General features: G+C 39.3%; 18 protein-coding genes, 1 long non-coding RNA gene and 3 pseudogenes across 23 annotated transcripts in view; 9 read left to right on the top strand and 13 right to left on the bottom strand.

The window, feature by feature from the left end:
- LOC110064193 (uncharacterized) overlaps positions 1-2,915 on the bottom strand; it is an 11,117-nt gene extending 8,202 nt beyond the window's left edge. For 3 of the 4 annotated variants that reach the window (XR_016209964.1, XR_016209953.1, XR_016209978.1), the window contains exons 1-2: positions 2,816-2,915; positions 305-381 (exon numbers count right to left, since the gene is read on the bottom strand). This is a non-coding gene — a long non-coding RNA (uncharacterized LOC110064193). Of the gene's footprint in view, positions 1-300; positions 382-2,815 lie in introns of all 4 variants that reach the window. The other variant, XR_016209987.1, reaches the window with a different exon arrangement.
- Positions 2,916-4,240: 1,325 nt separating this feature from the next.
- Positions 4,241-7,731, top strand: LOC149117828 (serine/threonine-protein kinase pim-3-like). Its single transcript, XM_089276390.1, has 9 exons — positions 4,241-4,390; positions 4,697-4,743; positions 4,824-4,914; positions 5,151-5,286; positions 5,390-5,493; positions 5,808-5,855; positions 6,134-6,506; positions 6,599-6,778; positions 7,068-7,731. The coding sequence occupies exons 1-9, from the start codon at positions 4,241-4,243 to the stop codon at positions 7,166-7,168; spliced, it is 1,230 nt and encodes a 409-aa protein (XP_089132516.1). The 3' UTR covers positions 7,169-7,731.
- Positions 7,732-10,225: 2,494 nt separating this feature from the next.
- LOC149117827 (uncharacterized) lies at positions 10,226-18,292 on the bottom strand. Its single transcript, XM_089296132.1, has 3 exons — positions 18,221-18,292; positions 11,905-14,951; positions 10,226-11,174 (listed from the first exon to the last, which is right to left on the bottom strand). The coding sequence occupies exons 2-3, from the start codon at positions 14,902-14,904 to the stop codon at positions 11,169-11,171; spliced, it is 3,006 nt and encodes a 1,001-aa protein (XP_089152258.1). The 5' UTR covers positions 14,905-14,951; positions 18,221-18,292; the 3' UTR covers positions 10,226-11,168.
- Positions 18,293-23,938: 5,646 nt separating this feature from the next.
- Positions 23,939-25,121, top strand: LOC110064731 (serine/threonine-protein kinase pim-3-like). The gene is made up of 3 exons (XM_089297534.1): positions 23,939-24,311; positions 24,404-24,582; positions 24,952-25,121. Exons 1-3 carry the CDS (start codon positions 24,050-24,052, stop codon positions 25,048-25,050), a joined length of 540 nt encoding a protein of 179 aa, XP_089153660.1. The 5' UTR covers positions 23,939-24,049; the 3' UTR covers positions 25,051-25,121.
- Positions 25,122-26,728: 1,607 nt separating this feature from the next.
- Positions 26,729-40,510, bottom strand: LOC110064226 (uncharacterized). The gene is made up of 6 exons (XM_089296410.1): positions 39,695-40,510; positions 37,235-37,371; positions 35,433-35,838; positions 34,348-34,663; positions 31,530-31,878; positions 26,729-28,308 (listed from the first exon to the last, which is right to left on the bottom strand). The coding sequence occupies exons 1-6, from the start codon at positions 40,064-40,066 to the stop codon at positions 27,621-27,623; spliced, it is 2,268 nt and encodes a 755-aa protein (XP_089152536.1). The 5' UTR covers positions 40,067-40,510; the 3' UTR covers positions 26,729-27,620.
- Positions 40,511-40,609: 99 nt separating this feature from the next.
- Positions 40,610-47,623, top strand: LOC110064722 (uncharacterized). Its single transcript, XM_089296964.1, has 6 exons — positions 40,610-40,845; positions 42,525-42,645; positions 42,977-43,074; positions 44,195-44,316; positions 45,382-45,499; positions 46,166-47,623. Exons 1-6 carry the CDS (start codon positions 40,746-40,748, stop codon positions 46,948-46,950), a joined length of 1,344 nt encoding a protein of 447 aa, XP_089153090.1. The 5' UTR covers positions 40,610-40,745; the 3' UTR covers positions 46,951-47,623.
- A 1,237-nt stretch (positions 47,624-48,860) lies between these two features.
- Positions 48,861-50,261, bottom strand: LOC110064713 (adenosine receptor A2b-like). Its single transcript, XM_089297743.1, has one exon. The coding sequence runs from the start codon at positions 50,259-50,261 to the stop codon at positions 49,200-49,202; it is 1,062 nt and encodes a 353-aa protein (XP_089153869.1). The 3' UTR covers positions 48,861-49,199.
- Positions 50,262-51,165: 904 nt separating this feature from the next.
- On the bottom strand, positions 51,166-53,049 carry LOC149117826 (uncharacterized; annotated as a pseudogene).
- Positions 53,050-54,904: 1,855 nt separating this feature from the next.
- Positions 54,905-55,305, top strand: LOC149117825 (uncharacterized). The gene has a single exon (XM_089298702.1). It carries the CDS (start codon positions 54,920-54,922, stop codon positions 55,289-55,291), a length of 372 nt encoding a protein of 123 aa, XP_089154828.1. The 5' UTR covers positions 54,905-54,919; the 3' UTR covers positions 55,292-55,305.
- Positions 55,306-56,297: 992 nt separating this feature from the next.
- LOC149117824 (adenosine receptor A2b-like) lies at positions 56,298-57,860 on the bottom strand. Its single transcript, XM_089297603.1, has one exon. The coding sequence runs from the start codon at positions 57,858-57,860 to the stop codon at positions 56,790-56,792; it is 1,071 nt and encodes a 356-aa protein (XP_089153729.1). The 3' UTR covers positions 56,298-56,789.
- A 2,646-nt stretch (positions 57,861-60,506) lies between these two features.
- LOC149117823 (adenosine receptor A2b-like) lies at positions 60,507-61,522 on the bottom strand (annotated as a pseudogene).
- A 2,073-nt stretch (positions 61,523-63,595) lies between these two features.
- Positions 63,596-64,825, top strand: LOC149117822 (uncharacterized). The gene has a single exon (XM_089298169.1). The coding sequence runs from the start codon at positions 64,313-64,315 to the stop codon at positions 64,781-64,783; it is 471 nt and encodes a 156-aa protein (XP_089154295.1). The 5' UTR covers positions 63,596-64,312; the 3' UTR covers positions 64,784-64,825.
- A 1,482-nt stretch (positions 64,826-66,307) lies between these two features.
- Positions 66,308-67,688, bottom strand: LOC149117821 (adenosine receptor A2b-like). Its single transcript, XM_089297685.1, has one exon. It carries the CDS (start codon positions 67,591-67,593, stop codon positions 66,652-66,654), a length of 942 nt encoding a protein of 313 aa, XP_089153811.1. The 5' UTR covers positions 67,594-67,688; the 3' UTR covers positions 66,308-66,651.
- A 4,025-nt stretch (positions 67,689-71,713) lies between these two features.
- Positions 71,714-73,130, bottom strand: LOC149117820 (adenosine receptor A2b-like). Its single transcript, XM_089297926.1, has one exon. It carries the CDS (start codon positions 73,025-73,027, stop codon positions 72,080-72,082), a length of 948 nt encoding a protein of 315 aa, XP_089154052.1. The 5' UTR covers positions 73,028-73,130; the 3' UTR covers positions 71,714-72,079.
- A 2,463-nt stretch (positions 73,131-75,593) lies between these two features.
- On the bottom strand, positions 75,594-103,097 carry LOC110064703 (uncharacterized). The gene is made up of 17 exons (XM_089295793.1): positions 102,973-103,097; positions 101,278-101,371; positions 98,444-98,478; positions 97,668-97,745; positions 95,572-95,653; positions 94,062-94,141; positions 93,350-93,489; positions 91,775-92,218; positions 91,276-91,300; positions 89,911-90,232; positions 88,015-89,245; positions 86,216-86,413; positions 84,125-84,493; positions 82,135-82,181; positions 81,011-81,499; positions 80,135-80,186; positions 75,594-79,320 (listed from the first exon to the last, which is right to left on the bottom strand). Exons 1-17 carry the CDS (start codon positions 103,093-103,095, stop codon positions 78,939-78,941), a joined length of 4,191 nt encoding a protein of 1,396 aa, XP_089151919.1. The 5' UTR covers positions 103,096-103,097; the 3' UTR covers positions 75,594-78,938.
- Positions 103,098-103,269: 172 nt separating this feature from the next.
- On the top strand, positions 103,270-108,151 carry LOC149117819 (uncharacterized). Its single transcript, XM_089298359.1, has 3 exons — positions 103,270-103,439; positions 105,562-105,634; positions 107,612-108,151. The coding sequence occupies exons 1-3, from the start codon at positions 103,327-103,329 to the stop codon at positions 107,783-107,785; spliced, it is 360 nt and encodes a 119-aa protein (XP_089154485.1). The 5' UTR covers positions 103,270-103,326; the 3' UTR covers positions 107,786-108,151.
- A 2,637-nt stretch (positions 108,152-110,788) lies between these two features.
- Positions 110,789-112,999, bottom strand: LOC110064091 (somatostatin receptor type 4-like). Its single transcript, XM_089297365.1, has one exon. It carries the CDS (start codon positions 112,744-112,746, stop codon positions 111,628-111,630), a length of 1,119 nt encoding a protein of 372 aa, XP_089153491.1. The 5' UTR covers positions 112,747-112,999; the 3' UTR covers positions 110,789-111,627.
- A 1,229-nt stretch (positions 113,000-114,228) lies between these two features.
- On the bottom strand, positions 114,229-123,131 carry LOC149117818 (chymotrypsin-like elastase family member 1; annotated as a pseudogene).
- Positions 123,132-125,209: 2,078 nt separating this feature from the next.
- LOC110065096 (uncharacterized) lies at positions 125,210-128,119 on the top strand. Its single transcript, XM_020772197.2, has 2 exons — positions 125,210-125,407; positions 126,659-128,119. The coding sequence occupies exons 1-2, from the start codon at positions 125,362-125,364 to the stop codon at positions 127,060-127,062; spliced, it is 450 nt and encodes a 149-aa protein (XP_020627856.2). The 5' UTR covers positions 125,210-125,361; the 3' UTR covers positions 127,063-128,119.
- Positions 128,120-128,585: 466 nt separating this feature from the next.
- Positions 128,586-130,198, bottom strand: LOC110064682 (neuropeptide Y receptor type 2-like). The gene has a single exon (XM_020771773.2). The coding sequence runs from the start codon at positions 129,989-129,991 to the stop codon at positions 129,008-129,010; it is 984 nt and encodes a 327-aa protein (XP_020627432.2). The 5' UTR covers positions 129,992-130,198; the 3' UTR covers positions 128,586-129,007.
- Positions 130,199-134,893: 4,695 nt separating this feature from the next.
- LOC149117815 (uncharacterized) overlaps positions 134,894-140,960 on the top strand; it is an 81,453-nt gene continuing 75,386 nt past the window's right edge. Inside the window, exon 1 of the mRNA XM_089298779.1 lies at positions 134,894-134,935. The gene's annotated coding sequence lies outside the window, so the exon portion shown is untranslated. The remainder of the gene's footprint in view (positions 134,936-140,960) is intronic.
- The window catches only part of LOC149117817 (uncharacterized), a 23,468-nt gene continuing 17,939 nt past the window's right edge, over positions 135,432-140,960 (top strand). Inside the window, exon 1 of one of the 2 annotated variants that reach the window (XM_089295702.1) lies at positions 135,432-136,050. The gene's annotated coding sequence lies outside the window, so the exon portion shown is untranslated. Of the gene's footprint in view, positions 136,051-138,048; positions 138,107-140,960 lie in introns of those variants that run through there. The other variant, XM_089295658.1, reaches the window with a different exon arrangement.

The following is a 140,960-nucleotide window of genomic DNA, read 5'->3' as shown; positions in this document are numbered from 1 at the left end:
ACCATATGCTAATGAGACAAAATTTTGACCCATTGGTCTAAAATTGGTTGGTCTAAGCTCTTGTAACCGACCACCTCCCACCTACATTGTAGGCTTGGAATTTTGCATGTTCGCTTATGAGAGGTTTGACCGTAGTAAGGCTGTTACATCAAAACAATGTAGGTTGACATATTTTTCAAACCAAATAGAAAAAAAAAAGATCAGACTATACTAGGAATCGGACAATCCTGTTTTTTTTTTTTAAAGATAAAACTCATTATAGTTCAAAAGGCTGCTTTAATAGCCGCTGTTATCACTTACCTACCAATCATAGTTTCTATGTTGATATTATCATGTCCTGTCTTGAAAATCTAGGTTCCTTCTAGTTTGATGTGTTTCATTCTGTATGAACAAACGATGTACATGTATGAGATCCATCTTAAACTACGGTACATTATGTACATTCATATTTCTACATTTTAATTATTTCAAGTCTAAGTGACTATACAAACTTTCACATCATACTGTACAATCACTCAGCTTTGTACTCTCCACCCTAAATGCGCATTGGCCATTGACTGATCAGAATTTTGTAAATTTTACAGTAATTAGACCCAATGGATTATTCAGGGAGTAATCAGGTGAATAATTTCAGAACTTCTTTTGATCAAAAAAGCCATTAGTGTCTCCCATAAGTTGTAAAAACTGTAGGGAACAAGCTCTTAGCCAGGATTAGAAAAGTGGCCATCCACCCATTGATATGGGGCCAAAAATCAACAGGATCTGCTATATATTAATTTACCCACAAAGTAACAAGTTTGTTACCGGTGTAAAGATCAAGGCTACAAGGTAAATTAACACTTAATGACAACCCTGGCCAATATTCAGCCATCTTGAGTGGACAAGCTAATAGTTAGTTAATATAGGAATTATTATATGAGATATAGAACAACTTTTTCTTGTAGGACACAGCATGTAACCCTGAGTGGCAAGATAGCATAAGCTTGCCCGTTGGGTTAGTCAATCACAGTACAGGATTTGGTTAATCTTGCCTGCTCAAGGAGCTGGCCATTCAATAAAGTGGATCCTTGATTTAAGTGCTAAGAGAATGGGGTAAAACCTCAATATAATGAATTTGCAGAAAAACAACCAATTGAAAATGTTTAGTATATCGAGGTATTGCTCTCTTTGTTTTTTTCCATGGTGTTATGTTGCACTACCCAGCATTTCTGGATCTGAACAATTAAGTACTGTAAATAACATTAGTTTTGTGCTTTAATATCTACATATGAAGTTACAGTACACTGTACAGATCTAGATATAGCTATAGCACCGGAAAACTAAACAGGTCATCAAAATTTTAACAATTGCAACTGACTTGTCACATGTCATAATGAACAGCTTAATGAATAACATAACAACTGAAAACTTAAACAACAGAAACTTCTTTACGTTACGACTATAGTAATATTGTTAATCAAGATGCTCAATCAAAAGATTCCTCCAAAGAAGACTGCCTCATATTTTGTCATTCATAAAAATGTGTCCTTCGTTGAAGAGGAGCACAGAAATTCCCTTTTTTGCGCACACCTTGTCAAATGTCATAATGAACAAGAACAGTGTAACACAACTTAATTAGCAACAGAAAACTACTGTACTGTACTACTAAAACTGCACAATTAAAAATTCTTCCAATGAGGATTGCTTCTGTCTTTCTGTCATGTGTTGACATGTCTTTGTTATATCGGGGTATATTACACATTTTGGCTTCTGTATTGTGTTCATTATAACAAAGATTTCATTTTATCAAGGTTCATCATATCAAGATCCTGTTCCATACATTTTACTGTAACTTTGGCTGAACTGAAGAACATTGTTTGTTATACCGAGGACTTTGTTATATAGAGGTTCACTAAATCAAAGTTCTACTGTAATGTCATCAATAGAATGTGGGGCTAGAACTGGACCTGCAATCAGGAATTTGTAATAATTAATTTTGATTAGAAGGATAACCAGCAATTCACAGGGAGTTTCAGGCAAATTCAATGGCTGTGAGAATGATTGTGCCTACCTGGTTTGACCATGCTGAAGGAAGTTTTTCTAATGAAGAAGTTCAGTTCAAAATGTTTTGTCCTTCAGTAGAAACCTGTTGCCCCTGGGGGGACTTCCTTATAAAAAATCTCGTCATACCTATTAGGGGTTAAAAATGTGGTTTTGGTGCCTCTTTGGGTGCTCAGCCTCAAAAGGTCCACAGCGGGAGCTTTTGCAGTACTTTTTGGGCTACTAAGTCCAAAAGCGTATGTCAGAAGATATTTGACAATCAACTGATGTTTAATTTTGTTTCATATATAATCATCTTCATGCCTGTTAAATATTATGAGTGTCAGTTAATACATTGTTTTAGAATTGGTACCTCTCAATCCGCAAAACAGGATATTGGTACCTTTAAGGAGTTATTAATTTTCAAACTTTCCGACAAGCAACCCCGACCTTTTCTCTCCCCCACCCCCCACCCCCACTTCCTCGGGACTGTTGCCCCCTGCTGAAAACGTTAATGAAAGCCCTACAATTCAGCTTCTAACTGAGTTCAAAAATATGCACAGCTATTTGCTCTTGGACACTATTTGTTCTGAAGACAAACCTAATAGCTTAGACTATATATTGACTGTGGTATTGAAGCCCTGATCAAGGGTTATGTTATTGGCATGTGCTCCTTCCACTAGCATTAACTACTGCAGGTAACTTTTCAATCTGAAGGAATAAATCTTACTTATGATAAAATACGAACAAGCCACAGAAGAGCAAATAAAAACAGAAAAACGCCAAAATGTCTTACCTCGCAACGAGTAACATCGGCCCGCCATATTTTCGAAGACATCTTGCTTCTAGGAATGCTTCTAGGCACTTGCTCTTAGATTGTGCTCTTACTGCATGATGGGATACTCAACCGGAAATGACATCACTTCATTGCTACAGCCGGACGTTTGACGTATTTTCTTGATTGGCAGCTTAGTTTATCTTCAATCAACGGAATGTTCGTGCCAAGAAAGATATAAAATCTATTTAGTACAGTGGTATTAAAAATATTATATTATATGCTTATAAAAACATTTATTGATATTATGGGTGTAATTTGAGCCATTAGTCCCCGATTATGGCTCCTGGTTTTAGATTTCTTTTCAGGGCCCGTTCCTCGAAGATCCCGAAAAGTTAAAGCCGTAGCAAAATCTCAAACCTTATGATTACAGATCTGTTTTATTCACATGTTCTTAATATAAAGTGGTTCTCTTCATACAAAAAGTTTCAGGCGTATACACCTCTCTGTTTTTAGATACAGACTACTTAAAAATGGCCTTCCGGGCCCGAAAAGTTTCCGGGGATTTCGAGAAACGGGCCCCTGGGCGGGATGTACGATTTTGCTACATTTGTAAGTCACGCTTGTTATTAGAAACATATAGTCAGCCAATCAAAATAATTATATATTATCATTATTATTATTATTATTTTGTATCAGAGACGAAACCCGCGTTCAGGCGCAATTTTTCCCGCGCTCAAATTTACTGTCAGGAGAATATAAGAGTGCGGAAACAATGCACTATACAACAAAATTCTGAGGCACTAAAATTGAAAAAAATAATGGGAATCAACCAGGAGCCGGAATTGATAGTTCAGCGCTGTCTTGTGACACTTATCAGCTTTCTGTGTCTAGATTTTCTCCTAGTTTGAGCATTTTTCGCGCCGTCAGGATTTTTAACTCTCCTCTCCGTGTTTATAAATATGGTAATAAAATCTCTCGTTTTGATATATCACGTCAAATTTTAACATGCCCAATGTTCGAGATCTCTAGGGTTTTTCCCGTGAGAGTGTTGAGGATTTTTTAAGTCAACAAAGAGAGTCCGCAAACTACACTTCTCTCAGCACTGAGTGGGTGACTGAGTTTAGAATCATAGTGATTCAAAATTTGTTTCTTCTAGTATTGGTTATCGAAGCTAAGGAAGTCTTACTAAAACTATGACAAAAATAGAGAAATCATTGTGCTTCCAACTGGTCCTCAATCTGGTAGCGCGCGCTTTTAACGTTCAGCCCGAGCAAGACATCACAAACACGTCACAAACGGTAAAATGGTTGTGGTTTGCAAGATTGCCATGGAAACGATCAGTTGTGGGCAGGTTAGCTTGTCGAGGACACTGCTTGAATTCTCTTGCGCTGTTCGCTCGCAGTAACAAGTTAGTTTGCTGTTGAACCACTAGACTAATTGACCATGTCTGAGATTAAGGAATACTTATCAAACAGCACGGAATCACGTGGTGAAAATTATCTTAATTTGTCGGAAAGCGTGCGCCTAAAAAGAAAGCGCAAAATGGAAACTGAAACAACTTCACCGAGGAAAAGAAGGCGCACGGAAAATGAGGTGAGTTAGAATTCCTTTCACTTAAATTAATGTAAACGCTCTAAAATGCTTTAGAAATATTAGTTGTAGTCGCGGAATCGGTTTGATTTACGTCTGCGGAACAGCACGAAAATATTTTCTTAATCATTTCTCTCTTTTTAAGTTCTCGTCATCATAGGAAAAAATTGTAAATAGCAAACGGAATGTAGTATTTTTAGCTTACAGTATTGTTTAAAAAAGAAATGTACTTTGTGTTGATTCTTGTCTGTTTAGCTTATTCATAGTGTAACTTATTTTAATTCTTGTCTTTTTTTTTTTTTTTTCAAGGATTGCTTTAGCGAGAGACGACTAAAAAGAACTTCTAAATTCCAAAGGTAATTAAAAAGCATACATTTGAACAATTTGCACGTAATAAAAGTTTCTACAGGAATTCGTCGTTTTTGTTTTTCTACAGAAACAAATTGAGATGTGTCTGGAGCGAGTCTGACAAAGATTATTTGAAGAAAATCAGTAGTTACGACAGCTTTTTGTCCCTCGATTATGAGGTAAGCTGATTTCTAATACTTCTCAAACTTAAAATCGTTGCTTTTATTCTACGCTATGTTACAGTCAGCTCTTCCAATAATTTCCCCAACAGTCTAAACAGTGCTTTGTGTATAAAATTAGAGCACTGTAGGCTTTCTAAATGATCCAGTCACAAGCACATAAACACCGATAACCATTTTGTTCTAGCCGTACTAATGATTCTGTGTTTTTTTGTGCGTCTTTCTTGTTTCTAAAGAAACCCGACCGGGTAAACGCCGAGATGAAATTTACACTTTCGGCTGACAGCTCGTCATCTTCGGATTCTATTTATGAAGACGATCAAGAGAAACTTTCTGATGTGCCAGAATATATCAAGAAACTAGCTTCTAAAGGTAATAATTTGTCCATAGCTTCGAGAACTAACCCTAGATTTTAATATGACATTTATAGAAGTGATTTGGTTTCAGACTTTTTGATATTGTATTTTTCTTTGTTTTTGCCTTGCAGCTGAGTTCGCTGATTATGACATAGGAAAAGTCCTTGGAGCTGGTTCATTCGGTCAAGTCGTCGCTGCAACACGCAAAGCGGACAATCTGCCGGTACGTTCAGCTCTACAATCTTCCTACATTGGCCTTTAATAATTAATAAGTCATTATTATTTCATATCGTAAGAAACTTTTCTTCGTGAGTGAAAATGTAAAAGAAAGTATTTTATTCTTAACTCCTACTGGTTGTTACCTCATGCCAAAAAAATTCTGCGCGCCTAGCTTCCAGGGTCTGGACTTGTCAAACCTGTGATCGAGCGGTCTCTTTTCCTCACGGCATCTATCAGTCTTAATATTCTACACATAACGCTGATGATTGAAATAAAGCTGGAGTAAAGCTAGAAAATCTTTCATATATTTCCTCTTAGGTGGCGCTAAAGTTTGTGCAGAAAAGATCAGTCAAGGAATTTAAAAAGGTTGGTAAAATGTTAGTAAGCGTGCATACACCTAGTATTTCATGTTATCCCCGTGAGAGAGAGAGAGAAAAAAAAGCAGTTCTCTACACACAGTCGGTAAAATGTAAACAGAGAATATTACGCGTGTCAAAGTTATATCAGCGTAACTTGTTACTGAATATCAGCTAAGGGGAAGTTAGGGGAAAAAGTTACTATTCTACGATGTCTCGCAAACCAGTAAAAAATTACAGTATATTTTAAAGTGTATCAATAATTCACCCTCTCCTTCCTTGTTATAGATAAACGGGAGAGAAATTCCATCCGAGGCTTATCTTCAGCGCCAAGTAAGGCACCGTCACGTGATCGACATATATGAAGTGGTCGACACTGATGAGCATTATGTTTACGTCATGGAAAGACCGGAAGTCTGTAAAGACCTGTTTGACGTCATACATGACCGAGACAGCCTGGGGCGATCACTGACAGAACGAGAAGCCCGACGATACTTTGCCCAGATCCTGCAGGCCAACATCAACTGCGAGGAGACTGGTGTCCTACACCGAGACATCAAACCAGAGAACATCCTAGTGGACATGCGCACTGATGAAGCCAAGTTGATTGACTTTGGACTGGCATCTGAAGTTCAACAAGAACCTTTCACGAAATTCAGAGGTGAGAATAATGCTGGAGTGTCTGGTGTGCGACATTTGCAAGTAAAATAAAACCTGGCAGCTTATGTGATAGTGTGATTTGTTTGCATTCAGGCACACCACAGTACATGCCTCCTGAATTCAGTAAATCCAAGCAATATGACGGCTGTCAGGGCACTGTGTGGCAAATGGGAATCCTTCTTGTGGATATGCTATCACCTGTAGTCCCAGCATTTAAACATCCACGTCACGCTCTGCGCATGGCAGCTATAGTACCACACCAGCTTTCACCAGGTATTTCCTTCTTAATCCCTACCTGCTTTGTCAAGTGTAAACACTTTCACAGTTTCTTTCTTTATAAACTTTCACCTTCCATATTGATTGTGTAACGGGTAATTTCAGCCCCATAGTCCAATAATTAGGTATGTTTCAGGTATATTATAATATATCAAACTCGAAGGACCGCGTTTGACCACATTTCCAAGCTGATCGTTCATGTTTATACACGACTGATATTCATTGACTCTTAGTCTTTATTTTTTGTATATATCTTGATATTTATCTTTTTATTTCTTTTCAACAGAGGCAAAGAACCTCATTTACTCGCTGCTGAACACGACTCCAAGCAATCGTCCAACCCTGAAACAAACTCTGCAGCATCCATGGTTCGCCATGACAGACTAAACTTCTATCATCACTCGTGAAACACATCTGTTATTTAGCCAATGAACTGAGGTGAAAGATAATTAATATTATATTAATTACGTAGCTGACTGATCGGCTTCTGAGCCATTAAAAGTTAACAGCGCAATTTAGATTTTAACACACTAAAGTCAGACCATATATAACAGCTGTGAATAGATATTAGTCTAATAAAATGGTCGTTGAGTCATAACAAACTATTTTACAATAGCTGCAAATTATGAAAGATATCTATTGTTGTTGTAATTGACCGTTTATTAGATCAATGACAGATGACTTTCATGAATTCGCCAAATTTGCTCGATTACGGACTAATTTATTAAATTTACTGAGCATCTTTGCCTTGTTAAAAAGATACAAGAATAGATCGTTATTTTTTATTCCGTTAGAGAATACATTATTTCGTAGTAGCTTTTCAGAAAGTCAGGCACAAAGACATGCAAATCTGTGCAGTGTATATAGAGTAATTATATCATAAAGTTATACATTAAATTTTAAATGAGAATAGTTTCTGAATAAATTACTTATGTTTGAAAGAATATGTCTTCGTTTGCACTTGATTCCTTTGCGCTGTTATGTTTATTTTATTATTTTTTTTTTTTTAAAAATTGACATCTTATCTTTTTTAACAGTACAATAAAATGCATTACTTACAATACTAAATAATTACACTAATAATAATACACTATATAAGTTACGGCTAATTACATAACTTACTTACAGTACTTACAATACTGGGCCGAGTTGTTCAAAGCCCGATTAAGCTAACCCAGGATTAGTGAGAATTTTAATTTCAATTTTGTAACTTTTCGGTGAGGTTTTCTGTTTATATTATTTGTCTTTCAGTTTTGAGTTTTAATAATCTTAAACTGCACAATACATAAGCAATGAAAAACATTTTGATACAAGAAAAATTGATACTTGGTTAACTTTTAATCTTGGGTTAGCGTTAACCGGCTTTCGAACAACCCGGCACTGGTTACTTACACCACTGTCAATTACAATGCTATTCTTACACTATTCGCATGCTTTTATTTTTATTAATTGTTATTAAATTACAATGACGTAATATATACATGTAGTTTTTACCCCTATGTGTACGAGCTTACAGTTAAATAATAAATATAAAATTAAATTTTAATTAACCATTAACATCAGCAGCATATAAAATTAAAGTAAAAAGGCCCATGTGCGATAAAATTTTGGAAGTGCTTTTTTTGCAGTCGCAATCTCTTTAAAAATTTCAAGTTTTCCGGGAATGAAGGATAGAAATTTTTGAAAATCTAAAACATCTCTGCGAAGGCTTGTGCAGAAAATGCAATATTTGGCTATCAGTAGACAATAATTTAGAACTTGCCAATGCTTTGTTCCTTCATGCCAGCCGTAGAGTATATGGCTTATGGATAACGTTATTATTTCATTTGTTTTTTGGTACCACCATTCTTGAAACAGAATCCAGAAATCGACTGTTAGTATGCAGTTTATTAGCAGGTGATGCAACGTTTGTTCTTCTGCGTTGCACAATTTGCATATCGGGCTTTCTGAAATGCCGGCTCGATAAAGTGTAGCACGGGTTGGAATTGCGAAGCACATTATGAAACTGAAACATTATTTTTACTTCATTTGTGACTGCAAATGGCATAACATAAACCTTCTGGATGGTATGTTTTGTAAATCCGTGGCGTAAAATTTTGGTTTCGGCAGTGGGAGGAACGAAGATGGTGTTTAAAAGAGAGGAATAAATAGAACTTGTTCTTAGGGTGTTGACTGTAGTATCGTGTGTGACGTTCGGAATAGGGTTTTTAAGACAAGCTTTCCAATTTTTTGGGATTGCGTTAACCAGGTCATAGTATGTAGTGAACGGAACCTTCAAATTGAATTTTATTGCAAGCTCATGCCACTTCAAAAAATCCTGATTTTGGTTTACTATGTCGCTTATCTTGGTAATGCCGGCGTCAAACCAATTTTGATAAAAAGCAGGTTTTTTTCCCACAAGGATTTTCCTGTTATTCCACACTATGATTTCGTTTTCAGGATTTGCTTTGGAATCGATGCCCGTTGAGATTTTGAACTCACACCAATAATCTAACATTTTTTTTATAAAATGTGGGAAGCGTATCATCAAGGTCAAGTATACCTGTTGCAAGGTTGTATTTTGTTAGGAAGGTAAGACCACCATGTTTGTGCAAGAGCTGGTTAGGAATTATTTTCCAGGAGGCTTGTGATTCGTCTTGAATTCTGTTGACCCAAGTTATTCTGAGCGCTTTTTCCATGATCTTAAACTCACACATTTTCAATCCACCGTTTTTCTTTTCTTCAATTATGGTGTTTCTTTTGATTTTATGGGGCTTTCCTGCCCAAAAAAAGTTGAAAATTAGCTTATTTACTTCTTGGATGTAGTGATCTGGAACAGGGAGCACGGAAGCTGAGTAAATTAATTCAGATATCCTAATTGTTTTAACTATGTTTATCTTTCCATTTGCGCTGTTATAATACGGATTAGTTACTGGGTACATTAAGGCAGCATCCACGCTACCCCACAGAATGTCGTAAACGCAGCTTTATTTCTAAGGTTAGGCCTACCGTCCACACTTATCCGTCGCGAAAACGGAGCTTTTCAAAAACGCCCTTCAAACTGGAGGAATTTGAAAACGCCGGCTTTTTGTTTTCGTGTGGACGAAAAAAAATTGAAAAATGTATTTTTCGAAACGATCGAGTCATGATAATCATGTTATTTCTCTGACTGAGTTTTCCTCAAACACAAATCTAAACTGAATGGTGATTGTTGCGTTTTTTAACTCCTCCGGCGTAGTGTGGACGGAACACATTTGATGCGTTTTCAGAATGAAAACGCCGTCTTTCAAATTCCTCCGGCAGTGTGTGGACGGGCCTAAATGTTTTATCAGAAGAGATAAAACACAGTACACGGTGTTTAATTGTTTCGTATACGACAAATCTTTCTATAAAGCGTTATTATAAAGTAGTCAGATTCCTGTATTAGATTGCCGGATAGCACTCTGGTTGTTTGAAAACTGAAAACACTTCAGAAATTTCAGAGCACGCTCAGTTGCAAGTGTTTCTTCATGAAATTCATCTTGTGTTCCCTAATTTTTACGACGTTCTAATAACTGGCTTTTTTGTCGACCGTAGTAAACGAACCACCATCCTTACTCACGACCAAGGAATGAGAGGTAAGGTTTAGCGGCTGTTAGTTTACTGTTATCATCTCAGGACCCTCAGAAAAAGCCTGTTCAATATACTAGAATTGGCCGAAAGTTGAGCTGCGAAAGACGAACCCTGAGCGTTAAAAATGTCAGCGACGCTCAAAACGTGAGCACGAAAAAATTGAGGTAGTGAATCTCGCCCTTTGCGGGTGGAGTACCTTCCGCTGGGAAGGACTTTGATGTTGTGCCTGTTTGTTTCTCCAGAAAGAATTCGTTGTTCGCGATAACCTTGCATACGGCTAATGCCAGTCACATTTCAATTACCAATCAGCATTCAGCAGAGGGGAAAGATCTTGTACTGTCAAGACTTCACCATAAAAGAAGACCCAGGGCAGTTAGTTGGGGTGGGAGTTTAGTTAGATTCTTATACGTACACGAAATATTGGCGATTTTTTTGGAGTGATTCTATTTACAACACTTCACTGCGATTTAGATATCGCTTTAGAATATTCTACTAGTTTAAGCACAAGTTTAAGCACGCTTCTAATTACGTCGCTTCCTCATGCAATAATTTTGTGATACATATAAAATGAAATATCGTATAACAAGGTTCTTGCAATGCACTTGACAGGCCTGTGGTTTAAGAGCGTTAGAAAATCATTAATTATTGTTCTTATTACTGTATCAAAGTCATTCAAAATAACAATTAAAAACGTTTCTTTGCTGCTTGAGGGAAATTAACACTGTCCTTGCAGAAGTTTCTTAACTCATTTGCTTGATGTTGGTCTGCATAGAGTCCTCCATCATTTGAACATGTCTTATTCCTGCAACATTAAAAAGGCAAACAAAGCAAAAATAAAAAAGTTGATGTAAATTGACCGAAACAACATATAACAGATGTCTCGTTAGCGCTTTCCTGTACTTAATATCATAAACTGAAGTTTAACTTCCATTTCGTCATCCTAATCAGCTTGTAGTGTTGTCGGCTCATTCACTTGCTAATATTTCCTTAAGATTCACCAGAAGAAATATTACTGAATAAAATGGCAAAAGTTCCAAAACATAACAGGAAAACCCTGCTTGGCTGGAAGGCTAGTTTTGTTTGTTAATACTGTTTTTCAATAGCATAAGCTCTTTAAAGATGATTTTTCAGTCCGTACTGCGCAGTCCCAGCAACCTAATGTTTATAAACATAATAAATCCTGCTTGACTGAAATGCTAGTTTTGTATGTTAACACTGCTTTTCAATTGCAAGAAGCTCCTAAAAGAAATGACTTTAAAATCTTGGTAGTAGGAACAACTCACAAAATTTGAAGATCACAAGAATAAGTGTCAAATCATAACACAACAAGGTATGTGTTTTGACCCCCAAAAATTGTCCAAACAACATGAATTCAAAATATTATTAGTGATATGAAGTTTCTGTTTATTGATATCACGGCACAGTAAGATTTATTTGCAATGAAATTTAAGATCGTACTATTTTTGATTTAGCTCACACAAGGAACCCACGTAGTTAGAAGAGTGAATTGCTTTTATTTTGCGATTACTTACTTTTTTTGGAAAAGCAAATGACACGTTATCCCCAATCAGCATAAACGGTGCCCACTCGTGGACCTTGCTAAAGCCGTTCTCTCTCATCCACTTCATGGCCTCATGAAGACACTCACTCACACTTACCCCACGAACAAGGTGCTCGTAAAAACATTTCATCAACTGCTCTGTTGCCCTGTCTTCTAGAGCCCACAGTGCCACCAGCACTGAGCGTGCACCGGATCCTAAGAACGCGCGAGCGATTCCAACAACTCCCTCGGCTCTAATTTGTCCGCGGCCACTGTGACAACAGCTTAGTACCACCAGTTTAGCTCGCACTTGCACTTGTGAAATGTCAGACATTTTCAAAAGATAGTCGTCTTCTTGTGAAGTCTCAGTAGTTAAGCCAGAAGGAGCAAGAGCAATTTCTCCTCTTTCAGCATTACCATGGGCACCAATATGTATCAGACTCACTGAATTTATCCTCTCAAGTACTGCTTGCTTAGTTGCGTGCTGTCCTAACAAAGGCTCAACGCCTAGCAGTTGTCCAATCATCTCTGCTTCCTTTCTTGCACCAGGCAGTGGTACGAATTTCCTGTTGACATTTCCCCTGTAAATCACCTCACCAACATCAGGATCACCCACTACCAGAGCACCAGTCTGACTGTGAAAGTCTGCAGGACTGTCCTGTATGAGCTTCAGAGTCGTCAAGGAAGGAGCAATGCGGATTCTGAAAGTCTCTGATAAATACTTTCCACTTTCATTAAGTAAAGCTGGAAATGGAACACGGTACAAGCCACGATCAGGAACAATGAGGACTTCAGGCTCGTCAAGTAGGTCGGACACGGGATTGATCAGCATTTCGTAGAACAACCGTAGACTCGGTTTGGGATCATCATTATTCTTTCCTCGCCGTAAACGTTCAAGACCCTCCTCCTGACAAGATTCGAGTTTCGGCTCAATGTCATTTAAAGATCGATCTTCGCAAACCTCGTCAGGTAAAATACCAAAGCTGCGGAAGCTTTCAGCCATGATAGCAAAAAATTCATCCAAATTTCTAGCAACCTTTGCTAATCTGGTGTGAAGAGTCTTTTCATCCACTGTAATATTTCGGAAATGAATGGCTCCGCTTTTCTCGAGAAGCCACAAAAACACATTTTGAGAAAGATAAGAAATGTATAGACAAGTACAAAAACTTTCTTTCTTTATGACATTTTCTATGCCATTCCGTGATTGGGGGTCAGCTGATATGTGTTTTTCAACAGAGTATTGAGTTGTCATCAGGTCTGCTAGGGCTCTAGCCCGTCCCAGCTCTGCAGCAGCAAGCGCAAACTTGGGATTTCCCTTGGCACAAAACAATTTAGTGAGCAGCAGATAGGCAGGAAAAACGTGTCTGTCTGCGATTGAAATCTTAATATGATCACTTCCTGCATTAACATCTCGCAGATTCTCGCATTTTTTTATACTTTGATACAGACAGTAAGACGCTTCCTGAACCTTGTTTTGTGAAAGCTTCGTCAATGTCAGACACAAATAGCACTGAAGTTCAATTTCAACGCATCTAAAATTTTTACTTCTTGAAAGTGCCTTCTCAAAATATTCTTCAGCCATGACATATTCACCGCGTGATTGGAACACACATCCCAGGTGATGGTAATTTGATGCTTCCCCTCTTTTGTCACCAATTTGAAGTGTGATCGCAAGAGATTTCTCAAAATGTTCTTTAGCCTTGACATTATCGCCGAGAGAGTGAAACAAAACTCCTAGATTTCCATAAACTGTTGCCTCTTCTGCTTTGCCTCCAGTTTTACTAAGGATTGCGAGTGCTTTATCATAGTATTCTTTACTATTACTATATTTTCTAAGAGATAACGACAAAACCCCTAAGTTTCCGTAAACTTCTGCTTCTCCTGGCCTGTCACCGATTTCCATTCTGATATTCAGTGCTTTTTCAAGATACTCTTTGGCTTGCACATACTCGCCAAGAGCATGAAACAAACTCCCCATGTTGCCGTAATTTCTTGCTTCCCCCTCTTTGTCACGAAGTTTCTTGGTGATTGCAAGTGCTTTATCGTAATAGTCTTTAGCTTTGATATATTGACCAAGAGATTTAAACACCATTCCTATTTTGCCGTAACTTCTTGCTTCTCCCGCTTTGTCACCAAGCTTCTTTGTGATTACAAGTGCTTTCTCGTAATATTCTTTAGCTTTGACAGACTGACCAAGAGATTGAAACACAGTTCCAAGGTTCAAATAACATGTTGCTTCTTCTGCTCTGTCACCAGTTTCCATTTTGATCGCAAGTGCTTTCTCGTGATATTCTTTAGCTTTGACATATCCACCGAGAGTTCTAAATACAGTTCCTAGGTTTGCGTAACATGTCGCTTCTCCTTTTCTATCACCAATTTCCATTGTAATTGCGAGTGATTTCTCGTGATATTCTTTAGCTTTGATATATTCACCGAGAGATTGCAAGACGGTTCCCAGGTTTCCATAACATGCTGCTTCTCCTTCTCTGTCACCCATTTCCATATTGACTGCAAGTGCTTTCTCGTAATATTCTTTAGCCTTGACATATTGACCAAGGAATTGAAACACAGTTCCAAGGCTTCCATAACTTGACGCTTCTCCTGCTCTGTTACCAATTTCTCTCATGATAATGTTTGCTCTCTCATAAAGTTCTTTTGCCTCAACATACATACTTTGAGTCAAATACACCTCTGCTAGTGCCATGCTAATCATCCCTTCTTGACCTGTATCACCACACTCACGACAAATGGCGAGAAGTTTCCTGCCCCATGTTATTGCATTTGTGTTATCGCTGATTCGACGGTACCCCTTGAACATTATTTTACGTATTGCTCCATAGAATTTTTGGCAAATTTGTTTTTTTATACTGGGTCCTATGTTAACGTTATTTTGCAAAACCAAGCTCTCCTTGCATAACTCGATGGCGTTTAAAACACGACCGGTATTTAGAAGGAAAGTAGCAACAACTAAAGCAATGAAGATGGCTTCCATGATTTCTTCTATGTTATTATGACGTCTTCTTTTTGTAGATCTTGAAACTGAAAAAAAAAATAGTTAACTTACTTTACGAATTATCTATTTGAAATGAAGATGGAAAATGTTACATTTTTAAAATCGTATAAACGACAAAATTTTCAATCGTGATTGGTTCTTTGTGAGTCTATTTGTCACGTAATCTTCGCGCGATGAAGTTGACCAGTTATTGGATGCCTGCGCCATGTGAACGTCAATTACGTGCACTTTAATGGCTTTCTTCTCAATGTGCATGTTCTTAGCAGTTTTCAAAACTTAAAGAAAGGACTACCGAGTTTCCCTCACTCTCGAAATTTGTTATTGAAACGATTAATTAGTAACCGGGGGTCGAGTCGTACAATTCAGAGAGTAATCGTATCTTAAGCGGAATTCTGGACTGTGATTGATTTTCTGCGTACCTTCAATACATAGCTAGCTGTATTTGTTATGAAATCGGCGCGCGATCTGGTACTTACTATATTAATTTACTTACTGCTTACTATAGATGGTGCAGTTTATTTGCTTTTTTGCATAATCGGTCACTCGAAAAACCACGCCTGATATAAATCCCTTACAAAATTTTGGTGGACGTTTTAACCCGGTGCGGGTTCTCCCATATATGGGCTATATAGGTATGTGCCGCGGGATAGGGTAGGGTTTTTGAGGTTCTCGGTCCTTAAATAGGGTATCATTTTTGCCCCTAGTGGAATTGTGTTCCCGATTTGATCCTTAGATAAGGTCCCCTACTTGTATCAGCTAAAATTACAGTGCGTAAATGACCAGCTAAACGAAAAAAAAAATGATCTGTTACAAGAAACTATTCGTATACTTCTAATGTTACAGAAACGAAATAAAGTTGAACCGTCCACGCTATTCTTAGTTTTTGTTTTTCCCTTGAATAGGGTGGTATTGTTATCCTGTTTTTCGGCTTTAGGCCTTAATTAGGGTGTCATTTTTCATGTCCTTCATCATTGAATATATAGAGTAAGGGTTTAAGACCCTTCGCGGCACACACCTAGATCGGAAATTTACGGAAGTACTGTACGGGTCCGCAAATGATCCCAGGACCGCAAATGATCCCGGACCGCAAATGATCCCCAAATTGAACCGCAAATGATCCCGGACCGGAAATGATCCCCATATTGGACCGCAAATGATCCCGACTAAAAAATAAGGAATGGCATGGATTTATATCAGAGGAAGGTGAGAACATGTACAAAAATTATGAACTAAAAAACATGTTTTATCATTTTACAAACAAATATTCCACAGTTGCTGTTTTTTTCCTCGAACGGTACAGATCGTTTTCACGGTCACGCAATAAACAAAATAATAAATCGAAAACCAACCAATGGAAAAAGCTAAGAAATTGTGATGTACGCTATAGAAGATAACTAAATAAGACACTTCTCCAAGTTTTAGGCCTGTGCGTTTCCCCAAACTTCAGAAATTCGTCGTAAATGTTTCCCAGAAATTTACAGAGCCCAGTAAGAAAACGCCATGTTGGTATACATCCGTGGTACACCAATATGGCGGCTGGAATATAGTGTAAACATCTGGAACTTACTTTGGCTTTCTAGGCGACTGATTATCAGTACTAAACAAACAAGCATTTAAATAAGCACTTTTCCTAATGCTCTAACTTCTAAAAAGGCTCAAAATCATGAGATAAGTATATATTTTTCAACAAACTCGATCGTAGCGTTGTGTCACGCAACCTCAATAACCCTGAAATTCAAAATGTTCTGGTTTCCAAACGAAGCACGCTAATTGTAAACAGATATAAATGTACCGCCTCTTATGCCTGATGAGGATAAAAATACGTCACGTGAAGACGATCTGTTGAATTAGAAGTCTTAGAAAAACACACACTTGTAAACATTCTCGAAGTCCCAGTAGCGATCCTGGCGATAGTATCAAACATCTATCGTACAGCAAACTTGTCAAAACGAAGCGTAAGCCTTGGCCTTGCTTAGTCATGAGGCTGAACTTCATAACTATAACTTGGAATTTTGGCTTCTTAGAATACTCAAGTAGTCATTTCCGAGGAATCAAAGCCAAAATACGACCGAGGAAAAATTACAAAATAAATTTGTTCAAATTTCCAGTGCTACACAATAGGTGTTTTACAGCGTGATGAAGCGTTGTAGGCTTGTGGGTCTACTCAGGTGACAGCCTGTTCGTTAATAGTTGCTTCATGGTTAGATTTTAGTTTAAAACTTTAGACGAGTGGCGTTAATGGCTGATAAAATGTGATTTAACTATAACACCGAACTATCAATGTTTAACAAAGGAGGATATGTAGCTTATGTTACACTGATCATGATTTTACTGAGCAAAGAAATGCAAGCCAAGCCGTGTTTTGATGATTGAGTGGTGATATTCATAACATCGTAGTTAGCAGCAAAATTTAGTCGAAAGTACGAAAAAAAAGCAAGTTGTAAGCCACTATAATTATAAGATGGCTTTAAAAAAAACATCGGTATTCACGTACGCCAATTCCCTATCCACACCATCCCACCATCCATGCCATTCCTGATTTTTTAGTCGGAATCATTTGCGGTCCCTATCGGGGATCATTTCCGGTCCGGGATCATATGCGGTCGAATTTGGGGATCATTTGCGGTCCGGGATCATTTGCGGTCCTGGGATCATTTGCGGACCCGTACTGTACTCCTCACCGGGCGTTTTTAAGGAAAATCATAGCCTAAGCGATAGTTGGGCCTTTACAAAGAAACAGCGGGAAATTATGACTTCGTAGAGCCTCATACTTCATTCTGCACGCTTCGACGATGTTCCACAGCAGCAGACCCATTTTGTGTGGGAAAAAAACAGATGTAAATACAACCTCGTTCCCAGGGTCTCTCATCTTACCGCCCCCTGGGGGCGGTAAGATGAGAGACCCTGGGAACGAGGTTGATGTAAATACTTCAAAACTGAAAAGCATGCTGGTCAGTTAACCTCATTTATGGGACGGCGCGTTGAGAAATTGTGTGCTAAACAATTATTCTGAAAAATTAAAGAAAACACTTTTTACTTACAATAAATTTGTTTGCATTAAGTTATAGAAGAAAGGCTTTTAGGGCACGCTCTTTGACAGGATGTTTTCCAAGTCACATGTTCGAATAAGCTATTGTCATCAGCTTATTCCTGGACTTCTCGGCTGCAGTTCACCTAGATTAAATATATAGCTGCTAATTTGTATATTTCTATCCCAGCGACACAATAAACTGGCCTGCTTAAATATTTAGTGACACTCAAAAAGACAAAACATTACAAGCCAAGTTGTACTCACCCCGGCAATTTTGAAGACTGAAGACCAGCTTGTAGTTCTTAAATAGAGTACACCTTACTGTGAAATTTGTTTTATACTGTTTGCTTTGGAAAGTAAAATATCAGGACACTCATTTTCAAGGTCATCCGTTTCTTCGGGAAATCGGAAATTGAAATTTGCTGGTGAGATCATCAGCCACCCAAACATAATATTTGCGCATAGATGACATTGATGACATTTGGAAACTGAAAGAGTTCGTTTTGAAATTTTGGACTAAGACGTTCTGCCGGTGGGGTAAATAATATGTCGAAATCATAAAATAAAGTTTCTGGACACTAGATACATAACCTGGTTGTCACACCGCCATTGCGAAGGTGTTAATAGAAGCTTCGCGGAGTGTCCTACCAAATGTGTGATTAAATAGAATGCTTGAGAATCAAGCCTTGCACACGGCGGTTGCGCCCGCAGAACGAGCGGCAGTAAAAACTGAGCTGTCCTACCGAAACGACACGATAATAGCCTTTTTCTTAGCAGCTAACAAAAATAAAGACAACGCCAAAGTTGCTTCTTATAGTTAACTTGAGAATTCCGGGTTTAATTTGACGAGGAACAACATATTTGGTTCAAAATAACACAACTATTATCCTTCCGGGCGACACTCGATGAGCTACGAGCGAGTTGCCATGCCGGACGCCGGCGACCCATTTTTGGCGCCAATTTAGAAGCTTGGAGACACAAAATGTTTCATATCTTTCCCTTTTTACAATCTGATTTGGTTTTTGGAATTGTAAATCCCTTTTCATGATTATTTATTGCCATCTCCAGTGAGAAAAGTTGCCTGATTTCAATGCCTTCCCTGTTAACTTACATTGACGACAGGACAGTAAAGTTTTTCCCGCCTGCTGAATCCTGATTGGTCAATTCAAATTTCCGGCGTGCCAGCCATCTGCAAGGAGGAAACTGAAACAAAATTTCGCTTCAACTTAACAATGACCTAAAGAAACTCATTTTTGCGGTCAGTCCAGGACTTAGCAAGCTCTTCTTAATCACAAAAGAGTACGAAAACAGAGTCTATCAAGGCAATCATCTATATAATACACAGGAAGAGCCAGGCAACAAGACTCTGTTACCTTTAATAGCTCATCCTGACCTGTCTTTCGAAACAAGGCCGAGTTTAATGGCGTGTGTGCGATCACGTGACCTCAAATCTACAGTTAGCTAAATTAGACGACCACTTTGGCGACTTTTCTCAGTGTGTTACCTCTTGAGAGGAGGCAGCAAAAATAGTTTTTCGATAATTAATATCGCGCGTTTTTCTTTACACTATAGTTTAAAATCGGGACGTTAGCTTAGTTGAAGAGTTCTGTTATCGTTTTTGTCAATTTTAATTGGAAAAAGCCGTAGAAGAATTGCTTTACTCCAGTTTGCCAACCTAACACTTGCAATAATATTTTGAATAGTTTGAGCTTGCATCAAGTCTGTTGAGAATCACTTGAGACAGGTTCTAAATAAACCTGAACCATTTTACTGAGCTTATGAGTTTGAATGTAGGAACAGCATATTTTAATCTCTGGTTACCTAAATTGTTTGGTTTCTGACCCAAGAACTTAATAGAATGTCTGTTGCCCAGTTTGTATGAAACCGAAAGCCAGAAGTCGCTAAAACGTCGTTATTTATAATCTAATTGATTCATTCATATAGATCTTAAACTTGTATTTTTATCTTTTTGACTTTTATCTTGTGCCGATAACTTTATCAGAATGTAGGAATTTTAAACTTTTAACTAATTTTATTGTAAATTTGTATAGATCTGAGGGCCTGAAGTTTATCAGCTTTGCTATTACCAGGTACCTTCTTTAAATAAAGATTTTACTTACTTACTATTTTCACTTACTAATTTAAGGTGGCTCCCTAGAGTATTTACGAACACCCTTCCGATAGAGCGCGAGTTAAAAAAGGAAAGTCAGTTAATCTCTCTTAAAGTTTTCCCTGTAGAGATTTACCAGTATGGGTACTGTTAAAATAAGGCTTAATTTCTGGCTGTCAATTTTTGCCGTTACCATGGCAACATTTCTGTGACAGGCAGATATGGCAACATCTAATGACAGGCAGATATATTCCTCATTTTGGCCTTAACTCCTTAATATTTCTTCTTTCCTTCGAGGATGCCTGCATAATCATACATACTCTTAGATGATTGAATTGGCCGTAATAGAAATACTTATGATTCTGATTGTTGCTTCAGAAACCCTTTATGATATTTTTGAAGCCGTTAATTTTCTTCTGAGAAACGTCTAAAAACGTCTACCGCATTCCCGGAAAAACAGCCGCGCTCTAGATCTTGTATATCCTTACCCAAGAAATTTGAGCATGTATGGAGTAACTGGATATGACTTTACAGATGATTTTGGTTATAGGTTTGGAAGTCTTAAGTGTCTTTAGAGAGATTTTGAATTACCATTAAAATCCAGACTTTTACTTCATGTCATACCATTACAAGGTATCGTATCAAATTCGAAATTATCGGCGATTCATTTAAAACGAAGGAACACATTCTTTGCGTAATTAGTTCACTAGCATGAGGTGTGGATCTATAAAGATGGCTGTTCGCATGTACGTTGTAGTTTTCGTGCATTTGGTGGTCTTTTCTACATAATTAGCATGAAGCAACGCCTGGGATTAGTAGCCATTTTGATAACGTCTTTCCTCCAACATGACCGCCAATACTTTCGTGACGTCATTGGTACACACAATTATCCCCGAGGAGAACTGTTTGGGAAAAGACGTGGATAAAATAAAAGCTAAGAAATTGCACAGTGCAGCGACACCTTCTGCTGTTGGCAAGACTTTTAAAACAGACCTGCAGCTTTCATTGAGTTCCTAAAGACAGTTGTAAACATTTGAGGCTTGGACCAAAAGCTCAGAGGCCAAAAGTGCAAAAGTATATATCGGGGTTTGAACGCTTTAGGATCAGCTCTTTTGCAACACCAGCCAAGTGACACAAGGCGGCACAATGCGAATGAATTTTTTGGAGGACAATAGTCAACTCAAAAGAGGCAAAGGACCACCAAGAAAAGGGTTAGACCCCAAAGCGAAGCAACCCCAAAATGCCCAGTTCAGGGAGAGAACCATGAAGAATTTTAGATAATCCCTTCACGTGAAGAAAAAATTAAATCAAGCACGCTATCCTGAGGACCTCAAATAATCTAAATATGTCCACTGAGGACCAAATCGGCTGAGGTCCAGTGAACGTCCATAAAGATCAGGGCGATTAACTGTACCGGCCTTCTACAGAGGAACACTTTGAAAACTTCCGACAAAAGAGCGGACGGGGCGGAGAATGTCGGCATCTTCCAACAGCATGAAAGTAGGCGAATCAACAACTGGTGGACTATGGCGAAAACTGAGTCAACTGTACACTTGAAACAACCGTCGGATTGCAAGAGAACCTACTTGGTGAGAAAACTTAGTACAGGAAATTAACTCAACACATCTTTTATTATGTTTTGGTAAATCAAACGGCTCGAGATCCCTGATTATGTTAACAGGTGTGGTGCGAATATTTACCACAAGATTGACGCGCGGATCCATAACTTTGGTGTGAAAATCTTCGCTATGAAACTTGTGACAAGTCAATTTCACGTGCATGTTAAGTAGGCCATGGCTTGGTTTATGACGATTTTAATAGAGTAAATTTTTTTCAGTTTTCCTCCTGAGTGAAAACGTGTAACGTCCTCTAGTGCGCGCGAACGATGAGCATGCGCAAGACATCACACACACGTCACAAACGGCAAAATGGTTCTAGTTTGCAAGTTTACCATAGAAACGATCAGTTGTGAACAGATTAGCTTGGCTTGAACACTGCGAAAATTCTTTCACTCTGTTCGCTTGCAGTATCAAGTTAGTTTGTTGTCTAATCTCTAGAGATTTACCATGTCTGAGATTAATAAATACTTATCAAACAGCACGGAATCACGTGGTGAAAAGTGTGGGATTAATCATCCGAATTTGCCGGAAAGCGTGCGCTTAAAAAGAAAGCCCAAAATGAAAACAGAAACAACTTTGCTGAGGAAAAGAAGGCGCACGGAAAATGAGGTGAGTTAGAATTCCTTTGACTTAAATAATGTGAAGACTTTTGAAAATACTGTGGAAAAATTTATTCATAGATTAAGAATCGTTTTGATTTTCGTTTGGGGATACAGCGGTAAAATGTGTTCTTGATTCGTTCCTTTCTGTTTTAGAGTTTTCCTTTGCATAAGAAAAGAGACTTAAAATAACATACCAAGAAAGAAATGCAATGTTTTACCTCACAAATATATTTTAAGAATAAATGTACTCTCTGTTCACTTTTGAATTATTGCTAGTTTAAAAAAGAAATAATAACTTTTCCTTCTTTTTCATCAAAGGATTGCTTTAGCCAGCGACGGAGAAAAAGCGCTTGTAAATTCCAGAGATATCAAAAAAAAAAAAAGTATTTCAACCACTTTCCAAACAAGTTTCTGAATGAACTCGTGTTTTATTGTTTTTCCACTAAAACAAATTGAGATGTATCTGGAGCGAGTGTGACAAAGATTCTCTGAAAAAAACTCAGTAGTTACGACAGCTTTTTGTCTCTCGATTATGAGGTAAGGGGATTTCTAATACGGCTCGAACTTCAAATCGTTCCATTTACGCCATGTTATATTACAGATAGTTTTGTCCATAATTTCCTACAAAAAATTAGAGCATATTGGACCATTATATTGACTTCAAATGACCCAGTGACAAACAAATAAACAATGATACCGTTATATTCGAACCGTGCCAATAATCCTGCGTTCTGTGCTCTTCGTCTTTCTTCAGAAACCCGAGCGGGTAAATGCCGAGATGAAATTTACAACGTCAGCCGACAGCTTGTCCTCTTGGGATTCCATTTAAGAAGACAATCAAGAGAAAATTTCTGAAGTGCCAGAAGATATCAAGAAACTAGCTTCTCAAGGTAAGTTGAAATATTTTTAATTGATAGTGTCCATATCTTCGGGAATGGCCGTGATTTGGTTGAAGGCTTGCTAAAGTTGGATGTTTCCCTTCTTTTGACTTGCAGCTGAGCTCGCTGATTATGACATAGGAAAAGTCCTTGGAGCTGGTTCATTCGGTCAAGTCGTCGCTGCAACACGCAAAGCGGACAATCTGCCGGTAAGTTGAACTCAATATTCTTCCGCATTTTTTTTTTTTTTTTATTGAAAGCTGTGTTCCTTTCATTGGGCACTCGCGCAAGACTGATAAATATAAGGTCTTGTTTTATTCTGGACTTCCACTAGTGTTTGCCTCATGCCAGCAAAACACTGCGAGCTTCCAGAACTGGTCTTGTTTACCAGTAAAAGCAGTTGAGAATGTCCAAATATAGCATTATTTTCCAATATATATGTAGCACAGAGCAGAACTAACTGAATTTATCTTTCCTCTCAGGTGGCGCTTACATTTGTGCAGAAAAGCTCAGTCAAGGAATTTGGAAAGGTTGGTAAAAGTACAGTTGGGTTATGAATGGAAACAGCTGCGGCTGATAGTTTCAGAGCAAGAGATCATCAAGGTACTTACTTTCATAATCTCTTGTTTCAGAGCGACTATAAAGTAAGGGTAAAGGAGCAGCTGTAATTTAAGTCGAAAACTGTTAACATGTGCTACTTGCGAAAACCAGTGGAAGATTACGAAAAATGGTGTTTAAACAAAACTAACCCTCACTCTCCTTCCTTGTTATAGATAAACGGGGGAGAAATTCCATCCGAGGCTTATCTTCAGCGCCAAGCAAGGCACCCTCACGTGATCGACATATATAGAGTGGTCGACACTGATGAGCGTTATGTTTACGTCATGGAAAGACCGGAAGTCTGTAAAAACCTGTTTGACGTCATTCACGACCGAGACAGCCTGGGACGACCACTGACAGAACGAGAAGCCCGACGATACTTCGCTCAGATCCTGCAGGCCAACATTAACTGCGAGGAGACTGGTGTCCTACACCGAGACATTAAACCAGAGAACATCCTGGTTGACATGCGCACTGATGAAGCCAAGTTGATTGACTTTGGACTGGCATCTGAAGTTCAACAAGAACCTTTCACAAAATTTAGAGGTGAGAATAATGCTGGAGTGTCTTGCGTGCGACATTTGCAAGTAAAATAAAACCTGGCAGCTTATTTGATTGTGTGATTTGGTTGCATTCAGGCACACCACAGTACATGCCTCCTGAATTCAGTAAATCCAAGCAATATGACGGCTGTCAGGGCACTGTGTGGCAAATGGGAATCCTTCTTGTGGATACGCTGTCACCTGTAGTCCCAGCATTTAAACATCCACGTCACGCTCTGCGCATGGCACCTAGAGTACCACACCAGCTTTCACCAGTTATTTCCTTCTTAATCTCTACTTGCTTTATCAAGTACAAACATTTCACTGTTTCTCTTATCATAAACTTTCACCTTCCATATTGATTCTGTAGCGGGTGATTTTAGCTCCAGGATCCAATATTTAGGAATGTGTCGGGTCATATATCAAACTCGAAAGACCGTGTTTGACCACATTTCCAAACACCGAGAAGAGAGTTGAGTCATGTTTCGGGCTTAGACAAACAATTAAGAAAAAAAAAACCGCTTTATTCTTACAGTTGCTTAAGTTTTGTACTGCGGTGTCTCATATCTTTACACGATATTCATTGACTCTCTTTATTTTTTTGTATACACCTTGATATTTATCTTTTTATTTCTTTTCAAGAGGCAAAGAACCTTATTTACTTGCTGCTGAACACGACTCCATGCAATCGTCCAACTCTGAAACGAACTCTGCAGCATCCATGGTTTGCTATGACAGACTAAACTTCTCTCCACTCGTGAAACACATATTATTCACTCAATAAACTGAGTTATAAAAAACTAATTTTACATTAGATTATTTGCCAGCTTCTGATTTAATGCAGTTAATTCATCAACATGAGTATATGGGTCTTACAGACCACACTCGGTTCATTTGTAGAGCCATTGGTGAAGAGTTTTGACGAAACCGTATGACAGGCTAGACTGTACACTGTACATATCGTACTGACTGACGTGCAAGTTATGAAAAATATCTATTAATGATGTTAGGGTATCGCTTGACCGCCAGAAAGATATACTACGAAACTCTTCTACGAACCCATCTTATTTATTTATCAATACGTAATATAATCTTAGCTACAAAGGAGTGATTTCTAGACAATACAATCTACTACTAAACTAAGTTAAGCCTACTGCTAAACTTTAGTCACTACTGACACGAACTCACAACAAATCTCCGTGTCTCCAAAGAGATCTCCTTACGGTCCACTTGATCTTAAACAAAGTTCCTCAATAGCTTTTACAATAGCAATAACACTCTTCTGCTTTTCCACTCGGTCTCTGCCGAGAACAACAACGGGACTGTAGCTTCTCAACTCGGTCTCTGCCGAGAACTACTAACGGGCTCTATATTACCTGGATGACTCTTTATATACATTTAACTAACTTTCTAGAACATTCTTGGAGCTTCTATTTATGTACTTTACTTTTACTTTGGCCCTTTACTCCTCCCGGAGCATAGGCCACCAATAAGAACTCTCCAGTCTCCTCTGTCCTGAGCTATCCTTTCAAGTTGTTTCCATGTGTGTCGAGTCCTTTTAATGTCCTTTTCAAGCTCCCGCCGCCAGGTGTTCCGTGGTCTCCCTCTCTTTCTTTGACCTTGGGGGTTCCAGTTCAGGGCTTAACGGCCAATGCTACTAGGTGGTTTGCGTAGCGTATGGCCAAGCCAGTTCCGTCTCCTTCGTCAGATGTCCTCTTCCACTGGAGTTTGCTGCGTCCTTGCCCATAGGTTCTCATTGCTGATAGTCTCTGGCCAATGGATTCTTAGGATTCTACGTAAGCACGGATTAATAAAGGACTGGATCTTCTTCATCGATGCCTTGGTTGTCCGCCATGTTTCTGCTCCATACAACAATACCGACTTAACGTTTGAGTTAAACAAACGTGCCTTGGTGGATGTACCGATTTCTCTGGAGCACCAGACCTTTTTTAGCATGTTAAACGCTGATCGTGCCTTGCCGATCCTAGTTTTCACATCTGCGTCTGTTCCCCATTTGTCAATTACACTGCCTAAATGGCTAAAAGAATCAACTTCCTCCAGTTTTCTATTTATGCAGATGTAATTATAATGTAATACTTTTATTTATGTAGCATTACATTATAATTACATCATTCGGTAGAATGTTCTAAACTGTTCCATAGCGTGACAGTAGAAGGTTCTGGCACAAACATTGCGTGACTTGACATTCTAGAAGTTTCCAGAAACTTAAATATTTACGTCTGCTCTTCATAACAATGATCTGATGAACCGTTCGCTAGATCTGTTCTTTCGAATGTGCCAAATTACAAGCCAAGTCAGTAGTGCTCTGTTCGGCCAACGGTCATATGCTATTTTACAGACTGCATGAGCAGTGAAGATCACAAGAAATATAAGTTAGCCAGGAGGTTAATATCATTGGTCGTCATTGAATATTGTGTTGTTTTATTAAAAAAAGACAATGTATGGTTCAAAATTCCATTGAATCGACTACTTCTTAAATTTATTTATCTGCATCAAAATAACGATAACTACATTGAACAAATGTCTCAATATATTTCAATTCCTGAGTCATGCAAGAAATCACATATGTATATAATATTTATTTAATAGGAAATTATGTTTTTTTTTTTACTTCAAACAGTTTCAGTGAAAATATATCTCAATAAAATATGTGATCCAATTTAACTCTGTGTGTTTTACTTTCGACTGGTAACTGACTTCTGAGACACTAACACGTAATGACGTTGTGCCTACACAAGCTGTGAATTTGATAACATTTTAAAAGACTTGGAGACTATGACACGTAGTAACTATAGCAAGTATGAGAGAATGACGTTTCATTGAATATTTCGATGCAAGAAAACGTTCAATTTCTGAACGATTTCATGGCTGGACTAATCTAGATGTACGACATCAAACAAAAGCAGGTTTCCAACCTTTTTCATTATAAATCGATCTTTACAAGTTACCTTATTTATGATTTGAATGTTCAAGCATTTTTCTTCTTGTTTAGACGAGTTAGCCTCCCTTAAATATCAAATTATCTTACAATAATCAATGTTACTATTTAAACGAAAGTAATTCGGAGACTCTTCGGCAATCCTTGGAAATTTTCGGAAAACGTCGGATGTACTCGTTAGCTGTGCTCGCCTCTGAGATTATCTCTTCATACTTATGTATTATTTCCTATAGTAGTATATTGACATCTGAAGTTGTTATGCTCTTTCTGTTTATAATTATTTTAAGAGTGATTCTGTGATCGCAAAAATTCATGATGACTTATAAAAGCTTTCGAATCTCTTTTCAGAAAACTCTACATATACTCCGTCAGTGTAATAATAGCCTTTGGAAGATTCCCCAGTCTTCCCTGAAGTGCGGTCCAAGTGTTTCGACAAAGTAACCCGTCGCTTGGCAACTGAGGGACAGTTGATTGACAGTTTGCATTATAATCGGTTTGGAACTTTTGAACTGCCATCTGAACCAAGTTAGAGTATAAATCAGGCGTATCACACAGCGGGCTTAAATACTTGAGTGTCCGTAAGACTGTAACAAGCTCGGACACGAGAGCCCGAATTCCACCAGCTGGAGATCTTGGAATGCTGAATGTAATCGATACTACATCATCCATCTTCTGCAAAGTGTCCAAAACAGATTGCATCTTGACAATCTCTGCTGGGGAATTCCTAGGAGGCGGGTTGTAGTCGCAGACAAGCTTGTCCAAGGTGGCAAAACTTGTCACAGCCTCTTCAAAAGAATCATACTGTCCGTCTGGTATAGGAATGAAGGTTAACTGGTCTTTGACATGATCCACGCTAACCGTCACGGCAATGCCGTAGTTTGTGTGAACGCACGATAAACCGTTTTCGTTATTTGGACACAAGAATACTTGCTCTAACATCTCTATTTGTGCTAGGGAAGTGTTCTCTGGCTTCACTCTGACAACAGAAACTTTGACTTTCTTGGTTTTGTCCGGTGTAGGTACAACAATGGTCCAATAAAACCTGTAACAGTGGAATAAGGTTTTGTAAACTCTACAGGAGCAAAGGAGAAGTGTTTAATAAGCCAGTGGAAAATGTAAATTGTCACACACCGCTGGGGCCTGGAGCTAACAAAGGTCATGTGATTTGTAAGGCGCGCAATTGTTCTTGTTACTGTCTACCATAGTAAGACCTCCCCATCCACTATGGTTAGCCAAATGTTGCAAAATTCAACAACTTGGACCTTCATATTCAACAACTTATATTTATGTTCAACAACATATATTTATATTCAACATTTTATATTTATATTCAACGATACGCATTTTCTTTCAACTTCAACCCAAATTATTTTCATTCAACAAAAATATTTGTTCAACTTCAACCAAAAATAATTTCATTCAACAAAAATATTTGTTCAACTTCAACCGAAAATAATTTCATTCAACAACAATATTTGTTCAACTTCAACCCAGATTATTTTCATTCAGCAAAAATATTTGTTCAACTTCAACCAAAAATCATTTCATTCAACAACAATATTTGTTCAACTTCAACCACAATTATTTTTATTCAACAATAAAGTTCCCGGACATTCAAAATAGTCATTCAACAAAATTCCCCGTCCCACCCCCTGAACTACCCCGAACGCTGTCACAAATCCCTAGTGTTTTGGGTACCCAAAACACTGAAAGCGTAAAACTGATGCAAGTGAAATCATCCACGATTCTGCTCAAAACCCATTTATCTTCTTACGAAGCTTTGTCTCAATAAATTAAAGCGTTCTTTAGCTTGATATAAACACAATACGTCTCTGAAAATAGTCGCAATTCATAACAGACTGTCTGATCCGATTCCGCAGTTATAACGACATATAAAACCGAATTCACGCGCCAAAGATCCTTGTATGAACATGCGCTTGGTGCCTATCGATAACCCTTGAAATGCACGTTATTTAAAACGAGAAAGGCGCTTTCTAAACCTCCGATAGTGCGGCGATTAAAATCAATATGCGAACGAACGGCCGTCACGCAATATGCAGGTCTCAAGCTGTGACCGACCTCTGTATGTGTTGCCTGTCGGAAATAAACTCTGGCTTAGACTTGTTTGTCGCTCTTTCCTTGACCATCCCTCCTAGTATATGTAGATTTTGCCGGAATATATAAGATGAAGATATAAAAGGTTTGCTTTGCCTTTTAATCCTCGGTCGATTTGGCTACCCTGAATTAAAGAAACGATAACAAACAAGCATATTGGAAAGGGATACCCACATATCACCAGGGATTTAAGTATCCCACTTTCCCAGTGTTCAAAGGACGTAGTCTTGTCTACTTTATTTGCATTTTTTATAGAATTGTCTCCGAAGAAAAAAACTGCTTTAATGGCAAAATCTAATAGGAGGGATGGTTAAGGAAAGAGCGAGAAATAAACAAGTCTAAGACTTTCCCTGTATCCAAGGATTAGCCCTGTATATACTTTATTTATATTTATTTTGGTTTTGTCTCCGAAGCAAAAAACTTATTTCATGGCATAGAGAACTGTTCCCCGGCAAAATCTACGTACACTAGGAGGGATGGTCAAGGAAAGAGCGACAAACAAGTCTAAGCCAGAGTTTATTTCCGACAGGCAACACATACAGAGGTCGGTCACAGCTTGAGACCTGCATATTGCGTGACGGCCGTTCGTTCGCATATTGATTTTAATCGCCGCACTATCGGAGGTTTAGAAAGCGCCTTTCTCGTTTTAAATAACGTGCATTTCAAGGGTTATCGATAGGCACCAAGCGCATGTTCATACAAGGATCTTTGGCGCGTGAATTCGGTTTTATATGTCGTTATAACTGCGGAATCGGATCAGACAGTCTGTTATGAATTGCGACTATTTTCAGAGACGTATTGTGTTTATATCAAGCTAAAGAACGCTTTAATTTATTGAGACAAAGCTTCGTAAGAAGATAAATGGGTTTTGAGCAGAATCGTGGATGATTTCACTTGCATCAGTTTTACGCTTTCAGTGTTTTGGGTACCCAAAACACTAGGGATTTGTGACAGCGTTCGGGGTAGTTCAGGGGGTGGGACGGGGAATTTTGTTGAATGACTATTTTGAATGTCCGGGAACTTTATTGTTGAATAAAAATAATTGTGGTTGAAGTTGAACAAATATTGTTGTTGAATGAAATGATTTTTGGTTGAAGTTGAACAAATATTTTTGTTGAATGAAAATAATCTGGGTTGAAGTTGAACAAATATTGTTGTTGAATGAAATTATTTTCGGTTGAAGTTGAACAAATATTTTTGTTGAATGAAATTATTTTTGGTTGAAGTTGAACAAATATTTTTGTTGAATGAAAATAATTTGGGTTGAAGTTGAAAGAAAATGCGTATCGTTGAATATAAATATAAAATGTTGAATATAAATATATGTTGTTGAACATAAATATAAGTTGTTGAATATGAAGGTCCAAGTTGTTGAATTTTGCAACATTTGGCTAACCATAATCCACCCACCCTTCGGAGTTTTTAGTCTTTTTCGGCACTTCTTTTGAGTTTGTGACTGTATCATTGTGCACCAGTTTTGTCCTTTTCGCTGAAGACTGTATGTTTTATATAGTTGTTTTGAAAATAACGGCCAGGTTTACTGCAGTCGGCTTTTTGACATGGTTCCCAGAGGCGTGTGAAGTCTGTTTTATACTACCTTGTACGCCTTTTAAGAACGTGATAATCTGACATTGACAGTTACATGATCTTCATCAACGAGGGAAATAAATATCTTGACCCTCCCCCTTCCCACTTTTAATTCATGTGTCACCAGTCACTTTATAAAAGCTTCTTTCTCTATTTTTTTGCTTTTAAACACCGAAACAAGATGCCTCAAAAAGAAAACGTTGATACCTAGAAATGCTCCATTGAATTTGTTGAGAGATTTAACTTTTAAACCCAGTATAAAAGGGCTATAGTAAGATAGCCTTCTGCAAGCACTGTGCTCTTTACACGAATAAACTTAGTACAGATAGGTCTGCAGTGTGTGCAAAATACTACAGCTGCATGCCCTTCTGCACGCACTGCATGCCTATAAAATTTGCTAATACATGTATTTCTAAGGTCTTTCAAAACTCCCAGTTTTAACCAAATTCACGGTTATGGGTTGAAATAAAGTGGGCAGAGAGTCTCGAACTTTTATATATTGTGAATGGCTTGTCTCCGTGATGGAATTCAAGTCTCTTTCACAAATCAAACAGTTCTCACCTTGTTGTATCCAAGTGCCACTCCTTCACTGCAAACAGTTCATACCCATGCAGCCATTTATTCTCTGACACTATTTCAAACACTGCTCCTTCTCTGGCAACAATCTTGTCAAATCTGGCTTGTTCACAAATGACTATTCTCTCTGTCAACAGTAATGACTTGTTTCTGTAGTCCTGTTCGTTAACCCGCAGTAGATACTGGCAAGCAAACTCTACACTTGCCAGATAATATCCCGCTTCAGAGAAAGACAAGTTTGGATTGGAGTACCTTCTCAGGTATGCAATGGTCGACACAAGGTTTGGTATTTTGGATTTAAGAACGACATAAACCCAAACATCCATGAACTCATCTGGAGGAAAAGAGGAAAAATATGTTGTTAATAATCTTTACATTGATGAAGAATTACATGGCAGGATCAGAGTCTTTGACAGTGCGTTTACTGAAACCGGGGCCACCCAGACAATGAAAACCAATCCGATGGCAGAACTGAAACAATTGATTCCAGCATTTTCAAATCCAGCCAATCAAATGTCTGGTACAAAACAATGAAATCTCACCTTGTTCGCTGTGATGCTTACGCAACTATGGTGTCTGTTAATAAATTGTCAAGCTCAAGCCGTTGGTACTTTCGCGTAAGAAAATGTTGTGTTACTTTACTTTAGATTTGACATTGGCAAGCGTGGTAAACTCATTACATTGCCCATTTTTCACTGTGAACGTACGGCCACACAAAATATCATCTATACGGTTAGTTGATTAAAATCGTACAATAATAGATTTTGACACTTCTTTTACAAAATAAATTCCGCCCCTATTGTCTGTGTGCGTTTCTATTTTTACACAGCTTTCGGTTGTCATTAATCCAGACGACCGTGAAATCCACCACGCAGTTCTCGGAAAAAAACACCATCGCGCTCACTGTCTCAGCAGCTGAACATTTCGGAATTTGAACTCCCTTTCTGAGTTATCAGTGTATTGAAATAACATCATCGAAAATTCAAACGAATTTTTTCCGCGCTGTACTATCAAAGGCTCAGCGTGTATACATAGGAACCTCCCCTGGATGGAAAAATTGAAGATATTTCGAACAAAGAATTCAGGTTACAAGTCAATTTTTGTATCAAGTTAACTTTTCAATTCTCCTGCGTGAAGATTGCTTTCTGTTCCTTTCAATTACATCGAAAGAATCCCTTTCCAATTCGTACATTTCAAACCTGCGCACATGCAAAACTACTCAGAGACCATTTGAAGGGTTTCTTTTAAACAGCCGCGACAATATTCAAACTCTACATCGCGCATTCTGGAGATACATATTTACGAGCGACAGTCTTGTACAGCTTTTCTTTTCATGCATTTTCTAAACTAACCAACGACCCCATAGAAAGTGCAGCATATAATTTAAACCCGCAAGCACGGGAACCTACTAACGGTTTGAGCTTGACAATTTACAATTTTATTAAGCGACACCTTAGTCGCGTAAACATCACAACGAACAAGTTGAGATTTCATTGTTTTGTATCGGATATTTGATTGGCTGGATTTGAAAAGAAGACATTTGATTGGCTGGATTTGAAAATGTTGGAATCTATAGTTTCAGTTCTGCTATCTGAATGGTTTTCATTGTCTGGGTGCCCCCGGTTTCAGTAAATGCACTATATGTCCAACTGCTTCAGTAACAGCTCTTTGTACCCGTTACGTGCCTATGAGTATAACCAATATTTTGGAACACATCCTGTAAGATGCATACTCTAAACGCCATAACTCTAGAACTCTATAAAGTCGTAGATCTAGGGCAAACTATTGAATGGATGTAAGGATTGTGCAAATCGAAAGACGTGTTTTATAATCAAAATAAACATACAGTAAATCCAGTATGTATTAAGTGATTTTCCTATCGTTTCCTCGCAGTGTTTTCCCAAAACCAGATAGAAATCATCTTCTCGTTATTTGTATTGAGGTTTAGAAACACTGGTGAACGTTTGGGAGAACTTGAGAAAAATGGCATTTGTCATTCCCACAAGGCGCAGTAGCCTCATGGTTAGTGCGCTCGTCTCCGGAACAAGCGGTCCGGGTTCGAGCCCTGGCCGGGGACATTGTGTTGTGTTCTTGGGCAAGACACTTTACTCTCACAGTACCTCTCTCCATCCAGGTGTATAAATGGGTACCAGCAACCCTGCGATGGACAAGCATCCCATCAAGGGGGGAGTAGAAATACTCCTTGTCACTTCATGCTAAGGAAACCGGGATAAGCTCCGGCCTGATGGGCCACCTAACTCATATGCAGACTTTACCTACCTACCCATTCCCACAAAACTTCCACTCTTGTTTTCCACTCCTCTTTCTATTCTTGAATTAAAACATTGCTATTACATTGTAATGCGGCCAGCATGAAGCGAGTCTAATTGTACAACAGGCGACCAGCTTGTAAAGTGCTACATGTACATGTATTTATTTGAAAGCTACTTCAAGTAACTTCTACCAGCCAAGTGGCCTATCTGCCCAGTACTTATCTCTGGTTTCAGAAGAATGAAGCGACTAGGAGTATTTCTACGTGTACATGTACCACCCCCACCCAAATGGGATGCTAGTTCATCGCAGGGTTACCCTCCAGCATTTAGCCAGTACCCATTTATACACCTGGGTGGAGAGAGGCATTGTGAGAGTAAAGTGTCTTGCCCAAAAACATAACTCAGTGTCCCTGGCCAGGGCTTGAACATGGACTGCCTGATCCGGAGTCAAGCACAATAACCATGAGCCACTGTGCCTCCACCTAAGCTACTTCAATTAAGTTGTAGTTAACTTATTACAATGTAAATACCTGCACCAGCTGGTCTGGAGTGTTCTAGCATAGACAACTCATTAAGTTTTTTGAACACGCACTGCGCAGCACTCACAATAGCATGGATCTTGCGTGAAGGTAAGATTGACAGCATGCTGCTCTTCATACATGTCACTGCTGCATAATATGGTGTTATACCATCGTCTTGATACTCTGGGTTGATACCAAACTGTGTCTGAGTGATGTGCGCCAGGCTTTTGTAGATCTGCGATATTCTTCTGTCTTCATCTGGCTTACTGATGTAATCTTGGACAAGGCTGTAAATGGGTGGCACCAGATACTGCTCTAGTTTGGTCTGAAAAAAATAATTACAGAGTTTTGTGCTATCAATATTGAATTTTTCAGGTTGAATGTTGGATATCTATTTTGTGTGGGATGAATTGTGTACCTGAAGATAAACGTCGCGTCAAGTGCCTAGCTAGCTTAAGTGCAGCACATGACAGGAAAAAAATGTTCTAAAATAAGTGCCACAACCCTGACCCATAAGACTGTGCTTATTCAAAAAACTGCTCAGTTCAAAGTGGTGCTCTTTTGAAGGGGTTCACAAAAGAGCCGATGATTCCATCATGGAAAAAAGGGTGACACTGATATGTCAAACTGAGTTTCGGTTGTTACATGATGTTAAGTCTGTTGAAAAAATGTTCTCAAAGGTCTTGTTTTTCAATACATGCCATTCAAAAAACAGTCAAAATATTACATGATTGTACAGTTGTCAGGCCAGGAGGATTGTCTTTAAATACAGTACTGTCTAATCATCATTCTTTTACATTCAAGTTCACTGCAAGCTTGCAATCAATTAGGTGGGTTTCAAAAGGATGCCTTGTTTGAAGTAAAGTTTTCTCTTCAAACTTGGCTCTAGAAATACATATAAAGTAGTTATTTATAAAATGGGATGAATTTCTAATTTGGATTATTACAATGAAAACAATGGCATTGGCAACGACAACTGTATTGAAATTCTTCCCCATGTGTTCAACAGCACAAGACCACAGGAAAAAACTAATCGCCAATACTACAGTGTAGTTTCTTTCTTCTTTTATTTCAAGCTTTCCTGTACCACTTACATAGACCATATCATAAGACAAGCTCTCCCGCTGATGAGTCAACTGCTTGTCCACAATATACTGAGCCATGCCGCCAACAAATTCCTGATATCTGTCTGGGTGAACTCCTGTGGGAAACTCGTCATCGATGGTTTGCACATCCCAGCATTCACGAATGTAAGTTTTCAGCTTGCAAGCCTCAAAACTGCTGTTTGTATAGCTTGTGTCTAATATTCTGTCCAAAATGCTGGCAATCTCAACAGAACCTTCAGAGACAATAACTTGTTCAAGCTTTAGTTCTCCCGATGCAACATCTGGTTCTTTTGATGCAAGCTTTAGCTCCAGATGTGAAGTGAAGGACTGTCTGGTCGTCACAGATGACTGGGATGACTCTTTGTCCTCTCGCACACAAAAGTCCTTGTGTAATCTGTATTCAAATGTAAACATTTCATAATTGAAAAGTTTTACTTAAACTACTGATCATCACACAAAATTAAGAATATTACTACTGGGAACATGGAAGATATGGATCAGATCAGATTAATAAGTCCAGATAGGAGCCTTAGCTGTGGTCATTGCATTGTGTTCTTGGGCAAGACACTTTACTCTCACAGTGCTTCTCTCCACCCAGGTGTATAAATGGGTACCACAAAGAGTTGCTGTAGATGCCCTTGTAGGCCTCTTCAACCTTGTCATGTTTCACAACAATTTGATGGAAACTACCATTCCTACAGTGGCCTCATGATTAGTGCTCTCAACTCTGGAGCAAGCAGTCTGGGTTCGAGCCCTGGCTGAGGACATTGAAAAATACATTCATAATTTCTTTTTTGTGTGTGTGTCCTCAATTAGCAGCAATGCTAAATACCCCAGACATGTTAATAAAGGTTTTTGTTTGTTTGTTGTTTGTTTGTGTTGTGTTCTTGGGCAAGACACTTTCTCTCACGGTGCCTCTCTTCACCCAGGTGTATAAATGGGTACTGGCAAATTTAATGCTGAGGGGTATCATTGTGATGGACTAGCATCCCTTCCAAGGGGGAATAGAAATACTCCTAGTCGCTTTATGCTACTGAAACCATGATAAGCTCCGGCCTGATGAACCACTTCGTTCATATGCAGAACTAACATACCTACAGCTGTACCTACCATTACTACTAACAATAATAAATTTTGATGAGCGCCCCCCTACCGCTCTTGAAAATGTGGACCTCAAATCTTTGACTTGCTGATAACAAGCCCCATTATTTCCTGGAGTTTTAGTTTTTAAGGAACAATAAAATTTTGCATAATAAAGCCTCCTACAGTTTAAATTTTGATGTGCACCCCCCTACCGCTCTTGAAAATGTGGACCTCAAATCTTTGACTTGCTGATAACAAGCCCCATTATTTCCTGGAGTTTTAGTTTTTAAGGAACAATAAAATTTCGCATAATAAAGCCTCCTACAGTTTATTACTGTTTGCGCTGTTTTGTACTTTATAGCAGAGCATATTTGAAGACTTTTGATGGTCATGTAGCATTTGCACAGGTAGAATTTACTTATTCCAGTCACATGTGCAGAGTGTGCATTTTAAATTGAGCAGAATACTAAGCTCTGAGTCTGCAGAAAGTGACCAGAAATTTGTGAATCATGGACTTTCAAGTTGGAACAGTCCAGAGGTTGCTAGTCTTGGAGCTGGCCCCACACAACATCTGGAGACAGTGATGTTTGCACATGGTCAAAAAATCAGAACCAGCCGGAGGTCATTATTCTTGTGCTGACCAAAAGGATTGTGGCCTCTGAGGAAGGAAATTAAGTGTGTATGATACTGTATAACATTGGATTTACCTGATTTTTGCTGCTTCCAGGTCAAGTATTTTAGATTGCAGTTCATAAATCTGTTGATTGGCTTGCACCCATTCTTGAAACTTGTGGAACTGTAGGGTGATTGGGGTTGGCATCTTACTACCTGATATGGCTAGATCCTATAAAACGAGAAATATTGAGCATCCCAATTGTTTAATATCAATGAGGTTAAGCCACTGTTGCACATGAAAGTAAATGTGACCTTTGTAGTTAAAAGGTCAGAGAATTATCATGGAATATTCTGGATTTTTAATTTAGTCTGTAGGTCAATTTTATTAAATATGAAATGTTCAAGATGCTGGTGTGGCCAGTTCTACTGTATTCATGCCAAGCCTGTGAAATAACGATGGAAGAAAAGAGGGCCTGCTAGATACTATAGCTTACAGTACATGTACAGGCATGTATAAGATCAGTGATGAAATACGAAGGAGAAGATAGAACTGCATGGTGGCAATGAAGTGGGAGCCTAAAGGATAAAGGAAAGTGGGACAAACAAAGACCACATGGAGATGGAGAGTGGAAAAGGATTCCACACAGGAGGGATGAGCTTAGCCCAAGCCAGGGGCACAACACAAGACAGGGCTGGTTGAAAAGCAAGAGTTGTCCAGCGTTATTATGCACCCCACAGCACAGGGAGAACTAAGTTAACTAACTGACATCACTGGTGTTGAGGCTTATGGGGGTAACACAAAAGAAATTTGAAATGCATTTATCTTTCAACCTGGATGAAATTTCTTTTTTCTGCTTCTCCCAAGCATGGAGTCAATTTACAACTTCGCGTACATGTACACTGAAATTGGCCTGTTGCAATGACCTCTTTATATATTAAGCACAGTAACTAGACTGGCCTGGGCAAAATTACCAGGGTGAATTTGGTCATATTTTTCAAACGGGAAATTTCATGCCTATCATTCATTTGTCAACTCATGCAAAGCTTGACCTCAGCAGATAAATGGGATGCATAACTTCCAAAATATATAAATTGTATGGGGTGGCCAATGGTCTCCTTCAAAAATGCAAGTATTTTTTGAATAGTCACAGGTCTCAAAGTCTCATTTTTAGAATGGTTATGTACATCTCACAGTCTTGGTTTTTTTACAAAGCTGTCTCTGGGTCTCATGTTTTGCGAGGCTAAGTCGAAATGTGTTTGTTTTTGTAAATGACTTCTTGGACTTGGTTTATACTAGAGGAGATTTTTGTCCAGATTCTAAATGTTTCGGGATTCATTAATTTTACAATATTCGGATTCATAGGTGTTTATACTGAAAGGACCATTGGATTCCTAACCGTTTACACATGACAACAACCCCGGGAACAGTCTTGATGGAATGGTTAACAAGGTGTTTGTTGCCTCGACAACGAGAGACAAAATGCTGCTAAAAAGAAGGCAGGGGTAGGTTGAGACAGTCTGAATTAAGTTTTCTTTCCACTTGCTAACCACGCCATTGTTGCCCATCATGTTGTCCCACCAGGCGTTCGTTCTGGTCTTATTCAGAACTTTCAAGGTTTTTCGATCATGTCCAGCATTGTCGTCATCTCCGATAAAGTGTGGAGGATGTTAACACTATTTTGTCAATAAATTTGGTTTCTGAAGAATACGGCATTACCCATTATATAAGTGATTGCCTAGACCTGTAACAGAATGAGGCAGCCAGCGACCACCCTCAATAGCCATCAGTGTGACTATTCATGATTGTGACTACATTATTAGATCCACCATTTTAGTTGCACCGCAACCTTACAAGATCACAGGCGGAAAAATATCCGGATTCGAGAAGGAATCATTTACACCTGTACATGACAAAACTCGCCAGATTCAAACGCTTTTGGATTCAAAGTTCCCACTTTAAAATTCTGGATTCAAAATCTCTGGAGATTTTGAGAATTTGGACATGACCAAACTGGGGAGTTTTCATTTTAGATTTGTCAACTTGTGTGTAAACCGCAAAATCACTCCTGAACTAAAATGTTCTGAATTCATCATGAATCCGGAACAATTTCTTCTGGTGCAAACCTAGTCTTGTGGTATGAAACTGAGTGTTGATAAGGCAGGAAAATTTCCAGCCTGTCACAAAGATCCCAGTAAGTGGGCTAGCATGCAGTTCCATCTGAACACATCAAACTTTAACAATATAAATACAGGGTTTGGCGAGTTCTTGGAAACCAAGCCAACCTCTTCAACTGGCTCATATGAAGAGTCCATTAGTGGGATATTCTGTCGACCAGTGCAACAAGCCTCAAAGTTTGCTCACGCCCCCCACTATAATTCATTCATCCATTCTCAAGACACTAGTCCAAATGCATACAGTATCTATCATATTGGAAACGATTTCTTGGACATATTCTATAATACTCGCCCGGAATATTCTCTCCAAAATGTTATACTAGCGAAAATGAAAGTACGGTTTAAAACTTTAGACTGATTTGAGCGAACCAACAAACCTGAAGTTGTCGAATACAAGAACTGACATGCACTTGTTTCAGACACAGCACTTGTATCTTCAGCATCACAATCTTCTTTGTCAGATCTCGCTTTCTACGCGCGTATTCCTCAGCGTCTTCAGTCTTTCCATCAACAGACTCCAGAGCTCCCCACGACCCCATGACCCAGACGGTCAAAGGCTCGGAACTGCTTTCTTCATCTAGCCTTTCTTGCTGGGCACTGAGCGAAAAACACTGGCTTTGTATTTCCGTCTTCAGGTGGCGATAGCTGATTAGCGACCGTGCAATAGTTTCATCCTGGTCTGTTTTAATGGAGTCTAATTCCCAGTCTAAAAGACGGGACGATTCGAACAAACCACCGATGTCCACCATATTGAATATTCCAACCTCGTTTCCCCGAACGATAAATTATGGGTAGAGGGTCGGGCAAAGCTGAGAGAGGCGGGGGAGGGGTAGCATGGGATTTGGGTTCAGACATTTCTAAGCCAAAAACAAATGGATTTTTAAAACTTTAGTTTTAAAAAAAGGCTATTTCAGGCATAAAGAAATAATGGGCAGTATTATCCAGATACCACAGTAACTTCCCGTCTGTGGTTATCCTGTGTTTGTGTTTTTTTTTTTCGTTTTTCCTGGACCTTCCTGAGGTGTGGTGTTAGAAGCAGCACGGCTACTGGCAATGGTTTATATAAGACCAACCATGAGTTAAAAAAAAAATTATAATAATAAAAACAGTCCAAACAATATCTTCAATACTTGCTCTAGAAAATCATGCGATTGGCATGGCTTTTGCGAGAGCTGGAAGTCCTTTCGATCCAGATGCCGCGATCTTTTTGGTCAGCTCTGAAAATGCTTCCCGGGATCTCCTGGGATTCTTACATGACGGAAATTTCCCAAATTTGGAAAAACAGCGCGCTCGTAATGAACCGGAAGCCAATCGAAGTCAACTTTCGAAACTTCCATAACAAACATCTTGTGTTCTAAAGTTCCTGTAATTTGTTTCAACACCTGTTGGCCGGGCTTCAGATGGTCTTGTTATGTTCCTGTGAGCAAAATGCGTACCTTTGTCGCATTAGTTTTATTTTTGACAATTTTGTTCGCAGCCGATGGCGACATTGACGAAGAAGAAGAAAAACTTCCAACGAAATGCCACGGTATGTGAGTAAAACTGGACTTCACTTGTTCATTTTTCGGTTTAAGTTGAATATTTTGCAGATGTTTACTCGGGAAATAAGGGGGCCTCAATCAATCTGCTTTTGTGAAAGATGTAGTTGTCAAAAAGAATCGGCATTTTAGAAGGTATCTCTTTTTATTTAAGCTTAAGTAATATTTTTAACGAGGTACAGTGTTCAGTTTGGTTCATTTTGGCTCTTTCAATCTTTGATCGACCGAATGGCTCTTGTCGGATTGATCGATCTAGTTGGATCTTCTTCCTTGAGCAAATCAAATATTCTTACGTTCGGATTGAACAGATCGTATAAAATGTCTTAATGTTTACCAGAGTGCACTGTACAAGCCTGAAAGACATGCAAACACAACGCAGCTTTGAACTCTTTTGCACGAGCTTTTTGCGGCTTTATCAGGTTTCTCTTGAGTGCGTCATGTTATGTATATTTCTGTAGCTGATTAAATCATTCATAAGCTAGAAAAAGTAGCAATTTATGTTCTCTTGAATACTTATAAATTCCACTCTTGCTTAAGAGCTGTTCATCAATTTAAGTCACAGTTGCTACGAGTTATTCAGGACTTTTTTCCCGCAATAGATCTATATATTTATGCAAAACACAACATTATTAATTCTTGGCCCCTTACCAAAGGACTTGTCAAAAGCTAATTGACGTTTTCTGTTTATGACATCCATACTGGACTATTGCAAAAAGAAATTATCAAAATAAATACTTTCTGACATGCTCAGAAGATAATGACTTTGGCAAGGAGAGTTTTAATTGCCTGAGTTTAAAGTGGAACAGCTGTTTGTTGGATAATAACTGCTGCAGTTAGTAAAGATGTCTGCATGATACTCCCATTATCCTTTCTACAGTATGTATGACTTCTGATAGCCAATGGTTTTATAGACTGCTATCACCTTTTCTATCACCTGATTCCTTTTGCCCTCACAAGGAGCGATCTAGTGTTGAATCCCAAACACTTGATTAGCCAATTACACTGGCAATGCATGCATTCTTAACAGGTTTTACTTGTTCAATTCCTTTTATAGTGATCTCTGGATTTGTGAATGTTAGAGGGGGCATAATATTATCTTTATTTAGTTGCATGATCTTTCTGAGAATTTGCATAATTATTAAGTCTGCGTGTGACAAATATATCACTCTATCTGCGACTGTGACATTAGACAGAACTTTTTTAATATTTGCAAAAGGAATCAACACTCTGAGACAGTGTCAGAAAAAATTTCTCAAGACACACATATACACCGTCCAATTGAAAGTTAACTAAAATTTAAAGAAATGTCTGTTTTTGAAGGAGCATTTACTCCAGACCTCCCCCTCCAACCCCTGCTAACAGAGCTATTAATAACATCCCATCACAGTTTGAGTCACTGACAATCAGGCTAGGCTAATGATTGAGTGCTTGAGTTACAACAAAAAAAGTTGTCAAAGAGGGGACTGTAAGAGATGATGGGTTGACATGTGTTCTATTGAATTCTCCAAAGTAACACGAAGTAAAGGTAAGATATGGGTATTTAAAGTAAAGAAAATTTATATTTCAAGCTACATGTACATGTAGGATCTGACAGAGCCCTGGGTGAAGCATTAAACATGTACATACATTAACCTTGGTAGCTAATCAAAGTTTGTATTGAACTGTGCAGTCTGCAAACACCTGGTACAAGAACTGGAAGATGAGCTTGAGAGGTCTGGTAAATCCAACGAAATATTCCGAACAGGGCAGATATTTCAGGAGCAGCGCAAAGAAATAAACTACAGAAAATCGTAAGTATTGTATTTCTGTACTAACTGTCAGTATCACCAGACTGTGACATACCTCTTCTTGTCATCCCTTGAATTAATATTCTAATGATGTGAGTTGATTCTTTGTGAAAAAAAAACTATTGTTGCAGTGATATGCCATGTATATGGTGGGCTCAAATTGATGTGCGATGCAGGGTATTACAGAATGTTAATAATTACATTTTTCTCAGCCTTAGTTAAACATTAAAGGAGAATAAGATTGGTAAAGAACTTCTCTGATTACCAGTATCTCAGTTATAACTGTACACAAAACATCTGCACAGCATTGTTGATTCTCTGTTAATTCTTGCAGTGAAGTACGGCTGAATGAAGCTCTTGAAAATGCCTGCACAAATGTTTTGGATTACAAGGTCCACAAAGACAAAATCAAGGCATTACGATATGAGAAAAGTAAGTATGAACAGCCTTGTATTTAATGCAAGTGATTTACAAAGGAGTGCAGCATGTATCTCAAGAACATGGCAGTTCTAAAGCTCTGGACCCACTTGGAGTAGGTGGGGCCCAGGGGTGTAGGGGGTACTCCTCAAAGTTCTTGATGAGTCTGAACCTTGGAATGTATGGTGTACCCTATTTCAGACCAAACTCTGTGATTTTCCATAACCTAAATTTAGATCTTTAAGCAAAAAATCTACACCCTATTTCAGACTTCTAAAATTAGCACCTGCTGTCTCTAACAATTATATGACCCCAGCTAGCCAGAAATGGCTCTCATTTGCATAAAAATTTGAGAAGGGCTACAAATTTGCCAATGTTGATGCAGAAAAATATTATAGTAAATTCCTTGTAAACAAAATATCCAATGCCAAGCCAGAGTGAAAAACATACCCAGCTTCAGACTAAAATGGTCAAAGTCTACACCCTTTTTCAGACCAAAACTGCTCAAAAACCATATAGGGCGGTATATAAGGAGTACCCCCTCCCCCCGCAAGGAGGGGGTGGATGGATGGGTGGTTACATTACATGTACTTCCCTTAAAACATAACACTTGGATAACACTCATCACTTATGGCTAGATTAATTGAAAAATTACATAAAATAAGGTTGTTTTTTCTGTTAATGAAAGTGGCAAAAGTTCATTTGAGGCCTTACACTACTGTCAAATGATATTAAAATTGTTTAAAAATCCAAGCTTTTGCCGATCGACGGCATCATCAGGGATAAGAGAAAATATTCAGCGTAAGGCTTATATACAGATGTAAGGTAAAAACGTGTGAAAAGCAAAAGAATGTGGGAGGTAAAATGCATGAGATAAATAATAAGGTACAAATATGAATAAAAACGAGTGATATGTATTGATCTAATGGGTAAGTGTCAAAGTACAAAGAGTCTCGAGATATGTTAAAATAATTATTAGAATAAAAGGTCCACGAATTTGTTGCATTCCTCTCAGGAGTTGAGGGCAGGTTTGTAGCTAGCTAGTTTCATATGTAAAACACTTCAAACAGTCGTAGATTTGTGAGGACGTTTTCTAGTACAATGGTCTGGATTTCTATGCCTTTTTAATTACCAGAGGAAAGTGTGACATTTAACACTCTGAAGGGTCTGAAGAATCGAGGAGTGAAAGTGGAGCTTGGATTTCCATATGAGATGTGGGACACGCCTGATGCTGAAGTCACACGGCTTAAGAGCAGGGTGAGAATCATTAATTTGTTGTTGCAGTAATGACAGTCTTTGAGTAGTGTTACATTATTATTAATAGCTTTGTAATATAGGTGGAGGTATGTTTATTATGCTTCTGGAGGGCTACAAATTTTCTCTCTGATCATATCTTTCTGTCACAAGTTTAGGCCCTCACTTATTTATAATAAATAATACTCTCTATCATCATAGACCTGCAATGCACGCAGCGAGCTAGATAATAAAGCTCTCTGCGTACATTGCAGGCCTATGATGATAGAGAATAAATTAGTACTAAACACTGAAATCTAGAAGAAGTAATGTATGAAGAAGAAGTAAAGTAATCTAGAAGAACTAATCTGGAAGAACTAATCTAGAAGAAGTAATGTTTCGCCTTCACTTCATCCTGCAAAGTGGTACATAAGGCCTTTCAACGTCCATCCTGTTGCTAACAATTTGTATCAGCCACTTCTGCCTGCACTTACATGTAACTCCTAACTGATTTCTCCATTCAGCTCTTTCACTCTCGTTTTCCACTGTCCTAATGTCCATGTCACCTTTGGCTTTCCTCACTTTCAGCACCTGTCTGGTGTCCATGACTCCATGCTACCTGCATGTAGTGCCATAATATGCAGTAATTTCCAGCTCTCCCCTCATAATGTCTCTTTCCACCTCCCCCCCTCTCCCTCCTCAACTCCCTTAACTTTCACCCAGGTGCATCATGCAGCCAACACTCTCCTCCATCGCTGGAAAATCATATTTCACAGCAACTTCAAAGCATGATGGGGTGTTTCCCTTGGTTGATTGAAGTTGTTGTGATTAGTTACAGTTGGTTTATTAACCCATATCCCAACCTCCAGACTGAAAGAATTAGGGGCTGTTCTTTATCGGGACTCTACCCCTCAACCAATCAAGCGAGGTTAGACCTGCCAAGGACCAAAGTCCCCTCCAGCACAGCTATCACATTCAGTTAGACATGCAAGCTCCACTACTATGACGAGGTGACAGCCCAAGGCGAGGACAAGCCTTTTTGTGATCTTTGATAATGTTAGTACTATTTTGTATCTAATCCATTTTTAGTGCGAACTGATGGTGGAGACTTACGAAGACGACTTAACAGAGTGGTACTGGCATCATCAGAAGGAAAACCTGACAAACTGGTTATGCATTGAGCGAGTGCTGGACCCTGGGGAGGAGGGTAAGGACTTTTTTCTGATTACAGGTGATTCAGGTCGGGTTGGAGGGGGGGGGGGGGGGGGGCAGGGGAGAGGACTGAATTGAAGTTTGGCATGAACCTACTCCATGTACAGTATCTGCTTTTGGGAAGGTGCTGGTCTTATGAGATTGTGACTCAGTCAGGAGGCCAAGCTGTGAAGTGTCAGTGTGGTCGTGAGATTTGAAAACAACTCTTAATTAAAAAGACATCAGAATTTTTTTCTTAGGTTCTTCTTTGGGGATGGCTGGAATTCAACCCCAACAGGTGTAAATTCAAAAACAAAATGTAACCTGAGTGATGTATTTTCAGAAAAGGTAGTTACGTTGAGACGTAAGAGACTTCAGCAAGGAGTGTTCTATAATATTTGATCAGATCTGCTAACCTTTCAAATGAAGAGAGGCAAAAGGGAGCTTGGAGAATTTCTTTGAGAATATTTGCAACCTGGGTCGCAAATACATGTATGTCGCCCCAATGAAGCTATATTAGGTGGTGAATTACGAGTAACGAATTTAACGGCTGAGAGATCTTTCCAACTAAAAAGAAAAAACTTTCTGGAAAAACTCGTTTTACATTATGGCGCAATGCAAAAAACTTTCATAATTCTAGCTGGGAACTAGTTTGTTGACCGAGATAAATTTTACATTGTAGAATGTTTCAACGAAACTGAGCCGGAAAAGAAAGATGAAGTCAAGGAGGGCGCTCACAATGTCGAGAGCAAAGAAAGAAAGGTTGAAGAAAACGAGAAAAAAGGAACTGGCAAAAAAGGAAAAAGCAAGGAGAAGAAAACACAGGGCAAGGGAAAGGACAAGAAGAAAGATGTGAAAAAATCCTCGAGCAAACAGGGCAAGCCTTCCCCGAGCAAAGAAGACGATTCAGAAAAAATTCAACGGCTAATCGGGGAGCAGGCTGAAGAACAAAAAGAAAACCGAAGGAACAGAAAAAGGGAATTTGTTGGCGGTAAAATTGATGAGCCGAAAAGACGAGAGCTCCAGATGAGACTCCGAGAGATTCACGATGTCGACCGACTTCGACGAGAGCTTCGGAAAATTAGGCAGCGAGAAATGACCGAAGACGATTACACACCGAAGGAACCTTGGGAACGCCACATGGACTCGAGCATTCCCGAAGAAGTCCGACGAGATATGAGACGCCATCGGCATGAGAGAATGCAGGAACCCGAAGACCTAAGGCGGGAGTTGCGAATGCGTGTAATGGATCTTGACGATGAAGATGATTTTATGGGAGAGAATTCCTTCGCTTTTCGCGAATTACGCCATCGCTACATGATGGAAGCGGAGGAAATTCGCGATCCTTCGGAGCTGAAGAAACGCATCGACGATCTCGATGCATTGTCGGCGATCTTTTCTGTCGGATACGATCGTGGGCGCCGAAGAGGACGACACGGCCGTCGTCACCATAGAGATGAACTGTGATAAGGAAGTGTCGCATGCAGGTGTTATCTTTTTCAGCCCCATTCTTGCGTACAAAGAGCGGCAACCCTTGCAGGCTTTGACATCTGGAAAGAGAAAAACCTCGTTTTCAGGGGCTCCTATCTGAGAAAAAGGTTCCAGGTCCTCTCGTTCAGTCAGCTTTACATAAGTAGGTAAAAGGATTCAATAAGATACTCTCGGTTAGTAGGTCGAGCCCTAGTTATCAAAAAATCAGTTCTGTTCAAGCACGGCACGCAAAGAAACAAGTGGCGTTTTTGATAAATTCTGTGAAAATACTCCAAGAATTTAGGATTGTTAGAAGCCCGTCAAATTCTCGAGCACATCAAACGTGACGTCAAGTCGCCGCTATGGCGACAGGTCATGTTTAGAAACCGCTCTCAAGAAAACCAGCGAGCTCATGGAGACGGAATGAGTTTGTACGGTTTTCTCCAATCCAAACGGTTGGGCCTATCCACAGACATGTATGGATGCTTATTATGGTTGTTTTGGGGTTGATGAAGATAACACTTGATCTGTATGAAGCCTAGAAACATGTGATAAACGGAAGCCTTTATCTATTTACACATCTTTGATACTGTATCAAAACAAATGATGCAAAATGAGTTGTATGTAGGTTATTTATTAGAAAATTGCTGAATAAAACTTTTTAAAACTATTTACTTCACTCTGCACATCTATTAAAAACGTTAAAAACCCATTTTGAGGGGATCAAGATTGAAGGAAGGAGTATTTTCTGTTTACCATTTCTTGCAGTTCCGTATAACTTTAAAGCCTGAAAGTATTGAATAAGGTACCGTAGTTGCTAATGTGGGAAAGTTATTGGCTAATACTCCTGATACTTCCTGCAAATTTCTGACGATAAAGACTTCCTTTCTCACCACCTCATCGCGCAAAAACCACGCAGATCGTTGAAGGGGAATTCTCGTGAAAAAATGAACTTTTTTTGGCGAGACAAGTGGGCTATTAGTCAGGGTTTGATTTTGACTACCTGTTTTGTCAAGAAGTTTTGAAACCCTTCCAACATCTCTCCCCTTCCGACTTCCTGTGTGTTTAAAAACATGCGATAAATGCATGCCATTTCACCAGCTTGTTAAAGATATTTTGCTTGTCTTAAGCTTTGTGTCTGTAAATAGACATTTGTAAGTGTACAACAGAACACTTGTTTGATAAAACTGCCAGTGTTCATCTTCCGATATGTTTAACATTAATATTGATGAAAATGATCTGAAACGCATTTAATCTTCCGGCCTTTCAACTTTAATAAACGTCCAATTTACATTACATTTTACCACGTCTTACTTTTTATCTATCCCTTAGCCAATTCAATGCAAAAAAAATAAAAATAAAAAACTTGCTAGTTTTCTCTTGAATAATTACGTTTTTGACGGACTGACGTAAACGAAAGTCAAAATATCTTTTCTTTGGTGCGTATTATCGACTTTTAGATCAAAAGATCAAGTTGTATAAAAATAGTAAATGAAGGCTTTACAACCCATTGGAGCGGGGTTAAAACGCTAAGGACATCTAGACTTCCCGTTGGCGATTGAGAAGGCGGGCGTTCTGTGACGTCGACAGTCTGTCCCGAGTGGCCTTGGTTCCTTTTGAAGCACTTTCATTTCCTTAACATGAAAATGTCGTTGACAAAGCTAGAGCTATTGAAGTGCTTCCAAGCTACTTTTTGATGTTGAGTGCTGTACGGGTTTTCTTTCCCATTCATAATACAATGTGTTTCGCCGGAATAGGTTCATTCAAATTAAAGTTCGTTGGACCTTTCACAGGTTTTTTTAAACTCGAACAGAGCAATCAATATCGGGGTGTTTCCATATACCTGCTGCAGTAAACAGTATAAAATTTCTTGGTTACAGTGGTTAAATGTTTATCACCAGTGAGCCTTTCATTCCTACCATTTTTATTTGCCATTTAATGATTATTGGAATACAGCGGTGTCTTAGGCCAGTTCGATACAGTGTTTTAAGTTTCAAATAGTCAGTTCTGTTTCGATTCTGTTTATAGTATAGTTTGGCAATCTTTGTTGTCATTCATAAAATTTTCAAAAAACTCCGCGGCAGCAATTCAATCAGAAATTAAAAGTTTCACAGTTAACCTACATGCAATAAACCATTCATTAGTTTTGAACTTAGCTTACAACTTAATGCTTTCAAAGCGTTTTTGAACTTTTGTTTTCTTTTCCATTTTATACAACTGGCAACTTTGGTTATGCCTTCAATCTACTATTTCGCCTTCGTTCTCCGCAAAATCATTGTATACAAAGTGTGTAACATTGCCTTACGAATCCCTCTCATTCGATAACAATAAATGAGCGGGTTGAGGGAAGAATTGATGTTAACAATTGTTAGCGTAAAATTGATTGCTATCCAGTTCCATGTTTTATAGCCTGTAATATTTCTCACAGCCAGGCAGATTGACCCAGGTAGATAACAGCATAAAAGCACGCAATATACTAGAAACATGTTCCAAGCTGATTTTGTTCGACGGCGCAGATTGTTGGGATCTGCTGCAACTTGGTGGCTTTTAATTTGCCTTTGATGCGAACGAGCGATGCGATAAATTTTCACATAGGCCACGGTGGAAATAACCAAATATAGTGCTATACCGATAGCGAAACGGAAGGATCCGTAAGCCGGGATAAACACAACCCAGACGATAGCGGAAATTGCACTCCAAAGCCATAACACAGCGAGAATTCGCCGGACCCTTTTCGTTGTGACAACATCTTCGTAGCGAAGGTGAAGACGAAGCGACAGATACCGTTCCAAGCTGATTGCGGTGACGGTTTGGAATGAAATAACAGACAGGAAGTTCCCTGAAATTCTCAAAGCAGCAGTAGATATGCAAGTAAAATTGGTTGTTCCTTGTGTAGCAAACAAGATTAAATTGGCAATGTAGAATGGTTGAACAAACAAGCCGACGCCCAGATCAGACATAGCTAATCCAATCAGCAACATGTTTGCTGGGGTACGGAGCGAACGTGAGCGCCATATTGAAATTATGACGAGAGCATTGGCCAGCGTCGCTATAATGGAGAAGGGAACGTTTACAGCAGCGTTTACAAAGAAAGCCGTCTTAAAGGGAGCATTCCCAACTGTTGTCATGTAGCGATAGCCATTGAAACGGTCGCAGAAGTTATTTTCTGAAAGGTCTGAAAAATTTGTCATATTGATCTTCGCAGCATGCAGAAGTGTGGAGTAAATCTCTAGCAACCTCTGGCTGGTAGTGAAACGCAATGTAGATGCAACTCGCTGAATTTTGCTTTTAAAAGGTGGGTTGTCCATCCAACCTTTTCAGCCAATCACAAGGCGAGCACGTGAAAAATATTAGCTTCACTTCAATGTTTTTCATCTCGGTGCGGATATATCGGCAACGAAAGTGGGCCGCGTTAATAGGCCTGTTAAACACATGACAGATATATTATATCTTGACCCCATGGCTTCTTTTTTTGCTAATTGCGTCAATAGCCAGATAAGCGAAGTACGTCTTGACGCAAAAGTTGTTCGGTATGGTTTGTTTTTAAACGAAAAATGAACACAATGTTTTAGCATTTTGTGCCGCGCGGTAAATAGTAAGCACCTTGGTTACAGTGTTTAATGTTTATCACCGCCGTGTGCCTTTTATTCCTAATGAAGACGGTTAAAATGCCGTAAAATAAAATCGTATTGTGTATCTGTTTTTATTCCGCCACCTAACAACAATTGGAATAAAGCAGTGATAGAAATAAGGGCGTTTACGATACAGTTTTAAGTTTGGAATAGTCAGTTCTGTTTCGATTCTGTTTGTGGTTTATTTTGGCAATCGTGGCTTCCATTCATATTCTTTTTTATAAAACCCGACTGTAGCATGCAACTCAATCAGAAGTTAGTTAGTGTAAAGTAAGGCCTGGGTCAGGAATGTAAAGTAGAATTATGGTTGGGCAGCTATATCTCTTGTTATATTTGTTTTACCAAGCTGAACTTTCCCCTGATTATAAAACTCGACGTCCTGGCTTGCCTCAACATATTATCTTGACCACGTGACATGTCACGTGATTATTTTGTTAAAATTTGGTAAATCGGCGAATTGGTGGCCAATTGTCACTCTATTGATCAATAAATGAGCGTTTGCGATACAAATTTAAATTATCTACCTTGCTACGTTTGGAATGATCTTCCTTGATTTCTTTTATAGAAGATATAAATGATCAAAAGTCGAATTTTGTTGAAAAAAGGACCTTTCAGCTTATAAAATTTTTCTGTGAAAAGAGGGACGGTCATTCCAAACGTGAGAGGATGGAAATAATTGACCTACATCTAAAACGCGTTTTTGCAGGATGTTGTTACTAATGTTGTTATGCGAATGGTCGATGCAGTAAATTTCCACCTAGGCCACGGTGGAAATGACCAAATATACAGTCGACTCCCGATAACTCGAACCTTCAAGTGAAATTCAAAAAGGTTCGAGTTTCGGGAGTTAATAACAAATAACCAGAAATAAGGCAAAAACAACAACAACAACAACAAAACAAAACAAAACAAAACAAACCAACGGTGTTTAATGTTTCCCTACTCATGCAGTATACATTTTAGTCAAATTTAATGCAATGTAAAAAATTTAGTGTAATATAAAAGAAAGAAAAAAGTTCACACGGCTGCTTCAAAATAAATTTAAATGTTCTGGACTACAGTAAACTGTTTGTTTAGACTTGTCACGTATTGGCCGACATGGTTCGAGTTATCGACGGTAAAATTATGTAGAAATTGACCCGAAAGGAAACGAAAGTTGCTTTAATGGGAGGTTCGAGTTATCGAGGGTTCGAGGGTTCGAGTCACCGAGGGTAAAAGTGCAGTAAATGTGTGACGGGAATCCAGGGGAAATCGATTTTGGTTCGAGTTAGCGAGAGTCGACTGTAGTACAATACCGATAGCAAAACAGTAGGACTTGTATGAGGGGACAAAAACCACCCAGACGATAGCGGAAATTCCACTCCAAAGCCATAACACAACGAGAATTCGCCGGACCCTCTTCATCGTAACAACATCTTCGTAGCGAAGGTGAAGACGAAGCGACAGATACCGTTTCTAGCTGATTGCAGTCACTGTTTCGAATGAAACAACAGACTGTAACGCGGCTGTTATTGTCAAGGCAGCAGCGGAAATGCAAGTAAAAGTCGATGTTCCTTGTTAAGCAAACGAGATTAAATGGGCAATGAAAAGTGGTTGAACAAACAAGCCGACACCCAGATCAGACATAGCTAATCCAATCAGCAACAAGTTTGTTGGGATACAGAGCGAGCGCGAGCGCCATTTGAAATTATCACAAGACAATTGGCCAGCGTCGCTATGATGGAGAAGGGAACGTTTACAGCAGCGTTTACAAATAAAAGAAAGCCGTCTTAAAGTGAGCATTCCCAGCTGTCGTCATGTAGCGATAGCCATTGAAAGTTATTTTCCAAAAGGCTCGCTGTGAAACGCAATGTAGATGCAACTCGCTGAATTTTGATTTTAAAAAGCGGGCTGTCCATCCAAGCTTTTGAGCCAAACACAACGCGAGCACGTGTAAAATATTGGCTTCACTTCAATGTTTTCCATCTCGGTACGGAAATATCGGCAACGACTGTGTGCCGCGACATTAGGTCTATTAAAAGCATGAGAAATATATTATATCTTGACCCCGTGGCTTCTGTTTTTCCTATTGCCGTCAATAGCCAGATAGGCGAAGTACATCTTGAGGCAAAATTTGTTCGATATTTTTCTTTTTTAAAAGAAAAATAGACACAATCATTCAGCATTTCGTTTTGCGCGGTTTTGGAGTACGTAGTTTTGGAAAGAATAAGCGAAGTTGATCGAGTGTAGAGTGTTGTTGTCACAGAAGAAAATTATTTCATTATCTTGAAAAAATCAATCATATCTTCGCGTGGGACAAATCGCTTATTTTAGTAATATGTACATCTGTTAAGGTTATCTGAATAGCTAAATCTTTCTTTAATATGGATGGAATGAGATCCCATTTTTTTCGCTTGGGTATCGGGGCTTGTCGCTGAAATGTCGATGTTACGTCTAAAACTGCAAGAAGTTGAAAGCCGAGCATTTCTCTGGATTTTCACTGCGTCAAAGGCATACTATTTGCGTATGTAAAGAAACGATGACCAGACGTGAATATTGTTTCAGTTTTTACCACAGCTAATTGCTTTGTCTACGAAGCTTTCGAGTCATGGCAAAGTTTTAATTTCATCGATGTCTGTTCTCTTTGGCAGAGAAAACTTAAGTAAAAGTTTATCTCAAGTGTCCGTTACAGTCCTTTAAATGAAAAACTGGTACGTGTAAATAGAAAACTTTCTCCAGATGAAAAGTCAGACAATTCTGTGTAATTAAAAAAGTCACGAATGAATTTGACAGCGTTAGTTTCATGTCAATTAGCAGGTAAAGATATTACGCTAGAAGCCGCAGAGTCACGGAATAACAGAATCTACTTAAAAATGTATTCTAGGGAAGGTGGGGGATATTGTCGCTGTTAGCTGAGGGATTTCAAATGTTCTCGTTCAAAACTTGGTGGCTGTATTGATGTCTTCTAAAAATTAAAAGATAATTTTAATAACTATGTAAAGAACAACATACGAACACATGTGCCCCTCCCCGCTAGAGCTAAACATAGATAAGATTAAACCTGCCAGGAACCAAGGTCCCCGCTAGCACACCCTTCATATTCAATTAGACATGCAAGCTTCACTACTATGACAAGGTGACAACCCAAGGTGAGGACAAGCCTTTCTGTGATCCTTAATAATATTAGTACTGTCTTGTATGTAATCAACTTTTCCTGTGAACTAATGTTGGAGACTTACAAAGACGAATTAACAGAGAGGTACTGACATCATCATCAGAGAGAAAACCTGACAAACTGGTTATGCATCAAGCGAGTGCTCTACCCTGGGGAGCAAGGTAAAGACTTCAAGTTTTTTATGATTTTTAGTTGATTGATTGAGTTGGGCGGAGGGAGGCTGGTGATGGGGAAGGAGGGGGGGGGGGGGGGGCCTGCTGAATTAAATGATGTCATAAACCTATTCCGTCTATCAGGTTTAGGAAAGGTGCTCGTTGTGCACGTAGCTTATAGGACTTTTAATCGACTTAGTAAGAGGCCGAGTTGTGAAGTGTCAGTGTGATCGTAAGATTTGAAAAAATAACCCTAATTAAAAAGACATCAGAAACTTGTTCTTTCGGGATGGCTGGAATTCAACCCTATAAACAGCTACAAATTCAAATCCAAAATGTGAACTGAATGATATATTTTTCCAAATCGGCAATTGAGACTCGAGAGACTTCAACAAGGAGAGTTCAATGATATTTGATCAGATCTGGTAACCTTTCCAGTAAATGGAGAGAGGCAAACGGAAGCTTGGAAATATTCTTGTGAATATATGCAGCTTCCAACCATTAACCAGGCAGTCTGGTAAGGCAGGAAGGGTGACTTATGAGTAACGAATTACTGAGAGATCTTTTCAACTGTCAAAACCAAAATTTGGGGAAAGCATAATGTAAAGGCCTTTTCTAATTCTAGCTTGGAACTGAAAAGCTTGTTTAACCCTGAGCCGGAAAAGAAAGACGAGGATAAAGATGAGACAAAAAGGATGAAGAAAACGAGAAAAAGGAAAGTAGCAAAAAGGGAAAGGGCATGGAGAACAAAACAAAGCGCAAGGTAAAAGACAGGAAGAATGATGTGAAAAAATCCTCTAGCAAACAGGGAAAGTCTTCCCCGAGCAAAGAAGATGATTAGGAAAAAAATTCAGCGCCTGATCACGCAGCAGGCTGAAGAACAAAAACAAAACCGAAGGAACAGAAAAAGGGAATTTGTTGGCGGTAAAATGGATGAGCCGAAAAGACGAGTGCTCCAGATGAGACTCCGAGAGATTCACGATGTCGACCGACTTGGACGAGAGGTTCGGAAAATTAGGTAGCGTGAAATGACCGAAGACGATCACACCCCGAAAGAACCTCGGGAACGCCACCTGGACTCGAGCATTCCCAAAGAAGTCCGACGAGATATGAGACGCCATCGGCATGAGAGAACGCAGGAACCCGAAGACCTAAGACAGCAGTTGCGAATGCGTGTAATGTATATTGACGACGAACATGATTTTATGGGAGAGAATTCCTTCGCTTTTCGCGAATTAAGCCATCTCTACATGATGGAGGCGGAGAAAATTCGCGATCCTTCGGAGCTGAAGAAACGGATTGACGATCTGAATGCACTGTCGGCGATCTTTTCTTTCGGATACGATCGTGGGCGCCGAAGAGGACGACACGGCTGGCATCACCATAGAGATGAACTGTGATAGGGAACCAGAAGTGCCACAGGACGTGCAGGTGTTATCTTTTTCAGCCCCATTCTTGCGTACAAACACCGGCAACCTATGCAGGTTTTGACATCTGGAAAGGGAAAATCCTCGTTTTCAGGGACGCTTCCCTGGGAACGAGGTTTCAAGTACTCTCGTTCAGTCAGCTTTACATAAGTAGGTAAAGGGATTCAATAAGGTACTCGCGGCTTGGTAGGTCGAGACAAATTGGCTAATAGTCAGGGTTTCATTTTGAACACCTGTTTTGTCAAGAAGTTTTGAAACCCTTCCAACATTTCTCCCCCTCCAACTTCCAGTGTGTTTATAAACAAGCGATAAATGCATGCCATTTCACCGGCTTGTTAAAGATATTTTGCTTGTGTTAAGCTTTGTCTCTGTAAATAGACAGTTGTAAGTGTACAACAGAACATGTAACATTAACTTTAATGAAAATGATCTGAAAAGAATTTCGTCCGGCCTTTCAACTTTGATGAAGGTCCTGTTTATATTACATTTTACCACTTCTTACATTTTATCTATCCCTGAACCAATTCAATGCAAAAAAAATAAATAAATAATAAAATAAATAAATAAAAATAAAAAAAAATTACTGCTTTTTTCTTGAATAATTACGTTTTTGACAGACTGACGTAAACGGAAGTCAAAATATCTTTTCTTTAGTACGTACTTTGTTCAAAAGTTCAAGTTGTATTAAAATAGTAAATAAAGGCCTTACAACTCATTGGAGCAGGGTGAAAACGCCAAGGACATAGACGTTCGTTGGCGATTGAGAAGGCTGGCGTTCCGTGACGTCGATAGTCTGTCGCCAGTGGCCTCGTTCGTTTTAGAGCACTTTCATTTCCTTAACATGAAAATCTCGTTCACAAAGCTAGAGCTATTAAAGTGCTCAGCTCCAAACTATTTTTTGATGATGAGTGCTGTACGGGTTTTCTTTCCCATTCATAGTACAATGTGTTTCGTCGGAACGTGTTCATTCAAATTGAAATTCGTTGGAGCTATTACAGGTTTTTTTTTAATCTACGAATTTTCAACAGAGCGATCAATATGATCGGGTGTTTACTTAAAGCAGTATAAAATTAAACAGTATAAAATTTCTTGGTTACAATGTTTACATGTTGATCACCAGTGAACCTTTTATTCCTACCATTTCTATTTGCCATTTAACGATTATTGGAATGCAGCAGTGTCTTAAGCCAGTTCGATACAGTGTTTTAAGTTTCAAATAGTCAGTTCTGTTTCGATTCTATTTATAGTTTATTCTGGTAATCTTGGTTGCCATTCATAATTTAAAAAAAAAAAACCGACTGTAGCAATTCAATCAGAAGTTAAAAGTTTCACAGTTAACCTACATGCAATAAACCATTCATCAGTTTTGAACTTAGCTGCACTTATACAACTTAATGTCTTCAAAGCGTCTTTTAACCTTTTTTTTTCTTTTCCATTTTATACAACTGGCAGCTTTGGTTATGCCTTCAATCTACTGTTTCGCTTTCGTTCTCCTCAAAATCATTGTATACAAAGTGTGTGCCATTGCCTTACGAATCTCTCTCATTCGGTAACAATAAATGAGCGGGTTGAGGGAAGAATTGATGTTAACAATTGTTAGTGTAAAATTAAGTGCTATCCAGTTCCATGTTTTATAGCCTGTAATATTTCTCACAGCTAAGCAGATTGACCAAGGTAGATAACAGCATAAAAGCACGCAATATACTAGAAACATGTTCCAAGCTGATTTTGTTCGACGGCGCAGATTGTTGGGATCTGCTGTAATTTGGTGGCTTTTGATTTGCCTTTGATGCGAACGAGCGATGCGATAAATTTTCACATAGGCCACGGTGGAAATAACCAAATATAGTGCTATACCAATGGCGAAACGGAAGGATCCGTAAGCCGGGATAAACACAACCCAGACGATAGCGGAAATTCCACTCCAAAGCCATAACACAGCGAGAATTCGCCGGACCCTCTTCGTCGTGACAACATCTTCGTAGCGAAGGTGAAGACGAAGCGACAGATACCGTTCCAAGCTGATTGCGGTGACGGTTTGGAATGAAATAACAGACAGGAAGTTTCCTGCAATTCTCAAAGCAACAGTAGATATGCAAGTAAAATTGGTTGTTCCTTGTGTAGCAAACGATATCAAATTGGCGATGAAGAACGGTTGAACACACAAGCCGACGCCCAGATCAGAGATAGCTAATCCAATCAGCAACATGTTTGCTGGGGTACGGAGCGAGCGCGAGCGCCATATTGATGTTATGACGAGAGCATTGGCCAGCGTCGCTATAATCGAGAAGGGAACGTTTACAGCAGCGTTTACAAAGAAAGCCGTCTTAAACGGAGCATTGCCAACTGTTGTCATGTAGCGATAGCCATTGAAACGGTCGCAGAAGTTATTTTCTGAAAGGTCTGGAAAGTTCGTCATATTGATCTTTGCAGCAGAAGTGTTGAAGCAAGTGGAGTAAGTCTCTAGTAACCTCTGGCTTGCTGTGAAACGCAATGTAGATGCAAGTCGCTGAATTTTGCTTTTAAAAGGTGGGCTGTCCATCCAACCTTTTCAGCCAATCACAAGGCGAGCACGTGAAAAATATTAGCTTCACTTCAATGTTTTTCACCTCGGTGCGGATATATCGGCAACGAAAGTGGGCCGCGTTAATAGGCCTGTTAAACACATGACAGATATATTATATCTTGACCCCATGGCTTCTTTTTTTGCTCATGTCGTCAATAGCCAGATAAGCGAAGTACGTCTTGACGCAAAAGTTGTTCGGTATGGTTCGTTTTTAAACGAAAAATGAACACAATGTTTTAGCATTTCGCGCCGCGCGGCAAACATTAAGCACGTTGGTTACAGTGTTTTAATGTTTATCACCGCAGTGTGCCTTTTATTCCTAATGAAGACGGTTAAAATGCCGTAAAATAAGATCGCATTTTGTATCTATTTTTTTATTTCGCCACTTGACAACAACTGGAATACAACAGTGATAGAAATCAGAGCGTTTACGATACAGTTTTAAGTTTGAAATAGTCAGTTCTGTTTCGATTCTGTTTATGGTTTATTGTGGCAATCGTGGCTTCCATTCTTTTTTTTTTTATAAGACCCACGGTAGCATGCAACTCAATCAGAAGTTTAACGAAAGGAAACAAATTTTTATTTTAAAAGTTTAAAAAGTCCTGATACCTATACAATAAACCATTTATCGTCATGACGTTTTTTTCACTTTAATTTTTTCTTTTCCATTTTATTTTAATGGTAACTTTTTTTAAAAAATATCTACTTTACATTCATTTTCCGCAAAATCATGGTATACAAAGTGTATGCCATTGCTCTACGAATTTCTCTCATTCAGTAACAATAAATGAGCGGGTTGATGGAATAATTGATTTTCAGAACTGTTAGTGTAAAGTTTGCTATCCAGTTCCATGTTTTATACTCAGGCAGTTTAAGGCCTGGGTCAGGAATGTAAAGTAGAATTATGGTTGGGCAGCTATATCTCTTGTTATATTTGTTTTACCAAGCTAAACTTTCCCCTGATTATAAAACTCTACGTCCTGGCTTGCCTTAACATGTAATTTTGACCACGTGACATGTCACGTGATCATTTTGTTAAAATTTGGTCAATCGGCGAATTGGTGGCGAATTGTCATTCTATTGATCAATAAATGAGCGTTTGCGATACAAATTTAAATTATCTACCTTGCTACGTTTGGAATGATCTTCCTTGATTTCGTTTATAGAAGAGATAAATGATCAAAAGTCGAATTTTGTTAAAAAAAGGACCTTTCACCCTATAAACTTTTCTGTGAAAAGAGGGACGGTCATTCCAAGCGTGAGAGGATGGAAACAATTGACCTGCATCTAAAACGCGTTTTTTGCAGGATGTTGTTACTAAAACCCGCCACCAATTCCTCAAATAATGGCTATTTTCCGCTAAACGTCACGTGACATGTCACGTGACCTGCCAGAAGTACCAATTCTACTTTAAAATGTTCAGGACGTCAAAACCTAACTGTGTGCTAAATCTGGTTCCATTGCCATTTATACCTTTAGAAATAAAACTAATAAATTATTTTCACCAGTAAAAGCCTTTGACCCAGGCCTTAAACTACTTGAGTAGCCTGTAACATTTCGCAGAGCCAGGCAGATCGAGTAAGGTAGATAACAGTATAAAAGCACACAATATACCAGAAACATGTTCCAAGCTGATTTTGTTCGACGGCGCACATTTTTGGATCTGCTGCAACTTGGTGGCTTTCGATTTGCTTTTTATGCGAACGGTCGATGCAATAAATTTCCACCTAGGCCACGGTAGAAATAACCAAATATACAGTCGACTTCCGATAACGCGAACCTTCAAGTGAAATTCAGAAAGGTTCGAGTTTCGGGAGTTGAGAACAAATAACCGGAAATAAGGCAAAAAAAAAAAACAAAAAAAACAAAAGAAAAAAAACAGTGTTTATTGTTTTTCTATTAATGAAGTATACATCTCAATCAAATTTAATGTAATGTAAGAAATTCAATATAAATGAAAGAAAAAGTTTACACGGCTGCTTCAAAATAAAGTTAATGTTTTGAACTACAGTAAACTGTTTGTTTAGACTTGTCACGTATTGGCCGACACGGTTCGAGTTATCGAGGGTAAAATTATGAAGAAAATGACCTGAAAGGAAACGAAAATTGCTTCTAGTTAACGGGAGGTTCGAGTTATCGAGGGTTCGAGGGTTCGAGTCACCGAGGGTAAAAGTGCAGTAAATGTGTGACGGGAATCCAGGGGAAATCGATTTTGGTTCGAGTTAGCGCCAGGTTCGAGTTAGCGAGAGTCGACTGTAGTACAATACCGATAGCAAAACAGTAGGACTTGTATGCCCAAAGCAGTTGACAGGTTACTTAATGAAACGATCACAGAGACATTGTCGATCCTTAGAGATCCAACATTATTAGATCTACCACAAGTTAAGACCAAATGTGGATAGACCTCGTTTAAGTTTTCGGCTGCGAGTGCCTGGAACAAACTGCCAAGAGGGATTCGCGAGCTCACAACACTTGCACAATTTAAAGGCAAAACATTCATTTATCTAATAAACATGGATAGTGCAAATCACACTTGTACAAATTTAAATTTAAATTTTTGTATATAATTTATACTTTTTAGATTGTAATTGTAAATTCTATGCCTGTAATTCTTCATTGACTTTTTTGATGCTTTTTATACTGGTCACCGATTAATACCAGTCAATCTATATCTTGATCGACTGACCGGTCTTTACCAGGATAAATAAAGTTAATATTATTATTATTATGATTATGATTGTGATTGTGATTGTGATTGTGATTGTGATTGTGATCATGATTATGATTATGAGGGGACAAAAACCACCCAGACGATAGCGGAAATTCCACTCCAAAGCCATAACACAACGAGAATTCGCCGGACCCTCTTCATCGTAACAACATCTTCGTAGTGAAGGTGAAGACGAAGCGACAGATACCGTTTCTAGCTGATTGCAGTCACTGTTTCGAATGAAACAACAGACTATAACGCGGCTGTTATTGTCAAGGCAGCAGCGGAAATGCAACTAAAAGTCGCTGTTCCTTTTCAAGCAAACGAGATTAAATGGGCAATGAAGAATGGTTGAACGAACAAGCCGACGCCCAGATCAGACAATCAGCCAATCCAATCAGCAACAAGTTTGCTGGGATACGGAGCGAGCGCGAGCGCCATATTGAAATTATCACAAGAGCATTGGCCAGCGTCGCTATAATCGAGAAGGGAACGTTTACAGCAGCGTTTACAAAGAAAGCCGTCTTAAACGGAGCATTCCCAACTGTTGTCATGTAGCGATAGCCATTGAAACGGTCGCAGAAGTTATTTTCTGAAAGGTCTGAAAAATTCGTCATATTGATCTTCGCAGCAGAAGTGTTGAAGCGAGTGGAGTAAATCTCTAGTAACCTCTGCCTTGCTGTGAAACGCAATGTAGATGCAACTAGCTGAATTTTGATTTTAAAAGGTGGGCTGTCCATCCAAGCTTTTCAGCCAATCACAACGCGAGCTCGTGTAATTAATGGCCTCATTTTAATGTTTCCCACCTCGGTGCGAAAATATCGGCAACGAATGTGTACTGCGACATTAGGCCTATTAAAAACATGACAAATATATTATAACTTGACCCCGTGGCTTCTGTTTTTCCGAATGTCGTCAATATAGCCAGAGAGGCGAAGTACATCTTGGGACAAAATTTGTTCGGTATGAAAAGAAAAAGCGAAGTTGATCGATCGTAGAGTGTTGTTCTCACAAAAGAAAATTATTTCATTATCTTGAGAAAATCAATCATATCTTCGCGTGGGACAAATCGCTTATTTTAGTAACATGCATGGATAATTTTATAATGAACATCTGTTAAGGTTATCTGAATAGCTAAATCTTTCTTTAATATGGATGGATTGAGATCCCATTTTTTTCGTTTGGGTATCGGGGCTTGTCGCTGAAATGTCGATATTACGTCTAAAACTGCAAGAAGTTGAAAGGCGAGCATTTCTCTGGATTTTCAATGCGTCAAAGGCATACTATTTGCGTATGTAAAGAAACGATGACCAGACGTGAATATTGTTTCAGTTTTTATATTACCACAGGTAATTGTTTTTCTACTAAGCTTTCGAGTCATGGCAAAGTTTCAATTTCATCGATATCTGTTCTCTTTGGCTGAGAAAACTTTAGTAAAGTTTATCTCGTGTCCGTTACAGTCCTTTAAATGAAAAACTGGTACGCGTAAATAAAAAAACTTTCTCTACATGAAAAGTCAGCCAATTCGATGCAATTAAAAAAGTCACGAATAAATTTGACAGCGATGGTTTCATGTCAACTAGCAAGTAAACATATTACGCTGGAAGCAACAGAGTCACGGAATAACAGAATCTACTTAAAAATGTATTTTAGGGAAGGTAGTCCAGTTTCATTGGAGTGGGGAGGGGGGGGGGGGGGGGGGCCTGGTGGTTATGTTGTCGCTGTTAGCTAAGGGATTTCAAATGTTCTCGCTAAAAACATGGTGGCTCTATTGATGTCTTCTAAAAATTACAAGATAATTTTAATAACTATTTTCAGAACAACATGCGAACACATGTGCCCCTCCCCACTGGAGCTAAACATAGATAAGATTAAACCTACCAGGGACCAAGGTCCCCAGTAGCGCACCTCTCACATTCAGTCAGACATGCAAGCTTCACTACTATGACAAGGTGACAGCCCAAGGTGAGGACAAGCCTTTTTGTGACCCTTGATAGTACTGTTTTGTATCTAATCAATGTTTAGTGTGAACTGATGGTGGAGACTTACAAAGACGAATTAACAGAGAAATATTGGCATCATCTGAAAGAAAACCTGACAAACTGGTTATGCATCGAGCAAGTACTGTACCCTGGGGAGGAGGGTAAAGACATTTTTGTTTTGATTTTTAGTTGATTAATTGAGTTGAGCGGGGGGAGAGGCGGGGGGGGGGGGTGGGCTGCTGAATTGAATGATGGCATGAACTTACCCCGTCTATCAGGTTTAGGGAAGGTGCTCATTGTGCACGTGTCTTATAGGATTTTTAATCGACGCAGCCAAGAGGCCGAACTGTGAAGTGACAGTGTGATCGTAAGATTTGAAAAAAAAAAAAACCCTAATTAACAAGACATCAGAATTTCGTTCTTTGGGGAAGACTGGAATTCAACCCTATAAACAGGTACAAATTCAAAACCAAAATGTAAACTGAATGATGTATTTTTCCGAATCGGCAATTGAGGACTCGAGAGACTTCCATCAGGCTTATATTCTTTGCAAGAACTTTTGGTGACCAGACAGAAAGCGCACTCCCCTTGCTAAACTTATTAGATGTTCTCACAGTAAATAATGTTTATAGACTTCAAGCTCTGAAATTCACGCATTCTTGGCACAAAGGCCTACTACCAAGCTGGTTTCAAGATTTCTTTCAATACCCCAGTGAAGTACATGGATACTACACCAGATATGCATCTAGACAAAATCTATACATATCTAAAGTGCGCACCAATTCTGGAAAACAAACAATTGCTTATACAGCGACTATTCTCTGGGACAATATCCCTACTCATCTTAAAGATCTCAATACCTTCAACTTCTCGAAACATCTGAAACTTTATTTACTGTCTGAACAAAATTCTGAAAACAAGTAATATTTCTATATGCTCCTTTTTTCCAATTTTATGTACATATCTCATTCTCTTATAGCTTTTTTTTCTCTTACACCTCCATAGAAACATAATAACTGGAGGCTGACTAGAAAACCCTTGGTTACTACAGTCTCCAGACTCATATAGGACACTTTTTTCTTTGTCTTTACATTTCACTGATATAAAAAACTGTAAATTTACGAGTAAAATAAAGTTATTGTTGTTGTTCAACAAGGAGAGTTCAATGATAATTGATCAGATCTGGTAACCTTTCCGGCAAATGAAGAGAAGCAAAAGGAAGCTTGGAAATATCCCTGTGAATATTTGCAACTTCCAACCATTAACCAGGCAGTCTGGTAAGGCAGTAAGGGTGACTTGTCGAGTAACGAATTAATGACTGAGAAATCTTTCCAGCTGACAAAACCAAAGTTTGGGGAAAGCATAATGTAAAGGACTTTTCTAATTCTAGCCTGGAACTGAAAATCTTGTTAACAAAGTTAAATTTTACATTGTATAATGTTTCAACGAAACCGAGCCGATAAAGAGAGACGGAGATAAAGATGACACAAAAAGGATGAAGAAAACTGAGAAAATTGAAAAATGAAAGTAGCAAAAAGGGAAAGAGCATGGAGAAGAAAACACAGGGCAAGGGAAAAGACAGGAAGAATGATGTGAAAAAAATCCTCTCGTAAAAGGGGAAAGCCTTCCCCGAGCAAAGAAGATGATTCAGAAAAAATCAGTGGCTGATCAGGCAGCAGGATGAAGAGCAAAAAGAAAACCGAAGGAGCAGAAAAAAGGAATTTGTTGGCGGTAAGATGGATGAGCCCAAACGACGAGAGCTCCAGATGAGACTCCGAGAGATTCACGATGTCGACCGACTTCGACGAGAGCTTCGGAAAATTAGGCAGCGTGAAATGACCGAAGACGATTACACCCCGGAAGAACCTTGGGAGCGCCACATGGACTCGAGCATTCCCGAAGAAGTCCGACGAGATATGAGACGCCATCGGCATGAGAGAATGCAGGAACCCGAAGACCTAAGACAGGAGTTGCGAATTCTTGCAATGTATCTTGACGACGAAGATGATTTTATGGGAGAGAATTCCTTCGCTTTTCGTGAATCAAGCCATCTCTACATGATGGAAGCGGAGGAAATTCGCGATCCTTCGGAGCTGAAGAAACGGATTGACGATCTCGATGCACTGTCGGCAGTCTTTTCTTTCGGATACGATCGTGGGCGCCGACGAGGACGACACGGCTGGCATCACCACAGAGATGAACTGTGATAGGGAAGTGCCACAGGACAGGTGTTCTCTTTTTCAGTCCCATTCTTGCGTACAAACACCGGCAACCCATGCGGGTTTTGACATCTGGAAAGGGAAAAACCTCGTTTTCAGGGACCCTTCCAAGGGAACGACGTTCCAGGTCCTATTGTTCAGTCAGCTTTATATAAGTAGGTAAAGGGATTCAATAAGGTACTCACGGCTTGGTAGGTCGAGACAAACTGGCTATTAGTCAGGGTTTCATTTTGACTACTTGTTTTGTCAAGAAGTTTTGAAACCATTCCAACATCTCTCCCCTTCCGACTTCCTGTGTGTTTATAAACAAGCGATAAATGCATGCCATTTCACCAGCTTGTTAAAGATATTTTGCTTGTCTTAAGCTCTGTCTCTGTAAATAGACATTTGTAAGTGTACAACAGAACATGTAACATCAATTTTGATGACAATGATCCGAAACGAATTTCTTCCGACCTTTCAACTTTAACAAACGTCCTGTTTATATTAAATTTTACCACTTCTTACATTTTATCTATCCCTTAACCAGTTCAATGCAAAAAGAATAAAAATAAAAAACTTACTAGTTTTCTCTCGAATAATTACGTTTTTGACAGACTGACGTAAACGGAAGTCAAAATATCTTTAGTACGTACTTTGTTCAAAAGTTCAAGTTGTATTAAAATAGTAAATGAAGGCTTTACAACCCATTGGAGCGGGGTGAAAACCCGGGGAGGGGGGGACTGCCATGTATGAGCTATGTAGGTATGTGCCGCTGTGAAGGGTATGGTTTTCAAGCAGTTTACTCTAGGATAGGGTATATAAATCAGAGCGTTTGAGTCTAGAATAGGGCATCATTTTTTCACAAAACTGACTGGTTGGTTGAAGATTTTATCTAGAGTAAGGAAACCAGGAATTGCCACTCAAAAATATAAATAAATCAAATCGGCAAGTTTAAATTTACGCAAATCAGCCTCAACAGTGTCGATAGATGGGGGGATTTGGGGAGTTTACTCTAGTATAGGTCAGCAAAATTTAGCTGAACTAGCTCTGGTATAGGCTAAGGGTTCCAGGGTCCCAGCGGCCCCTCCCCACACAGAAATTCCCAACTGAAGTACCCCCCCCCCCCCCGGGGGTGAAAACGCCAAGGACATAGACGTCTGTTGGCGATTGAGAAGGCGGGCGTTCTGTGACGTCGATAGTCTGCCGCGAGTAGCCTCCGTTCGTTTTAAAGCACTTTCATTTCCTTAACATGAAAATGTCGTTGACGAAGCTAGAGCTAGTAAAGCGCTCAGTTCCAAACTATTTTTTGATGATGAGTGCTGTACGGGTTTTCTTTCCCATTCACAATACAATGTGTTTCGCCGGAATGTGTTCATTCAAATTGAAATTCGCTGGAGCTATTACAGGTTTTTTTTAATCTACGAATTTTCAACAGGGCGATCAATATTGGGTGTTTACTTATACCTGGCGTGCGGTAAACGGTATAAAATTTCTTGGTTACAACCTTTAAATGTTTATCACTAGTGAACCTTTTATTCCTACCATTTTTATTTGCCATTTAACGATTATTGTAATACAGCAGTGTCCTGAGCCAGTTCGATACAGTGTTTTAAGTTTCGCAAAGTCAGTTCTGTTTCGATTCTATTTATAGTTTATTTTGGCAATCTTGGTTGCCATTCACAACTTTTTAAAAAAAAACCCGACTGTAACAATTCAATCAGAAGTTAAAAGTTTCACAGTTAACCTACATGCAATAAACCATTCATTAGTTTTGAACTTAGCTGCACTTATACAACTTAATACTTTCAAAACGTTTTTTAACTTTTTTTTCTTTTCCATTTTATACAACTGGCAGCTTTGGTTATGCCTTCCATCTACTGTTTCGCTTTCGTTCTCCGCAAAATCATTGTATACAAAGTGTGTAACATCGCCTTACGAATCTCTCTCATTCGGTAACAATAAATGAGCGGGTTGAGGGAAGAATTGATGTTAACAATTGTTAGTGTAAAATTGATTGCTATCCAGTTCCATGTTTTATAGCCTGTAATATTTCTCACAGCCAGGCAGATTGACCAAGGTAGATAACAGCATAAAAGCACACAATATACCAGAAACATATTCCAAGCTGATTTTGTTCGACGGCGCAGATTGTTGGGATCTGCTGCAACTTGGTGGCTTTTGATTTGCCTTTGATGCGAACGAGCGATGCGATAAATTTTCACATAGGCCACGGTGGAAATAACCAAATATAGTGCTATACCGATAGCAAAACGGAAGGACACGTAAGCCGGGACAAAAACAACCCAGACGATAGCGGACATCCCACTCCAAAGCCATACCACAGCGATAATTCGCCGGACCCTCTTCTTAGTAACAACATCTTCGTAGCGAAGGTGAAGACGAAGCGACAGATACCGTTCCAAGCTGATTGCAGTCACGGTTTTGAATGAAACAACACACAGGAATGTGCTTGTAATTCTCAAAGCAACAGTAGATATGCAAGTAAAGTTTGTTGTTCCTTGTGTAGCAAACAAGATTAAATTGGCAATGTAGAATGGTTGAACAAACAAGCCGACACCCAGATCAGACATAGCTAATCCAATCAGCAACATGTTTGCCGGGGTACGGAGCGAGCGTGAGCGCCATATTGATATTATGACGAGAGCATTGGCCAGCGTCGCTGTAATGGAGAAGGGAACGTTTACAGCAGCGTTTACAAAGAAAGCCGTCTTAAACGGAGCATTGCCAACTGTTGTCATGTAGCGATAGCCATTGAAACGGTCGCAGAAGTTATTAAGGTCTGAAAAGTTCGTCATATTGATGTTCGCAGCTGAAGTGTTGAAGCGAGTGGAGTAAATCTCTAGTAGCCTCTGGCTTGCTGTGAAATGCAATGTAGATGCAACTCACTAGATTTGGATTTTAAAAGGTGGGCTGTCCATGCAACCTTTTCAGCCAATCACTACGCGAGCTCGTGTAATTGTTTGGCTTCATTTTAATGTTTTCCGCCTCGGTGCGGAAATATCGGCAACTAATGTGGGCCGCGACGATAGGCTTGTTAAATACATGACAAATATATTATATCTTGACCTCATGGCTTCTTTTTTCCTAATGTCTTCAATAGTCAGATAAGCGAAGTACGTCTTGAGGAAAAATTTGTTTGGTATGTTTAGTGTTTAAAAGAAAAATAAGCATAATGGCTCAGCATTTCGTGTCGTGTGGTTTTGTAGCAGTTTTAGAGAGAATAAGCGAAGTGGATCGAGTGTACTGTGTTGTTGTCATGTAGGAAATCATTATATCTTTGCCGTGGGACAAATTAAGGGCTTACTTTCGTAATATGCATGCATAATTTTATAGTGTACATTTGTTAGGGTTATCTGAATAGCTTGGTCTTTCTTTAATATGGATGTAATGATGTGTCATTTTTTCTTTTGGGTGTCTGGGCTTACGTCTAAAACTGCAAGATATTGAAAGCGAAACATTTCTCTGGATTTTCACTGCGGCAAAGGCATACTATTTGCGTATGCAGAGAATCGATAAGAAGACGTGAATATTGTTTCAGTTTTTACCATTTTTACCATAGCTAATTGCTTTTGTCTACTAAGCTTTCGAGTCATGGCAAAGTTTCAACTTTAATCATACACACGCGTTTCGATATCAGTTTTCTTTGGCTGAGAAAACTTGAATTAAGTTTATCCCAAGCCTCCGTTACAGTCCTTTAAATGAAAACCTGGTAAATAGAGAACCTTCTCTAAATGCGTGCTTAAGTTATCTGAGTTAATTTTGTTTTTCAAAGTCAGCCAATTCGATATTATAACAAAGTCACGAATGAATTCGGACAGCGATAGTTTCATGACGATTAGCAAGTAAACATATCACGCTGGAAGCCGCAGAGTCACGGAATATAACAGACTCTACTTAAAACTGTATTTTAAGGGAAGGTGGTCCAGTTTGATTGGAGTTGGGGGGCATTCCCGCTCTGTAGGAACCCGAAGACCTAAGGCGGGAGTTGCGAATGCGAATGATTGGAGTTGGGACGCATTCCCGCTCTGTAGGAACCCGAAGACCTAAGGCGGGAGTTGCGAATGCCTGTAATCGATCTTGACGACGAAGATGATTTTATGGGAGAGAATTCATTCGCTTTTCACGAATTACGCCATCGCTACATGATGGAAGCGGAGGAAATTCGCGATCCTTCGGAGCTGAAGAAACGGATTGACGACCTGGATGCATTGTCGGCGATCTTTTCTGTCGGATACGATCGTGGGCGCCGACGAGGACGACACGGCCGTCGTCACCATAGAGACGAACAGTGATAAGGAAGTGCCACAGGACAGGTGTTATCTTTTTCAGCCCCATTCTTGCGTACAAACACCGGCGGCAGCCCATGCGGGTTTTGACATCTGGAAAGGGAAAAACCTCGTTTTCAGGGGCTCCTCTCTGGAAACAAGGTTCCAGGTCCTCTCGTTCAGCCAGCTTTACATAATTAAAAAAATTCACCATAGAGATGAACTGTGATAAGGAAGTGTCGCAGGCAAGTGTTATCTTTTTCAGCCCCATTCTTGCGTACAAAGAGCGGCAACCCTTGCAGGTTTTGACATCTGGAAAGAGAAAAACCTCGTTTTCAGGGGCTCCTATCTGAGAAAAAGGTTCCAGGTCCTCTCGTTCAGTCAGCTTTACATAAGTAGGTAAAAGGATTCAATAAGATACTCTCGGCTAGGGAGGTCGAGCCCTAGTTATAAAAAAAAAAAACAGTTGTGTTCAAGCACGGCACGCAAAGAAACAAGTTTTTGAAAATTCTCCAAGAGTTTGGGATTGTTAGAAGTCAGTCAAATTCTCGAGCACATAAAACGTGATGTCAGCTTGCTGCTATGGTGTGACAAGTTTCGAAACCATTCTCAAGGAAGCCTCGTGGACGCAGAATGTGTTTGTGTGATGTTCTCGAAACAGTTAGGTGTCCCTTATAGTCCTGTAGGGATACCTTTTATGGTTGTTTTGGGGTTGATGAAGATAAAACTTGATCTGTGTGAAGTCTAGAAAAATGCAAAAAAAAAAAAAAAAAAAAAAATGCGATAAACCGAAGCCTTTCTCTATTTACACATCTCCGAAACGAATGCTGCAAAATGAGTTGTATGTAGGTTATTTATTAGCAAATCGCTCTATAAATAAAATGTTTTAAAACTATGTGTTTCACACTGCACAATTATCATAACTATTTTAAAGCGATTAAGATTGAAGGAAGGACCATTTTCTGCCTGCCATTGTCAATCCTGTCAGCTTTAAGTTCCGTATTATTTTGAAAACTGAAAGCGTCGAAAGAGATAGTTTAATATTGGACGTTAATTGGCTAGTTGTCCTGATACTTCCTGCAAATTTCTGGCGATGAAGACTTCCTTTCTCATTATTTTATCTCGTAAACAACATGCAGATCGTTGAAGGGGAACTCCGGTGCAGAAATGAAATTTTTTGACGAGATAAATGGGCTATTAGTCGAGGTTTCACTTTGACTACTTTTTTTGTCAAGAAGTTTTGAAACCCTTCTAACATCTCCCCCTCTCCGACTTCCTGTGTGTTTATAAACATGCAATAAATGCATGCCATTTCACTAGCTTGTTAAAGATATTTTCCTTAAAACCTTATTATAATGAGACGAGTGTTTTGCTGGAAAATACACCACACGTAAAATTCATACGAAACTACATCTGAGAATTTCCGTATCCACAATGGTGATGACGTGATTTCCCGCTTTTCACGGGTGTTTGTGCATACAATCAGTTTTTCTATATAATAAAAAAGAAAATTACATAGTGGGTTGAATATATGAATTTTGTTTTCTCATATTGAAAGCAATATTTTACTCGCTGCGCTCGTTCTTAAAATATTGTTTTAATCATTCGAAAATAAAATTCGTATCTTTGCGCGGCTGTTTAAATAACTTTATCCTCTATAAATGGTACTTTTTTAGAAAATCCTATTGGGTTATCATTTTGTTTCTATTGTGTTCATAAACATTCTTGTTAAAGATATTTTGCTTGTCCTGAGGTTTATTAATTATATTGTCTGTATAAATAGACATTTGTAAGTGTACAACAGACCACTCGCTTGACAAAACTGCAGGTTCATCTTCCGATATGTTTAACATAAATATTGATGAAAATGATCTGAAACGAATTTCTTCCGGCTCTTCAACTTTGATACACGTCCTGTCTATAATACATTTTACCATGTCTTACATTTTATCCATCCCTAAACCAACAAAAAAAACGAGAAAAAAAGTTGTTAGTTTTCTCTAGCAAAACCACATTAGGCAGCTCAAGCACAGACGTTTTTGAGAGACCTTTGTGAAGGAAAGTCGAAATATCGATTCTTTAGCGCGTATCATCGATCGACTCGAGCTCCTCGTTGAAAACGTCGCTGTAAATGGTGAATGAATGCTTTCCAACCCACTGGATTAGGGTGAAAACGCTTCAGTAGGATATAAGGATATAAACTACTCGTTAATTTACGAGATTCGATAACATTAGTGCTCAGTTAATTTAAAAGCTCTCTGATTATCTGATCACGATAAGAGATCTGGTGTTTTCTGACGTCGACAATCTATTGCAAGTGGCCTGGGTTCCCTCAAAGCACTTTCATTCCTTCAACATGAAAATCTCGTTGACAAAGACCGAGGTATTAAACTATTAGTACTTCCAAATCTCGTTTTGAAGAGCGCGGTACGGTTTTGCTTTCGCATTCATAATACAACGTGTTCATTAACATTAAAGTTTGTTGAAAGTTTTACGGTTTTTTTCACTCTACGAAATTTTCAAGAGATCAATCAATATCGGGGTGTTTATATACCTGCTGCGGCAAACAGTAAACACCTTGGTTACAGTGTTTTAATGTTTATCACCACAGTGCGTCTTTTAGTCCTACTAAAGTTAAAATGGCCTAAAATAAGAGTGCATTTTGTAATTTTTATTCCGCCACTTTACGATTGGAATACAGCAATGCTGGAAATAAATGTGTTTACGATGCAGTTTTGAGTTTCGAACACGATTCTATTCGATTCTTTTTATAGTTTTTTGCAATCGAGGTTGCCATTCAAAACCGGCTGTGGCAATTCAATCAGGAGTTGAATTAAAGGTAAACAAATTTTTGTTTCACAAATTTAAAAAGTCCTGGAACCTATACAATAAACCATTCATAATTTTCAATTTAGCTGCTCTTAAACTACTTGAAGTTATAATGGCGGTTTTTAATGTTTTTTTTTTTTTTTTAACATTTTATGCAAACGGCAGCTTTGCTTATGCCTTCCGTCTGCTATTTCGCCGCTTTCGTTCTTCGCAAAATCATTGTATACAAAGTGTGTGCCATTGCTCTACGAATCTCTCTCATTCGGTAACAATAAATGAGCGGGTTGAGGGAAGAATTGATGTTTACAATTGTTAGTGTAAAGTTGATTGCTATCCAGTTCCATGTTTTATAGCCTGTAACTTTTCCCACAGCCAGGCAGACTGAGTAAGGTAGATAACAGCATAAAAGCACACAATATACTAGAAACATGTTATAAGCTGATTTTGTTCGGCGGCGCATATTGTTGGGATCTGCTGCAACTTGGCGGCTTTCGATTTGCTTTTGATGCGAACGAGCGATGCGATAAATTTTCACATAGGCCACGGTGGAAATGACCAAACATAGTACTATTCCGGTAGCGAAATAGTGGGACTTGTAAGACGGGACAAACACAACCCAGACGATAGCGGAAATTCCACTCCAAAGCCACACAAAAGCGAGAATTCGCCGGACCCTCTTCATCGTAACAACATGTTCGTAGCGAAGGTGAAGACGAAGCGACAGATACCGTTCCAAGCTGATTACAGTCACGGTTTGGAATGAAACAACAGACAAGAACGCAGCTGTTATTACCAAGGCAGCAGCGGATATGCAAGTAAAATTCGCTGTTTCTTGCTTAGCAAACGAGATTAAATGGGCAATGAAGAATGGTTGGACGAACAAGCCGACACCCAGATCTGACGTAGCTAATCCAATCAGCAACATGTTTGCCGGGGTACGGAGCAAGCGTGAGCGCCATATTGAAATTATCACAAGAGCATTGGCCAGCGTCGCTATAATGGAGAAGGGAACGTTTACAGCAGCGTTTACAAAGAAAGCCGTCTTAAAGGGAGCATTCCCAACTGTTGTCATGTAGCGATAGCCATTGAAACGGTCGCAGAAGTTATTTTCTGAAAGGTCTGAAAAGTTCGTCATATTGATGTTCGCAGCCGAAGTGTTGAAGCGAGTGGAGTAAATCGCTAGTAAACTCTCGCTTGTAGTGAAACGCAAGGAAGATGCAACCCGCTGATCGAATTACTTTTTAATTTAAAAGCTGGGCTGCCATCCAAGCTTTTCAGCCAATCACAACTCGAGCACGTGTAAAAATTTATGGGCTTCATGTAAATGTTTTTCACCTGGGTGCGGAAATATCGGCAACGATTGTTTGCCGCGACAAAAGTACTAACAAAAACATGACAAATATACTATATCTTGGTCCAGTGGCTTCTTTCTTCCTAACGTCGTCAATAGCCAGATAAGCGATGTACGTCTTGAGGCAAAAGTTGCTCGTTATGTTTCATTTTCAAATGGAAAATAAACATTATGATTCAGCATTTCGTGTCGCGCGGTTTTGTAAGCAAAGTTGTTCGAGTCTAGAGTGTTGTTTTCACATAAGAAAATTATTTCATTATCTTGAGAAAATCAATCACATCTTCGCCGTGGGACAAAGCACTTATGTTCGTAATATGTATGCATAATTTTATAATCTACACTGATAGGGTAATCTGAATTGCTAATATACCATAGCTAATTGTTTTTGTCTACGAAGCTTCGAGTCTTGGCAAAGTTTCAACTTTACCCATGCACGCGTTTCCATATCTGTTCTCTTTGGCTGTGAAAACTTTAGGAAAGTTTATTTCAAGCCTCCGTCACAGTCCTTTAAGAAAAACTGGTAAATAGAACACTTCCTCTAAATGCGTGCTTAAGTTATCCGAGTTATTTTTTTTTCCTGAAAGTCAGCCAATTCAATGTAATTACAAAAGCCACGAATGAATTTGACAGCGATAGTTTCATGTCAATTACCAAGTAAACATATTACAGTTTGTCACGAAATAACAGAATCTACTTAAAATGGATTTTAGGGAAGGCAGTTTTTCTTTGGGAGAGGGGTGGGGGGTGTTGTTGCTGGTAGCGAGATGATTTTAGATATTTCCGTTAAAAACACGGTGTCTTATCAAATTGAAAGATAATTTTAATGTCTCTTGGCAGAACAACATGAGAAAACATGTGCCCCTCCCCCAGAGCTAAGCATAGACAAAACTGAATTGGGAGCAAAAAGGGGGCGAAAGGTCTTATGCTGGTAAAGGCGAAAGGGAACCTGTGTGATGGTGGAAACCCCAAGTACCATATATCTCTACACGATCTTACTGAAGAGGAAACGCTCACAGCAAAACGAAATTAAATGATTTAAGTTTCTCTTCGCATTGATGATTCACAAAGTTACTTGAATAGACCTAAACCAACGCCAAATATGTTCTTCGTGAACAGTGAAGCTCTTAGGATATATAACCTTAATCGTAGCACATGAACTTGTGTTTGTGAAGGAAAAGGAATATTTTGATACTGAGTTGGGAAGAAATAATAAAAGCCGCAGCGCTAAATTTCAACGATTGCGAGACATTATTGCATATAAAGGAAATCTCAGGGTCCATTTACAGGGTAGGACTTTGGCACATGTGACAAGCTTACAAAAAGTCTACGACACGAACTGTTTGCCAGCATTATCTTTGATCTACTTGAAACAATGAGCCCCCTCGCCTGCGAATTCTGAGCCAAAGAAGAAAAGCTGCTACGGTAGCAATTTTTAGAGAGTTAAAAACCCAGAAATAAATACAATACGGAGTTGAATGCTTTGAAATACACACACGCTTCGCGTCAGCTAGTTCAACTCCCTCTTCAAAATTATTGCCACTCAATGAACACTTTGGCATCGCGTCGACAGTTTTGAGGTGAGGATGTTTAACCCGCTTGAACCGTAGAAAACATACTGTATATGACTTATTTCACGAGGGTGTTGAGTATTTTCTGTCGTATGTATCGCCCGTCATTGAAAATTTCACGACAATTCGTGACAATTGAAGTCGTGACATTTTACTCATACGGATTAAAGCTGGTTGGAAAATGCATACGCTGTTTTCCTATCGCATGAGAGCTTTTATTATCCTTTTTTGAGTTTTACTAAGTAAAATACCTCGTTTTCACCAGGCCACTTGCAACGTTCAAAATTTAAGACACTCAATTTTTGCAAGAAGTTTGAAGTATAATCATTGTAGGAACATAAAACTCAGATGTGTTTATTCATGTGTCACGAGTTATATAAAACGATGCTTTCCAAAACAACTACGGATCACAAATGTATAGCATACGGGACGATAAGAAATCTTTGTTACATTAGCAGATGTTCCTAGCAAAAACCCCTGCGAAATTTCATTTCTTTTACACCCTATGTTCCAATCTGTCTGAACAACATAGTAAGCATTTACATACATAGGTTGTTGCTAAAGTACCCTCTACTGTACAAGAAAATATCGACGTAAAAAAATCTTCTTAAAAACTTCCCACGCGATATAAGAATCGGATATTTTTCCGTTTTCTAATTTGTCAGCGGAAACCACGTGATTCAAAATTCCCATTCAACGAGAAAAGGGGAGATTTACGAGAAAATGTAAGATTTGTTTACATTTGTGAGGAAGTGCAAGTTACATGAACAACATCGCAAAGATTGTTGGGTTTTTGTTGTTTTTATTTATTCATTTTTTCTTCAATGTTCGACGACTTGGCTAAAAACGTTTTCCTCTCTTTTTTTTGGGGGGGGGGGGGGAGGGGAAGGAAGGGGGTGATCCTATGTGAGGTGGGTGCTTTACAAGTTACATTTTCTGAGCAAACCGTAAACAAACCTGACCTAGTTGTAAAACTAACGTTGTTAACAACATCTCTAACGACACCGCAGGCTCGGTCAATTTTCGGAAACCCCAGTTGGTCACTTTTGAGAAATATACAAGGTTTTCCAAAGCATAAAACAGATGTGTAAGCCATGAAATTGATTACATGTACATTAACTACGAGGATTTCAAGTGTAAGCATGGAGAAAATCCCTGACAGTGCATCATTGCCTCCACAAATTAATTCCTTAAATACCGTTAACGGGTCAGCTTTCGAACATCTAGGCTACAAACTGAAAACAAAAATCTCACTTCTACTGAAGGCTGAAAACAAAAATCTCACTTCTACCAAACATCTATACGAATAGCGTTTTTTCTATACGGTAAACTTCCTTTAGTTAGACCCCTGTTTCTTATATAAATCATTAATGGGCTTATTCAAGTTCATGTGTGGTTCAAAACGCAGTTTATGGAAATTGCATATAAGGCAGAAACTAGTCTTTTAATAATAAATAAACACACTTACCGTGGCGAGATATAATAGACGACAAACCAGACAGGCTTGCAATGCTAGAAATTTCACCGCAGTCAAATTCGCAAGCCTAACAGAAATTTTACAGTTAAAATCTGTTCACAATTACGGTGGGGGAAACAGTTATTTCCTTAACACAAGCCCTTCCTCCTGACTAATCCCGAGTACAACGCGAGGGATTATGGGCCTCCTTCCCATCATCCCAAGCGTCTTAATAATGTTTAATCACAAGAGGAGACTGAGAACGAGACACCGGCTCAGTTTGTGATTGAGCTACAAAAATATCAACTGATTACCAGGAGCCATAATCGGGGACGGAGACCGTAAGTCTCGGGATTCGCGCGCACCTATGATATGGGACAATTTTTCTATTTTTAGAACAAATTGCACCATCCTGACGTCATATATCCGCGCGAATTCACGCACATGTCAGGGGCTCTCGCGTGGATGTTGTCACGTTGCGTGATCAAATGGTGAGAGTTAGAGATTCTCTTGCGTATTTTTCACAGCGATGGCAGGGAATACGAACCAGGGCGCTTATATGTAGTTCAATGCTCTGGGCTAACGGAAAAGGTGGGTTTTTCAGGGTCGAAAACAAGACTTCAATCTCGCGCTGGGAATGAATAACAAGATCTGCTCACGCTAGCTGTAAGCTCATGCGTATGCTTAAGAATATAGCAAGAAAACTCTCTGCTCTGGTATCGAGTTAATTTGTGAGTTTCTCAGACAATGGTTAATCATAACCAAACCTGTTTTGATGGTTTCTTATTGTCTCTGCTTGTTTGGTGAGTTTGCAAAGGTTTTTGAAAGGAAAGTCTGACGCGTGCAATTAGCTCATTTGCATAGTGCAGCTCGTGTACTTTCAAGTCCGAGTCGGTGTTTTCAATTGTCAACAAATCTTGACAAAGATTTCTTTCGTTATCTTTTGTGTTGAGACGCTGCAACAAATTTCACGAATGCAAAAAAGGCTACTAACATCATGTGTGTTTCTTCAACATAAGCATAGTGAAGGTTTACACTGCGAAAATGAAAATAGACAAGGAGTTTTTATAACTCGATCAACAAAATCGAAATCGTTATTCCAAGTTGATTAAAGAAAGCGTCATCGTAACTTTGCTGATTGTTTCTGCTTTATTCACATATTTTCAGCTTAGCTTTTAATATGTTCTCAAACATTTATCAATCATAAACATTTAAAAACTATAGGGCTATTGTTTGAGTTCGATGTACGCTTTCACACGAAAGTGCGGCGGAAGTACAATTTGTCATGTTTACTGACTGTACAAAACACGCATCGGCGGGCGCTCTCATTCATCGACAACAGAGAATTTACTGGATTTTTACACGAATAAAACTGAGCAGTATCTACGGACGTAAAGTTATTAAGCCTCGATGAAACATCAAGCGTTGCTTACAATTCAAGCGAAATTCAAACTAGCAATTATTTTGTTTTACTATTCGGTCGCGGTAGACTGACAAATTCCTCGCAAGCGTGTGGCAAGAGGAGCTATGAAACTATGAAGTCCTGAAGCTCTGCTATATCTTAATATATCCAGCTAGTTTTTTGCTGTGTAATGGAAATTAAAAGCTGTAAATCTTCAACATATGTGAAATTTAAAGTGGAGTAATGTACAGCTCATGTAACAGAAGCATCAGTCGGAACACACCTTGGTCAGCGATATATATAAGCTTACAGCGGAACATACCTAAATTCGACACTGTCTTACTTCACTCAAACTGGAGCAGCTTACGACGAAAATACTTAAGCAAAACTCCAACAGACGTAAACGCGTTGAGTTGTGGGGCAAAAACATGAAACATTTCGGGAATTTCGGACGCCATTTTCCCCGCGCGACATCCGCAAAAATCCTCGCAGCATGCACGCGCGTGTGCCGCAGGTGATGGCGCAATTTGTTCGAAAAATAGAATTATTGTCCCATATCATGGGGACAACCCCAATACTTGAAATGGCGCGCGCTTACGGTCTCCGTCCCCGATTATGGCTCCTGCTGATTACCTATCTTTCATTATTATTCCAAAAGAGCTAAACATTACACCAATTGCGAAGTGTCAGAAGATCTTTAAATGCTTGCATGACATGTTGCCTTTTCCAAGCAGTCGTATGCTAGCCAGGCAAAGTGTCGAGAATGAATTCAGCAAAAATATATAGCGTTTCCCATGCTGAACGATTTCTTAAATCATTGCTTAACCCTAGAGATACTGCAGATCAGTGCGCAAAATACCTTTCACCATTTTTTTTCCACTTGACAAAGTTTTCACCAATTTTCGAAAACTTCCTAATATCGTTTGAGATCTTTCTGACAGCTTTCGTTTGGACTACTGAAAATGAAAGACGTGACAGGGGTGGAGTCGACTGACAAGTCTATCTCTCGTTTTCATTGACCAAACGACAGTAAGAATTAGAACATTTGTCAAATGCATGTCAAAACGTTCTAAAAAATTAAGAAAAACCTTTGTCAAGTGGTATGGTACGGCACGCAGAACTCTAACTCTAACAACACTGTGCACTTCTCAACACAAAAGATGTTCTAGCGTTCTTCTCTACCAAAGCTGTTTTAAGTTGTTATAACCTACACATAAGCGTCACAACGTGTCCCACCTTATTCAACCCAGGTACCCAGTACCATACACATCACTTTCTCCCACGCGATCCCCTGTATTTCCCATATTTCTTCCCGCGCCCGTAGACCTTCTTATACGATCCTCTATAATTACCCCTGTTACCGGACCCTCGGTATCCCCCACGGGCACTGAACCCCCTATACCCCCCTCGGTTCCCCCTTGATGAGTCGTCATTTTGTCCGTAATTCGATCGTCTGTTGCCAGACTTGGTTTCTTTGAGGTGTTCAAACTGATTCTCGAAGTCCACGACACTGTTGCTATTTTCTGTGAATTGGAAACACTTGATAGGAGAATTACTGACTCTGTCCCAGTCCACCTCATCATTTTCAGTGTCCTCTGGGGCCGTACTTGCACATGGGACGATCTTTTGTGCTTGTACCCTCGTGCTCGACCTTCAATCACAGAACAGAGTATGGCAAGGGATGAGAATACAAATTTGTTTCGTTAACCGAATCTTTGAGATGGAATGTTAAGTCATACAGTCGAACCCCTATCAAGCGGCCACCCTCGGGAAAATGGGAGATGGCCACTTAATAGGGGTCGACCGCTTAATAGGGTTTTTAGTATGTGGCTCAGGAGAAACGTCAAGTTTTAGCTCTTATTGACCGAGCAGGAGGTCTGTATGGGAGAATCTTAACCGAGGTCGTGAGTACAGACCGAACGCAGCTAGGTCTGTACAAATGACCGAGGTCGGGTGGCCGCTTTTTAATACTTGGGGCAAGGAAGACAATGGAAATCCTTCAGCGGGACGATCAAAAGCCTGCCGCCGCCGCAGCTGATAGAGGTGGCCGGTTAACAGGGGTTTTATTTACAGTATTTTACTGACAACAATGGCCAATTCGCTCTATGAGACGCGCCTGCAGGGAATCATGGTAGTTGTATTCATCAAAACAAATATCCAGCCCAAGATGATGAATACAACTACCATGATTCCCTGCAGGCCTATCTCACCGTGGGAATTGGCCATTTCAAGACTTTGAAAACTGGCCGCTTACTCTCACAAGGCGTGGCCGCTGAACAGGTGGCCGCTTCATGGAGGTTTGACTATAGTAATTTGGAGAATATCAGACCATTTTTATAAGGAGGATCGTGAGCTTGGTTTTCCCAGACACAATGCAGGCCGTCTAACTACTGAGCTACGCAGAGACTATTAGTGTACCAGACCGTTTGTGATAGTAAGGTACGTGAGTCAAAAACAGAAGTTACCTTCTCTGTTCATCCTTTCTGCTTCCTTGTCTCCTGTCTGTCATAGTGACTACTGGAGATATCAAACATCAAAAGAAATAACTCAGTAATAAAAAAAAAAAAATTTAACTATGCAAGCTGAATAAGTGAAAGATCGTATATTTGAACTGCGGAGAAAGATGCAAAGTCATGAATAATCATCCCAGTTACGTGCACAACTCGAGATGCTAAGAAATTTAAGCCTGTAAAAAAAGAAATAGAAAATTCAGGCTTGAAATTTTTTTCACGCTTTATTTTCACAGCTGTTTGAAGTAGCTACGTCTGTACATCTTGAAAAGTTTTGCATATCTTGAAAAGTTTAGCCTAAATTTTTCAAGTTCGTTGTTTGTAATCCGTGTTAATCTTTTCCATCCTTAACCATTTTTGTTCCTTTATGCTTTATTATTTTCTCTTTGGTGTTTTTCTCTCTTAGTAAACTACTATTTTAAGGTTTCCTTCAATTTAAAAGTAATTTTGTAAGTGGCAAAAATCAAGTCAAAATGCTGTGAATGCGCTCTTTTAAGTTGTCTACATAACCGCGATGATCATTCATGTCTATACCTTATCGCTAGTTACAAAACGAGTCGTTAGATAAAAGAAATTATTCAACGATTACGTCATTTTACCATATTAGGAAAAATAAGAGCCCGTATTGCACTGTAGAGCCGTATATTGTTTTCGTCATTCGCACGTGCCTTATGCACAGTACGATTTTCGGATGACAATTAGAAGCCGAAATCCTAGAAAATAACATAATAGTGAAGTAATAAATCAAAATGAAAGTATTGTTTAAAGTATCTCATTGAGTGCTATGTAATCTTGGACTCTATAAAGTTAAGCCAATGTGTAGTTAAGCACCTTCTGCTTTACGAGGAACATTTTTCTTGGTTCTTTTCCTCGTCTCCAGTTCTTCATCCACATGCTGCCTGTACAACTCTTTCGGAATCTTCTTGGCACAAAGCTCGCAAACTATACTGGCCTCGTCACTTTCCTCGCTGTCTGAATCCCTCGGCCGGCGAGACTTCTTGGCTTTTGAACCTTTGGACAACGGCAGCGGCCTCTTCTTGCTCCTGCCTCCAAGCAGCGCCAGCGCAACTTCGTTCTCGTCCGTCTCGTCTGTTGTCACTTGTTTGGGGTCTTTCCTTCGCGGCGAGACGCGCTGCGCGCCGTACTGCACCATAAGACCATCATCAGATGTATCGCTATCGGATTCCACTTCCTCGGTTCTTCTGGAAAACGTTTTTCTAGGCGCCTGTTCTTTGGAAGCTTTTCCAGTGGCATCATCTTCGTCACTTTCTACTGTCGCGTTTAGGGGAATGTAATCACCGCCAAGTTTAGGGGCATTTCCTAAAACAGGAAAGCAATGGCTAAGTGACAAGGAAAGCTACTCCTAGGGCACCTCGATTCTGGCGATTAAGCGAATGAGAAAAGGTCACTGGAGACTGGACAAGAGTGACTCACACTACCGACTCCCGGCCACGGCTCAAACCTGGACCTCTTGGCACTGATTCCAACGCACGTCACTAACCGCGTGGCAAGCACGACTCCCACACATATTGACTGCCTGGCAAACGCCCGGGGTATGCCGGAAATACGAACACGCGTATAAAGTAAATTATTAAAAGGCAAACACTATGAAATTGTAAGTGGCGTTGTCCATCCGTCTATCATGCTCTCCATCAGTTACAACCTCAAGTCTCTCAGTCAGCCTGTCTTCCCGTTCGTCTGTCCGACCGTCAGTTACTCAGTCCGACACTCAGTCCGACACTCAGTCCGTTCGTCCATTCTTACGTCCATCCATCCGTCAGTCTGCCTGTTTATCTGTGAGTCAGTCAGATAGTCAGCTAGACAGTGATAAACTCAGTCCGTCAGTCGGTCGGTCGGTCAGCCAGTCAGTTAGATGGTCCGTCCGTCAGTCAGATAGTAAGCCCGTCCGTCCGTCCGTCAGTCAGTCAGTCTATTAACAATACAGTAAACAGTACCTCCACCAGACGATCCATATGTATGCTTTGGCTTCTTCCTTTCAGGACTGCATGACACAAAAAGACGAAATCAAGGATTCTGCTTCGACCCACAACGAACTGCACATAAATACTGCATTGGGCGGAAGCCACAAGGCTCACCGAGAAAAACCTTTATTATATGATTTAGAAAATTACTCCATTGGGATTGGATAGGAACTGGTGAATTCATCGTTATTTTTTTAATCAGCACTGCAGGGTAAATTAATAAAGACGCTTTCGTAATTTTCTCTGACACATTATAAATGACTAATTGTATGAAAGCTCAAGCAATGAAGAACTCGTGATAATTGAAAGTTCTTACTGGACTCGCTAAGTGGAGTAAGGGCTCATGTAAGTATAACACAATTTTTAAATTACGCTCTTAGTACAATCCTTATTGCATACGCATTCATACGATTACCAATGCTAACTGACGGTGCATTAAGTTAAAAACTGCGTGTTCCTAACTCTAAAGCTCGATTTCTTCTCCGATTGCCATGCATTTCTTTTGTTACGAGTGAGGTTTTGGTCTATATCGAGACAATACGCCTCAGGTGATGAACCTCCTTACTCTCATCACTTCCCTTCTTGGCAATGCATTATTATTGTATGGAGAAATAAAAAATTGGTCAGTCTTGCGAATTCAAGGATTCTTGTAGCTCAATGCTTCCATCAGGTTTGAATTTTACCAAGTAACGTAATCACTCACTCACTCACGCACGCACGCACGCTCACTCACTCACTCACTCACTCACTCTCACTCTCACTCTCACTCACTCACTCACTCACTCACTCACTCACTCACTCACTCACTCACTCACTCACTCACTCACTCACTCACTCACTCACTCACTCACTCACTCACTCACTCACTCACTCACTCACTCACTCACTCACTCACTCACTCACTCACTCACTCACTCACTCACTCACTCACTCACTCACTCACTCACTCACTCACTCACTCACTCACTCACTCACTCACTCACTCACTCACTCACTCACTCACTCACTCACTCACTCTCACTCGCTCACTCTCTCACTCACTCACACTCGCTCGCTCGCTCACTCACTCAGTGAATCAATCAGTCAGTCAGTCGATCAATCGATTTGCCACAGTACAGGGGATGGGGTGTAGTTTGGCCTTTACCAAGATTCCACGCGTCTCGATAGTCAAGATAGCAGTGGAAGGTAACGAAAAACGTTCAAAATGAGAAACTTCCGTCCTTCCCAAAGTCATTGTCTGTCGTGTTGCTTCCGCCGACAAACTTGCTCGATGTTAGGGTTTTAGAACATTTATTTTCATAGTTACTTCAAAATTTCATAAAGGTTCGATAATTAAAAACACATACATGTACATAAATCTTTCAACGCATTGAAAGAAACACACCTAAGAAAACTGCAACAATTATCTTTTGTACAAAGATATACAAAAATTTCATAATTCAGCAATAAACGTCTAGCGGAGGGTGTTCTATTTAAGAGAAAGTTTTCAAAAAGCTTGTGTTCGAGTTTTCCACAAGCAACTAGTCAACAAGGTGTAACCTGGCAGACGATCGCTTGTGGAAAACGACAGCAAAAGTCTCCTTGTTTTAACGCAAAAATACAGTTTAGCCAGCAATTATAACTCCTCGAGATCTTCAGTGAACACTCCTCCACTAGAGCCAAATTGATGTTAAAATCTTTCAGTTTTATTTCTGCGGTCATGTTATCTCAGGAAGAAATATTCTTTACTTGGAAAGAGAAAGCAGGCAAAGAACAAGCAGTCAGTGATTTTAATGGGTCCTGTGCACGTGATCAGCACATGGCGCACACGTGCTCGTCTATCGGTGACAAGCACGTTATGCCACCACGTGACCATTTTTGACCAGTGACCTGCCCGAACTTATTTGGCAAATTTTAACACCACTGTAATAAAGGTTCAGTAGTGTGCAAATAAATACATTAAATGAGCAAATAAAATCAAGACCTTGATGCGTCAAGCCAGCTATAGACTTCCGCTGAACTGCTTTCTTCTTTCTCTCTCGCGTACCCACTCTCTTCGCTCTCTGATTCTGTCCTTAGGGCTGCTCTGGTGTTCCTGCTAGGTTTTCTCGAATCTTGACCAGAGCTTCTAGAACTGCGACACTGATCAAGGCTTCCAGAAGGTCTGGAATCCTTTTCAAACGCAAGACTTCGCTTGACGGACTCCGTTTCTTGTGTTGCTTTCCGGAGGAGCTTCTGTTTCGCGACAGGCGACCTCTGAAGCACCACTTTCAAGTTTTTTAATTCTCCTCTTTCGCCTGATAAAGTTCGGTAGACTGAAGGCAACGGGTTCGTATCAGCCCGAGCAGGAACACTGCAAAAAGGAGCAGCCCAAGTTCAGAATTATTCCTCTATAGTTCACAAAACTTCAGTTCCATAGGCAACAGGGAGCTTAAGCAAACCACGACGACCATTGGAACGAGAACGCCACCAAACAAAAGATTAAATGAGCAGAACAATGGCTGGGCACGTGCTTTATAAATCTTTGTACATTTTAGTTGCCGTCCTCTGCAAAACAACAACGTGAAATGACCAAGTTCTCCGTGATCTGAGGAACGCATTTAACGTCCTGAACAGATATAGAAAATTGCGAATTTCGCAGGTAAAGTATAAATTCATTTGTGACTCGGCGTTGCCGTCGTCGTTACTTAAGCTCCCTAATGTCACTAGTTAGGACGACTTTGAAGCTGTAGTGCAACCGCGGCTACAACGATACAAACAACAAACTGGTTGGCTCATCCAGCTCCTATAAAACAAATTCCCGCTAACAACAGGGAAAGTTTCCGGTGCCAAAATTGTAAATTCACTAGAATATAACAAAAAATTGCGAAGTCCAAGCAGCGAAAACAAGCAGCGCTGCAAACATCCCTCTAAACACCACGGTAATATACAACATTATACACAACTGGTTTGTAGAGGTAACCAAGTTGACCAAAATTGGTTTGCAAAGTAGGGTTTACTTCAGCAGTCACTACATTGAAACCTGGGGCTTTGTTCAACCGGGGTTGCCCTGCAACTCCTGCGTGGCAGCTGTCAACGTTTTTTCCCGCCAAAAATTGGTCTCCTGTTCACACGCGCTCGTAGTAGTTTCCTATTGTAAGGTCCGATCCTTTTAGCCAAACACACGCACACTTCTATCAGTATCTAAAGGTCTCTTTGAAAAAATATAATTTGAGAAAATATCCATACTGATTTCTTTTTCTCATGGCGACTATCAAAGGGCCTGAAGCAAACAGCTGGAACAGTAGTTAATAGAGGTTTTTCAAGGCGGCCATGTTAGGTGGCTGAAACAATGAAAATGTTTTGCATTAAAATGAACATTTTTCTCATGAAAGAAGAAGAAGAAGAAAAAAAAGTAGGCGATTCCCGAGTTCGCTTAGGCCTCTTTTTTAAAACGTGTCCTCGTGCAAAACCTGCCATATGAAAGTGAGCGTGATTTGCGTGCAAATGAACCCGTAGGGGGAACACATTTTCACAAGAATAGTTTCGCATAAAAACTCGCTTTGACACAGAGGTGAAAGGTAACTCGGAAATGGAATATTCCGTTGTTCCTGTCATCCGACATGGTCACCATGCAAAACGTCTATAAGGGTTGAAACAAAACCCAAGTAACAAATCCTGACAAAGAAGCAAAGATGGTGGGAAGACAAAGAATTCTTCTAGTAGTCTTCTTACTAGTTATTTTGCTTTCTAGAGTTTCTCTTTGGTTTTCTGAACTTTCAACCAGAATCTATTGCTTAGACTTTTTATTCCACGGGAGGCTGAGTTTGTATGCAACAGAATCAACGAAAATGGCATCCCGTGTGAGGTAAATGGCACCATCATACAATGGAAACCAAGCTTCATATCTCTTCAATATCTCGTAGAAAGAACTACATGAAGCTGCTATATCCAGCTTGCTCCAACAGTAAGAAAGCTATCAATCCTTAATAAAATCTCTTAAAACTTCAAAAATTCTGATATTTGTAGTATTTTTCTTAAAATGTTTCATTACACAGCGCCAAACAGCAGTAGAACACTTTATCCAAACATTCACCTTCTGATGCTCGGCCCAGACTCGCTCCTAGCACCAGTCTCCTCTCTCTGTGTGGGTGGGCCCTGGCAGTCGGAAGCATGGGCTTCTATCTCTTTTGAAGTAAAATGCTGATAACACAGCGGACACTCTACGGTGGACTCGCGCATGTCGGTCTCGGCATGCTTTGGCTCACTCGTGAAGGGCAAGTCATCAAGAGAGCTGGTGGACAAGAGAGGGAGATTAACAAAGAACTGCTTAAGTATGAACTGGAGAAAAACCCAGAAACACAATTATTGTAGTCAACGTTCAACACGCTACTTGGCTTTAATTGATAAGAAGAAATGTGCAATTCAACGATAGAGTACGAAGAAAGCGATGCAAAGGGAGCGGTTGCTACAAACAAAATAAATTACAAGTTATAGATGAATACAGTAAAAGAAACAGAAATAACGAGCCGAAGGTAGACGATACTTACAAACGTTGTATGACTAGGAAGCTAAGCAACACGTAAAAGGAAAACAGCAGGGCGGTAAATACAACGGGATGACAGTAGCGTCGCGATGAAAATGCACAAATAAACTAGAAAGACGCATACAAAAGGGGACTGAAACAAAACAAAATTATGCGAAAAAACCTAACAGAATATCGATGACGTGAAAGCGAGATAAACGAAAAGAATGCGATGATCACGAAAGAATGCACGTACAAACGGAAAAAATAACAAAGAATTAAATGCGGCTGCAACAACAATTCTCTCGAAAGTGAACGGGCCAGCATTAATCTCCACGAGCCAAAGCCTGTTTTTATACTGAAGTTAAGGACGATTGAGTTCGCGCCCATTGTTACTGAGCATCCTTTCTGCGCACCACATTTATGTCAACGCCACACACGTCATACATCGAGCGCATGCCACGGAAAAAATACAAGCAAGTATAGTGATTGCAACCACGTGCGCTAACTTCACCTGCAGTTTACTCTCTTGGATGTTCGGCGACCCCCATTTTTCTTCCCGTAGATCAATTCCTTTCCCGATTTTATCCATTTTAACAAAAAACAAAACAAAACAAAACAAAGCAAAACAAAACAAAAAAACCAAAAAAAAGAAAAAGAAAAAAAAAAGAAAAAAAACAAAAACAAAAAACAAAAAACAAAAAAACAAAACAAAACAAAACAAAACAAAAAAAACAGGAAAAATCTATTCGTGAAAAGTTACAAATATTTCGCTTTTTTCTAAGCCTATTCAACCTGAAGGAAGAGGATCAGCTCTAAAAGTTTACTTCATATACGGGTACGTTTACCTGATCTCAATTTCACTAATGTAACTTTTTTATGTGCGATAGTTGTAGGCTAACTTCATTTGAAAATAATCAAACATTCTTAATCATCACAGTTTGGTGCGCAACTTGGCCAGTTGCAAAAATAAAGACCGAAAAACGTTCATGCTTGAACGGCAAGTCACCAGTTCCCAGCTACAGCTGTACCTTGATAGCTCAGTTGGTAGAGGTAGAATTCCGTTAAAGCTTGAATTTTTTTCACGCTCTATTTTGGCAACTGCCTAAAATTGCGCATGTTAAATCTTACCCCGCAGTTTGAATAAATGATCTTTCACACTTTTACTGGAGTAGGTTTTCTGTCAGACATCAGCACCCAATTTGCTTCATTTTTGAGATTATTCAGCAATTCAAAAATGCTGAATGTAACCTCTTGACTAGCAACCTAACAAAGGGTCGAGGGATAGAAAACTCCCAACTCAGTTAAGTTTGGATTGGACTGGAGGAAGGCAAAACCTCTTTGACACCCTTTAGTACCCTGAACATTACCTTGATGGACAGGTTTCTCTCAAGTTCCGCCTCCACGCCATCTGATGTCTCTTCTCTGCTGCAGCGGCAGCTTTTTCGGCTGCCGTTGACCTCGTCCGTCTCACACGCTCACTTTCACTGCTGTCAACATCGACAACTACTTTCTGTTCTTCAGCCAACCTCTCCTTTGCTTGATTAATCGAGGAACTTGCTGCCGAAGATGACGTCCCCGCAACGTCAAACGAACCTTCTTCTAAAGTCACTTCCGTCTGGTTATTAGTTGTCATATCAGATTCCAGTATCGCTTGGGAAGGCAACAGTCCCTCGCCATCTGCAGCCATCGTGTCAAGGATACTCTTGCCGACCATTCCTTGAGAGTCACTCTGTGGGGTTAGAGACTGACCAGCAAGTGGGTCTTGATTGTGAGTCCCGCCAACATCTCCGCTATCAGGAATCTCACTACTAACTGAAGTTTCCTTTCCAGGGAAACGCATAGAAAGCAATGGTCGAGAAAAGTCGCCCTCATCATCGGTTGAATCATCGCTGAAAACCGGCCGCGAGACACTTCGGCGTTTAGAAGGCCGAATTATCTCTGCTTTGTTTTCTTGGTCAATGTCCATCAAACTCAAATCATTGCTAGCTGTTCTACTGTCAGGTAAAACTCCACCCTCACTCGATGAATTCTTATTGTCCAGCTTTGTTTGACCTGTTCCAGAACTCACTGTTACTTTGCTATTATTTTCTAGTGTCCCAGCTGACGAACCAACCGTACTTGACTGAACTTCACTTGCTTCACGGTCTGAAACAACATTGGCATCGTCCAAACTGCCTTGATCACCAACTACAGGTTCTCTAGTCTCTTCTTTTCCATCATCGGCAATTTCCACATTGGAAGTAACTCCATCACTGCTCGACTTAGTTTGTGTTTTAATGGATGGTTCGCCTGATGCTTCTGTTTTTCCCGTTTCCCAGTCCTCCGCAATCTCTATATTAGAACGTCCTCGATTTCGTGAAAAGCTCGGCGCTGGCTTTTTAGTAGAGCTCGATGGGCGAGCCATCTCGTCCAGGTAAGATTTCAAACATTCACCATCATCACTATCGCTGTCAACTGTATAAGGTGGTACAGTTGCACTGGGTGCTTTGCTTGTGGAGGTGGAGGCCGTTGCTTGCTTTACAGGGTTTGATGAGCTCCTCAATCTTCTTCTGCGATCAGAAAGGTCAAATTCTGATTGGCTCTTGGTATCTGCTCCTGCTGTTATTTAAAAAAAAAAAAAATCCAATGATTAACTTGTGGAATACAAGAACAAGTGATCACACATATGAGCTTATTTATCACATGGTTGGCTCCGAGAGTCGGCAAGATGAACCGAATCCTGCGCTGTGATTGGCTACCCGAGCGGGCAAGATGACGCTTCCTTGCCCAATCGGGATAACCCGATACGTCCCGCAAGAAAATAGTGTTCCTTTTCCATATAATAAATCCTTTATTGACCAAGTTTGTTCGGACAAGATGGCTGGATATTGGCCTCGTTCTTTTTTTTTTTTTTTTTTTTTTGCAATGTTTAGCCATGGTACCAAGTCCTACCGCGGATAATGTTGTCACGCACGCTGCGTGGATAATTACGAGGAGGATCAAAATGCGCTTCACAGAATCGCTTATTTCTTGACCGTCCTGGGATAGTGATCTAAAAATAACTTGCGAGGGACTACCTTGGGAAATAGAGTGTATATGGAGGATTAACTGTCTTACTCTTCATGCTCTCTTGGTCAATGGTAAGCCATCTAAGTAAAAATCTACGCGAATTAAGATCAGATATCCACACACCGTCACGGTCATGACTAATCTTGTTTAACATTGATGAATTGCATGTATTCTCGAGCTTGAGAAATTAGTGAGAACTGCTGACAATAACTCACCTCCATGCAGAGAATTCCTAACGAAAACGGAACTCCGGGTCCCTACAGAAGCAGTACTCCTCCTAGGCAGCTGTAGCTCCAGTGTGTCTCTAGTACCGGGAAGTACGGGGGCTCCCCAGGGGATGCGTGTTTTGACTTTGGACTGTGCCACATACAACCGCCTTCTGAACTTTTCAAACATTCTGATAATTAGCACGGTATAAGCTGGCAAGTCGAACCCAGGAGGAGCAAAATAGATGTTCGCTTTCATGGCTTCTTTCAAGTTACTGGGTCTGCATCGTGTTTTCTTGTATCGCCGAGAAAGACGAATCATACTGGTAGGCTGTGGATGATAAAGAAGCTCCAGTAAGAAAGTTGCAGTCAACCTCCTCTAAAGTCTTAGGTCAACCAACAAATAGCTCAAATAATGTATGAGCGGGGAAGAAGAACCCAATCCTGCATTGTGATTGGCTACCCGAGAGGGCAAGATGGGGCTTTCCTGCCCACTCGGGATTATGCGCTGTAGTACTCCTATAGTACTCTTTTTCCATATAATAAATCCTCTAATGATCAAGCTTGTTTGGTCAAGATGGCTGGATATTGGCCTAATTCTTTTTTTTTTTTTTGCGTGTTTATGGTCCTTGACCCTGTCTCGGTCTATAAACACGCCAAAAAAAGAACTTGGCCAATATCCAGCCATCTTAACCTCACGCTTGGTCAATGACCCATATATATTTTCGCATTATTTTTGTATTTTTATAGCTTTTTTTTGTCGAACACTTTTATCACGAGCCCCTGGCTCGGGAGAATGGGTAACCACTCTCTGTGTCATGACATTAAATACATTATTACTATAACTACAGCATCACTATTACAGTAGCTGAATGGACATTGCTACTTTGGTAGCTACCAACACACGGCGAAAGAGATCAGAATAACTTGAAGGGATTGACATAAAATAAATAACGGACGTTTTGTTAGGCCTAAAAAGGCGCCTGCAATAGTATACAATATTACAATCATAAGATGGAATTCCACCCGATCTGCAAAATCACAAATAAAAAAAATGCCACATTTCTCAATTGAAATACCGTTAACTTCCGAAAATGACGACCCTCGTTACTTTCGGAATTAGCAGCCTCTGGGGCTCGTTACTTTCGAGGGGTCGTCGTCTTTTTACGAAATAATGTTCACACATCAAATGTTTGGTAACTCACGTACATAACTCATATTGTACGGTACTTGGATGGCACATGTACTTGTATCAGGTTAGCAAACTTGCCTTTGGCATAAGCTTGAAAATCAAGTTCACCGCAACCACTTTCAATATTGTACATACATGTACCATGCATACGTTATTTAGAATAATAAAATGTATTCACTTACTGTTCTTATTTGTCTGGTTTCTGCACTACAAAAACAAAGAAAGATAAGAATTACTATCGAAAATAATCTCATAGGATTACAGCTTTTAGTGCACACAATCGTACAGTGACTCTGTGTTTTCCAACACACAGTCCTTAGTATAAATCTACTAGTCTTCTATCACAAGTGCCGTTCTCTGATTGGCTACGCTACGCTATTTTTCTGGTCTTTTTTCCAGTAGTGTTATGGCTGCATTCGCATCTATTATCATGTCTACTCACTATCTATTCTGTGATAGATAGTGAGTAGCGTAGCAGTCTGCCCTTGTTAACAAAATGATGGCCGCTTCTTAATTGGCATTTTCGAAGTGTCTGTGAAGGGGATTTAGATAAAGTTTTGAACGACTAGTGGATTTATACTAACACAATTACATTATTCGCTCTCGATTTCTATGCGTAATAGTTGACTCGAGCTCATTATTTAATTGTTTAATGGTAAGGAGTGCAACTATTCAACTTACGATGGTTCCTTTCCATTCCTCTTGGCTTTTTCGTCAGTATCACTGACTGCGATCCTCTTTGGTGATGGGTCATGGAGCCCATCTGGAGACCTCTTTGAACACTTCTTGTCCATGTCTTGCATATCATCGGAATCACTATTCTCCAGAGACACCCAAGGTTTCTTTCGCTTCAGGGAAATTTTCCTTTTGAATTTCAATGCAAAAAGTCGTTCCTCATCTTCGTCATCTGTAACATCGTCATCATCCTCTTCAAGCTTGCGCTTCTCTCCCGGGTTGACATCATCATTCTTGGCATTTCCACTTTGAATTACTTGATCTGTGACCTCCGATTCAGACAAATTGGATTTTTCTTCAAGGTTGTTCTCTTTCTGACTTGACAATTCTGCTGCATCCCGTTTGCTTCTTCTCGAATTGAGCTTCCTTCTAGTGTCCCCCTTATCTTGCCTACAAATACAAAAACATTAAAAATCTATGTCACACTTCTGACTACCTTTCACTACAGATTGAGCTTATCATAGCAACCATAGCAGTGTTGAAGTGAAACAAACTTTCAAAATACTACAGATCTGGTCTGCTGAATAGCTATAATTTTACACTCCTGACTTAGTAAAATTGCGATAATGAAGCTCTCCACCCACTCCCCACCTCCCACACCAAATTAGGCTGTCCTGAAAATAAATTTTGTAAGCCTTCAACATCTCAGAAGTCAAAGTTTTTCCAGTAATTAGTCTCCCTCTTCACAACCCCAGACAGGAACAAGTTTACATGTCAGTTTTTGCAGTTCTACACTAAGTACATTATAATTTGGGTTTCAGCTAAAAAGAAAGAAACAACCCCTTCCAATAATTCTTTTAAACCTCCTATTGAGAAGCGTAATTTGTATTTTATGTTTTTTCAGTATGATTCAGCTCAACTCCTTCAACTCTTTCCAATAATTCTTTTAAACCTCCTATTGAGGAGTGCAATTTGTCTTTTATGTTCTTTCAGCATGATTCAGAGACTTCACTCGACAAGACTTGTGAAATTTGACTTTCTTGCAACTTCATCAGTCAACTAAGCCTAAAGTGACTAATTTGTGGGAAGTCTAAAAAAATACTTGAACCAGTGAAATTTGGATTTCCATAAGCTTATGAATTTGTATTTAAACAAGAAATAAATAAATAAATAAATAAATAAATAAATATATATATATATATATATATATATATATATATATAAAATACACATTTGGATCCCACTAATTCGAACTCCGTCATTTTGAATTCCCGGTTATTTCAAGCTCAAAGCCATAACCCTTCAATTTGCCCTTCAGTCATTTACTATCAGCTACTTCGAACTCTTGCTATTTTGAACTATTTTTCGTATCCCCTGAGAATTCAAAATAGAGGGGTTCAACTGAATATATTTTGTACTGGAGTTTGTGCTCAAAAGCTCAATTTGCTCCCACAAAGGGCACAATGTTGAAAAAAGAGCACATTTTGAGGAATCTGATATACTGCATCAGCAGTTACCAACTTAATACTCCAAGTAATGCTATAACGGTGAGGAGAAGTAATTTGGTTTGTTCAAAATCACCTTAATGATGGCCCAGCTGTTGTAGCCTGTTGGGAATTTGTCTCCTTTCCAACCTCGCCATTTGGATCTGGTGATTTCGCAGTAACTGGTAATGGAGGACTGTTAGGAAATTCTGGATCACTCTCGATATTATTGGCACCCTATAGCAAGAATTTAAATCATTGTCAAACATGATACATGTACTACATCTGCTTTTACAGTTACAAGAAAAGGGTGTTAAATGACAACCCAGATAAATGTGTTCCACATCATGACAGAACCCTACATTCATTCTCCCAGCTACAGTTGTTGTACTGATTTGACCTACAATAGAGGTGGAAAACTTGAAACCCTTGTTAGTCAAACCATTTCCACACTTTACTGCTTCAATCTTCACTGTTCAGTGTGCAAAGAAGGTCCTCTCCAAAAGGCTGGGGCTGGTAGGTTTTCCTGTCCATCACTTGTAGATGGGTAAATCTTTTTGAGGAAATAAATTAATTTTAAATTGCTAGAGTACTATAAGAGTCAAACTTTTCTGAGGTAGTAAGAATGATTTTCAGGCTACCTCATCATACATGTACATGTAGTTACAGCTTGTGTGAGGGGCAAGCCCCAAAATTAGCACCCTTGACTATTCTTGTTAAACACTATATCTTATAAAGAGCCCCAAATGCTACAGTACCTACTGATTTCAATATAATTATCATTGCATCTTTATGCAGTTGTCACAGACCTCTTTATCTGACAGTTGTTCCTGGTCTTCAGGTGGAGTAACAAACAGGTCTGGAGACTCTGCACCCTCTCTCTGATCTCCTTGTTAAAAAATTTATGAAAACGTTTATGTTAATTAGCACAACTTCTTACTTGGTAAAACATACATGGAAATGGCACTGCTTGTGAAGCATGACACACAGACATCAGCAGACCTGCCAACTCTCCCAGTTTTGCCGGGAGTCTCCAAGTTTTTCATCAAATCTCCCGATCTCCTGGTTAGAGCACCAGATCTCCCGGGAACTACCTACCGTGGCTCTTTTTAATTTTTTTTTTTCATTAATTTCGTTATTTTCAAGATTTCAAAAAGGAGAATAAAACAAGAAGGGAATTTGTTGCTCTTATTTGAGCTGCTCTTGATCAGAAAAAGTAAAACAGAACAATCAAATTGATATATATTTAACGAGCATCCTAACTGGTCAGAAATCAACCAATCAAATTGCACAATACATGGTACAAAATTGGCAAGATTTCTAGCTGTCTCCAGGTTTTTGTACTCTGGGGGTTGGCAGGTATGCATCAGTGTGTTTAACCTTGCAACAGACTTTCCTGATCAAATAAATATTAAATGTCAGATACAAAGTAGTTAGCAGTAGCCTCAGGCTTTCCCTAAGAGTAATCTTAACAAGTTTTCAACAGTTTCCGCCTTCTTCATTGCGCAGTTACCTCAAATGTTTCTACCAGCCTTCAATGGAATCAAATCAGCACTCCTTTAATATATCAATTTTCTCTGACTTTTCTTCAAAAGTCAATTTTCCTTGACTCAAAATAAAATTCCCTGACTTTTCCCTGACCTGAAGAACTTTTTCCCTGACCAGGCAACCCTCTTTAATTCATACACATACAAGCACAATGACTGTCAACCACATGCAGTACTTGTATGTTGACAAGCATTATTTTAATTAGATGTGCAGTCTTAAAGTTGTACCATTCTGTCATTGACTGTCTACACCCTGTTATGCCTAATTACGAGTATGTGCATGTACATGGGAAAGGCATGTATGGCATAAAATAGTTATGCAATGTTCTCTTACTGCACAATTTCAATATCCCATTCTTGACTCAATTTTCTTTGCATGCATGTTAGGTTAAATGCTTGTGTGCATACTGACAAATCAAGTCAAAAAGGACACATTTCATGGTATGTCACTTGAAAACATGAGCGTGTGTCTTTGTTGCATGTTCTTATTTACTACAATGACAGGTAAAAGCCCTTTTCAAAGTTAACTTTTCTCATTTAATCCAAAACGTACAGTACATGTGCAACAAATGCATGAGGCAACTTTGGGCAGTTTTGTAGTTTCTGTCCAAAATTGCCTTGCATCCATGTAGGATTACATTGTAATTCAAACGAGACAAGCTAACTGTGAAATGGGCTATTGTGTACAACAGGCAGATGAATAATATTGTACAAATATAGTGCTCTTATTGGAGATTTAAAATTTAAAAACTGACGCAGCAAACTCACACACCTGTGTTTTTTCTTGCAGTTTCTGTTCCAAGACTCTTTGATCTGTTTGAGTTGAGAGGTTCAATTTGTACTTGAAGGTTCATCTTTAAAAGGGAAAAAAATGGCAAGGGTTTAATTTCGATGATACATTGTAGTCAACTAATGTCTTAAGGCTTCAGGAGCCACACAGACATGTACACAAGCTTGTATCCAATCAGGCATGCACCACTCAAGTTATTGTATTGTATTGTATTGTATTGTATTGTATTGTATTGTATTGTATTGTCTTGTCTTGTCTTGTCTTGTCTTGTACTGTGCTGTACTGTACTGTGCTGTGCTGCACTGTATTGTATTGCAGTGCACTGCATTGAATTGTACTGTATTTTAGTATAAATTTACTGTAGTCTATTATGAATTAATGAATTTAATTGGCTCTATTACTGTTTTCTATCTGCTGATAGAAAACAGTTGCACATGTGCTTGTACACGATTTTTTTTTACATGCATCAGTGCACATTGCGCCCAATGTTTGAAACTCTATTGAATTGCCTGATGCAGGGCTTGAAATTGCGACTCACTGGTTGCCAATGCGACCAAAAATTGAGCACTGGCGACTCACGTTTTGTCCAATGACTAATTAAGAAAACCACGACACAACTTTTGTTTGAAATCTTTATATTAGGAAATCAATTGGATATGGTAGCTAGTATACAACTCACCTTTCCGTCCCCAGTAAAATAATATCTGAATATTACAAGATAATCGAAAAAATTGAACATATTTCGACACATCGATACTGCGTTCACGGCACGCCATATTGTTTCAGTGGCTTCTTCCAAAACTGGGATCGCAGCCGCACTTCAACACCATGTGCTTTTCATTTGCCGCGAAAATGGGGGCAGATACCAATCATTTGAAGTAATTACATGTGCGTGAATTCTTACGTGCGGGAATGAACATTCAGCCAAAAAGTTAATCCAAACTTTTAATCCTTCATCAGTTGTTGAATAAAATATGTGAATATGCAAGGACCCGTGTTTGTCTCACAATGAAAACCACGGATTTAAAATGTTTTATGCTTCGCTTCATTTAAAATGACTATGGAGACAACCATTACCTTCGGACCAGAGACATATCACCTGAGAACAACGGTAGCTTCATAACTAACTGTTACTCGTGTTGTTTCTAATTGTTTTCGCTCTTTAATTCTGACTTTTCTCGGATGCAAAGTAACATATAAAATCCTGTTCTTGTGTGAGTTATATATAAAATAAGTTGGCGACCAAATTTTTCTGTTACTCGCCAGCTGGCTCCTGAACGAAAAAGTTAATTTCGAGCCCTGTGATGTACACTGCAACAAAATAAAATAGCTCCTTTCGTTTGATGTGTTACTTGACATTTTTTTATGCAAGGAGACCTCTGACAGTAAATTTATTCTATTTAAACAATTAGACTACCTGCCCTCACTTTCTGTGAGCGAAAGATAACACATTTGTGCCTTTTTGACCATCTGCTCCTAGACAACTCTGGCTTGTAGTCTACAGTAATAACTTATCATAAGCATTTTACTGGCACCTCACATTGTATTTGTGATTAAAAAAATATATACTTATTAACAATAATTATTGTTCATCACTTTAAATTAAGTAGGAAAAAATGGCAAGGAAACCTAATAAAAACCAATAGCCCATTTCCGAGTTGACCTAAGCCTCTCTGTCAAAGTGAGGCTTGATGCACAACCATTCATATGAAAATGAGTTGAATTTGCATGTGAATGAAACCTCATTTTCATATGAAAGGATGGGCACCAAGACTTGTTATGAGAAGGAGGCTAAGGGTGATTTGGAAATGTCCTATTGAGTTTGTAGGCTTAGGTTACCTTACTAGCAAATCAGGATCAGGTTCTGTAATAAATGTAACAAGTTACTCCTAGTATTGAAGCAGCATTTAGCACGTGCATTCTTCATTAATTTTTCTAAATTAATAACATAAAGACTCTATTTCCCACCAATCAATACAGAACCAAGAAGCTAAGCTACCGACCAACTAGAGCTTGCCCACCATCTTAAGTTATAATAAATTATACAAAAGTACATGTATGTAATAAACAGCAGTTACCACATCTTGCATAGTGCCACACATTTTCCTTCTCTCCTCCTGTTTCTCAGCCTCCATTTTACTCATCATCAGAACTTGCTAGACAATGAAACAAACCATCATGAAGCTAAAAGGTACTACTACTACTAGTTCCTAGCTCTCCTCTAGGAGAATAGGGCCACATAACAGCTAAAGCTAAAGGGTATATAACAGATATTTTTTTATTTGCTTAATGGAATCTTCACGAGTTCTGGATTTAAAAATCAAAAAAAAAAAAAAAAAAAAAAAAAGAAAGAAAGAAAGAAAGAAAAGAAAAGAAAATAGGTGTGAATGTTCATTTTCGGCATTTTACATGTAGCCATCCAAAAATGTGATTTGGTTAGGTCAATACATGTATTTACTAATCCATTTCTGATCAGTTCCTTTTTTGGCAGTTTGCCTTTAAAACGTAACTGCAGCTCTACCACCCTACCACTCACCCAACCCTACTGAGGGGAGCAGGGATGGCACAATGGGGAGAGCACTTGCCTTCCACCAATGTGGCCCGGGTTCGATTTTGGCCTAGTGCTATACATGTACGTGGGTTCAGTTTGTTGTTGCTCCCAGGATTTTCTCCAGGTACTCCAGTTTCTCCCCTCCACTGACAAAAACCAACATTGCCAAATTCCAGTTTTATAGATGAGCCACATGAAAACCAGTTAAGGGTGATGTGGCTTCTTCTCTAAATATTGCATTTTGTTACATGTATTTATTTTTTTACCACAAGTATAGCTGAGTTAAATTTTAAGAGTGATTACCTGTAACTGCTGCCACTCATCATTTGGTTCGTCATCTGTACATATGCCCATAAAAATTAATAATAAGTCATTGCAATATATTTTAATTATTAAGGCCTTTAGAGCAGTTTTCATTTGAGTGTCGAAAAGTAATTGGTTTTGCATCAACTACACTACATGATTGGCTTGAAAAACTCGCACCACTTTTTCATCCAATCAGAAGTCAAACCAAAACCAATTGTCACTCACTCACACAGGTTTTCCTGCACTTTGCGTCAGCTACATGTAATTACTTTGAGCTTTCATTGGTTCACTGGATTGTCTGTGACCTTTGTGATTGGCTAAAGTGATAACACTGCTTTCTGGTTTTACCATGCTCAATTGAAAAACGCTCTACATGTGTACATGTACATTGTAAATCGACCCAATCAATGGGTCAAGTAAGAGCTCTTGCAAGGTCCGACATGAATGGCTGGATACCCTTTGAGAGAACAATAGAACAAACAACAGAAACAATGCACCTAACCCAAAAACAATAACAACTATACACTATGATGACATATAGAATTAAAAGTTTACGAAAGCTGCTACACTTCTGCAATCAACAAAGCCTCTCTCGTGGTTACCAGCCTCTCTCGTGGTTTTACCAGCCTCTCTCGTGGTTTGAGAGCTATCTCACTAACAGGACTCAGAGAGTGTCCATTGAAAATCACCTTTCTTCTGCCGCCAACATCAGTAGCGGAGTACCTCAAGGTTCCGTGTTAGGGCCTCTCTTGTTTATTCTTTACATAAACGATCTTCCTTTGGCCGTTGGTCTGTCTAGTGTTATGTTATATGCCGACGACACCGTTATTTTTACTGCTGCTTCAAACATTGACCAACTACAGCTGAACTTAAGCCTTGATCTCAATAACGTCTCTAACTGGTTAACAGCAAACGGTCTTTTCCTCAACCTAAAGAAAACTGAGTATGTTTTATTTGGAACTCGGCAAAGGCTAGTCAGATCTGAATCTCATAGTCCGCTTTGCATGGAAGGAAAGGAAGTCAACCAAGTAAAGTCGTTCAAGTACCTAGGAGTCTTGCTAGACGAGTGTTTATCTTTCAACGATCACATAAGCTATTTAAGGTCAAAAGTTGCTAGCAGACTTGGCCTCCTGTCACGATTACGAGGTTGTTTAACCACGGAAGCAGCAAATAAGATCTATTTGTCCACGGTGCTACCGATATTAAGCTATTGTGATACGTGCTTTTGCCCTCTGGGAAGCACTAACAGAAAGACTCTTGAACGCCTGCAACGACGAGCTGCGAAAATCGTATACGGTTTTAAACCTGACATAGCCACGGAAACAATACTCGAGAACCTACGCTGGCCCTCTCTTACAAAAACCATGGAAAAGCACTGTGCACTGTTAGTTAACAAGTGCTTGGTCGGAGAAGTTCCTCTATACTTTAAAGACTATTTCCTGTTACGCTGCCAGAGCGACAACCAACATGTTTTTAACAGATGCACTAGATCGTCAATCACTGACATTATACTTCCTAAATTTCATTTAGATGTCGCTAAAAAGTCTTTTTATTATCATGGTGCATGCACATTTAATAGCCTTCCAACGAACATAAAGATTTTACCACCTAAGGAACGTTTCAAGGCTATCTCCGATTTTTTTTCTTAGGTTATTTTTTAGAACATTTTCAATTCTATATCCAATTTTTATGAGAACGCTATTACCTTTTTAAGCTTTTAAATTTTTTAAACATTTCAGCGTATCTTTTAAAGTAGTTAGTTTTTTTATAGATATATATTATTTATACATGCTCTTTTTATTTTACGTTATACAGGGCCCCCGTTGATACCAGTCCTGCGACTGAAGGGGTCACCCTGTTTAAATATTGATTATTATTATTATTATTATTATTATTATATCAGCAAATCACAAGGATATTTAATTACTGAAGATGATGCAAACCGATTGCTGGATATACATGTACTAAATAACCCTGGAGATAATACCTAGAGATGAATTGAAAGCCCAGGAATGGCAACTACAGGTGCACATGTATACAATAGCAGGCAATAACAACCAAATGGAGGGATACCATACTACAGTGTAACATGATACATCCCTTGTGAAACCAACAAATCTCATGTAAACCAACCAAACCCAGTTGATCTTAGCCAACACTAGCCTTTTAATAGTCCCAACATAAGGGAATACTAAGGATATTCATGTGTCCTTAAAGATACATATACGAAACACAACAAGGGATAAAAAGAAATCCCGCAGATACTTAATAACCAGTTACATGCCATAACACCAGAATATTGCCTAAAAAATCACATTACATGTGCATGCAACTTTCTTCATGCACAATCTAACACGTCTTCAACACCTGCGATTTGAAATGTCTAATGACCTTTAGAATGTTGGTGTGTCACAACAAGTTTAATGAAATAGAAGAACTGTAGCCAGGAAAACATATCAAAAATTTAGAAAATTGTTCACTGGCTATATAAAGTTAAAAACTTTTGAGCTTTCAGCTGTCAGACTACGGCCTTTGATGGACAAAAATAGAATTGACAACTAGGAATATATACAAAAAGTCAACAGTCAACTACCTTCACAAATGAAGTGTTCATGTGATAAAATGCTTCTTGACTGAGTGAGGTTACACTAGATGGGTATAATACATGTACACTGTATTTGGTTCTCAGTCAAGAAGCACAGACCTCACTGTACTCGAGACACAGAGGTCTGTATGTCCTGACCTTGGGCCAAATGTTTTCCTGTCTATTCCTCCCACTCAGTCAATAACCACACAAATATTTAGAGGCTTCAATACACATGAGGTTTTACCTGGAAACAAATGTTCTTGCTCCATTTCTCGTCTCTGTCTTCTTGTTCTCAATCGTGACAATCTACTGGTTCTGTTAGATTCCATCAACTCTTGCTACATTCCAGAAAAGCGAAAAATTATTACTAGCTTAAATATAATCATGTGAAATAAATCAAAAAGCAGAAATAGGTAGATGTGCGTCTCCATCCTTGGAGGCCCAGGGACAGTCAGTGGGGCAAGGGAAATTTGAAACGGCAGGGAAAAATTGGGAGAGGAAAGTTGGAGGAAGGGTGAAGATATCCCACCAACTGCCCCAGGGCTCCAGAGGATGGAGCATCTCCTTCACAGATGAACCGCAGTTGTTTTAAAGAATCAGAGAAGATGACCATGTGACAACACATGTACCAGACATTGGAAGACATACAACCTCTCTGTGAATTATACATTTTTATTTATTTTGCACACAAAAAAAATGTACATTGTACATGTCAATGCTTAAATATCAGAGCTAATTTCTAATTCCTGAAATTTTGTGGTAGGGTCGTACAGCCACATGTAGATGTTGAGAAAAACATTATGAAAACAACCAGTGCCTAGCCTCACTGAAGCACTCAGACCTTCATTTTGGCTGTTTATTAACAGTTAAATCATTGTTAAAGGGACACCTTTTCTAGTTAAGGACTTGAGCTAAACTGTAATTAGAAAAAGAAAAAAAATTTGGAGCAATTTACAAAAGAGTTAAAGTTGAGCTCTTTAACTCCTTCACAACTGTAGTAAGCCATTTTGAAGAGAATTCTACAGGCCAGTGTTCTTGGATTTAGCAAAACTGTGCATGGTAATTGCTATTAACTGGATCTGGCTGCAGTAATGACAGTTTTTCCGTGTGCCTTCACGTATAGGTTGCATGCCTGGCCACAAAGCTGCATTTATCCATTGTGCGACTTATTCCCCAGCATGCATGTCCCTTAGACACATGCTATTTGTGTGGCTCCCAGTCTCTCTCTTCCTTTGTGCATGTATTTACATGTCTCCTCGGGCAGACCAGTTGTTTTCATCTTGGACAAATATTCATTACAAAGGCAAAGATAATAAACATCTGAGCTTTTGTGGGAAATCTCCAGGTTTCATTATGTGGCTAACAACAAGATCTGAAGTTCCCACACAATGCAAAGAAGGCTACAAAAGAACAACAGCATGACACAGAGTACCGGTATATGTGACGAATCCCCAAAGAAGACTTTTTTAAACATCAGCATACCAAAACGACACAACAAATATAGCTTTTTGTTGTGTCACCAACAAATTAATTTCTGTTACGTGTCATTAAAGATGTGTACATTATTCATCGTGGTGTAAGATAGGATAGATGAATTTTTCACTCGTTTGTCTCACGATGGAGAGAAACAATTGACCTCATCGCCTGATGAAGACTAGCAGTATAGCAGTCGAAACGTCGCGATCTACATCTCAAAGCGACTCTATCGTGAGACAAACGAGTGAAAAATTCGTCTATCCTAAAATTAATTTCTTTTTCGATTTTTGCCCCCTCAGCTGTATAAGCTTAGTTTACACTAAGAACTCGCTTTCACTTTGAAACTTGTAGCGAAATGCCCTTGAAATGCCCTATTGAAGCTGAAGAGGACGATTCCGAGAGTTCTTCAGAAATATCACTTCTGCTTAACAACCTAATATACTTTGTCCATTTTGATACTAACCGTATTTATTTCCTCAACTTCATCGTCTTCATCATCGATAATTTCAACTCGGTTACTCGAACCACCTCGACTGAGAAAATCTCCCATGCTTCTCTGAGCTGCGTCTCGACGTTTTCGACTCATCTTTCCACGTCAGGCCCCTTCCGAGCCATTCAACTTTTAGCGCACAGATTCACCTTCCCAAGACCGATTTCTGGAGCAGTGCTAAAGGCGGCCGCATGACGAGAAACAAAGGAACCACCCATAAACATCATTTTGACCTACCAAGCGAAACTTCGCTCAGCAAAATCCAAAATGGCGCGCAAAGGTACCACGTGACTACCGCAAAAAGACTGGGTACGAGACAGAAGAGTAATGGCGGAAAGAATGTGGGGGATAAAAGTGTGGTGTAATACGTGGTACAGAAGAATTATTACGCGATCGAGAAATCTTGGAATTCTTTTAAAATACCATACAAATCTTTGGAGGTAAGTTGATGCTGGTTCATTGGAAATAGAACTCTAATTTTACGGTACAGCATGCTGCAACTGCACAGACCCAGGGTGTCTAATCAATGAACTCGATAACCGATAACGATCGATACCATTTAATATCAATCGCTATCAATTAATCGATTGATATTGATAGTCGACGAAGAGAGAATTACCGGTATATAAATTGACATATTTGATTTCCAGAATATGGCAGTAGATGTTGATTGGTATTGACTGAACTCGGGGGGAGGTGGGGGGAAGGGGGCGGTAATCCCTTATTTGGCCCATATGGGTCCAATATGGGAACATGCCACTGTATGGGGTATGTTTTTTTGCCTCGCTGTCCTGAACAGGGTATACAATCTTACTCGCCTTTTCCTAAACAGAGCCAGAACCTGTCTTAAACGGGGTATGGTTGCATGATCTGTGTGAGTTTAGCCTACGAGCACCCCCCCCCCCCCCCCCCATGTGTGAGCGGTCAATAGCGAGTTTGTGAGTGAAGCAATCCGGCGGGAGGAGTCTGGTGCAGAAGCATCAAGAAAGTGAGCCTACCTTAATTTCTGTCTGTGAAGAGATGCAATAACTGGATTTTAGATGCATATACCTGCCAACTCTCACGCATTATGCATTATGTCTCACACCTGCGAATCTAAAATTGTGATCTCATGCATTCAGACCAGTTTCTCACGCCTAACTGACAGTAGTGAGTGTAATTGCTTAAAAACAGATTAAATGAAAATTCAATTTTTTTTTTTTTGGCAAAAAACAGTTGGTGAGTCCAGCAAAAAAGCGTCTTCAAGCTTACTCCATTACACGTATTGAGTTTGCAACACCAACTCGTGTTTAGATTGTGTGACGTGACACGTTTCGGAAGTCGTTGGGAAATCTTCAGCAATCTTCGGAAGTCACTGGGAAGTCTTCGGCAATCTCCGGATGTTGTCAGAAATCTTCGGTGATCTTCGAAAGTCTTCGGAAATCTTTGGCAATCTTCAGAAGCCATCGGTAAATCTTCTGAAATTCAGGTTCTGGAGATGAAAAATCTCACGGATTTTACTGCAAAAAGTTGGCAGATATAGATGCATCGAAATGATTTCTCTGATTGGAACGACTTATCAAACAATTTAAATTACCATAAAGCAAGAGAATATGTATTTTGTCCCTTATCCTAAACAGGGTCTTAGAACAGAAGGTACTGTCCAACACAGGGTAGGGTCTTGAGTATTTTTGTCCTAAACAGGGACAGGATTTCAATCCCTTGGCATCACCCCTATACCGAGACATGGGTCAAGTATCCCCCCCCCCCCCCCAACAGGTGACTGAATTGGTTGGAAATTTTGTCATGTCTTCCAATCTACAAGCTGCTGACAATAGGCACTTAAAATCACATCATTGGATATCGGCTGACATGTCAACTCAGTGTCAATCACTACATTGGTCGACTGAGAGTCAGTTGTTATTTTATTCAAGCTTGTAGACTGTTGGTCACCGCTATCAGTTGACACTTGTCAATACATCAGTTGATACTGGACCAACGCCTGACTGACACCTCAGCCATTATGTTATGATCAACCACCAAAATGTATTTAAATATTCTGAATTCCCCCCCTCTACCCACCCCCACCCCCTTCCAAAAAAAAGAAAAGAAAAATGCCAAAAATCAGCCAAAGTGAGTTTGACAATTTTCTTACATAAGCGCTTTACTTCATATCTTGGTGGTGACCTGCACAGGAGATCAGACAAAATTATTCTATATCCAGGAGACTCCTGGATAATCTGGGAGAGTTGGCATAGATGCATTTGTACTGATATTATTTTCTCATCAGTGGAGAATCGAACCTTTTAGAGTGATTGCAAGTGCCTGACCCAAAAACAAAGCAGAAATGAAAACCATGGCCCTTGCTTTCAAGTAGACTTCTGGATGCAGTTATGAGATGGATTTAGCCATTGTGCTTTCCATATCTATTCATGAACGTTTCTTAAGCTCCTATTTTCTGCTCACTATGAAGACCTTTCCCTACTCTCTCCTTTCCTGATTTCATCGACCAAAACAGACTGTATTAATTCATTTATTCATCCATACTGAGCACATTTATAGTGTCAAGTTTTATTTTTGTAGGTACAATTCCCAGAAAGCTTTGGATGCATTTCTCAATGGCAGACCACAACAAAGAACAAGTGTACCATTCATGGTAATTATCTTAGTGAGCTTTGGATTCAGTGTAACTGTTGTTTCTCATTGCACAAATATTATGCATTAACTGATTCGCTTATAGACAACGATCTTGCACGTGCTGCTCTCAAAACTGAAAATTATTGTTAATTTTAGGCTTTAAGGAGCTCAGTCAGGTATTTTGAGTTATTTTGGCCACAAAGAAAATTACCTGTAAATTGAAGGAAACCTGATAAATAGTTGTTTACCAAGGCAGAAAAACACCAGAGAGATAATGGCTGCGGCCGCACTAGAGAGTTAACCGGGTTATTTCTAATTAATTAATTACGGTTAACTGGATTACCGAAAAATCGTAATGCGGCCGCTAATTTCGGCTGTTCATGGAACTTAAACCGGGTTTATGGTTACCATGGAAATTAATTGATGAACAATAGATTTTTTAACTGGGTTAAGTTAATTTTAAGTTAATTTTTCCGTGCTTTAACCCAGGTTAGTGGTCTCTTATCGGCAGTCTGATCAGCGCTGTGCATTGGCTTTTTCGAAATCTGCCATTTTGTTGGTTATCTCATGACGTCAATTGACTTAACCCACTTCATAACCCATTTCAGTGCGGCTGCTCATAAAATATAACCCCGTTATTTTATTATAACCAACCTTTAACCGAGTTAAGTTGTTTAGAATTTTTAACCAGGTTTCTAAAAAATAAACCCAGTTAACTCTCTTAGTGCGGCCGCAGCCAATAAAGACTAGACTTTTCAAAATGTGCAAACTGTGATGTATGACTATTAGCTCCCTTTCAACCTATCTAAAATGGCAGGTTTCAATGATTGATCAACCAAATAGCATTCCACTGCCTTCTGACAACTGTAAACGTAAATGAATTGCATATTTAACCTGATAAATTAAAAAATAAGAAGTTCATGGGTAAGGAGAGTTTTTTCACCTCTGAACTGGCAACAAAGCGAAAAGTTTATCAATCTTTGGCTTTAAAAAAATCTACACTTGTATGGGCTATGCATGGCCATGAGGGCTTATCATCACTCCAACTTTGTGAGTTCACGAATTTCTTTTGTTTTTGGGTGCGGGTTATCTGCCAGTGTGGGTAATCTGTTGAAATGCTTCTCTTGTTATTGCAAAAAATGAGCGATGCGGGTAATCTACCGAGCTGGTAAACGGCCGGAAATTACAGTAGCTCCAATAAAAATACCCAAAATTGTATTTTACTAAAATAAAACAATTATTAGACTGCTCACCCTCATAGTCAGCTCGGCTGCATTTTAAAAAACTTGGACTTATAATCTGATTGTTAATCAGAAATCTCAAGCTCATAATCTAAGTTTGTTCACTTTTAATAATTTTTTATTTATTTATCTATTTATTTGTTATACTGGTAAGGATTCTGACACTACTTACAGGACAATTCTTGGATAATGTGTACTAAAGGCATCCATCATCAGTGGTACAGTGTTTATAGATACCCTCGATCGACCCGCAATTGACATGTCAATCTACACTTGATCAACATCCTGATCTATACTTGGTTGACATTCGATTGATACTCAAATGACCAACTCATATGCATCGATCGAAAAGTAGTTGACTCTCGACTGACTGTAGGCTGAACTGTTCATGGAGTGTCAATGAAGTGTTGACCAAGGTGTTGATGGAGTGTCAGTCAAGTGTTGATCACGATGTCAATCGAGGTTATCAATTGAGAGTATTGATCAACACTCAACTGCAGATGCCTTTAGCACACTGCCATGATCCCAATTCTCTATCTGATTTATGCCATGGTACAAACACACCAACAGTACAGCTTATGTGTATAATTCACCACAAAAAGGCATTCAAAATACTTACAGAGTAAAATTTAAATTACTGGAATGTGCTACAACAGTTAGATTTCCAAACGATGCTTTCATTTAATATATGCATGGTAATTTATATTCACTAATTTATTTTTATTAGTTAATGTATATTCCTATTCTGCTGTCAGATTACAAGAAAGATGAGAAAATCACTTGAATCCCTGGGCTACAGTGAGCAAGACATAAACAAAATGACCCCTGGTGAAGCCAGTAGTGCCGTTAATCGTTGTATAAAAAAATGCACAACAGGACCTCTGACCAATGAGAGTCAGGCAAAGGAGGCTGGAAGGAGGGACAATTGAACAGGTATTACATGAAGTGTGAATGGAAATCTTGCTGGGAATAATATTGTTTGGAAGGAATTAAATCAGCCAATAACAGGAACAGTACATGGTTGCATGGTCAAAATAGGCTATTGGCTACATCAGTGACTGTTACAGTTCATCTGTTTGAAGTAGACTTTTTCCCAGCTATAAAACGTCAAATGCATCTTTGTCAATTGCACAAGGAGGGAAGCAGCGGGGAGTAAATTTTGTCCCAGAGAGCAGAATAAAGAAAGATTGTAGAAATGAGGACAGAATATAACCCTGAACTGTATCTGATAATGGACGCAGAATTGTAAAGTGCATCGTAGATTTAGAGTATATTAATAAATTATATGAGTTTAATATGTGGAGGTGCGGTGGCCTCATGGTCAGGGCACTCTGGGTTCAGGGTTCAGGCTCTGGCAAGGGACATTATGTTGTGTTCTCTCTCACAGTGTCATCTCCACCTGGGTGTATAAATGTATAAATTGCGCACGTTCAAAGTTGTGACGTAGGTCACGTGCGTTCTAACTTCATAAACCATGCACGTGACGTGACCGCGTGATGTAGACTGCGTGACACGAACTGCGTGTATTGACCCACTGTCCACTGTCTTGGATATGACCAATGTCATACCCAGATCCTGCGTCCTCCTAAGGGACGAGGACCTTGAGTACAAGATTGGGATATGTTGCGGCGCTGTCACTTCAGAGCAGAAAAACGTACTACGCAGCTTCAGGTAACAATGCGGGGCTGCACTGGTGGAAAGAACGACGTACTGTAATAAGTTACGCGAGGATGTCGCTCGGTATATTTATTTATACTTGGGCAAGCATGAATTTTTTTTTATCGGCATTTCACTGGTAAGAAAATAATGCTTCCCTCTGCATGCTGAGAGGCTCTCTTGCTTATAAATTCAGTGGTGTGCTCATATGAATGCAATATGTAAAGAGGGTTGTGGAAAAAATATGTTTTCGCACCGAAATCTCTTGTATACTGCGGAGAAATAAAGGGTTCGGAAACTTTCTTAAGGTTAATTTTGTACGGAAAAATTGATTCCCCACGAACACAATACACCAGCTTTTCATTAGTGACGTTAAGATGTTGCTGCTTACCGGGAAAATTTGGAAAGCATATAAAGTTCATAACTTCTTTTTTGTTTAGGCGCTCGACGAAATCCCGCAATTTTTTCAACCTTGGAGCCTGGCGCGCGGCCAGAACTAGCTCACGCTTATTATTTTTTCCGCTTTGAAGCGCTGTCGGCTTTAGTGTTTCCATTTCTGCCATTCATAATTTGGAAGAAACAAATTTTAAAGCTTGATGATGTTCTTAACTCTAAGACTCCGAGAGAACGCGCCTCAAAAGTTCACAACTATAATCATGATATTAGGCACCCTCTCAAGCAAAGTCAGTGCTGGACAGTTTCCAGAACAAATTTATGGCCTTCAACAGAAATAATGTACACACTGCGGTCATAAACACAACAAAAGAACCCATGTTATAAGAAAAAAAAATTGATTTATGACTTGACGTTTCATTTATCAAGTCATTAATCAAAGTTTTTTTACAACATGCGTTATTTTGTCATATGTTTATATCCGCAGTGTTTTATTATTTCTGCATGTTCGAGTTGAAATGGCCGAAGAATACGAGTTTTTACAAATTATCGAGAAACTACTATAAATGAATTCCTTTCAATCAATTCCAAAAGAGAATATACACTGTTTCTTCTTGGCAGCCAGTCATGAATACAGTTAATACTCGTAATAGCTACTTTATTTCCACTTCTTTTACATTTTGTTGTCTTCCGATGTAATTTCATTGCCTGGGCGGATCTAGATGGGTTTCCGGGGGTTCGGCCATTTGGCCTCAGAATACCGGAAATCCCCTTTCTGAAGACCTCAATTTTAGCAATTTTCTCGACCCCCCTAAAGGGAAACGCCTTTTGCGCGTCCGTTTCTCAAACCTCCTTCTCTAAAGTCCTTTATCCCCAATTGTGGCCAACTCGAAAGCGTCTGCTCTTTTGGTCACTACACACTTCTTTCTGCGCGTGTTTTCCCTGTTTTTTTTTTTTTAATCTTGCTGTAATTTTTTTTAACTGCTGTTAACTATAAAAACATTTTAATTAGTGTAATTAAAATACGTGCGAATAAAATGAATTTAAACTTGGAAAAAGTAACGTTTAGCCCCCCTCCACACCTTAAAAAAATAAACTGACAAAATACAAACAACGAGTAAAAATATTATATAGCGACACTACACACTAAAACATCTGATAAGATGTTTATTAGCCAACTGCTGTAGTCGATAAATTCATCAGCGAAAGAGAGGGTGTGACAGTTTGCATGCGCGTGCCGACCTGCCAAGTTCGTTTTCTACGGTACAAATAACTAATTATAAAATATCGCTGTATATTTGTACTCGCTTCGCGCGATATTTGGACCGACATTCGCAGCAGTTTGATAATAATAGGCAATATAACAGACCTAAGATATTTCATGAACTGTAAGTAAATGTCACGAGGACAATACTCATTCCACGTCATGGGAGTTGTTATTTTTACGCGCTGCAGGTAAACTTCTTATGTAAGACTTATCAGTCTGGGATAATCTCTTCTTTTTTTTCTAGCCGTGTAAATTGTGCAAATTAAATGCGTTTAACATTCATTGATTTAGCCCAGTGACGTCTTGTTTTTAAGCTCAATTGGACTCTAGTCAAGAGACTGTCCGACTCACAAAACCTGTACGTAAAACATCTTTAAAGTGTATAATGTTTTGGCATTCACCGTCGCAATGTAAATAACACGCTATACGATCTTTATATGTGACAGCAGCAGGTGTATTTAATTTCCGATAAGAGCATAATTCTGTTTTTTTTTTTTCTTGCTTTATCCAGAACATCAGTTATATTTCTCTCATCCGCTGATTTAGTTCGAGTATTAAGACCGCTTTCAACACCTTTGTCGTGCCATAAAATGTTTAATAGATATTTTAAAGCAGCTTTGTTTTTTTTTTTTGCCAAAGAAGTGATCTGAGAAAAAAAATTAAACGTGTGGAGCGACTGGGAAAGTATGGAATTCCGTGTTGTTTTACTCAAGAGGAACTCGGCCAATTCAATAACCGTATGTCTAAAAGACGCTGAAATTAAAGTATTTAAAAAATTGAAGATATCCAGGTAGAGGGACTTATGGCCGCTCTAAACTCGCTTTATAAGAGCTGTCACTTTTGTCGATTATCCGGGAGGCTTTTTGGACGTTTCCTGATCGCGTTTCTCTGACATTTAAAAACACGCAACGTATTCAAATAAAAGATAGCGACGTTTTGTTTTTCAATAGAACAGCTGTCCGATAAATAATTTTCCAAGTGGCCCAACAGCGAATCACTTCAACAAATTAGCCTTTGCCTCGTCCAAATTGGCTGTCGTATTTTCATTCGACACATGTAGTTTCTCAGTACAGACTACCGGATTAAGGGCATTTATCTCAGTGTATTTAATACCGGATTTATGGCACGATGAAGTGACACTAGCAAATGCACTGGCTACACATATTTGCCACTGTAAGATACCTGCGGCATAACCTCAAATGTTAAATATTATGGACAATTTTTCTATTTTACCACCAGAAGCACTACTTAATTAATTAAGAGTTGAGTCACAAAGTCTCAATATGAATGAAATAAATGCCATGAATAGCTTTATACTTGCACTTTCTAGAAGGAAAGTTCATTTCGTGTTGAAAAAAAGCGCTACTATTTCAAAGTTATATTCTGAAAAGGCTAGACCAAATTAAACTACTGAACACGTTTGACAAATTCTCATTTGTTTCCATCAACTCAGTATCATACTCGTTCATTAGGCTGCACCATATTAACACGGTGAACCTTCGTGTGAGATTTCTCCCGCAGAGAAAAACGTTGTATTTGAACTACAGAGTTATCCGAACAAAACAAACTCCTGAAAGCCTTCCGGTAATTTTCGCTTTGAAACGCGTAAAGCACAGGATTCAGAGAACTGTTCGCAACGATCAGAAAAGTTAGAACTTTTAACACGGTCAATTCAGTTTGGTTTTCTCCATGCTCTGTAGTAAAATGTTTTCTCAACGCAACGTGTAGCACAAATATTGCGAAAGGTAGAAACAGGATGTAAAACACAACCGTCACAGCAATTATAAGAATGGCGAGCTTTTTTTTCTCGGCATTTCCGTTCGCTGGTCCCGCGCAGATGGTGCGAGTTATGAACATTCCCCGTAGAATCTGAAAGTAACAGAACGTTATAATCACGAGAGGTACGAAGATATACAAACTGATGGCTATGATAACATAGGTAGCTTTGCCGCTACGTACATCCACTTCTGGACCAAGTGGAGACACGCATTTCCCTGTTGTGCGGTCGACGTGAGTGAAAATGAAATCTGGGACGCTTATCAGCATCGAGATAATCCATGTTGCAGCGATGGCGTAAATTACAGTTTTCTTGGTGAGGGTGTACTTTGCCGTCATGGGTGTGACAAGCGCTTGGTGGCGCTCTACAGCCAACACAGTTAGCGTGAAAATCGTAACACCCAGACAAAGCGTGTCCATAGGATCGCCAGTGAAAAACCTACACAAATAGTCGCCCAACTGTCCTTCAGGGAAGGAGCCAACGACAGCAAAGTTGTAGGTACCAGGGCACCATAACAAGACGAGAATATCGCTCGTTGCCAAATTCACTAGCAAGTAGTTCGTCGTCGAGTGCATCGTCTTCGTTTTCCATACCACTGCAATGACCAACGAGTTGCCAAAGATTCCGATTAATATCACAACGGCGTAAAAGACCGCCAAGGCAATATCGCCGGTATCAGACCTGTCGGAACGCTGTGCTTCTCGTCGCGAGTCGTCCATGTTTTTAAAGTACCGCTGCCGAATCAACAAGAAAGAGAGACTTGCGTGACTGAAACCTTGGCTTAATTTTACGTACATATGTACGTGTTCAGCAATACGACGCGGATAACATTTAGCAGCGGAAACAATTAAACGATATTGGTGAACGTACGTTGTTAAATAGGACGCAGTGTGTTTTTTTGTTGTTTGTTTTGTTGACTTCCAGTTACACCGACGTTTCAAAGGAATTGCTATCGTTTCGATCAGTTAACGAAGTGCAATATTGATTTATAATCTTCAACCTGGGGGATATTCCAAACTTTGCATTCGGCATGGAGAGCAATTTGTTTAATTTTCCATGTGTTTACCAAAAGCTGAATATTCGGCCCGGAAGAAGATGCAAATTTTTCTGTTTTGATTAAAGAAAAGAAAATACAATTTAGGCTACAAAGAGTTTATGGTGTTTTCCAAGAAACTCTTTTTTCTTCCTTAGGATAACCCATGCTGTTGTCAATCAAATCAAGGACACTTCAGGAGATTCGACCTGTCGCTCGGAGATGTACCGCGTCCCAAGGGCAGACTTAGCAGACTGCCATCTCTGAAAATAATAGAAAAAAAAAACAAAAGAAAACGAAGAGACATGTGTAAATTATGTGTCGCTTGAAAGCCTCAATTTGCATGCCACGTATTCTACCACAACGCTTCTTAAACTTTGTTTTATGCGTAGATTAAACAAATATTTTTATATTCCATATGTGAATCCAAAAGAGTGTAAAACCATCGGATGCTATAAATCTTCGTCGGGACATTTGTTGCACTTTTGATTGCCAGCATATTTTTACAAAGCTTGCGTTAATATATTGTGGGTTTATTTTTGTTACTTAAACATGAGCTTTACACCATGCACTGTAACTGAAATTTGAAAGTCTGCCCGCGACTTTGTCTTAACCCGGTAAAGTCTCCGGAAATCGGAAAGCTTACAGCATGTAAGGACCGTCAAATATTTGCACGGAAATTATATGTACGATAAAAAACCTTTTTGCACTTGACTTTTTTGCTCCTTTCATTAAATCGACCATCGTAATGGTGTCTACTTGAGGCGGTCTCGCTCTTTTCTTATAGTTTTTCTCTTTTCCCCATTCGATTGTCGCGAGGTTGTCATTCTCGTTGTCATTACGTTTTGTAATTTGGCATCAGTTACGTACATCGCAGAAATTGGTGACTTTAAGAATGACTTAAAAAAAAAAAAAACACCGAAAAACAAAACCCGGGAAAATTGCCATGATTTTGTTTTCTTTTGCTCTAATCTTAAAATCAAGTAACACAAGAGTAGGGAAAAAATCCTATTAGTAGCAAACAGAAATATTATCTCTTACTTTGCTGTGTAAACGGCTAAACGGCGAACGTTTGCCGAATCATCAAGATCACCATGGTAACACTGAGAGCTATTTGGGAAACAAAACCCGTTTTGAGGCGGGGGGCGGGGAGGGGTGGGTGTTATTAGAAGGCTGGGATCGAGATGTAATGAAGGGAATTACCTTTCGGTTAAGAGAATAAGAGATATTACACTCACTGCCTTCTAATCCGTTTATTCTCAAGAAAATATGCAGTTTCAAAAGAGACGATTTGTCTTTGCGGAACGTCGGCTATCAACAGTCAAACCGGTCTATATAATGTATTAATTTTGTCAAATCCCTGTGAATACGGTTGTATGATTGCTTCAGTTCAGGACAATTTGTTGATCAATCCAGTCGCGAAACTCGCTGACACGAGCGAACACTGTGCACTGTTTGCTCTGCTGAACAAAGTTACAATTCGAAGAGCCTCAACTGACCGCACCCTCTAGGACAAACTTCCCGGATGTCGAGTCCTTGCAGACAAATGGTCCACCACTGTCACCATGGTAGCCACCTTGCATATCACTGGGATCCAGATCTCCGGCGCGAACCATTTGACGGGTAATGTTTAATCTTCCCGCCACAGGTGACACAGCAAGCTTCGCGGAGCATTCGGCATTGGAGACGAGCGGGAGCTGGGCCTGTTGAAGTTTGTGGTAGGAGCCTCCTGGATGTTTCACCTTACCCCACCCTAAAAGGGAAAAGTTGCAGAAGATGAGCCAATATCGAGCCGTATTGACCTTACAAGTTTGGTTAATAACCCATATTAAATTTAAAATTCAGGGAAGTTATCAGAGCATGTATATGGGATAAGAAAAAATATCCGTGAGGAGTAAAATACCAAAAAATGATATAAAAGCCTGTTTTGCTGTCATGATCTATGACTTAGGAACCCAATGGTCCAGTTTACATCTTCATTTCTCCGTCCATCAGTTATTTTACCCATCTTTTTCTTCTCTTTCAATTCATAAACATAGTTAAGTATTTACGGGAAGTTTTATGGAAAACGTCGCACGCATTTTTGGTTTGCATGAAACCTCAAATATTTGGAGAATGGTATTAAAAGGTATTAAACAAAAACCAAGCTAGGAAATATTGAAGGGTGCCTTGCTCTGGGTGACGGTGAAGTCGAAGTACCCAACAACAAAGAGAACTACACTTCCTGTCTGACTTAGGAATTTACAGAACAGTGTTTGATTTTAAAGGAAATCTTTGCTTAAAAGCATTTTAAGCTCTGCTCCTGTTCCTGGGTTTTACGTTGATATCTCCGTAAGTGGATCGAATACTAAGCGTTTGGTTTTCAATTTAAATCACAAGGGCGTTTCCATGTTTGCTTTATTGTTATGTGACGTCATTCCGTGGTCAGAGATCTCAAATGGAGTCTTCAGAAGAGGATTTCTAGTTAGAGCTGTAGATATCGGAATATGAATTATAAACGATTGGAAGCACTTTTATATCTCTGGATTCACGCAATGCTGTATTTTAAAAACGTCCAACCGCAAAATGACGTTATAAACTTCCCATCAAACTTTGCAGAACTAAACATGGCTGTCCGCGAGAAATTTGAAATCCCAAAATAGCAGAAGCGAAACGCCCAGCATTCAAAACAGGCAAAGAATTATCGACGTCAAATCGCTGAAACAGTTAAACACAAACACCAACTACTAAATTAGAAGTAGTCACACAACGCTTTCACAAGCACGTGACGATATGATCCACAGATACATAACGACTACAGGACAACTTGAGTCTCACCTGATATATAACATGTGCTGCTTATGTCGACGTCTGCACCTCGCTGAGGAAGACAGATGGTGTTCACATGACTATTCAACAGTACTGGACGGTCGAGCTTGATCAAGACAATGTCGTTTTTGATAAGCGATGGGTAATTATTCCGAGCATGCTTAATGACTTTGGGCGCGTTGCGGACCTGTTCTGTGCCGTCGGCGTAAAAACGGTGCCAGTCTCCCGCGCGGATGCGATAGTCGGTGACGTTCAGTTTGTCACTTATACAGTGCGCAGCCGTGAGGATCCAATCTGGCCTGATAAGAGATCCGCCACAAAAGAACTTGGAATCGCCATCTCCGCGTTACAGGTCAACCTGCCAGGACCACGATCCCTGTGGTGCATCTGTACCCCCGATAACACGGCCCTGAGGAACCGCAGATCTGCCACACTCTCCTGGAAATGAAATAGCGAGAGTTTATACAATCAAAGGCTTATGATCCTAGCTGATGATTTTCGTAATTCTCCTTACCTATCTGCCTAACATTATATTAGTATTGTAAGGAGAATTTCAATGTCAGAAACAGCAAGATGGTGATAGTAAGCCAAATAGGAACATGAGTGGACCTTTTTGGCAATACGGCCATTTTGAATTGAATTGTTCCATATAGCTATTATGGCATGCTTAGGGAACAAATACATACTAATTTGCCCCTAAGCATCCCATAATAACTATTTGGAATCACAGAATTCAAAATTGCCGCCGTATCGCTGGAAAGGTCCATTATTAAAACTGGAAATGACCGTGATACTACTTTTTTATTATTATTGTTTTTTTTTGAACAGCAAAAATATTCTAAGAATATCAAAGATTCGGAAGTAGGATTCATCATTTGAAAGTTGTAAAAGGTGTTCTCTGGAAAAATTTTCCCAATTAAGATTAGCTTTTTATCTTCATGATTTTTTTAAAAATTTATTTTACGTGTCCACGTAAACTTTACAGTGCTCCTGGTTTCATTTATGCCCTATCTTCCAGCAATGGCCACCTTTCGACAACGGCCAGTTAATTCAAACCTTAGGGTCACCGTTAGTAAAGAAAACTCAAAGGAGCTCAGTCATGGTATTTTGAGTTATTTTGGCCAAGTACAAAAAAACCCTGAGAATAATAGTTTACTAAGATAGAAAAACACCAAACAGATAAAAATAAACCACCAAGGAACAAGGATGGTTAAAGATGGAGAAGATTGACACGGATTGCAAACGACGAAGTTGAAAAATTTGAGCTAAACTTTTCAAGATGCACAAACCTTGTCGTAGCTCCTTTAATAAATTGTTCTCACTCACCCAGAGGCTTCCCAGGCTGCACCGGTATCGGAGGTTGTTCGGGAGCGGTCATATCTAACAATAAAGTGAGCAGATAGTTAAGACGGAAGTCCAGGAAAACCGTGCAATATTTTTACTTTATAGCACTGTTTTCTTCTGATGGTCTTATCAATAATGATGAAAAACGTGGCTTCTTCTAAAAAAAAAAAAAAAACGAATTTAAGACAAGAATGCAAAAACCTTGCCCTATTTGAGAAGAAATTAGAACCGATAGGACCTAACATTGTAGATTTTTGTTTTACGTTCGCACTTTTGGGTAGGTTAATTTTTTGAGCCTTATTTTATAATCAGTGTCTACGCGTCTTCTTATCATTCATCTATTTATACATGACCGCGCCCCACAAACTGCAAAGCTTAAATCCCTATCGTGTTTAAATAAAGGTTTTAATAAATAAATAAAAATAATGTCGAACGAAAACGATAACCTATTTATGACCAAAACGCCTTAAAACCCATACCCTTTGGGGCAGCACATTTATAGCCCATATAAGGGAGTACCCCCACCGGCCTTTTTACCATACTTACTGCAGAAATTGCAGGTTTTTTCGCAGTATTTCTTCATGATATCGAAGTGTTTTGGCGTGTAGCAAATCCCCATGCGATCATAAACATAGCAGTTATATTGAGATAATCCGTACACCCTGAAATAAAATGTTGTTGGTTATGCACTTTATTTTATGGTCAAACTTATGCGTTAAATTTTATCTTATCTCACAAAGCAGCAAGTTGAGGTCGTTCCACACTCACCCAAAGTCATGGCAAAGAGCGCAACCAAACTTAAGATTGCCGACCACATTGTGAGGTTACTTAGTAAAAGACTATTTTTGGACTTTAACTAAGACAATCACAAATTGCAATGTTAAAAGAGGACGAAACTTGGTAAGCGTTTTCTTTTATGCTCATTGCATTGCGCCAAAGATATCAGCTGCCTACACAGCGCTGTTTTGCCAAGATTCTGAGGCGCAAGAAAATTTAGCTGCGACAAGAAAGGGTTTGAAAAACAAAGTGTGAATACTGGTGTGCTCAAACAGGAGGCATCAAATTCTGTAAACATGACAGGTAAGTGCCTGATGAAGTGTCAGCTCTAAAATAGATTTTTCTGTAATTGAGAATTCACTGTCCGTGAAGAAGCTTTGTATAATTTTATTTCGGGCTAAGGAAGTAAGATGTTGAAAGCTGAACTAAATATAAAAAGAAAAACGTTTTCAGCTAGGAATATTTCGATGTTTAAGGAAGGCAGCTTGATGCAGCCTTTGTTACAGACTTTCGCTACTGTGAGAAAAACGAACTTTCTCTAGCAGGTTGCATATGGAGTGGGGTTCAGGACAGCACATACCACATCATAAATACTTAACAAATCAGAATGAGAGTTTCCAGATGGTTTTCGAAACTACATGATGTTTTTCTAGCTCAATAAATTACCTTTTTCGCCATGAACACTGAGAATTTAAAAACACTATTAAAAATTATGTTCTATAAATTGTATTTAGTTTTGGTATTGTATTCATTCTGTCATAGCTGTTGTTTTGTTCTGAGATTTAACCAGAGCCTGAATAAATAAAACAATCAGTTGCGAAAAGTTTTCAATTTTACGATCTAAAAGAAATCCAACACATCTGTGAGTAGAGGTGGAATGTAGCTTTTGATGTTAGTGTTAAGGTCTATTAACAATGCCAAGGTCATGTATGCGAAGCTGCTAACTTTAAATCGAATTATTTAAGCCCCAAAAAATTTGTATTGAAAGAGTAAGTACAAGTATAATCACGGCGATTTTACCGGCTTATCGCCCAAAACACGAAGATGAAGATACAGTCAACTTAATCCTTAATCTTTGTTAATCTTTCTTCATACACGGTGAACATTCACCAGGATTTACAAATACAATGAATGCTGATACTTACATCTATACTAAAGCTAATTTTATCGATCATTACAATTCATTTAGTATATGAGTAATAACGAAGAGGCAAGATTTGCTGTTACTCCGAGTTTCGTGCTTACGCACTCATCAGACAGTATTTAATGATAAGCATTCCTATCAACTAGATATATATACACGGTATTAAACAATAGGCTAATTGCTGGACTAGTTGCATTACAATAAGTGATAGTTATACTGGAAAACAATAGGTGTGAAGACAGAAATTACGGGGACGAGTATAAACTGCGTGGGTGCAGTACAATATAAAGAAAGTGTCAAGCGTTCTTCAAGTAGAATTTGTTCTCGTGCCGGCATTTAGAAATAAGTTCTGATCTTTTGTTTAGTAGATTGTCGTTGCTATGTTTGATAATCATTAGTTTTTCTGTGAGGCAGAGGTCGCATCGTTTGGAAATGTTGTTGTAGGGTCTTGCACGGCTAATAATTGACCATTTGATGTTGAAGTCTTGTTTTTTGTCGTGTAGTTGCCAGATGTATTTAGAAAGCTCGGTGCTGTTGATGTGTTTTCTGTGCTTAAATGTGGATTTGTGCTGCGAGAATCTCTGTTTGAATGTTCCTTCTGTCAGTCCAATGTAGTTCTTGGTTGTGTTGTTAGTTGTAACTTGTGCGTTGTAGATTACACTGGAAGTCAGGCATTTGTTGTCTAGCGGGCATTGGTCTTTTTTGCGGCAGTTGCATTGCTCTCCGGTGATTGCGTTGGCGTTGTTGTCGGCGTTTGTTATTTTCATGTTGTGTTTGTTGATTACTGTTTTCATGTTGTCCATGCAACTGTAGCTGACTTTGACGTTGTTTTTGTTGAAGAGGCTGTGGTATTTATGTTGGTTCGGAAAGTGCTTAGATATGAGCTTCAGGAATGTTCTACCGATGTTTGTCTTTACGTTTTTACTAAATGGAGGGTTGTACCATATAATGTTTCTTTGTCTGTTGCGTCGGGGGCGTGTTGGTTGATTGTCTTCGTTGTAAATTAGTGTTTCAGAGTATCCGCTGGCTTTCAAAGCAGTTTCGTAGATTGGTTTGGCCTTGTTGAATTCGTGTTCGTTGCATGAGTTGGCGGAAATACGGCGATTGATGGATGCTGGAAGTTGCTTTATTATGTTAGGTGGGTGGTTAGACTTTGTGTTGATGTACTGCGGCTCGTCGTTAGGCTTTCTGTAGGGGCAGTAGGTACCTTTTGTAAGATCGAAGGTGACGTCCAGGTAGTTAACAATTTTCATGTTAGTCTGTATGGTAATGTTAAGTCCATATGTCTTGAAGCGTCTTGTTATGTCCTTCCTTGTACGGTCTGCTTGAGGTCCGGAGATGTTTTTGAAGATGGCAAATCCGTCGTCTCTGTAAAGCCCGATGTTGTCTATCCCGTATATGTTACGCAGGTCGTCGAGAATGAATAAGCCTACGAGCTCGCATACTTCGGCTCCGTCGAAGCTGCCCATAGTAACGTCAAAAGAACTGTTGTTTTTCTTGATCCAGGCGGTGTTACTGTCAAAGAGAAGGGATTTTCTTGAATGCATAATAATATCGATGTCGCGGTCCGTAATGGAAGTGAATTGTTTGGCGAAGTTGATTGCGTCTGTAAGAAGTTTCTCAGTAATGGAAGGGTAGAAGTTCTCAATGTCAAATACGGCGAAGGTATGTTGATCTTTGTGTTGTATAGAGGAGAACCAGTTGATGACGGATGATGAGTTTTTCCATTGGTTAAGGCCAGTCTTCTGTCTCACAGTCGTGTTAATGTTCGCGAGGATTTCTTTACTGATACGTCCAATCTCACTTTTTGCAGGGTTAATGAGTCTACATGTAGGTTTGTTCTGGAAGTTGTCTTTATGGTCTTTGAGTGTTATAAAAGCCTGTCGTTCAGCCATGCGTTCCGCGCGGTCGTCAGGAATGCTTATCATTAAATACTGTCTGATGAGTGCGTAAGCACGAAACTCGGAGTAACAGCAAATCTTGCCTCTTCGTTATTACTCATATACTCAGCTCTACACTATATGTGTATTGAGCACAATTCATTTAGTATATAATTAAAAGTTATGCACTAATAACAAACCTGTTTTCCATGAATGCGATTGAGCAAGTGCTGTTCCAGAGGGTTGCACCTCTCTCGATAACGCGAACCTTCGAGGAAAATTGACTGCGCACTGTATAAGTGACAAACTGAACGTCACCAACTATCGCATCCGCGCGGGAGAATGGCACCGTTTTTACGCCGACGGCACAGAACAGGTCCGCAACGCGCCCAAAGCCATTAAGCATGCTCGGAATAATTACCCATCGCTTATCAACAACGACATTGCCTTGATCAAGTTCGACTGTCCAGCACTGTTGAATAGTCATGTGAATAACATCTGTCTGCCTCTGTGAGGTGCAGGCGTCGACAAAAGCAGCACATGAAGTGGAGGCAGCGTGGTCGAGTGGTTAGGGCGCCGGACTTGAAATCCGGAGGTCGCGGTTTCAAGTTCCGCTCTGACCTCTAAGCTAGAGTTGTTTCTTGGTAGATTCTAGTTCAACTCCTCGGCCACGTTTGTAAATAGCCAACTGGTCTGCCTCCTACCAGTTGGGAGTTTTAACCATGTTATGTTCATTTGCATTATTTGTTTCATCGTTTATTTTCATTGGCCCTGAAAAGCCCCATTAGGGGAGTGGTCAATTAAGATATTTATTTATATATTTTATTTTATTCATGTTCTATATCAGGTGAGACTCAAATTACCCTGCAGCCGTTATGAAGATCGTCACGTGCTTGTGAGAAGCGTTGTGTGACCGCCACTGATTCAGTATGAGAGCAAGTAGAATGAACTAAGCGCACGTCTTTTGGCACGTGCGTAGCTTAGTATCATGACGTATGTCGATGACGTCAAGGCGACGTCACCGTAAGCACACTGTATTCCGATTAACCAATGAGAACTGGAACTCTACGGACAATGAATTTCGAGAAACAGCGCAATAAGCCCTTTTTACCGTACATAGTAGACAATCAGCCATACTGGGACGCGAGTTGAATAGTGGGACTTCCAAAACAAAGAGACTCGTACCTGTCCCAGCTTGACTTGCCTTTAGTTTGGAATCAGCATGCCTGATTTTGTACCATGTGACTGGATCATGCAAAGGGCCTTGTATCCTAGGAACTGAAGTCGCTCCAGGATTTTTCAGGATGATTAAATGAAATAGTGTCAGTGAAAGAGAATATTGGATGTGTGTTCTGTAAATTTGTCAGTCAGACAGCAAGTGTAGTTTCTGCGTCTCTGTCACCCAAAGTAAGGCACCCGTCGGTATTTCTTAGCTCGTTATTGTTTAATACCTCATTTCAAATATTTCTTCGAGATTTCATTTAAACCACGCAATGCGTGCGACGTTTCCCGTAAAACTTCCTGTAAATGCTATCCTTAACTCCCTATGTTTATGAATTAACAGAGGAGAAAGAGATGGGGAAAATAACTGATAGAGGGAGAAATGAAATTGTAAACTGGAACAGTAGGCTCCTAAGTCATAGATCATGACAGCAAAAGCTGCAAAACATCTATATATCCTTCGATAACTTCCCTTAATCTTAAAATAATAAATGGGTGTTAAACCAAGCTTGTTAGGTCAAGATGGCTGTATAATGACTGATGTTTTGTACCTTTTCCCCTGTAGGATGGGGTAAGGTGAAACATCCAGGAGGCTCCTACCACAAACTTCAACATTTCCAGCTCCAGCTCGTCTCCAATGCCGAATGCTTCGCGAAGCTTGCCGCGTCACCTGTAGCGGGAAGATTGAACATTACCCCTCAAATGGTTTGCGCCGGAGATCTGGACCCCAGTGATATGCAACGTGTTTGCCATGGTGACAGTGGAGGACCATTCGTCTGCAAGGACTCGGTCTCCAGGAAGTTTGTCCTCTAGGGTGCTGTCAGTTGGGGCTCTTCGAATGGTAACTTTGTCCAGCAGAGCAAACAGTACACTGTGTTCGCTCATGTCAGCGAGTTCCGTGACTAAATCGATCAACAAATTGCCATAAACTGAAGCAACCATACAACCATATTCGTAGGGATTTGACAAATACATTATATAAACCGGTTTGACTGTTCATAGCAAATGGTCGCAAAAAAAAAAAAAAAAAAAATTAATCCTCGTCTCTTGTGTAACTGCGTGGAAGCAAGGTTTTAACTACTGCTACAGAGTTCATGCAATTTTCTTTTTCGAGAAATAGTCATTTTAGTGTTTTTTTAACACAGAAAATAACTTCCTTAGAAGTAAACGTACCTTTCTTTGTGTTTCGGTAAAATGGTTTTCCTATTAATCTATTTATTTTCGATTGCAGTCCGGACCCCAGTGAAGGTGATCACAGTTTTCGGTGCTTTTAAAATTATTAAAAACTAAAAAACTGAGATGTCTTAGATTTGGATTTTATATCCATATAATAAATAAAATATTACATGACAGCGTGAACGGGTGAAAAGATATGCCATCAGCACTAGATAAACTTCGTATCCTGTATCGCGGTTATCTAATACCGCTATGTCTTTTGTAAAGGACAACGCAGTATTCATGTACTCTTAGTCCATCAGAAACAAGATCGCTCCACACGCCCTCCATGACTCAGTTTAAATTTTGTTTCAACCGCCGCTAAAAGCACAGAATGATGATCGCTTCAAGCGTGAAACTCGAGTAACTGTACTTTTTATCTTAATGTTTATTTTTGGTCTCCATATTTTTACAGTCATTCTTGTTCCCTCTCTCTCTCTCTCTCTCAAATGTCATCCAGGCTTGTCGTCCCGCGATCGCTAGCTTTTACTTCAACTCTCTGTGGTAAATGCGGTGACTGGCCTTTACGCCGATAAAAGTCGATATTGAAGTAGGTAAAAATAACTATTTCGTTGCGCCTTAAACTACAGATACCTTATTACACAAAATTTTCGCGACACGTTTATTTTGCGAATTTTGCGATTAAAAAAAACAATCGCGAAATCAGCGACGCGACCAAAATAAGACGTGTCGCGAACATAACATGACGCCAAAATTAAGTGACACATTATGTTACTGTTGACATGGATAGTGTCGCCATTGTGTTTTTGTTAATTTTGACGTTATTGCACCTTTGATAAAGTCAGTTTACTAAATTCAAGGAAATGTTAAAGTCACATCGCTAAGGAAATAAAATGTGTGTTACTCAAAAACGCAAAGTTAAAGTGATTCAATATACCAAATTTTCGCAAAATTGCAGAATTTAAGTTTCGCGAAATATGCGCACCTGAAAATCGCGAAATAAAACACGTGCAAATTTTGTGGATCTTGCGCAATTTTTTTTTTTTTTCAACGATGAAGAAGGCCGTATAGTGCTTGAGAAGTTTCAAGACTGTGCTATATTTAGATATATTCTCACTGTCGCAAGCGTGAGCCATGAAAAAAAAAAATGAACATAAGGAAGGCGAAATGCTATATAACAACAACAATGGACTGCAGGGCTGATACTATGTGAAAAACGTTTCGAGACACCAACATGACAAGAACCGATAAAGCAGGATCGTAACAGTGGACAGCTGTTTCGTCCTTCTTGGGACTCGTCAGCACTGTGTAGAGAAGATATGTAACGCCAGCCCAACAGCCAACGCACATAAATTGCAAAATGACCTGTTCACTATATCAAGTTCCGTACTGGCTTTGAACTCACTTGCGCCCCGAAACACTTTGTGACACTTTGTCTCCTTGCGCCCCTAGCCCCGATACACGTGATGTGGCAAAGCGTGTTTCGGGGCGCAAGTGAGTTCAAATTACCACTATCCCGTATTGGTTACGTTCTGTTGGAGCCGAAACCTTTAGGAGTCTGACAAACTCCGTCGCTGCAAGCGTGTTTCCCTCTGGATTGCTGTAAACAAGGATAACAACTTAAGCGGCCCAAAAAGCTGTTATCACAATATAACACCCACCCCTTTTCAACAAGTCAATAAAATCATTAATTCAGTATATTTACAGAACTCGGGAATCCCTCAGGGTGTGTGTTATCGATTATTTATAAATCCGAAATCCAAACATGTCCGTTGACCCGTTATTCAGACTCTGTATAACCTTCCTGTTTATTAGGTTTGGCGTCACTTGTAAAAGGACGCCGTTTCAATCACAATGCAGTACCAGGTGTTTAAGATAGAGTCAAATGTTAACGCCAGTTTAATTTAAAAAAGCGATACGTTGCACACAATATTCAGTTTAAGCTGTTTCCTGTTGCAGTGCGGACATCGAAATCGGCTATCAAGGCGGAAGTATTTACCGTCGTAGAGTAAGAAGGATTTAAACAAACATGAATCGTATTTTGCTGTCTGTGATATTAATTAGCCTTGCTTCAGGTGAGAAAAACTTGTCCATAGATTTGAGTTTTATGCTATGAGGTGTTAAAAATTTATCTGTCGGGGCAAACGTTAACTGCAGTGGCCAAAACTTATGGTTTGAGAACTGCAAGAGCGTTTTGCTCGAATCTCATCGATCAGGGAGCGTAAGGCAAATGAACGAGAGAAAACTCTCAATTGCTTTTCAAGAAAACTGAGCAGTTCAATTATTTAACGCGTGTTAGACGGGAATACATTAGAGTTTCAAGCCAAGCAAGTTAAGATCTAGAGTTTGAACTTAAGTGCAATTTCGCTATCGCATTAACCCGCAGTAAAATAAATAACTAGGTAAGTGTTATTTTCACTGATTTGTTTAATTCCGCAATTCCGTTCTTGATTGGACAATGATATTTTTTTTTTTTCTTTCTGTGTGCTAAACTTCGTATTTGCCAGACAAAAAGGCAATAAGTAACATTGTGACAACACGGGGCGTGCCACAAACGGTTAAATAATTATAAGGCATGCAGTTTCTCCAACCAACAGATTATTTTTGTCGATTGTTGAATACATTAACGAGTAACACGTGTGAAAACAGATGTTCACTTAGCACTGTCAATCGACACAACAATGGAATGAAATGCTTAGGGAAACTTAACGTCGCCCGGTTTTCAGCTCGTGTTTATTCATCCAATTTAGTCCCATCGTGTCGAATGCAATTCGAGCTGTAGAATTTCCCCTGATGCAAAACGTTGTATATTTTTAAAAAGCTATAGAGGACCTCTTCCGTGTTTACATCACCTCATCTCGCCCTCACGAGGGCGCTGGGAAAATTCTAGACAATTATTCAAAACCGAGATGCAGTCAAGGGTTTGCATAACTTGTTTTGAAAGAAAGGCGACGCGATTGAAATTTTGAGTTATAGATTACGCGTTATCTAGCCATCCTTAGCAAACACACGATATTTTTGTCGGTGAGGGAAAGTGATATCTCTAGTTTGTAGGGTTTGAGCTTTGTGTCGTTCTGCACACTCTTTTTTGGCCGCGGAGAAGTGCAACCTCCTTCCCAAGTCCCAAGATGTTTATCTTTACCGAAACAAAACGGCGACGAATGCTGGGATTAAGTGGAAAACAAATGGAAATAAATTTGTTTTAAAATAACGATCAATTCTGTAATTGGTTGCTTAGCAGCCGATATTTTAAAATAAACACATTATGGCATCATTACGAATTGAATCCGCTCCGAATTAGTCCTGTAACTTGTTTATATTTTTAGATTCATCATGTCTTCGTTGTCTTCAGTGCTTTTCTAACTTGTCGTGGAAGGACTGCAACAAACACGCTATCAAGACAAACGAGTGCAAACCTCCAAAAGTCTGTTATATGTCTCACCGAATGTTCAAACGGAATGGACAGCAAGAGCATCAATTCATTAAGGCTTGTTACAACCCAGGCTGGTGTCCAGAAGAGAAGTGCAGAGAGACTTTTGAGAGGCAATTGGAAAGCTCGTGGTGCGAGACAAAATGTTGTAAAGACGAGGATTTCTGCAACGCTGGGATGACTCGCTCATGGGAAAAAGCTTATGGAGGAAAAGCGGCTTCGTTTTCTTCACCATCCACACTTTGTCTGATCATGATCCAGGCTGGACTACTGGTGCTGTTTATGACAGCTTGGATTTAGCAACTTCTTATGAATCGAGGGCTTTGTTGTTAGAGCCCGCTGTTTTGTTTTGTTTTTTTTTTTTTACATATATATAAAAGAGTTACCTAAAAGAAACGTTTACTGACATTAGAGAGTTGTAAAACTTGGTTAAAACTACGGTTTTTTCAGTTGGCCGAAGTTATCTTTTTAGTAATAAAGCTTATAAAAATATCGAGTTCACGCGTTCAAAACGCTAACCTGGTAATTCTATCGAGCTTAAAATCACTCTATTGTATGCGTGTTCAGCTCTTTATTCGTTGATGGTATTTTCCAACCCTGCCCTAAAACAGAAACCATCACAAGTTTCTCTTCACTTATATCTCGAAATATCTTGACTATAAATACATCCAGCGAAAATTTTGTATAGTCGTTTCTCAGCGAATATAAGTAAAAAACAAATTTAGTAACACAACAACAAAAGAAGTCGGGTGCATTTTCTCCCTTCCGTCAAAGGGGGCGGACTGAGGTAAAAATTTTGCTGTCCTTCATGTCTCATAAATGTTTTAAGTATAATGAGCGTTTTAAATTCTCAGCGGCCGTAACGAACACCATTTGCTTCAGCTTGGGCTTCATGCGGTTCAGTGAAATAAATTTTAAGATTGCTCTATTGCAAGTTGTCATATAAGAAAAATTACTCAAAAAATTACTCGAACAATTACTTTTATTACTCATATAAAATGTGGCAATAATGTACGTAAGCGCCATATTTTTGGGGGGCGACCACGCAGCCTCGCCTTGATTCTGCGTATCTCTTGTGAGAACAAGTCATTACTGGCGCACTAGACTTTGAACTGCTACAAAATACTTGCTATGCCATCTTCACGATCAAACTGAATATATTTGTAACATGAAAATTGCTTGTGTAGACGAGGCTTAACTGCCTTGTTCACTTATGAAAATTTGGCTTTAAGAGCCGGATGGCATGCTGACCGAAAATTTCGAGTTATACCTCAGGGGTGATGAATTGTTTCCGTTTCGCCAGATGTTCCTTCGGTCTTTTTACAACCTCTTCATTTTATCAGTTGAAAATCTTTTGTTTGAAAAAAAAAAAAAAAAAAAAACATTCTAGTGGGCTAAAAATTGGGTAGCAGTGTTTCATGATGGTGAACATGAAAATGTTACGTCGCTCGCTAATAAGACACGATTCTTTCCGTGGAGAAACGGTACTGAACTAAGTTATTAATGAGTCGCGCTTAATAAATACAGGAATAAAAAGCTACGACCACAGAAAAGTCAAGTTAATTGCGGAATGGCTTCAATTAGCCTTTATTAGAAAAAACGTGATCAGAGCCTCCGTGAATTGGCATTTTCATTTAATGTTTCCGGGCCTATAATTGCATGCACATCTATTGATTGCAAAGCTGAATCCATCTTCATTTTTCATTTCAAAAATCTTTCTTTAAAACGAAAAATATATGTTATGCGTTTGCCCAGGTTAATTTCTGTTGTTTGAACTTTAGCATACACATTTGTGAATCCATTTAAAAAGAAAATTTATAAGATTAGAGAACGTAAATTTGCATTTAATCAGCGAACAGTGAATAAACAGTTACGCAGAAAAATATATTTACAACTTTCTCCCCTACGCTACTGAAAATTGTTTTTCTATAAATGTATTCGCTTTAGCAAAAAAAAAAAAAAGAAAGAAAGAAAGAAAAAACGAAAAAAACGGAAACCTTTATCTGAGCTACTTAGTACAAAGTTACCGAAAATATGACAGTGCTAAAGGTTCTGAGAAATGAACTAATTTAACAGTTCCTTTATGACGCTTCACAAACCGCGACATGGTAAAAATATTAAAACACATCAATTATAAATTGAAATCCTTAATTAACTTGAACTTCATAATAGTGATGTTCACAGTGCTATAAAATTGCCTTGTTTTCCTTTTTTTGAGAAGAAACAACATCCTTAGGGTAATGCTTTACCTGGACGAGATTCTGTTGTTATCTAACTTTGTTTTTCTAGTAAAGAGTCGTACAAAGTTCTTTCGGTAATTTGAGCTCTGAAAGCCATAAAAAAACGGATTCAAACATGAATTTACGTACATAACAAACCCAACGACTCGATAAACTTTGTACAAATCTTCGTAGTTGTCCAAAATTGCCTGATAAGGTTGAAAAGCTATGTAGAGCTCAAACACCAAAAATGGCAGATAACACAAATGGTAAGCAACTGTGACAGTAAAAGAAATTAAAGCCAGTTTTCGCTTTTCCTTTGCATTCGACTGCCTTGAAGATACAGCTTCAGCTGAACAAACGGTTCTGTTAATGAATATTCCTTTCAGTATCTGAAAATAGCAATAAAGCAAACAACCCGAGAAAGAGAGAGACGCAACCAATGACATAACATAAAGCCATTTGAGTGAACCTGCTTTCTCAAGAGTCCAAGGATCCAGGCATCTTCCCAACTTTTCATCGTATTCGCTAAGAAGGAACCCGGGCAAGGAAAGTACCACTGCGGTTATCCAGATCAAACCGATAACATAACGCATATAGTTGTTCGTGAACGTCAGTGTGGAGTGAAAGGGTTTGACGATGGCATGAAACCTCTCCACCGCTAAAACCACCAAACTTAGGTACGTCACCGTAACAGTAAGACAGGTCACCGAGTATCCAGTAAAAAATTTGCAAATGTAGTCCGCTGTTTTTCCAGAAACGTGTATGCCAGAAAGGCCAATCACTAAAGGTATTGGACACCACAACAGTGAGATGATGTCTGCCGCCGCAACGTTTGCCAGAAAGATGTTCGTTGGGGTAAACATGGACCTTGTTTTACACACAATGGTGATGACTAAACTGTTCCCTGTGAGGCCTACAACCACGATGATCGAGTAAAAAACGACCAATGTCACATTAAAAGGCGACAGGGAGTTATAAAGAGTCGTGCTGACAGAAATACTCGCCATTTTTATTTGCTTGCAATGGTTAGATTGACGAAACCGCACCTTTATCAGTTCCTTCAGTTACTGTGAGCAGTCGTTTATGGTCGCAAAAAGACTGGAATTCCCGTTAAGTTTAACGTTTGACGATATCGCTGGCTCATTGGCTACGTCTTTTTTTCACGTTTGTTTTCAGAGAAAATTCATTTATTCTATTGGTTCAAATTTTAACTAGAAATTAAATTATCATATGTCAATCTGTTGATGTGGTTCGGTTAATTAAAGCACTCAAACTCCGCACACACCAATATTGCTAGTCATTTTACGTGCACGATTGAATGCGTTTTGTTCATTAGGTAAGATTTTTTTTTTTACAATTTACAAAGTTCAAATGTTTCAAATGATGAGTCTAGCCTGTCTTAAAAGCAGAGGGAGACCAAATAGTCAGTTAATTATATGACTTATTCGCGTTTCCTGTCATTTTGAAACTGAAATTTCAAAATAGGTACAAAACCTAAACTAATGACCATGAGAGAGAAAATGGAGAATTATTATCAGTTCTGCAGAATGATAAAACATCTAATTCATGCAGATTCTCTTTTTGAAATATAAGTACAATTTGAACTGACTAGGTGAAGCTGGAATAAATTAAATATGTCAGTGGCATAAGAGGTATGTATATAGGGCTTTGCTAAGGAACATTTTAAAACAGTATTGGTTAGGTGTCGTCGGATTCATATTTATTCTTAAAGCGATAAGAATGAAACCCAGAATAGCAGCAAATTACGAATTATTGCCCTCAAGTGTTGATATCTTGTCAAATCAAATTTGGCATCTGTTTTTTAAACTTGAAAAATATTATTTTCCAAGTTGTAGTGGTGGAACGATTTCACTCCATCACTCCTTCACTTCCCGTTAGACATTTGGAAACCCAGGCGGGGGGGACGTGGGGGGGGGGGGGTCTCCCATATGAAAAGGCAAGGGACGCTCGCCGGAAAATATGAATTTAACTCCGAAGGGAGTTGGACGTTGCTTGAGCTTCATTAGACCCCTAAAAGATACCACTTAAAACGGAATAGGTACGATCACTAGCCACTGTTCAAGAAAGTGTCCCGCGCGCACTTGTAGACCTGACTCGCGTACTTTAGAGATCAGCGAAAATCAAGCCTGAAAACAGAAGTTAAATGAGAGCGTTTCTTTTATGATTATTTCCTCGAGTGCATCCTAAAGAATACTTTGACAGCTAAAAATGGTGATGTTTCGTCATCAACACCCTAAGTGAGACCAGAATCCTTGATTTGTACCCAAGACGACGAGCACCCCCGACCTTTTCATGCAGGAGTCCCCCCCTGGTTTCGACTCGCGTCAGCCGTCTAAGGCCGTTTTACAGTCGTTTGCAGCTTGTCAAGTTAGTTATTTTCGAGAGGTAGAAGGTATACCGATTTTTTCATCGTAATGAAAATATTTATGGTTCTTCCTCAGCGATTCGATTCAGGGCAAATCTTCGTGGTTTTTCTTTCACAAACCTACGTGACATTGTGAATTCGAAAGCAATCGATATAAACGAATGATTAAAGGCTCCAGACAATTTTTTAACACAAGAAACGGAAAGACAAAAGGCTACCTTTCGAAACATGGTTTCTTGACAGGAAAAGAAAAAACAATGAAGAAGAAAAGGAAAAAATAGTAGCTACGACGAATGGAAAAAGGCTTTATGGGCTTGTTCGAAAGCTAGAGTGCCCTCACATCACAAGAAGTTCCTTACATGAGCAATGCCTCACAACACCCTTTCATAATTTATTTTCCAAGTTCAGTGGCTCACAGCCACTTTGATTAATTTTGAACTTTGGTCATTCTTGGAATTGAAGTAAAACTGTGAAACCAGCTTACAATAGCCATCCGTTCCCTGGGTGAGCGGTGATGGTTTCGGAAAATATATTCAAATTGGAAGAGCATCAGAAAAGGCTGATGATTCATTCATTACATGCTTTGTATCGTTCCATTTTATTTCACACGTAGTTCTTTCAGTTTAGTTTCTCTAAGATAATCACTAAAGCTTTACTTTGTTTTTGTTCTAATAAACGTGTTTGAATGCTTTTACAAGCCGTGCCTTTCTATTTCGGACTCTTATCTGTCATCGCCTTTTCTAAAGCTAATTGGAGCTAGAGGCGGCCGGTTAGTAGGGCTTTAATTTGCAATATTTTACTGACAATAATTTCGGGCCTTTGATAACTGACCGCTTAAAAGAGGTTCGACTGTATTATCTCTGCTCACTCTGTCCTCTGCAGGTTATCTTAACTTTTCTTGCTTCGTTAGGTCCGTTAATGGGGACCATTAGTTGACCGTCAAGTGAAGATCATCCTCGTCTTGTTGACTCTATATCAAAAAAAGTGGTTTTATACCTTGGTCTTCGAACCCTTTTTTACTGCCTTCCATCCAGCAAAACCCTTTTTCGAACGATTTTTTTCCTCTTCCCGCCCAAGAAGCTTAAGATCTGACCAAAAAAGTACTGACACAAAAGTTCTAATCAAGAACTCTATAAGGCTATTATTTATTATTTAAGGCTATTATTTATTCATTAAACGCCTTTATAACTACCGAGTTCAGCTGTTTCAAAAGGCTAACTGTGAAAACCGATGTTGCCAAAGCAAAATTGCCAACTTAAGGCCGGTGTTCAGCCGGTCCAATGGAGTCCTTGAGAGCTGCTCGTTTTGTTGAACTTTCACTGTCAAATGGCCTGGTCACCGTTGGTAACACTTTTCAGAAAGCTTTTATACCGTGAAAAAGTGGTAGTAGTAAAAGCCGACCTCTTTCTTTTGGTCCTGTCCTTTTACATCTAAGAACAACACTTAATAACGTCATGTGAACTCATATGACGTCATGAAAACGGAAAACAACTTTTCTTTTGTAGAGCGAGCTGTAAAATAATTTTAATGTGCTTTCTTAGAAGGTAAACCCTTGTGGAGATGGCCCAACCACATCTCGCTTCAGGTTCCACAATGGAAGGGGTATGAGTTTACTTACAAAGAAATGATTGGACATCGCAGTTATATACACAGCTTAGGCAGCTGTGAAATTTAAGCCTGAAAAGATTCAGACTTAAACGGGATTCGAGCCCATGACCTCTGCAATAGCGGCGTAGTGCTCTCACCAACTGAGCTATCAAGCCAAGTGGGAGCTGGTCACGTTGTGAGCTCGTAATATATCTCTCGTAGATGGTGAAGATACAAGTGAATATATGAAAGACCATATATTTGAACTGCGGAGAAAAATATGAAGACGTTATGTCTTCATATCTTTCTCCGCAGTTCAAATATATGCTTTTTTATATATTCACTTGTGCGAGTTTACTTACTTGGGAATTGAGAAACAGGACAATATTTTCATTCAAATGGATCTGTATAATTTTGGTTAAGAGACAATGATTTTTTCCATTTAGGGCTTCCGCAGTATGCCTTTCGAGTTTTGTGAAAATTTTTGGTCATTCTGATATCTAAAATTTTAAAGGGACGTTTCCATGGAGATTTCTGCATTTTTGGTCAAACAATGTCCTACAATTGTCACAAACCACCTTCGCGCATAAAGTGCATGCGCCTAGAGTTGAACGTGATGATGGTTAGGGAAAAGAGTGATAGGTTTTTAGTGATTTTTCCAAATTTGAAAACGTACTACTGCCTGCCTGCCAACAGGCAAAATCTATAATGAAAGTCCTTCAAGGTCACGGGGCATTTTCCGAGAAAAAGGGGAAAACCCCGAAACATCTGACAGGAGCCAACTTCCGGCCCGCCCGCGCGGTTTATGTCCATTCGCACTTTAAGCTCTTTATTCAGGTCAGTTGTAAGTAACTGTTCTGTTCACTCCTGAGCAAATCGTTTTGTATTCAAGGACAGTTATGATTGAAGTGTCATTCTGTTGGTCACCGTGATAAATAGAGGTCAGGTAAGTTTTTGTTTAGTTACGGTGTATGCCGCTGCTCGCGGACAATGTTTATTTACAAGACTATTAATTCTCCACGGCTTCGATTACAAACTACTTTTTAAAAAGAATTTAGAAAGACACTGGCTCACCTTGATCTTTAAATCGATTTACAACTTGTACGATAATGTTCTCAATCGAAATCAACGACACTCTTTGAACGGAAAAAACGCAGCCATGCATTGAATATCATCGGGTTTCGAGCGACTTTGGAGCGACGGCTGATTCATTCCGGGAAACCCTAGTTTTATTCTTTTCTAGAACAAAATGTAAAATAATTTTAGTGTTCCTTATCAGAAGGAAAACCCTTGAGGGATGGGGTGGGGGGGGGGGGGGACTAAGGGGGTCCAACCACCTCTCGCTTCACTTGCTACTATAAATCTAATGGGGGTAGGGGTTACTCACTCTGAGGAACCAGGTCGATATTTTCATTCAAACGGATGGCGGTATAATTTTGGCCCAGTACCTGTTTTCCATTAAGGGATTCTGTAGTATACCTTTCAAGTTTTGTTTCAATTTTTGACCAATTCATATTGAAAGTTTTGTATGATTTAAACGGATACTTTCATGGAGATTTTGCTGCAGGTTTGGTCAAAAAGGTCCAACAATTGTCACAAACCACCTTCGCTCATAAACTGCATGCGCCTAGAATTGAGCTCAGTGAATTATTGAAAAGTGTACTAAGTTCTCAGCCATTTTTCCAAATCTTAAAAAAATCTATGACTGCCTGCCTGCATTAATCATTTATTTGTACTTAAATCACGTGAAAGTCCTTGAAGGTCACGCGGCATTTTCCGAGAAAAAGGGAAATTCCCCGAAACTTCTGACACAAGTCAACTTCCGTCCGCGCGGTTTGTGTCCACTCGCCAGTAAGCTCTTTATCCAGGTCAGTTGGGTATAACTGTTCTGTCAACTCCTAAGCAAATCGTTTTGTATTCAAGCAAAGTTATGATCTAAGTGTCATCCTGTTGATCATCGTGGTAAATAGAAGATCAGGTAAGTTTTTGTTTTGTTGCGGTGTGTGCCTCTGCGCGTGAACAATATTCATTTACGAGACTTCAATTCTTCACGGGTCTTCACGGCTTCGATTACAAGCTACTTTTAAGAATTTTGAGACAAACTGGCTCGCTCTGATCTTGACACCGATTTACAGCTTGTACAATAATCTTGTCAGTTGAAATCGACACACTTTTAGATATGTTAAATGAAAAAAGAAAACCATGCATCGACTTTCAAGCGATTTTAGAGCGACGGCTGGTTCATTCGATCTTAATTCGCGGAAAACAGGATTAAACGAATGCCGACGTCTACCTTGAAAATGCAAAGATTCCGTCCAAATCAGATCGACAAGCTTTCTTTCCAGAAAAAAAATAGTTTTTTCTCTGTCTTCCGTGATGTCGCCTGAAATTACGCAATGAGAAAACTAAAAACATCTTTTCTTTCCTAAAAAACCCTCTAAAATAATTTTACCCTTGAGGGGGCTTGAGGGGAGGGGAGGTCCAGGCACCTCTTGTTTCTCTTGCTGCCATGATGGAAACATATGAGTTAGAATCTGGTCGATATTTTCATTCAAATGGATCTGTGTAATTTTGGCCCAGTACTTCTTTCTTCATTTAGGGATTTCTGTAGTATGCCTTTCAAGTTTTCTGACAATCTTTGACCATTTGATACTTAGAAGTTTTATATGATTTAAAGGGACACTTTCATGGAAATTTTGCTGCATTTTTGGTCGAGAGGTGCAACAATTGTCCCAAACCACCTTCACTCAATAAACCGCATGCGCCTAGAATCGAACGTGAATTGTTGAATATTGTTGAAAAGAGCCTGCAAAGCCATTAATCTATTTTTTTCAGTACTTTAATCACGTGAAAGTTTTTCAAGGTCACGCGGCATTTCCGAGAAAATTAAAGGGGAAAATCCCCAAATTTCTGACACGATTCAATTTCCGCTCGAGCGGTTTGTCCATTCGCACTGTAAGCTCTTTGTTCAGGTCAGTTGTATATAATTGTCCTGTTCATTCGAAAGCAAATCGTTTTGTATTCAAGCACAGTTATGATTGAAGTGTCATCCTGTGGGTTCACCGTGGTAAACAGAAGATCACAGAAGATCGGGTAAGCTCTTGTTTTGTTGTGGTGTCCTGCTCGTGGACAATACGAGGCGATTAAATTCCTCACGGCTTCTATTATTACTGTGCAACGATCCACTGCTTGTACGATAATTTTTCCGTCGAAATCAACGACACACTTAAAAATTCGAACGGGAAAAAGAGGATATCGACATCAACTTTCCAGCGACTTTAATTGGATCGGCGGGTGATTCATTCGATCTTAGCTACTTAGGGGAAACCAGGGGTAAACAATTGCCGATTTGGTAGTCTTGAGAATTCAAGTCTTCTGAATTCTGCCTTAATCATATCGACAAGTTTTCTTTTCAGATAGCTTTTATACCGTGAAAAAGTGAACGTGGTCTTATCAACTTTAACAATAGGGAGCTTAAGCAACGACAACGACGACGCCGAGGACGACGCCTAGTAAAAAATGAATTTATATTTTACAAGCGGAATTCTTGATTGTCTAGATCTGTTCGGTACGCCAATGGCTCTTAAAATATGCTTAGGCTAAATATGCAGCGACGAGATTACTTTCTTGGGGAAAAAGGTCCATGTCTTCATTCAAATGGATCGGTAGAGGTTTGGCCCAATACTTGTTTTCCAGTTAAAGGTTTCTGTTGTATGCCTTTCAAGTTATAGTACAATGTTGGACCATTTGATAGTTAGGAGTACTTTGATACTTAGGGGCACTTTCATAAAGATTTTGCTGCATTTTTGATCACAAGGGTTCTACAATTATCACTAAGCATCCGCGCTCATAAACCGCATGCGCCTTTGTGACGATACTGCGTGTAATTTAAGTGATTTTTCCAAGCCGCATAAGTAATATTTGAAAATGTCTGGCTATCTGGCTGCGTTAATATATTTATTTTTACTTTAATCTCTGAAAGGCTTTCAAGGTCACGCGGTATTGTTCCAAGAAAAAGGGAAAAACCCCAGATTTCTGACACGAGTCAGTTTTTGCCCGCGGGAGCTGTGTTGCTCTTTTCACTCCAAAGCAAGGTGCTTTGTTTTCAAGGAAAGTTATGATTCAATTTTCATCCTGTTCGTCACCGTGGTAAAGCTTTTCACTGAGGCCTAGGGTTCCATTATAATTTTTGAAAATCTTAGTCTCAATGTTGTTTTTTTCTTTTTAAGAGATTGCTACAAAAAATAATAATAATAATAATAATAATAAAATAAAATAAATAAATAACTAGGTCTCGCAGCGTATTCCCAAATCCGTCGGAGTAAACAAAAATACATTTGCTCTCAGTAGGTTTCCATCTTTGAATTGTAGCCGCATCATTTAACGAAAAACAAAGAGCGAATAACGATTAAAAACCAAACCAAAACCGAAAACCTAAAACAATGAGATGGGTTTTTGCCGTGAAGGGGAAAGTACGAATAGAAATACGATTCATTCACTGCACCAAAAAAAGGCAAAAGAAACAAAAGTCAGGCATATCAAATGTACCGTAATGTCTAATCTGCTTACACTGTCCTCTGAGGGAACTCCCGTATGAGACTAAAAAGAAGAGGATTCTTGTCTGAAAATTCGAATGAATATCCTAAAGAAGGTCAATCTAGGCGTGACTCAAGCTTAATTTGATCCCTTCAAGAAACCATTTTGAAAGGGACAAACAAGTTTGGACTGCGGTTTTTTGTAAAGAAATATTTGTACGCCTGTTATCCTAAAAGATACCTTGACCACTAAAATTTGTGGCATTTCGTCCTGAACACCTTGACTGAGATTTACTCCCCTGAACGAGACAACAAGCATGCCCATCACCTCAGGGTTGAATGTTTCTGTCTGCATTTGAAAAACTATTGACTGGCTGCGTGAATGTTTCTAATTTTACGTTAATCACGTGAAAGTCTTTCAAGGTCAGGCGCCATTGTTCTGAGAAAAAGGGGAAAACCCCACATTCTTGACGCGAGTCAATTTACACACGCCCACATTCAGGTAAGTTGTACATATAAACTGCTCTGTTCGAAAGCGAGTCGTTTTGTATTTTTTAAGCAAAGTTATGATTCAAGTGTCATCCGGTTGGTCACCGTGCTAAATAGAAGATCAGGTAAGATATATTGTTTCGTGGCGGGACGTTTTTGCTGGCTGTTGTTGGCGAACAATTCATCACTCCTATCATTCATGTATTTATTTACAATACTGTTAAATTTTTCACGGCTTCGATTACATAAACTGGCTCGCTCTGATCTTTACATCAGTTTACAGCTTGTACGATAATCTGAAGTTTGAACGGGAAAAAAAGCCATGCATTGAATATCATCGACTATTGAGCGATCTTGGAGCGATGGCTGATTTATTCGATTTTTATACGGGAAACCATGAGTAAACAATTGAGGGTCGTACAGGGGTATTCTCGTGATGCGTGATTAGCTGATTTTATTTTCCGTGAAACATGAATTTAGGTAGGATGGCGCAATTTGGTCTAAAAATAGAAAAATTGTCCCATAAAATAGGTGCGCGCGGATTCCAAGACTTACGGTCCCCGTCCCCGATTATGCCTCCTCATTTAGGAAATTATTCTTAGTCATTCGTGACCTGAAGGTTTTGCGTGACTCGTGAAGAACTTGAATTATTAACCGATATTCGTGATTTTACCACTCTATTCTTCGTGGTTTTGAACGCGAGTCCTCCGAGTCGTTAGAGTCGTCTATCGAGCTAGAGTGTCTTAGGTATGCGATTTGCAATATGCAACCTTGACTTAGCCTTTCGCGATTTTGCTTTCTTCAAACGCTCTTTTTGTGTAAGGACAGGTTATTGAAAAGAGTAGTTACTTGCTTATTTTCGTTATTCGGGAAAACGAAATTTTTAAGCGATAATGTATTGTGTGACGTCATCGCTTTATGCTGCGTGCTTGCATTCCTTTGGATAGTGATTTGGCGTAGTTTCGTCGCGTATATGTCCGTCGCGCTTATGTCGCGCACGATTCACCCCTTCTGTGGAAGGGAAATACACTCCGGGAGGTAGCAAATAAGCACTGTGTGAGCATTGTACGAGCACTGAGATATCTGAACTAAACTTATATGTGTGGGACACGCGATAGGTCAAGGGTCTACATTAAATTTACGTATTGGTGAGCGTTGTTTAGGGCTGAACTAAACGTATCTGTGGGCTGAAGTAGTGGTGAAATTAAACTAGAATTGAAGAAGAGCATTGAAGAAGTTCGCTGTGAAAGCAGTTGAGATAGCAGAAAGCAATGGAGAATAGTGTTACGAAAAGGTGAGCTAGCTGAAGGTTTTGTCTTTATCAGAACTGGTTAATGTAGCTTATGGTTTCTTTAATGCAATACAGAGCGGCGGTTGGGTTACACACATTTACATGAAAGCCAAAGAATACTCAAGTCGTGTAAGAGGGAAGTTTTGGTTTATGCCATTGTTTACATTTTACCTGGAGGCAATGCAATGTATCTTTCAACTTTAAGGGCCTCTTCATATGAGCCCGGTCAACCGGGCTGGCTCGGTTTCCAAGATCTCGCCTCGCTTCTCCTTCCTTCGTAAAAATTTCGATGGGTTCATATGAGAAGCCAGGCTGCCATATGAACAACCATATGAACACTCCAGTCCGGGTAACTGGGACGCAACTTTTTCGACGAAATAGCTTCGCTTTCGCAACATAGCGGCCAAAATGGCATAATTTTTGCCTTGTATGTATTTCCACTTTAGGAGTAGGCGAATTAGCTTTATTAGTAAAGTTACAAGAGTCCATAAAGCTGCGACAGCCGTGAACGATACAAGTTTTTGTGCCACTATTTTGGTTGTGTTTCTTGGATTTTATCCCGGTAGACCGGGCTGAAATTTCCCATATGAACAGACAACAAAATTCGTCCCGGTAACCGAACCAGCCCGGTTACCGGGCTTATATGAAGAGGCCCTAAAAGTAATTCGCTGAAGAACTAATCCTTTTGCCGTAATGAAAACAGCCTATAACTGTCACGCATGATAAGAGTACGAATTAGGTTTGGTTTGTGAAAAACAACTAGAAGAGTCTAGAAGACGCGATTTAACCACAGGATTTTCAGCTGAAAAACATTCACAATGGAAAACAGGTTATTTTTGTAATAAAACAGAAGGTTTACAGTAGTGATAATGAATTCAAGTTACAATTCATTTGCAGGTTTCAGTTTTTTGTAAAGTTTTACAAATGTGGTGTTTTAAATTTTCTCTCAACGGAAGGGCATGTGCTAAAACCCAGACGGTGGATTCTGGACGATAGACGATAGACGATGGACGATGGACGATGGACGATGGACGATGGACGATGGACGATGGACGATGGACGATATCTCTGACATTCATTTATTTGTCGATGTTAAACTATTGAACAGCGAAAATTCGTGCCCTCCCCCCTCCCCTTCCCCGAGCAAAAATATAACTTATTTGGACTGGACAAATTATCACGAAGTTCGCGGATTTTTCGTCACGCAATGTCACGCATTCATTTATATCTCTCAGTCAAAGCACATAAACATGAATAAATTTTCCACACAATCTTTTCCTTTTGTCACGCGATGTCACCATGGAGTTTTGAAATACTTGCAATAAAAACTTTCAGAGCTGGCGAAAATGAAATTGAAACACGTAAGGAAAGGAAGGGAAAAATGGTAATGGGAAGCACCGATAATCCTGGCAGACCGCTTGTGGAAAGCTTTACCAAAACAGCTTAAAAACTAAGGTGAGGCTGCTTATTTCTCCCCCCCCCCCCCCCCCCCCCCAGCCAACCCACGACAACTCATGCAAAAACATATCACGTGCTTGCCGTATGGGCTACGATTCTCCTGCGTACAGTCTGGAATAATTCATGTGAAAAAGCAATCGATTGCGGGACAAAAGAAAAAGATTGTGTGACAAAATTTATACTTTGTTGTCAGAATTTAATAAATGAATAACTGACATTGCGTGACATAA

Source organism: Orbicella faveolata, unplaced genomic scaffold, assembly GCF_042242905.1.
Source record: "Orbicella faveolata isolate gen_17 unplaced genomic scaffold, um_ofav_v1 contig_1, whole genome shotgun sequence".
In the NCBI taxonomy this organism is placed as follows: Eukaryota; Metazoa; Cnidaria; class Anthozoa; order Scleractinia; family Merulinidae; genus Orbicella; species Orbicella faveolata.
This window is presented reverse-complemented; position numbering and strand designations above follow the sequence as displayed.

Bases quoted from the DNA above. Each gene is read 5' to 3' on its own strand.
- LOC149117828 (XM_089276390.1), top strand. From the start codon at position 4,241: ATGTCTGAGATTAAGGAATACTTATCAAACAGCACGGAATCACGTGGT. The intron at 4,744-4,823 runs GTAATTAAAAAG...GTTTTTCTACAG, and splicing joins AGAACTTCTAAATTCCAAAG to AAACAAATTGAGATGTGTCT. The intron at 5,287-5,389 runs GTAATAATTTGT...TTTTTCTTTGTT, and splicing joins CAAGAAACTAGCTTCTAAAG to TTTGCCTTGCAGCTGAGTTC.
- LOC149117827 (XM_089296132.1), bottom strand. From the start codon at position 14,904: ATGGAAGCCATCTTCATTGCTTTAGTTGTTGCTACTTTCCTTCTAAAT.
- LOC110064731 (XM_089297534.1), top strand. From the start codon at position 24,050: ATGGAAAGACCGGAAGTCTGTAAAAACCTGTTTGACGTCATTCACGAC. The intron at 24,312-24,403 runs GTGAGAATAATG...GGTTGCATTCAG, and splicing joins ACCTTTCACAAAATTTAGAG to GCACACCACAGTACATGCCT. The intron at 24,583-24,951 runs GTTATTTCCTTC...TCTTTTCAAGAG, and splicing joins TACCACACCAGCTTTCACCA to GCAAAGAACCTTATTTACTT.
- LOC110064226 (XM_089296410.1), bottom strand. From the start codon at position 40,066: ATGGTGGACATCGGTGGTTTGTTCGAATCGTCCCGTCTTTTAGACTGG. The intron at 34,664-35,432 runs GTAAGTGGTACA...TATTTTTTTCAG, and splicing joins TGTCTTATGATATGGTCTAT to ACCAAACTAGAGCAGTATCT. The intron at 31,879-34,347 runs GTATTTACATTG...CTTTTCCTCCAG, and splicing joins CTCCAGACCAGCTGGTGCAG to ATGAGTTCATGGATGTTTGG.
- LOC110064722 (XM_089296964.1), top strand. From the start codon at position 40,746: ATGCGTACCTTTGTCGCATTAGTTTTATTTTTGACAATTTTGTTCGCA. The intron at 40,846-42,524 runs GTATGTGAGTAA...TGAACTGTGCAG, and splicing joins ACTTCCAACGAAATGCCACG to TCTGCAAACACCTGGTACAA. The intron at 42,646-42,976 runs GTAAGTATTGTA...TAATTCTTGCAG, and splicing joins GAAATAAACTACAGAAAATC to TGAAGTACGGCTGAATGAAG.
- LOC110064713 (XM_089297743.1), bottom strand. From the start codon at position 50,261: ATGGACAACCCACCTTTTAAAAGCAAAATTCAGCGAGTTGCATCTACA.
- LOC149117825 (XM_089298702.1), top strand. From the start codon at position 54,920: ATGACCGAAGACGATCACACCCCGAAAGAACCTCGGGAACGCCACCTG.
- LOC149117824 (XM_089297603.1), bottom strand. From the start codon at position 57,860: ATGGACAGCCCACCTTTTAAAAGCAAAATTCAGCGACTTGCATCTACA.
- LOC149117822 (XM_089298169.1), top strand. From the start codon at position 64,313: ATGGATGAGCCCAAACGACGAGAGCTCCAGATGAGACTCCGAGAGATT.
- LOC149117821 (XM_089297685.1), bottom strand. From the start codon at position 67,593: ATGACGAACTTTTCAGACCTTAATAACTTCTGCGACCGTTTCAATGGC.
- LOC149117820 (XM_089297926.1), bottom strand. From the start codon at position 73,027: ATGACGAACTTTTCAGACCTTTCAGAAAATAACTTCTGCGACCGTTTC.
- LOC110064703 (XM_089295793.1), bottom strand. From the start codon at position 103,095: ATGAGTCGAAAACGTCGAGACGCAGCTCAGAGAAGCATGGGAGATTTT. The intron at 97,746-98,443 runs GTAATCACTCTT...TTCATTGTCTAG, and splicing joins ATGAGTGGCAGCAGTTACAG to CAAGTTCTGATGATGAGTAA. The intron at 81,500-82,134 runs GTACTGTTTACT...TTCCTGTTTTAG, and splicing joins ATATGGATCGTCTGGTGGAG to GAAATGCCCCTAAACTTGGC.
- LOC149117819 (XM_089298359.1), top strand. From the start codon at position 103,327: ATGGCGGAAAGAATGTGGGGGATAAAAGTGTGGTGTAATACGTGGTAC. The intron at 103,440-105,561 runs GTAAGTTGATGC...TTATTTTTGTAG, and splicing joins TACCATACAAATCTTTGGAG to GTACAATTCCCAGAAAGCTT. The intron at 105,635-107,611 runs GTAATTATCTTA...TTCTGCTGTCAG, and splicing joins GAACAAGTGTACCATTCATG to ATTACAAGAAAGATGAGAAA.
- LOC110064091 (XM_089297365.1), bottom strand. From the start codon at position 112,746: ATGTACGTAAAATTAAGCCAAGGTTTCAGTCACGCAAGTCTCTCTTTC.
- LOC110065096 (XM_020772197.2), top strand. From the start codon at position 125,362: ATGAATCGTATTTTGCTGTCTGTGATATTAATTAGCCTTGCTTCAG. The intron at 125,408-126,658 runs GTGAGAAAAACT...TTATATTTTTAG, and splicing joins ATTAATTAGCCTTGCTTCAG to ATTCATCATGTCTTCGTTGT.
- LOC110064682 (XM_020771773.2), bottom strand. From the start codon at position 129,991: ATGGCGAGTATTTCTGTCAGCACGACTCTTTATAACTCCCTGTCGCCT.